Source organism: Malania oleifera, chromosome 10 (assembly GCF_029873635.1).
Source record: "Malania oleifera isolate guangnan ecotype guangnan chromosome 10, ASM2987363v1, whole genome shotgun sequence".
In the NCBI taxonomy this organism is placed as follows: domain Eukaryota; kingdom Viridiplantae; phylum Streptophyta; class Magnoliopsida; order Santalales; family Ximeniaceae; genus Malania; species Malania oleifera.
Genome location: NC_080426.1, coordinates 14,576,315 through 14,718,048, shown reverse-complemented (window position 1 = coordinate 14,718,048; position 141,734 = coordinate 14,576,315). Strand labels below are relative to the sequence as shown.

Sequence of the window (141,734 nt, the reverse complement as noted above, 5' to 3'; positions counted from 1 at the left end):
AATCCTTGAAAATGCATTAAAGATTTTAGATAAATTCAGCTGCATTAATTTTTGCATAACAGTAGTCATAAATTATTTTCCTGTTTTAATTATATTATGTACTCGCTTGCTTTATCTCCAAAACATGAGAAATTATTAATATATTTATAATTTTAAAATAATTATAATTATCTAATTAAGTTAAAATACAGACACATGTTAAATTATATTGGTCCCCAACGTACTAATTAATATGAACATATCCCCACTATATCTAATTTTTTTTTTTCAAAATATGAGAAAATATTTTGTATACACATGTATGAGTGAGCATATTATTCATTAATAGTATTTGATACCTATCATTTTACCAGTATGGGGAGAGGCAAACTTACAATCTTGGTTAAAAGCTCTGATACCATGTTAAATGATCACTTTATCGAAAAGGTTAGGTAGTGTGCGAACACAACATATCTATATATATATATATATATATATATATATATATATATATCAAGTTTTAGTAATTGACAATTGATCATTTGTACAATTTTATTTTTTTTTATAAAAAATTATAAAGAGAAAAAAATTCAAAACTAAAAAAATTGATTGCAAAGAAATTTTTGAAAATTTTGTTATTAGACGAGGTTTTTTGCGTGAAGGCATTGGTTTTATGCTCAAAAAAACTTTTTTTTTTAAAAAAAACCCTTAATTTTTAATGTATGTTTATTTATATTTAAATTATTCGTAATACTTCATTTATTGCTTTGAGAATTTTTGTTGGATGGATTGTGTCGTGTGAAAATTGACGACATCGAACACGACAACATTGTCAATCAATATTAAAAAATTCATATTATTGTCTTATTATTATCTTACATAGTTGTAACAATGGATAACAAACATTGTCGTTTTTTAAGTAGGTTGAATAACAAATTATATCGTCTCAATGTGGTGTACCAGCAAATTGTTAGTTAGCAATTGGCTTTATTAGTGATATTCAATCATTCAAACTCATTTTTATTTAGAACATACATTCCCTTGCACTTTCATGAATGGTTGTAATTTCTTCACTACCGAACAAATCATGTGTTTTATTTTCAAAACACATAATATTCACAAATATTATGTCGTGTTTGTGTCGGATACCGACATTCTCTATACATTCCAAAACATGTATTTAATCTCTGGTATTTCTTTTAACACTTTATACTTACTTTGGATATTTTATATTTTTTTAAGAAATATTTTAAACGCGCATGATACATTTTAATGAGAATTTTTTACTTTATTTGCTAAAAGTCGCCAAAGTGTTGAAATTTGAATAACAATAACAACAACAATAACAAGGGTTAAAATCAATCAAATCCACTAACATTTTTGTTATAAATCGATCTACTAATTTTGACTCAGTGTGAAAAGACATTCTAACCATCACAATTAACAAAATCTATCTTTCTATCACATTTTTGTTAAAGAAGGTTAAAATCATAAAAATCCACTAATTTCTTCAACTTTACAATTTAACCTAAAACTCTAATTAAATGCCAAAAAGATCACCTAACATAAGTTTGGAAGAGGCCTTAGATTAGGATTTGTGTGAATATGAAGAAAATGTAATATAAAATTGTATTTAATTTTGTCGAAAGCCACCTAAATTTAAATTCATGCTCCCAAACATAATTTAACATTCAAATAGTCAATTTTATTGTCCTGTCAATTTTGTATCATCAATTATTATTAATTCATAATATGGTGTAGAGAATGAGAATTAATGAATCAATTATATATTCAATTGTGTATTCTTACATACTCGGGTCCCTATTTAACATGTACACAGAATAAAATGTAACGTCGCGAACCCCCCAAGTGGGCCCAAAGATTATGTGTTTCATTCACCTTTTTCTGAATAAATAAACAATTTCAATTTAAATACCAGAGTCTATCTATAAACCCCAAAAATAACTACATCCTTCTGTTTATATTACATCCCAACATTTAAAAACATAAATTACACATAACTATTCTTACAATCTCCCCAAAATTTACCAAAAATACTACCCTGCCCGGAGCTCTAAGCTCGATCACCCGATGGACCTAAAAAATAATCATTTGCTAAAGTGAGTCACATCTTAGTAATGAAGAATAAATCATAATAGTGTGTGGCAGAGAGTTTAAATAAATACAAAATATAATCATTTGTTATTCAACATCAGTAGATCGAGAAAGCACATACAAATTACACTTACACACATACATAATTATTTTTTAGTGATAGTTCCCGAGAATAAGGAAGATTATCTGCCCATATAAGTAGCTTCTCTTTGCTGTGATACAAATATCAAGGCACTCACCTTACTCAATAAGCCTTTAGGGTTATGTAAATAGGCAAAATCTCCAAGAATAGGGAAGATTACCCGCCCATACAAGTAGCTTCTGTGACGCCCAGATTTTCGTACAATTTTTTTTTCTTAAAATCAATAAATAATTACATAATTTACACGCCATCAATAACATCCACAAATTGGCCACGTCAACAACCCTACTAACATTCGTACGACCTGACCCGCATTGGGTACCGGGTAAAAAGTCTTTTATTTCATTATTACAACCTAACAACGGAAGACAGTGTATTTATATCATTTAAAATACAATACCCAGAGTATCTACATATACACATATACATCATTATCAAAAATTCAAAAACTACTCAATTCTAGAGGAAATTACACACCCCTTAATCCAAAAACTCACCCTGTGTGTCTGGGTCCCAGCTCCCTATAATCACGGAACTCTATCACCTGGTCTATCCCCATTCCCTGAAAAATTTAGATAATTTGGGTGAGACACATCTCAGTAAGAAGGAATAAATTATTTACAGTGCGTGGCCATATGAGTTCAGTTATAATACACTTTACTTTTCAAACCATCGTTTCATCTGAGAAAATACACTAATATATACATTCTCATAATCATATAGATATACAACACAAGCTTTTATAAGCTTTAAAATCATTTCTTAAAATTCAATAATTTCCAACACATATTTACCGCGAAGTTCCTGAGAATAGGGAAGGTTACCCGCCCACACAGGTAGCTTCCTTCTGCCCTAACACGTTATGCAGTTAGGAATAGCTACATCTGATACCTATCAGGGCACTCACCTTACTCAGTAAGCCCTCAGGCGGAGAGTTTCACTTCGCCTCAATTATTTATTTTATAAAACACACACTCTTTCATTTCTCATAATCATTTCCCATTTTAACTCATTACATATCCATGTGTACATAAATTCACATTTATGTACTTTACATAATACATTAGATCACATAATTCTCATTCTCAACATATTCACGATTTCCATACTGAGCATACCTCTCCAACGGCATTAGTAGGAATCTCACACACACACACAGTCTCCATGCTGAGCATACCTCCCCAACGGCATCAGGAAGAACTTCACACACACACACACACACACATAGTCTCCATACTGAACATACCTCCCCAACGGCATCAGTAGGGATTTCACATACACACATAGTCTCCATATTGAGCATACCTCCCCAACGGCATCAGTAGGGACTTCACACACTCACACACTCACACACACAGTCTACATACTGAGCATACCTGTAACGGCCTCAAAATTCTTATCTTTATATATATATATATATATATATACACACACAATAAACATTCCTACGCAGCAGAAACACAAATCATAAAACCATTTATACATAAACTATACAATACCATATTCTAGAATATACAAACCATACAAAATGCCACTCCAGTATCATCTATCCCAAAAACATACACAACCCTGCCAAAAACTCACCCTATAACCAAGGTGATCTAAGCTACACTCTATTCGCGAGTCTGGTCTACTCGCCTCACTGGCTCACCTGAAAAATATTAAAGTAATGCGATGAGTCGACGCTTAGTAAGTGGAAATATGCTATCACTAGTGTGTGGCAACTAAGTTAAAGGTACTTTAAAATATAGCAACTGAACTGTAATACAACAATCTGTAAAACATATTTTTCAAACATATCTATCTTTCTCAATTTAAAATACACTGTATCGTCTATATTTTCTACTTTTCATACTGATAATATATCATACTATTCTCATCATATACTATAAAACTATAAGTATATATATATAACTGTGCTTTTATCCCTGGGACTCTGTACGTCATGATTTGACCCCTCATGACAGGGTTGTGCGGCTCGTAGGTGAGACTCTATCTTGTCAAACCTCTAGATAAGTCATCATACTCTACACTACCTCAGCCCGGCCAAACTGCATCCTCTCCTAAGCTCGGGACTGACTACTACCTCGTCAAACCGGCCCCCTCAACCCAGTGTACTGGGGAGCTGCATACTCTCCAAGCACAGCTGACGGTACCCACATATTATCTGAGATATGTGGTTATACTCTATCTATATCTAGCAACGGTATCGTGCTCTGTAATCTGTATCTGTCTGTGTATCTTTCCTCAGGGATCTGATACTATATACATATATACATATATACTCTTTTACTAGTTTTCATCATGATTTCAAAATTACCATAACTCTATCTTTCTGTACTGTAAATACTGTATCTGTAGCATCTTGATGCTACCTCTGTATATTTATCTGTGTATTCCTTATATATACTCTGTCTGTGTATTCTGTATGTTATGGTAATAGGAAAACATTGCATGTTATAACACTGTATATATATATATATACTATTCTTGTAATAAGCTGTAATATAAAATACTAGTTTGAGAATCTGTATACATGTATATGGATATATGTAAATATCTCTTTCACGAAACCATTCATATAAAAGCTATATAAGCATGAACATTTTTTTGTGAATATAAATCTATATCTATGTATTCTATGTATTCAATATAGTATGATCCATCACAAAACTATATAAATTCTTTATCTCATGAAAATCTACTCAGGCCACACAAGCATTTAACTCATATTTTGTATAAATTATATAATAAACTGGTATGAATATATGTTTATAAATTCTCTAATAACTTTATAAAAATTCCTAGCGTAGCATATTTCTCTTACCTCAACTTTGAAAAACCCCTATAAAAATCTGACTCTATACCCGCAGGATTCCTAACCCAACCTCCTGAAAACACAATGTCTCAGAACAAAACATTAGTATTTCTTAGTCTATATCATTTCTTATAACTGCCAGACAGTCAAAAACTCAATAAAAGACCTTACCCAGAAATTTGGGATGAAATCCAACTTCTTTTTCTCGACGATCCGCTCTCGCAAACTTGTAGAGAATTCCACCAAAAGCGTCGTGGTAGCTTCATATCATCGATCTGGCGACTCGTTGGGTCGAAAATGAAGAGAGAAGGGAGAGAGTCGTAGAGAGAGAGAAAGAGAGACTTCTTAAAATGAAATAATTCCCGGATTTCGTATATATATAACAAGGGATTTCGTCGACAAGACCCTGTATTCGTCGACGAGTCCTTCACAAATTTCGTCGACGAGGCCCTGTATTCGTCGACAAAATTCAGGCTGCCTCAGAACCCCTCTCGGTATTTTCTCGTCGATGAAACCTTGTGTTCGTCGATGAAATTCTGAAGACCTTCGTCGACGAGACCCTGTGTTCATCGACGAAGTTTGCGGCCTCCTTTTGTTTCTGTATCTATTTTCTTCCCTCTTATTATTAAAATGTTATTATTCTTCGGGTCACTACAATACCTCCCCAACGGCATCAGTAGGGACTTCGCACACAATTTCCATACTGAGCATACCTCCCCAATGGCATCAGTAGAAACTTCACACACAATTTCCATACTGAACATACCTCCCCAACGGCATCAGTAGGAACTTCATAACACAATTTTCATACTGAGCATACCTCCCCAACGACATCAGTAGAAACTTCACAACACAATTTCCATACCGAGCATATCTCCCCAACAGCATCAGTAGGAATTTCATACACACAATCTCCCTACTGAGCATACCTCCCCAATGGCATCAGTAGGAAAGGAATACCACCCACCCACAATTATTTTGTGGTATTGGCATATCATCAATCATATTTCAGTATATCTCAATTCAGTTCATTATAAATATTCTCATCATTTTCTGTGCACTTTCATTATCTCATAATAATATATATCATATTTCATATATTTCTACATTTCTCAAAATACTCATATTAGTAATTTGTACAAACTCATTTTTCATGCAAATAATTTCTACTCACGTATAAATATCACATCAATCATTCTCATTCACTATTTTCTCAGAAAATACTCATTGTTATATTCCACATTTTACAATATAAGTCACATACCACACAATTTTCATTTGATATTCACAATTTAATATTACTCACATGCTACACAATTTATCTAATATTTATATCATAATCATTTTCAGGGAAAATATCATATGCTCATTTTCACATATTAATTTAAACAGTAATTCTAAAAAATTGTTATAATTTATTCCCCTTACTTGGCTTACTGAGAGTCTCGTTAACACCCCAACTCATACGCCCTTGGCGCCCGAAATTCAACTCCTGTAATTTATATTTTTCCCACATTAATTAATCTATTTCTCCAAAATAATACCCATCTAACCTTCCCTAGGCTCTATATACCTCAAATTAATATTTAAACTAACATTTAATAGCCCACTTAATTTTTTTGAATTTTGTCTACGGGTCCTAAAATTACACCCGTGGCGCTCACCTGGGCCTTAAATTCCAGAAATCCTACTTCAACTCCAGATGCTCAACATTTTAGAATTTTTAAATTAATCCTAATTAATTAAAATTAAGCCCCTTAATAACCCCCCGTACCCTAAATTTAGGATTTTGCCCACGACGATCCCACGAGAATTCTGTTCCTCTAGACTACTAAAGAATCATCTCTAGATTCTCGTGGTGGTGTCCGTTCATCGATTAGACTTATATTTTGCAAGAAATTAAAGAAAAATGAGAAATTGGCTTACCCTAGGAGATACGTCTACGCCGATCTGCTCCGGTAAAGTTGACGGCAGCAGAGAATGGAGTCTAGCGGTATCTTCCGATTTTCGATCGAGCGAAAATCCGTCATGAAATTGAGGAGAGAGGGAGAGAGAATGAGAGGGGAGAGAGAGAGAGAGAGAGAGAGAGAGAGTACTTCAGTAGGGGGCGGCCTGCCTAAGCAGGATTTCTTTTAAAGACACCTGAAGCTTCGATTCAACATATATATTAATATAATAATAATAATATATTTAATTAATATTAATAATATATTTTATTAATAAAAATAAAAATAAAAATAAATTTTAATTATTATTATTTTTTCTTTTATTTTAATCCGATTAATTAATTAATTAATTTTTTATTTATTTTTTTTTGGAATCACCCCATTAAACTTACATAGTCTCTTTTTTGGGTTATTATAGCTTTCCTTTACTCTGATACCAAACTAACAATTACCAGGGCACTCGTCTTTCTCAGCAAATTCTCAGGTGGAGAGTTTTAATTTACCGTAAATATTTATGTAATTAAGTTTACCCACATTCAATATAAATCATTTCACTGAGATCCATATGTTCACATAACCACACACATCCACACAGGAAATACTATCCACACAGGACTCACATCCACATAGGATTGTACACAAGTTCTTACTCGCCAACCATCACCATCACACTTTCACAATGACCTATCCATAATATATCAATAGAACAATATCCTCAGGTTTGCCAATGTTTTACCCCAATATATAATGACAATATAACGAACTCCTCATACCTACCAACGTTATATCGTGATTATATCTAGGCAATATAACGAACTCCTCAAGCCTGTCAACGTTATATTGTGATACACACGGATAACCACACAAAATAACTCATTCACACAGATCAAATTATTCACCACACAGTAATCACAAGTAGCCAGTATTTGCAACCAATCCATATTCACAAATAAACTGTATCCACAACCAACCAATATTCACAAACAATTAGTTTTTATCACCAATCAGTATTCACAACTGTAACAACCTCCTTAATTTCTATATTTTTTTCCATAATATAATACAATATCATAAAGCTCAGCTGATTATAATCCACCTGGACCCGTGGGTACCACGGATATATCAGAACACATAACAGAAGCCTAAGTAGTAGGAAACATACAATTATAATATCATAAATACAAAACCATCCATCATAATACCAGGGTTACTACATCCACTGTATTTAAGTTTATACATCCCCAAAAAAAAACCTAGGGACATTTTCACAAAAATCAAACCGTTCCCGCCAAAACTTACCCTTCAGAGAGGGCAGAACAACAGAACTATAACAGCGGAGCTTTACCCGCTCTCCTATCAGGGGCTATTTAAATGTTTATGAAATTCGGGGTGAGACACCTCTCAGTAAAGAAAATAAACGAACACTAGTGTATGACAACATGAGCATTTCTGTGGCATATATATAATTATAAACATAACCAGTAAAACTGAATATATATCATTTTTAGCAAAAACATGTATAACCAAAACATGGCAGAACATAATGGTTTCCATGGCATAATTCATCTCATATAAATAATAATACAAAACAAACATCCCTGGAAGGTTATCTAGCTATTGTCATGTATTGCCCCCACATGACTGGGTTGTGTGGCACGAAAGCGGGACCTGACAATGGTTGGCCGACCACTGCCAAGTTAAGAGTACAGTCTGTAAGTCCGATGGGTCTACCAGACCTGGTCCGTACGCCAGGGGCGCTCACACACTTCTTAAAACCACATCGACCATCCAATCTCACACCACTTCGTACAGCGGCATTAACACAAATATCATGATAAATCATGAACACATAGCATCGGTACTGTGCAAGTGCTAGCCTAGACTAAACCAACCAGATTCTGATAACATGTAGCATATACTGAAACAGTGATACATGGATATTTCATATCATTAATTATCAAATCAATCATATCATTTTGCATGTATACATATATCATGAAAATCATCGGCCCGTATTCACATTTTACCATAGCTCGGCCTGTACACCGGCAAATCATACCCATAGCACAGCCCGTACGCTGGCAAATCATTTCCATAGCTTGGCCCGTACGCCAAAAAATATATCCATAGCACAACCCGTACGTTGGCAAATCATTTCCATAGCTCGGCCTATGACAACCCAATGAATAATAGTATTATAATAATAAAGAGGGAGGAAAATGGAAACAGGAACAGAAGGAGGCAGTAGACTTCATCAATGAATGTGGAGCGTTCATCGAAGATGTTGCATTTTAGAGGTAATAATAATTTCAATAAATTTACTAGGGCCTCGTCAACGAGGGCGAGCTTCGTCGACGAGAAAATATCGAGAGAAGAATTTATGCTACTCTAAATTTTGTCGACGAAGGGTAAGGTTCGTTGACAAAATTACTTAAGGACTCATCGACGAGATGACGTGGCTCGTTGACGAATCCCGTAGTATAAATAGCCCTAAACTGATTTTTATCGCAGAAAATTTGCCGCAAACTCTCGTCTCTCTCTCTTCTATGGCCCTTCCCTCTTCTCTCTTCGTTTTCAGCCTCATCAGTCGCCAGATCGATGATCTGAAGCCACCACGACTTTCTTGGCAGAGTTCTCTGCAAGTTTGCTAGAGCGGATCGTCGGTGGAACGAAGTTGGAATTCATCCCAAATCCAAGGTAAGGTCTTTTATTTAGTTTTTGGCCTTCTGGAAGTTGTAAGAAATGATGTAGGCCAAGAAATATTGATATTCAGTTCTAGCAAATGTGGTTTTCAGGGTGTTGAGTGGAGAACCCTGCGGGTCTTAGACCCGTTATAGTAGGAGATTTTTAGCAGGAAATAGGTATGGGAAATATGCTATGTTAGGTAGTTCTAAAATGATTTCCAATATGAAATGTATATTTTTACCAGTTATTATTTACAGTAGAACATTATACAGATTATTAATTATGAAAATTATGTACTAAATTCTGTGTGGCTTGAGAATATAAATATCGTACAAAAACATGTTTTACAGTATTTATAGGATATGATTTACAGAATATATAGCCAATGGTTATGTTTTATGGTAATTACTATGACGCCCCGATTTTCATACAAATTTTTTTAAAAAAAAAATAATAATTACACATCCACCACATTCATAAATCCACAAATCGATCACGTCAACAATCCTACTACCATTCATACGACCCGACCTGCATTAGGTATCGGGTAAAAAGTTATTTTATTATACAACTTAACAATGGAAGACAATATACACATATCAGTCAGAATACTATACCCAGAGTATCCATATACACATATACACAGTACTATCTCATATCCAAAACAATATAACCCTAGGAAATCACACCTCCCTAGTCCAAACTCACCCTATATATCAGGGTCCCAGCTCCCTATGATCACGGAGCTCTACCACCTGGCCTATCTCTGTCCCCTGAAAAATTTAGATAATTTGGGTGAGACACATCTCAATAAGAAGGAATAAATTATTTACAGTGTGTGGCCATAGGAGTACAATTATAATACACTTTACTTTTCAAATCACCATTTCAGCTAAGAAAATACACTGATATACACATTCTCATAATCGTATAGATATACAACACAAGTTTTTATAAGCTTTAAAGTCATTTCTCAAATTCAATAATTTCCAACACATATTTACCGCGAAGTTCTTGAGAATAGGAAAGATTACCTGCCCATACAGGTAGCTTCCCTCTGCCCTAACACATTATGCAACCACGCATGGCCACATCTAATACCTATCAGGGCACTCACCTTACTCAGCAAGCCCTCAGGCGGAGAGTTTCACTTTGCCTCAAATATATATATTATTAACTCACACGGTTCCATTTCTCAATTTTATCATTCTTTATTTCTCAATTTTCATTCTTTCTTTCATTTCTCATTTTAGCCAATTTTATCATTCTTTCATTTTTCATTTCCACTTTACTTTCAAACTCATGAGTATCCTCGGTATCAAATACCAACATCGCATCTATAACTCATGGCCAACCTGAAGATCTTTCTATACACGCTATGCTTCCCCACATGGTCAAGGTTGTGCGGTCCGAAGGCTAGATCTAACCGCGGTTGGCCGACCCTGTTAGATCAAATACCATATCACATATCGCGTCTGTAGTACGACTGGCCAGCTAATAACCCCAATCCGGACTCAGGGGGCCCAACAACCTTACACAATGGCACAGTCGACTGTCACGCCACACGCTCCAAGAGTCCGTGTGGTTGCACTAACACCACTCGCAACGGTACCGTGCTTAATATCATAACCATCCAACAGAGTTTACCACCACATACCCGCAAATCATTATGCGGTATTGGCATTTTATCATTCATATTTCACGTATTTCTACATTTCTCATTTTCATATTGCAGAATTAACATTACAATATTTTCATAAAACATACTCACATTTCAATATCAGTATTCTCAACACATTTCATCATTTAAATGATATTTTCTCAATTCATAATTCATCTCATCTCATATTATCATATACATATATTATTTCACAATTACTCCATATTTCTCAAAACACATTTCCATATTTCACATTTCTTTATTTTCTCAGAAAATACATTTCTTGTACATTTTACTTGCATCATTTTCCCACATTTCAATTCTCATATTAAAACACATTTCAGTATCACATATTTCACAAGATAAATCATCTAATTCAGTTTAAACATTTCTCAATATAAATCATATGCCACACAAATTTCATTTAATATTTGTATCACAATAAATTTTAGGTAAAATAACATACGCCATTTTCACATATTTCTTAACCCATAATTTTCATAAAAAAATTGTTATAATTTATTCCCCTTACCTGGCTTACTGAGAGTCTCGCTCGAAATTTAACTCCTGCAATTTACATTTTTCCCATATTAATTAATCTATTTCTCCAAAATAATACTCATCTAGCCTTCCCTAGGCTCCATATACCTCAAATTAATATTTAAACTATTATTTAACACCCCCACTTAATTTCCTGAATTTTGCCTGCGGGTTCCAAAATTACACTCGCGGCGCTCACTCGATCCCTAAATTCCAGAAATCCTATTTCAGCCCCAAATGTTCAATATTTTAGCATTTCTAAATTAATGCTAATTAATTAAAAATAAGTCCCTTAATAACCTCCACACCCCAAATTTGGGGTTTTGGCCGGACACCCCCACGAGAATTCCATCCCTCTAGACTTGTAGAGAATCATTCCTAGATTCTCGTGGTAGTGTCCGTTCGTCAATTGGGCTTATATTTTGCAAGAACTTAAGAAAAAAAGGAAAAGTGACTTACCCCAGGGAATACGCTTACGCTGCTCCTACCATCAATCCGCTCCGATAGAAATAACAGCAGCGGCAAATGGAGTCCAATGGTATCTTCGGATTTTTGATCGGGCGAAAATCCGTCACGAAATCAAGGAGAGAGGGAGAGAGAATGAGAGGAGAGAGAAAGAGAGTACAGAAGCTGCGCAGAAGAAAAAAGAAAAGAAAAGAAAAGAAAAAAAGAAAAAGAAGAAGAAGAAGATGATGTGGGGGGGGGGGCTGCGCCAGTTTCCAAAGAAGTGAAGCTTCAGGTAGTTTAATAATAATAATATATTTAATTAATAATAATAATCATAATAATATATTTCATTAATAAAAATAAAAATTAATTTTAATTATTTTTTTAATTTTTAATTTTTAATTTTTTTAAAAATTTGTTTAATTAATTATTTTTTTTATTTTTATTTTTGGGAATTACTCTATTAATCTTCTATTATCCTTTTTGGGGTTATTACAATTACAGAATACCATGTTTATACAGTTTATAGTACCATGATTATATAGTTTATTGTACCATGATTATACAGTTTCCAGTACCATGAATTATAGATTACAGTTTAGTTCATAAATACAGTTGACATAGTTACAGTTTATTTCAGTATCATGGTTATTACAGTTATTTCAGAATCATGGTAAATTAGATAGTTGTATATAGAGATGTATTATATAGTATCAGACCCTGTTGGACCATATAGTTACAAAGCACGATACCGTAGTTACATACAGTTTACAGAGTGCAACCACCTATTCAGATAATACGTGGTAGTAGGTTGATCGTATAGTGCCCTAGACGTGGACAGGCTCCCCATCAGATATGGGTTGAGGAGGGCAGACCAGATCGAGGGAGTATAGTTGTTTGCCCTGGTCGGCCAGCCAGGGTAGATCCCGCCTACGAGCCGCACAACCCTGTCTTGAGGGGTTAAATCATGGCACACAGTTATCTACAGGGAAAGTTTTCAGTTATTATTATGTATATACAGATTTACAAAGATAGATAATATACTTACGTACATTAGAAGTATTTTAAATAGTAATCTAAAACACAGATATGTTAAGCAACATGGAAATGGTGGTGGTTTTTATTACTTGTACTGCATTTACAGATGCAGTTATACATGATTTTATAGAAACAAATTTTTATAACATTGTAACTCATCTACCACACACTAGCAATAGCATATTTCGTCTTACTGAGCGTTGGCTCATCCCAATTACTTTAACATTTTTCAGGTGATCCAGGTAGGCAAGCAGATCAGACTCGCTGATAGAGGGGCCTTAGTATTACCCTGATATTAGAGTGAGTATTTTTGGGAGTATTTTTGTATAATCCTAACCAGTTGAGGATATTTATGGGGAACAGTTATGTATGCATATTTGAGAAACCTTTTAGCACTCTGGTATTGTATGTAATTATATATGGTTATGTTTATTAGGTTTCTGCTTCTCGCTGCTTAGGTTGATGATTGGGTTCAATCCAGTATGGTATCAAAACATGTTAAATGACATAGTATATATATATATAAAATAAAATAAAAACCAGTTAAATAGCAGGTCATTACACGGTCTGTACGCCGACAAATCATATACATAGCTCAGCCCGTACGCTGAAAAACATATAAAAATCTAGGCCCGTATGCCGATTTTCCATTATAAAAATTCATACCTTTATCATATTCCCAGAAAACAGTATTTCATAATAATTTCCACTCATGCCACATGAAGCAAGTTTTTCGTATATTTAACATACCATCATTTTCAGCAGTATTTCCCAAATATAAAACATATATAAATATATTTATTTTCATGAAATCAAATGCTGTAACAATATACATATTTTTCATAAAATTACTAGCTTAGTTTATCCCCTTACCTAAGTCTTGAAAAGCCCCTAAAACAAACAGCCCCGCACCCGCAGGGTTTCCTATTCAACAACTTGAAAACGACATTTTTCAGAACTAAAGTTCAGTATTTTTACGTGTACTACGCTTTCTACAACTATCAAATAGCCAAATACTGAGTAGAAAGTCTTAACCTAGATTTGGGATGATTTCCAACTCAGCCCCACCGACGATCCGCTTCGATAGACTTGTAGAGAACTTTCCCAGGAGTGTCGTGGTGGCCTCAGATCGTCGATCTAATGGAAATTCAGCCCAAAAATTGAGAGAGAAAAGAGGGAAACCGAAGGATGATAGAGAGAGAGAGAGAGAGAGAGAGAGAGAGAGAGAGAGAGAGAGAGGTTTTTGAGCACAAATGGGCTGGAAAATCACATTTAGCACTATTTATACTGCGAAATTCATCGACGAGCCACATCACCTCGTCAACGAGTCCTGAAGAAAGTTCATCGACGAACCTAAACCCTCGTCGATGAATGTCAGACTTCCAAAAACCCTCTCTCAGTAACTTCGTCGACGAGATCCTAAAGAACCCTCGTCTACAAAACCCCTGTGTTCGTATTTCCTCAACATGGACACATGGAATATGTCGTGGATCCTGGACAACATAGGTGGAAAAGCTAGCCTGTAGGCAACCGGCCCCACTTTATCTTGAATCTCAAATGGACCGATAAACCTAAGATTAAGTTTTTCCTTCTTTCCAAATCACATAACCCCTTTCAACAAAACTATTTTCAAAAATACATGATTACCCACATCAAATTCCAGATTCTTGTGGTGATTATCAGTATAACTTTTATGTCGGCTCCGAGCTGTACTGATTCTATCTCTGATAAGTCCAACTTTATCACATGCTTGTTGTGCTAGCTCTGGACCCATAACTTGCCGGTCACCCATCTCATCCCAAAATGGTGTCATGTCGATGCTGGTCTGGTAACTGTTATTATACGCAAATTCTACCAATGGCATGAACTAAGTCCAACTAACCCCAACATTCAATACACACGCTCAGAGCATATCCTCTAATATCTGTATCGTCCTCTCAGTTTGCCCAATTGACTGAGAATGGAATGTTGTGCTAAAAGACAACTGAGACCCTAGTGCTTTTTGCAAACTCTTCAAAAAACGTGACGTGAAACGCGGGTCTGGATCTAACAGAATAGATACTAGCACTCCATGAGGACGAACTATCTCCTGAATGTAGATCTCTGCCAAACGATTGAGGGAGTAGCTGATCTTGATAGGCAAAAAGTGTGCGGTCTTAATCAAATGATCAATAATCACCCAGACAGCATTCTGGCCATGCAACACCATCGGCAGTCCTGACATGAAGTCCATAAATATATGATCCCACTTCCACTCTGGGATAAATAGCGGCTGCAATTGCCCTGCCGGCCTCTGGTGCTCAGCTTTCACCTGCTGGCACGTCAGACACTGGGCTACATACTCGACGATCTCTCTCTTCATACCACTCCACCAGTACGACTCTCGCAAATCCCTGTACATCTTTGTACTGTCGGGATGAACTGCATACAAAGATCTGTGAGCTTCCTATAAAATAGTCTTTCTAATATCAGCATCGGCAGGAACACATAACCTGGAACGGAACCGCAAAACTCCGTCATCTGCAACACTAGATTCCTCCCCCTAACCACTCTGCACTTTGTCTATCAGCTTTGCTAATTCTGGGTCTTCTCTCTGAGCAGCTTTAATCCTCTCCTGTCAAGTAGGTTGTACTACTAAACTGGAAATGGAAGCCTTAGAACCACTCTCAACTAATTCGATGTCAAGTTTCTCTAGATTCATCATGATCTGATACTAGATCTCCATAGCCGCCAACGCTGGTTCCTTGGATTTTTTGCTCAATGCATCAGCTACCACGTTTGCTTTCCCTGGGTGATAACTGATGGTACAGTCAAAGTCTTTAATAAGTTCCAATCATCTTATCTGTCTCATATTCAATTCCTTCTGCGTGAAAAAGTACTTCAAACTCTTATGATCGAAAAAGATTTCACACCGCTCGCCATACAGATAATGCCTACAAATCTTCAATGCGTGTACTACTGCAGCTAATTCAAGATCATGGGTAGGGTAGTTCTTTTCATATTCTTTCAATAGTCTGGATGCATATGCTACCACCCTGTCATGCAGCATCAATACACAACCAAGTCCCTTCAAGGACGCATCACTGTAAATAGTATAACCTTCACCCCCTGATGGGATGATCAACACCAGCGCTGTGACTAGCCTTTGCTTCAACTCTTGAAAACTCTGCTCACAGTTATTGTCCCATTCAAATCTGATATTCTTTCTTAGTCAGTCGTGTCAAAGGCCCCAATAACGCTGAGAATCCCTCTACAAAATGACAGTAATACCCAGCTAGCCCCAAGAAACTCCTGATCTCTTGGACATTCCTCGGTCTAGCCCAATTCACTATGGCCTCAACCTTACCAGAATCCACAGAAATACCATCTCCAGACACAACATGCTCCAAGAACATGACCTTCTCGAGCCAGAATTCACATTGACTGAATTTGGCGTACAACTTCTTTTCCCGTAGCATCTGCAGAACCTGCCTTGTTACGACTTGCTCATTTTTCCACATATATATTTTTTTTCAATAATAATATCATCATAAAATCAATACTACATATCCCACAATCCAGCTCAGCAGGTCACTATCCACCTAGACCCGTGGGTACTAGGGATATAACAAAACATATAGCAAAAGCCTACGCAGCAGAAAGTATAAAATCATATACATCTCATCATAATGTGCATAACATATACCAAAGTACTACAACCACTAACTCTCAGTATATACAACCCAAAAATAAATCTAGGGACAATTCCCTCAAAATCTAACTGTCCCTATCAAAACTTACCCTTTGCAGAGGGCAAATAAACAACACTAATTCTGCGGGGCTTTTCCCGCTCTCCTATCCGGGGCTCCTAAAAAGTTAATGAAATTTAGGGGTGAGAAACCTCTCAGTAAGGGAAATAAACTAATACTAGTGTGTGGCAACATGAGTAATTCGTGTTCAACATATATCATATATAACACATTTAGGATTGTTTCATCAAATCTGGGAAAACATATGTATATATATAAATCAACATGGCAGAACATACTGCATTTTCATAACATATCTCAACTCATGTCATAATAATAATTACATAAAACAATCCTGAGAGGTTAGCTGGCTGTTGTCATGTATTACCCCACATGACTGGGTTGTGTGGCCCGAAGGCGGAACCTGACAATGGTTGGCCGACCACTGCCAAGTCAATAGTCTAGTCTGTAGGTCCGATGGGTCTACTGAGACTAGTCCATACACCAGGGGCGATAACAGCACACTTCTTCAAAATAACCACATCAACCATCCAATCTCACACCACTCCGTACAGCGGTGTTACCATAGATATCATGATCACGAAGACCATGGACACATAGCAATGGTACCGTGCAAGTGCTAGCCTAAATCAAGCCAACCAGGTTCTGATATCATATACATATACTGAAACCATGATACATAAATATCTCATATCATTTATTTTCACATTAATCACATCATTTCACATATATACATGTATCATAAAAATCATCGGCCCGTACGCCGGTATTTCCCATTTTATCATAGCTCAGCCCGTACGCCAGCTACACATAGCACAGCCCGTATGCTGGCAAACAATAATCACATAGCACGAACCGTACGCCTACAAATCACATCTCATAGCACGGCCCATACGCAGGCAATCACAGTTACATAGCACTGCCCGTACGCCGGCAAATCACATAGCACGACCCATACGCCTGTAAATCACATATATATATATATATGAAAACATCTCGGCCCGTACGCCGGTTTTCCATCATAAAAATCCATCTCATCCACATTCCCAGAAAACAGCATTTCACAACATTTTTACTTATGCCACACAGTAGATTTTCCACATATTCAACATATGATCATTTTCACAGTATTTTACAAATATAAGACATATATATATATATATATATATATATATAATCATATACATTTTCCATAAATCAAATGATAACTATATATATATATATATATAAACATTTTCCAAAACAATACTAGCTTAGTTTATCCCCTTACTTGATTCCTGGAAAGCCCCTAATAAAACTATCCCACACCCACAAGGTTCCTAACTCAACACCCTGAAAATGAAAAATTTCATAATTAAAGTTCAGTATTTCGAAGCATACAATATTTTCCTCAACAGCCAAAAACCCAAATATTGGGTAGAAAGTTTTCACCCAAAAGCATTCAAGTTTAACACCTGAGGGGTTCCCTGACCAATACTCCGAAACTGAAAACCCCCAATATTAAACTTCAGTATTTTCATGCGCACAACATTTTTTATAACTAGCGCAAGACCAAATATGGTTTAAAAAGCCTTACCTCAACTGTGGGATGATTTCCAACTAGTTTTTTCCCACGATCCACTCCAGCAGATTTGGAGAGAACTCCGCCAGGAGCGTCATGGTGGCTTTGGATCGTCAATCTGAAGACTGATGGGGCCGGAAACGTAGAGAGAAGGGAGAGAGAACCATAGAGAGAGAGAGGGAGGAGAGGGAGAGGTTTCGTACAAAATGATATTTCTCCCGAATTTTTCATTCTTATAAAATAGGATTTCATCGATGAGCCCGACCTTCGTCGATGAGTCCTTCACCAATTTCGTTGACGAGACCCTGTATTCGTCGACGAAATTCAGGTTGCCTCAAAACCTCTCTCAGTATTTTCTCGTCGGCGAAGCCCTGTGTTCGTCAACGAATTCTCTTAAGCCTTCGTCGACAAATACAAGGGATATGTCAACGAAGCCCTGAAACTCCCCCTTTTTGTTTTTTTTCCCTTCCGAAATGCAAAGTCATCGACAAACACTTCTACGGCCTCCTTCTGTTTCCGATTTCCATTTCCCTTTCCTTATTATTTAAATTTCATTTTAAATTCGGTTAGTTACATGCCTCAAGTGCATCTCATGCTCCTCATGGCTCCTCGAATAAACCAATACATCATCAATAAAAACAACAACGAACTGGTCTAGGTATTGATGGAAGACTCTATTCATTAAGTCCATAAATACCGCAGGAGCATTCGTCAAACCAAACGGCATAACAAGAAATTTGTAATGCCATTACCTGGTCCTGAAAGCCATCCTCGAGATGTCTTCTACTTTCACTTTCACTTGATGATACCGTTGAGCTCCATTTTCCGCTGCCGTTGTTTCTACCGGAGCGAATTGGTGGTAGGAGCGGTGTAAACGTATCTCTTGGATTAGGCCAATTTCCCCTTTTTTCTTTAATTTCTTCCAAATTATAAATCCAATCGATAAACAGACACCACCACGAGAATCTAGGGATGATTCTCTACAGGTCTAGTGGGACGGAATTCTCGTGAGGTCGTCATGGGCAAAACCCCAAATTTGGGGTACGAGGGTTATTAAGGGGTTTATTTTTAATTAATTAGTATTAATTTAGAAATGCTAAAATATTGAGCATCTGGGGTTGAAGTAGGATTTTTGAAATTTAGGACCCGGGTGAAAGCCGCGGGTGTAATTTTGGGACCCACAGGTAAAATTCATAAAATTAAGTGAGGGTGTTAAATAATAGTTTAAACATTAATTTGAGGTATATGGAGTCTAGGGAAGGTTAGATGGGTATTATTGTGGATAAATAGATTAATTAATCTGGAAAAAACGCAAATTGCAAGAGTTGAATTTCGAGCACCAAGGGCGTAGAATTTGGATGTTATTGAGTCTCTCAGTAAGCCAGGTAAGGGAAATAAATTATAGTAGTATTTTTAGAATAACTATTTAAATTAATATGTGAAAATGTGTTTATGGTATTTTTTCTGGAAATTATTATGATATAAATATCAGATAAATTGTGTGGCATTTGAGTGATTTTAAATCGTGATACTTTGGAGTGTGAAAATAATATGTTATGAATATTAAATGAAAACTGTGTGACACATGACATGTATTGAAAAATATGAAATATAATAAAGGGTATTTTCTGAGAAAATATTGAAATGAGAATAATTGATATGATTAGTGAAAAATAATGAAATGTGATATTTATATGTGAGTCGAAATTATTTGCATGAGAAATAAGTTTGTACAAATTACTGGTATGAGTATTTTGGGAAAATGTGAAAATATATGAAATATGATATATATTATTACAAGATGATGAAATATGCATAGAAAATGATGAGAATATTTATATTGAACTGAATTGTGATATACTGGAATATGATTGATGGAATGCCAATACCGCATAATGATTGCGGGTATGTGGTAGTAAACCCTGTTGGATGGTTATGATATTGAACACGGTACCGTTGCTAATGGTGTTAGTGCAACCCCACTGACTCTTGCAGCGTGTGGCGTAACAGTTGACTGTGCCATTTTGTAGGGTTGTTGGGGCCCCTGAGTCCAGATCAGGGTTATAGGCCGGTCAGTCATACTACAGACGTGATATGTGATATGATATTTGATCTAACAGGGTTGACCAACTGCGGTTAGATCCAGCCTTCGGGCTGCACAACCTTGACCATGGGGGGAAGCATAGCATGGATAGAAAGATCCTCAGGGTGACCATGAGTTACAAACGCGATGTTGGTATTTGATACCAAGGATACTCATGAGCCGGAAAGTAAAATGGAAGCGAAAAGTGAAAGAATGATAAAATTAGCTAAAATGAGAAATGAAAGAAATAATGGAAATTGAGAAATAAAAAATGATAAAATTGAGAAATGGAACCGTGTGAGTTAATAATATAAATAATTGAGGCGAAATGAAACTCTCCGCCCAAGGGCTTACTGAGTAAGGTGAGTGCTCTAATAGGTATCAGATGTGGCCATATCTGGCTGCATAACGTGTTAGGGCAGAAGGAAGCTACATGTATGGGCGAGTAATGTAACGACTTGCTTAACTTGTCACATAATAAACATAAATAATAATAACATCAACCCAAACCCGTGAGTAGTGGGGATAGCCTAACAAACCTAAGCAGCAGTAAAAATAATTTACATCCATCAAACCATTAATTACATAATACCAGAGTCTACTACATTCCCGAAATACAGTATTTGAATACAATCTCCAAAACATCAAAATAGACCTAGGATCTTACAACAAAAATCTCCTGATCCTAAATCAAAGCTTACCCTTCTAGCAAGGAAGCTCAACTCACTCAACGGCAGCTACGACCCGCCGGTCTCTCAGGGTCTCCTAAAAAATTAATTAAGTTTGGGGGTGAGACACATCTCAGTAAGGGAAAATAAACTAAATGCAGCTGTGTGGCAACATGAATATATAATGCAGTTATATATATACAATACATTTCATATATCTGTAAACATTCGTCATAACATATTGAATCATCATATACTTTCATATTTTCTAGTAACTCATATCATTCATAAATTGTCCGTTATATATGATAATACTGAAAACATACCTATGATGAATAGCTAGCTGATGTCATGTATTACCTCCTATGACGGGTTGTGCAGCCCAAAGGCGGGACCCGACAATGGCTAGCCAACTACTGCTGAATCAAAATATTTGTAAGTACGATGGGCCCGCCGCACCCTGGTCCAGACTGCCAGGCGGACATCTATAACTCTACTCTAAAATCCACATCGACTATCCATCTCCCATCCCCTTGTGGGATGGTTAGTACAAGTCTGAACATAGATATCTGATCTATATAGCTACAGTTGAAACTATACTAAACTAACATCTGGGTTCTGATAACATATAATACATGATATTCTAGCATTTTTTTCATAATTTCATAAATACGACCTCGCTCCGAATATTTCATAATTACGGCCTCGTGCCAAACATTTCACAAATACGATCTTGTGCTGAACATTTCATAAACACGGTCTCGTGCCGAACATTTCATAAATATGGTCTCGTGCCAAACATTTCATAAATACGGCCTCGTGCCGAACATTTCATAAATACCATTCTGAAAATAAATCAATTATCATGTATTTCAAAATCATCATATACTGCATTATTTCGTAATTCCTGAAAACATGTTTATTCGTAAAATTGTCGTAACATAATACGTTTCATGAAAAATAATACTCATGCCACACAATGCTGAATTAAATCATACGTTCCATCCAAAATCGTAATTCATGTATACAGCAGTATTTTCCCAAATATACATTTACTCAATAATATTCATATATAATACATGTTTTTCTGAAAATCAATTTGCTAAGAAATAATAGTATTTTGCGTGGAAAAATAATTGTTTTAGTTTATTCCCTTACCTGACTACTAAAAAAGCCTCTAAAAATCTTGGTCTAACACCCGTAGGGTTTCTTGATCAATGCCCTAAAAACGACAACCCCCAGAATTAAATATCAGTATTTCTTCGTAAATATAATTTCCTACAACTATGGTAAGACCAAATTTGGTATAAAAAGCATTATCTCAACTTAGGGACGAATTTCAACTTAACTCTACTGATGATCCACTCCGGTAGATACAGAGAGAACTTCTCTAAGAGTGTCGTAGTGACTTCAGATCATCGAATCGGCATAAATCCGGCCCAAAATCGAAGAAAGAAGGAGAGGGAGCCAAAGGGAGGAGAGAGAGGGAGTTCCTGCGCTGAATTTCATCAAAAATCCAAGTTTCTCACTATTTATAGGGCTGGATTCGTCGACGAGCCACGTCATCTCGTCGATGAGTCCTTTAATAATTTCGTCGACGAAACCCACTCCTCATCGATGAAATTCAGACTGCCCAAAACCTCTCTTGGTATTTCCTCATTGACGAGACATGCCACCTCATTGACGAGCCCAATTACAATTTTGTTTTCCACCCTCTTAATCATTATTTAAATAATATTACTCTTCGGGTCATTACAGGTAATCTTCCCTATTCTCAGGAATTTCGTGGATAATTATGTGTTGGAAATCATTGAATTTGAAAATTGATTTTAAAGCTTATAAAAACTTGTGTTGTATATCAATATGATTATGAGAATGTGTATATCAGTGTATTTTCTCAGATGAAACAATTGGTTCGAAAAGTAAAGTGTATTATGACTAAACTCATATGGCCACACACTGTAAATAATTTATTCCTTCTTACCGAGATGTGTCTACCCAAATTATCTAAATTTTTCAGGGAACAGGGATAAACCAGGTGATAGAATTTTGTGATCATAGGGAGCTGGGACCCTGACACACAAGGTGAGTTTTTGGATTAGGGGGTGTGTAATTTCCCCTAGAGTTGAGTAGTTTTTTAGTTTGTGATAATGATGTATATGTGTGTATGTAGATACTCTGGATATTTTATTCTGAATGATATAAATACAATGTCTTCCACTGTTAGATTTTATAAATAAAATGACTTTTTACCCGATACCCAATGCGGGTCGGGTCGTACAAATGATAGTATGATTGTTGACGTGACCGATTTGTGAATGTTATGGATGACGTGTGATTATTTCATTAATTTATTTATTATAAAAAAAATTGTACGAAAATCGGGACGTCACAGAGAGGGTTGGTTTGTGTTATATATATATATATATATATATATATATATAGAGAGAGAGAGAGAGAGAGAGAGAGAGAGAGAGAGAAAATGGGATAACTTAGCAAGGAAGAAATGAATATTCTATTTATAACTAGGTTGACTCGGCCAGCCTCATCGACGAGTTGAAGTTCTCATGGACGAGCCAAAGAAGGCCACTCCTAGCCGAGAAAGCGATCTCGTCGACGAGCCTGAGATTTCAGAATTTCTGAAAATCTCTTGGTATCTTTTCGTCGAAGAGTCTTTGCGTCTCATCGCCGAGCAATAGAAGAGCCTTCGTCGACAAGAAATGGAGCCTCGTCGACGAGCTCCGCTGTTTTATCCTTTTCAATTTCCCTTCTCTTTTCTTTATTTATTTTCCGGATTCGGGTCCCTACACACACTGCTAGTCGTCATTCCACATATTGTCTCATCACAATTATACACAATTATAACGGTAAATAACATAAGTTGCCTTTTTTTTCTTCCAATTTGTATTGTTGTCCTAGTGTTTTAGCCAAAATCCTTATAATAGGTACCCACCCTCCCCTCCCCACTTTTCACGAATCATTATAGTTTCTTGGTTTTAAGAAGCTACGTCCTTTCCATCTAAACTATCAGTAGTTTCAATTAAGGAAAACTCATTACCATATTACCATTATACAGTGAACTATTTTTTTTTTTTTTTAAAGAAAGGTAATTTTATTAAAGAAAAAATAAAACAAGCAAGGAGCTTAGATTCTTAAAGAGGACTGTACAAAGAAAGAGTGGAGATGTGAATAGAGTCACTCTCCCATATCAGAAAAAAATACATGCAAACTCTTCCCAATCTAAAAATGACAAAGATGCATTGGACCTAATCCACTGATATAAATTTGTATACTATCGATCAAATATTTAAAAAGAACTTTGATCCCATGATTTTTTTTCTTTCATGTCAAAGGTTTTTTCATGTATAAGGAGTTTGTTCATAAACATTTTATGCATTGAAAAATCAAATAAATATAATTCGGCATTGCATTTCATACAAATTAATCCAATCAAAATTTGATGTTCAAACTGAATATTCTAGGTGTAGATATTTTTTATTTCAAAATACTTAATAGCATGCACTGAGTAATTAAAATTTAAAATACATTTTATGAAATAATAAGTTATGACAAATTAATATTCTTGTATGGAATTTGTAGCTTTGCTAAATTTCCCGTGTAACGACCTCAAAATTAAGACACATTTTTTTTCCACATAAATTGCTTTGATACCAAACTGTAACGTCCCCCTTTCCTAATCATTTAATAAATCATAATAAATAAAATAGTCAACCTGAACTCGTGGTTAATGAAGACACCTGTCGTACATAGCATAACCTAGGCAGTAGTGAATGTAAATCACAACCATCAACCAATAATTCATAATACCAGAGTCTACTATATCTCCAAAATACTGTATTTATATGTACAACCACAAAGTATCAAAATACATCTACTATGGCGACCTGCTTATTAAATTGATTTTTTTTTCCTCATAATAGTAAATAACATACTCTGATACCATAGTATTAACCTAAGCAGCAGGAAGCATAAATCATACAAACACAACCATAAACCATTATATACAATACCACATAATACCAGAGTACTACATGTTTCCAGAATATGTACATGTATTTGTTTCCCAAAAATACCCTCAGCTAGCTAGGGTTTATAAAAACGTTCCCAAAATGATACTCACTCTCTCTGACAGGGCACTACAGACGCCCCTCCATTTGCGAGCCTCGTCTACTCGCCTACTTGGATCACCTGAAATATATTTCAACACTGGGATGAGTTAACGCTCAGTAAGAAGAAATATGCTATTACTAGTGTGTGGCAAATGAGCTACTATATATATATATATATCATGAAATCTGATTCATATAAACATGAATGACTCTGTACAATTGTACAACACAAATAATAAAGTACACCACCCCTTTTCCCTATTGCTTGACATATCAGTATTATGGTTATAATTCAAAATACTTCTAATGTATATAAATAGGATCCCCGTTTCTGTAAATCAATACGTAAGTAATAGTAACTAAAACTGTTCCCTGTGGCTATCTATGTCATGACATGCCCCTCATGACGAGGTTATGCGGGGATTTACCCTAACTAGCCAACCAAAAATAAATCAGTGAACTTCGTCAGTCGACCTACCCACCTCAACCCATATCTGGATGGGGAGCCTAACCTCTTCAAGGGCCTAGATGGTCGACTTTACCACGTATTATCTGAATAGGTGGTTGCACTGATAAAGTAACATAGTATCTGTAGCAAAGGTACCGTGCTCTGTAGCTACAAGTCCAACAGCGTCTGATATCATATAATATTTTTCTATACATATTTATTTGATTTACCATGATTCTGAAGTAATCATAATAACCATGATACTGCAAAACGTACTAAAATCTGAATAATCATAACATGGAACTGCATATTCGTAATACTGGAATTCATATAATCAAGGTACTGAGATTCGTATAATCATGGTACTAAAATCCGTAAAATCATGGTACTAAAGTTCACATAATCATAGTACTTAAGTTCGTAAAATCATGGTACTGAAATTCATAGAAATCATGAAACTACAATTCGTAAAACATATCCCCGTACTACATACATATTAACAAGCCACATCATACTTTAATACATAATTTTTGTAAATAAATACACTGTATACTATTTAAAATTTTCCTAACATAGCATATTTCCCTTACCTTAACTTTGAAAAGCCCCTAGGGAATACAAGCCTAACACCCCACAGGGCCTTCTACAAAACACCCTGAAGCCAACATATGCCAGAACATAACATCAATATTTTTTCGCTTATATCATTTCCTATAATTGGCAGGAAGTCAAAAACTGGATAAAAGACCTTACCCTGAATTTGGGATGAAATCCAACTTTGTTTTCCTGTCGATCCGCTCTAGCATATTCGTAGAGAACTCCGCCAGGAGCGTCGTGGTAGCCTCAGATAGTCGATCCGGCGACTGGTGGGGCCGGAATCGAAGAGAGAAGGGAGAGGGAGTCGTAGGAGAGAGAGAGAGCGGCGAGAGAAATGAGAATTATCCCGAGTTTCCACTATTTATAGGGCCAAGTTCGTCGACGAGACACGTCACCTCGTCGACGAGCCCTTCACAAATTTCATCGATGAGGCCCTGTGTTCATCGACGAAATTCTGAAGACCTTCATCGATGAGACCCTATGTTCGTGACGAAGCTAGGCAATTTTCTAAATTTATGATTATTTAATATTATCTCCGCGTTCGTTAACAAAGTCTACGACCTCCTTCTGTTTCTGTTTCTGTTTCTATTTTCTCTCCCTCTTTAATACTTAAAATGCTATTATTCTTCAGGTCACTACATCTAGGATCCCACAACAAAATAATCCTGACCTAGTACATGACTTACCCTCCTAACGGGGTAGCTCAATAAACTCAACGGCGATCACGCTTCGTCGGTCTTTCTAAGTTTCCTGAAAATCATTTAATGTTTGGGGGTGAGACACTTCTCAGTAAAAGAAAATAAACTAAATACAGTTGTGTGGCAACATGAACATTTAATACAATTATACATATACAGTACATTTTATATATCTGTAAACATTCATCATAACATACTGAATCATCATATACTTTCGTATTTTCTAGGAAATCATATCATACATAAAATGTCTGTTGTATCTAATAATACTGAAAACATACTCAGGATGAATAGCTAGCTGATGCCATGTATTACCCCTCATGATGGGTTGTGCAGCCCGAAGGCGGGACTCGACAATGGCTGGCCGACCACTGCCGAGTCAAAAATATCTGTAAGTACGATGGGTCCGTCACACCTTGGTCCGGACTACTAGGTGGACATCTATAACTCTACACTGAAAGCCATATCGACTATCCATCTCCCACCCCCTCGTGGGGTGGTTAGCACAAGTCTGAACATAGATATCTGATCTATATAGTTACGGTACCGAGCTCCTAAAACTGAACTAAACTAACATCCGGGTTTTGATAATATATAATACATGTTATTATAGTATTTTTCATAATTTCATAAATATGGCTTCGCGTCGAAATCATTTCATAAATATGGCCTCGCGCCGAACATTTCAAAAATACAGCCTCGCGCCGAATATTTAAAAAATACGGCCTCGCGCCGAACATTTCATAAATACACGGCCTCGCGCTGAAATCATACATAAAACATGGCCTTACGCCAGCTATCAATCACAGACTTGCACTGAATATCTCATATATATCATTCTGAATAAATAAATCAATTATCATGTATTTCAAAACCATAATGTACTGTATTTTCATAATCCCTAAAAACTTGTTTATTTCATAAAATTTGTCACATCATAATATTTTTCATGAAAAATAACATTCATGCCACACAAAATTGAGTAATTTCGCACATGTCATTCTAAAATCACATTTTCTGTAAAATAGCAGAATTTCCCCAATAACATACATTTTCTCAATAATATTCAAATATAATACATATTCCCTGAAAATTACTTTCCTGATAATAATAATAATAATACATGTGGAAAAATAACTACTTTAGTTTATTCCTTTACTTGACAACTAAAAAGCCTCTGTGTATTCCTGGACTCATACCCGTAGGATTTTCTAATCAATACCCTGAAAATAAAAACTCTCAGTACTAAATTTCAGTATTTTCACGTGTATATCATTTCTTATAACTTCAGTAAGACCAAATTCGGCATAAAAAGTATTACCTCAACTTATGGATGAATTCCAACTTACTTTCACCAATGATCCGCTCCGGCAGATTTGAAGAGAACTTCTCCAAGAGCGTGGTGGCGGCTTCAGATCGGCGAACAGGCAAAAATTCGGCCCGAACTCGAAGAGAGAAGAGAGAGAAACCGTAAGGAGAGAGAGGGATTGATTTTTTCTAAGTTTATGCATTAAAAATCCAAGTTTTACTATTTATAGGGCCGGATTCATCGACGAGACACGTCACCTCGTCGACGAATCCTATAGAAAGTTCATCGACGAACCTGTACCTTCGTCGACGAATTTAAGACTTCCAAAAATTCTCTTTCGGTATCTTCTCGTCGACGAATCCCATGTGTTCGTTGACGAGGACCTGACTAATTTTCTTGGTTATTTCTCAAAAAATGCAATGTCGTCGACGAACACTTCTGCTACCTCCTTCTATTTCTGTTTTCATTTCCTTTTCTCTCTATTATTTAAATATCATTATTATTCGGGTTGTCACATCCTGATTTATCAAATAGTCCAAATTTCACATTGAAAATAAATTATATATGCTATGACCAATGCACACTGAAATGTCGAAGCACAAAAAATCCTCTCTTGCAATTTGCAGGCCATTTATAATAATAATTTTATCATATGTATTTCTCACGTTGAATTTGGATGGTGATAATATGGAACTATATTATATAAAGCAAAATTTATAAGAACGAAATTCTTAATCTTGCATTTGATAGTATAGATTTTGATATTTGAATTTGAATTTGCGTGAATTTAAACAAAAAATAATACAAAATTATATTAAAGTTCTTTTCAAACCCATGCAAATTCAAATTTGAAAACTAAAATGTTTACTTTCAAACATAACATAAAAGTGCGAAGTTTACAATTAAATTCACGATAAATTTTTATTTATTTTTTAAAAGTAAAAATGGTTAAACTTCTAGAGGAAGAGTAGTGTGCCTGTGCCATTAAAAGATGATATTGGTTTAGCTACAAATAAGTGGAAATATTAAATATCTTATAACAAATGAGGAGAGCGAGAGAGATCTCAATTTAAATTAAAGAAATCTTAAAAAAAAAAAAAAGTGATTAGAGAAGGAAGAAAGATGAGGAATGTTAAAAGAGCATTAAGTTAATGATTGATAAAAGTAAATATATGGCTGATTGCGTAGCAATTAAGAGTGAAATGAAATCAATCATGCTTTTTATTTTATTTTTTCATTATATTTATTTTTTTATCATATTTCATTATAAATCGATCATAACAATCTAGAGTGATTCACATGTATTGACTCTGAATTATTTTATTTCAAATGGAATAATTTTGATTCAACTTCAATAAAATATTATCTGTTTTGATTTACTAATCTCGTAATTTTATTTTATAAAAGACGTCTCAAATAATTAAAGTTCAACTCATCCTTATAAAATATTGATTGTGGCACAATACACTCTACGATTTTTAGTACTTGTCAATATAAGTTTTTAATAATAATGGGCAGGAATTTGTGCAAAATTTTTAGCAAAATGTGTATTGGCACAATTATTTTTTAAAGGTTTCAATTAATAAAGTCCGCCCATCATTTAATAATTTTATTTTAAATTTGAATGCATAAAGTAAGGATTTTTTTTCCCTAGGCGAATATAAGGGGGGAAATGAAAAATTAGAAAATGTCTTTATTTTGAATTTGATGTGTCGAAATAACAATAATGAAACAAACTCAATAAATAAAGTTCGTCCATTTTTTGTGCTTTTTAAGTGTTAAATGCATGAAAAATTTATATAAGTTATTAGTAAAGAAAGACATAATTTGCAGTTCAAAAAATATTATTGTCACAATACATTTACTAAGATTTTATTGTCAAGTATTACACTTATCTCGTTATCACTTGTCGTCTATATATGAGATTGGTAACCATCATGTAAATAATATAATATATTTTATTATTGAAATAAGATAATGTCTTAGTAAAAATAATAACTAGGGGTGCGTCAATGGGTAGGCGGCTTTGACCTTCCCAGATTTAGTATCGCATCATAGTATCCAAAGTGGTGCGATAGTGGCTGGAGTCCTCAAATTATCAAAAAAAATAAATATAAAAATTTTTCAAGAGAGGGTGAGTGTTCATTATTTACTATAAAACTCACTATATTTTGTAAACATATTTAGCCTACTTGATGCTCTCCCTAAAGATACTTTGACTAAATATGTGTGAATAATGAATTATTATACTTTTAATTTTACCATATGGTTCTTGTTTGCTTTTATATTTGTCATTACTTTTGCCTCATTTGTACTAGAATGACTAGTTAAACTATTGTGCTATAATTAGTACAAGAATATCACTAATAACGAATTTATGGCTGTGATAATTGTCATTTTATTATATGAAAAAAGGGAATGTAATTTATATTTTTTTAAAGTACAATAACACCTCCCGTTAATAAATGTCAATATTAATTGCCATTAAAGCTATATAAGCTAATAATAAATGACATTATTGATTGTATGTAAAAATAAGCTATTAATAAATGCCTCTGTAATATTGCATTTTTCTAAAATATAATTTCAAAATAATCTTCTTTCACGCGTTAACTAATTAAAAAATTCCGTTTCTAGTTGAAAATGTTAAAATAAAATAAAAATTTAAGAAAGATATAGCATATATTTGTGCCTTTCAAAATATGGATAATAAATTTAGAGAAAATAATATAGCTTCTTTTTTTTTTGCGTTAAAACTATTAAAGCATTCTTTAGAAGTTGAAAAATATTTTTTTTTAAAAAGAATAGTATAAAGGAATTTACTTTTTCATTAGATTATCAAGAAAAATACAAAATATATATATATAAAATAAATTAATAAGTGAAAAAAAATAATTTTACATATTTAAACATTTGATTTTTTAAAAAAAATATTAAAATTAAAAAAAAAATTATTTTAATATTTAATCTAAAATTATAACAAAAAAAATAATTTTTCTCATTTTTGTTTTCTTTCATTTCTCCTATTAATATCATTAATCCCAACAAAGCCTAAGAGCATTTTACCCATAGGAAACTATGTTAAGTTTTCATTTTCAATCATCCAAATAAATATAAAAATGTTATTTTAGTTTTAATAAGTTAAATGAGAAAGATATTTGTTAGTGTAAGAACCCGGAAAATATATAAAGGGATTTCTGCAGATTTCGTCGACGAAATTCAAAGGTTCGTCCATGAAGAAAAGCCGAGAGGTCTAGAGAAATTGAAATATCAGACTTCGTCGACGAGGCTGCCGACATCCGCGATAAAATCCTTGACTTTTCGTCGACGAAAACCGGGCAGGTCAAAGGGGGTATAAAAGGAAATTTTCTTTTCTTATTCATTAAGTTTCCTTACTCTCTCTCTCTACTCTCTCTCTCTCTCTCTCTCTAAACTCTCTCTACTCTCTCTCTCTCTCTAGATTTCCTCGCCGGTCGTTTATAGAATCGGAAATCTGAGGTTACCACAAGGATCGTGGAAGGATTCTCTACAACTTCTGTGGATTAAAATCTCGGTTCGAGCATTTTCAGGTTTCGGGCCAAAATCGAGGTAAGTCTCGGTTTTCATTTCTGATTCGGTATATGTGTAGTAGTATGGATTATAAGCATGTTTAGTATTGTGGTTTGTAAATTTTGGAGTCTCGGTTCATAGTTTTGAGGGCCATAGAGTTCGTGGTGCGGTTTCGGGTTGAGGTAAGGGGATTCTGTTTATATCAGTTCGTTTTCAAAATCAAAATCGGTAAGCTTGTAGGCTACGATCGTATGTATGTTTTGACCACTTATTTGGGGAAATCTATCAGGTAAAAACACGGGATTTTCGGGTTATAATTTTTGAAAAAATTGGGGATTTCGGGTATCATCTCTTATTTGATTGGAAAACTGTTTATGTTGTTTAAACTGTATTATTGAGGTGACCGTAATCCATATTTGCACAAACTGTATACTTGAAATTGTAAACAATATTGTAAAAATCCCAAAAAGGAGATATAAAAGATTAGTGGATTGATTTAAAAAAAAAATTAATGAAAAAAAATTAATTAATTAATTAATTAACTAATTAATTAATTGGATTTAAAAAAAAGAAAAGAAAAAAAAATAATAATAATAAATATTTATTATAATTAATTAATTAATTAATCGGATTTTAAAAGAAAAAAATAATTAATTAAAATTTATTTTTATTTTATTAATAAAATATATATTATTATTAATATTAATTAAATATATTATTATTATTATTATTAACCATCCTGAAGCTGAGAAGCTTCAGGATGTTTCAATTACTTTCCTTCTTCTTCTTCTTCTTCTTCTTCTTTATTTATTTATTTATTTCTTATTCTTCCTGCAGCCTGCAATCTCTCTCTCTCTCGTCACGTTCTCTCTCCCTCTCTCCTCGATTTCGTGACAGATTTTCGTTCGATCGAAAATCCGAAGATACCACTGGACTCCATTCGCTGCTGCCGTCATTTCTCCGAAGCGGATCGGTGGTAGGAGCGGCGTAAGCGTATTTCTTGGGGTAAGCTATTTTTCCCTTTTTCTTTAATTTCTTGCAAAATATAAGTCCAATTGACGAACGGACACCACCACGAGAATCTAGGGATGATTCTCTACAAGTCTAGTGAGACGGAATTCTCGTGGGGGTGTCGGGCCAAAACCCCAAATTTGGGGTGCGGCAATTATTAAGGGGCTTATTTTTAATTAATTAGCATTAATTTAGAAATGCTAAAATATTAAGCATCTAAGACTGAAGTAGGATTTCTGAAATTTAGGGCTCGGGTGAGCGCCGCGGGTGTAATTTTGGGACCCGCAGGTAAAATTTGGAAAATTAAGTGGGGATGTTAAATAACAGTTTAAATATTAATTTGAGGTATATGGAGCCTAAGGAAGGCTAGATGAGTATTATTTTGGAGAAATAAATTAATTAATTTAGGAAAAATGTAAATTACAGGAATTAAATTTTGGGCGCCAAGGGCGTGAAATTTTGGGTCATAAGGAATTTCTCAGTAGGCAGGTAAGGGAATAAACTAAAGCAGTAATTTTCCATACAAATTATTATTGATTATGAGTAAATTTATTTTCAGAAAAGCATATGTTATATTGTGTATTACAAATGAAATGTACGATTGGGAAAATACTGCTATGATGATTAAAATGTATATGTATGTATGAGATGTAAGGAATTCACGATTTTAGAATATGAAGTATGACTTTTAACAGCATATGTGTAGCATGAATATTATTTTACGTGAAATGTATTATGATGTGAAAGATTTTACGAACCAAGCATGATTTCAGGTATTATGAAAATATGAGTTATGTTGTGATGGTTTTGACGATTATGTAATAAATGATGTATTTTCAGTATATATATACCTGAAACAATTTTGGCGCGAGGCCATATATTTATGTTATCGGCACGAGGCCGTATTTATGTTATTAGCGCGAAGCCATGTATTTATGTTATCGGCACGAGGCCGTATTTATGCTATTGGCACGAGGCCGTATTTATATTATTGGCGCGAGGCCATATTTACTATGATTTTGGCGCGAGGCCATATGTATGATTTCGGCGCGAGGCCGTATCTATGTTTTCGGCACGAGGCCGTAATGATGTTACGTGTGATCATGTATTATATATTTTCACAACCAGGATGTTAGTTTAGTTCAGACCAGGAGCTCGGTACTGTAGCTATGGGTTCATTTTAGCACGAGGCCTTTTAGTGCTACCGTCCCACGAGGGGATGGGAGATGGATAGTCGATGTGGCTTTCAGTAGAGTGTGGACGTCCACCTGGTAGTCCGGACCAGGGTGTGGCGGGCTCATCGTACTTACAGACATATTTGATTCGGCAGTGGTCGGCCAGCCATTGTCGGGTCCCGCCTTCGGGCTGCACAACCCGTCATGAGGGGTAATACATGACACTAGCTAGCTAGTCATCCTGGGTTTGTTTTCAGTACTACAGTTATAACAGATGATTTTATGTATGATATGATTTATTAACAGATGTGAAAATATATGTTTACCTAGTACGATATGATTATGTTTATAGAATTATGAAATGTACTGTATACGTACAAATGCATTAAATATTCATGTTGCCACACAGCTGTATTTAGTTTATTTTCCCTTACTGAAAAGTGTCTCACCCCCAAACTTAATTAATTTTTCAGGAGCTCCTGAGAGACTGGCGGGTCAGGGCCGCCGTTGAGCTAGTGAGATTACCCTGTGAGAAGGGTAAGATTTTGTAATAGCGTCAGAATTATTTTGTGTTTGACCCTAAAGATATTTGGATGTATGTGAGAATGTATAGAATGCTCTGGTATTATGTTTTATGATTGGATGTTTGAGATTTTATGTTTACTGCTGCTAGGTTTTCCGCTGTGTTTGACAGGTGTCCCCGCTACCCACGGGTTCGGGTTGACCATTTTATTTATTATGTGATATTTTATGTTAAGAAATTGAGGGACGTCATAGATATGATTTGCCGTAAACCAAATAAGTGTGGTACGTGTGTATGTATGTATGTTGTTCCAGATATTTGTGAAAAACAGCTATGTGGCGGCTTATTACCGTACGCTGAAATGTATAGGGACGTGAGTTCCAAAGTGATTCCAGGTTTTGTGAAAATCGGCTAGGGGCAGCTAACTACCGTACGCCGTAACGGCTAGGGGCGGCTAACTACTGTACGCCATAACGGCTAGGGGCAGCTAACTACCGTACACCGTAACAGTTAGGGACGGCTAACTACCGTACGCTGTAATAGTTAGGGGTGGCTAACTACCGTACGCTGTGCCCTGTAACGGCTAACTACCATGGGCAAGAGTGGCCGGCTCTATATCTGGGGTGCGAAATATCACCAGTATGATTCGGTTGGTCACCGAATGTAGCAACGGACCACAGTGGGCCTAAGTTGACGCAGCGTAGTTTGCACATGGTAACGTAATCGGGGTTAGACCAGGTGACCTTATGTAGTTGCATATGTAGCAATGGATTCACTATTGGGCCTGAGTCAGAAACCTTCGTAGTTTAATGTGTTGGAGCGTAACCGCTGTGAGACTAGGTGACTTGTGCAGTTGTGAGTAATGTGACGACACTGACCATATGTATGTATGTATGTATTTAAGTATCATATGAACTGGAATGGATTTTGTGGAAATACTGGAACTATATGGAATTGTATAGAAATGTATGGAACTTGTTTTGAAACTGTACGTATGTGTTTCAAACTGTATCGTATGTAAGTGTTATAAAGTATGAAAATGACACTGGTATGCCACACACTGATATAACCTGTTTTCTCCCTTACTGAGAGGTGTCTCACCCCGAATATATACAAATTTTTTTCAGGTCTTTCGGGTAGCCGAAACTAGCATCCTAGCATCCAGAAACAGGGTGTGTTTAGCTACTGTTAGTACCTAATAGGTACGAATTTTGTAACCGGGTTGTCCCGATGGATTTTGTAGACACCCGTGGTATGTATAGTATCTTGTGGTTATGCTTAACCCTATATGGTATAGACTCTGGTATGGTACAGTTTGATGTAAAGAAAGACTGTATTTCGCTGCGTATATTGATAAGTATGGACATGTATTTTATGTATGTATATAGGGCATCCGTTACCCCACGGGGTCGGACCCTCTTGTTATGGTATCATGTATGTTTTATATTGATACAGAGACAGATTAGGTTACTTAATTCACCCCTGAGTCCCATTTCAAGGTTCGGGGCGTGACAGTTAGGATGTGTTTAGTTGTGCAAGAGGAATACTATTTTTTATTTCTAAATTTTAAAGTAATTACAAAAATGACACTTTGTTTTTTAATTTTCTAATGTGTATGTAAACAATTTAAAAAAGTAAAAAAGATATTTTGTCACTGTCCTATATAAATTTTTAAAATGTAGCACTTTTATAATTATTTAAAAAATAAAATAAACAATATAATTATTTTCTATAAGTGAATAGGTCGTTTGAGAATATTTGTATTAAAAGCGACTTGGAATTGGTGGTGAGATGATTCACATCTAGAATTTGTTCCACCTGGTACCTTTGGGAATTATTAGAAAATGAGTTACAAAATTTTTAGTTCTCTATAAGACACTAATTTAGAGAAGGTGATCAAGTGACGGATTTCTAGGTTTATCAAGGCGAGGGAGGCAACACGAAAATATATTTTGCAAGTGATATATTTCCGAGTAAAATGAGATGTCTCATTTGTATGGTTAAGATGAGTATTATAAGTCTTTGTCTTTAATTGACATTATTTGGTTTTTTTCTGATTTTTCTTTAATTTTGTTTGCAGTTTATTGGCATCATTTTGCAGGTACTTTGTTTAGATTTGTTTTTGTTTGATTTTGATTTCATATAGGCATGTTTAGATTGTTTTAGTTAGATGATGGTACTGGTTTCTTTTTATTATCAGTTTTGATGTCTCTCATGAATTTTTATAATTTATTTGTAAAGCTCAATAAAGTTAAGATTTCGTAAAAAAAAAAAAATTGTAACTTTCTTTTACAATTTTTTTTAAGAAAAAACATGTGATATTTTTACAATTATTTAAAAATAAAAAATTTAAAAATAAACCCATTTTTGACAAATGAAGGAACAGTGCTTAAGAGTTTTATTCTGCGAAATTTATATTTCAAATTTCAAAAAAAAAAAAAAAAAAGGGGATTATGATCTTCCATTTTCTGGGAGCTTGAATTATTGTATTTGGGGGGAAAAAAAGATAGAAAACAAGGTTGAAGTTTTTTTTTTTATGTAGATTCCTTAGATAAAACCCACGTCAGTCGCCAGATCATAATTGTGGAAGCAGTGCAATAAAGTAAAAGTGGGGCCCACTTATTAATTACATTCACAACAAATTTACAGATGACTTATGAAGCATGTAAGACAATTCCAATTTATTGGAATGGGCGGGTTGTGCATTCCAAACATGTTTGGTGTGTAAATAAAATGAAAATGGATCAAATAAATTTGAATCTCACTTAATTTTAACATATATTTCATGGCATTTCACAAATCAAATATGATATAAAATTATGATGCAATTCAAGTGTAGAATTTATTAAAGAAAGTTTAAGTTGGGTGTTAATGAAAGTAATAATTTTTTTTATACTAAGAGAAAGAGTTTTATTATTGATTTTAATCAATTGGGACATTTAATGGCTAATATTGATCAATTGACTAGGTACATCGAAAAGAAATCTAGTTAGTTCAATTCAGCCCTACAACATTAATTCTAAGTTGCGGTGGTCCGCATAAATTTAATTCATGAGTTATGAAGTCTAACTTTGGGATGTTTTACAACTTAATCGCTCATGACAAGGTCGTCAGAAATGACATGGTATATCTCCTAGGACACATTTTAATCATTTACCTCAAAAATTAATTTTGAATTTTTTTTGTGCCACATACCATTAGTGGTCAAGTTTAGGAGAATCTTGATGGTCTCTTAAGACCATCTCTTATTACTAAATTTGTGGGCATCCTCAATTCTAGGAATAGCAAATCCCATATTGAATGGGATCCTCAAATTATTGCAACAGCAATTCTCAAATTGAATGAGATCTTTAAATCATTGCAACAAGCAAATTTCAAATTTGATGGGATCCTCAAATCATTGCAATAAGAAAATCCCAAATTGGATGGGATCCTTAAATTATTGCAACAAGAAAATCACCTATGATTTTCACAATCTATTGTAAATAGAATTTGAAAGTTTTCTTAGGATTTTGATCACAAGATGTAGAAATTGTATATATACCTTCATTTTCTTAATGAAAGTAGTGTAGTTTTCTTTCCCATAAGAAAAAAATAATAATAAACTTATCGTTATATTTTTTTCATGGTATTGGAGTCTACCAAAATCATAAGTAAAAAGCCACCTCATTATCAATCATTTGAGCAATTCAAATAGACTAGATGACTTGTTGATGTCTCGTCCACTAAAGGGGACCAACTATTTAACATGGAGGAGAGTTGTCGTCAATGTTTTACGATCAAAACAAAAACTAGTATATGTGAATAGAAAATTACCAAAACCATAATAAGAAGATTCGGAAGAGGACAATTGGCTAACTTGCGATTCTATGGTGGTCGCATGGTTGTTAAACTTACTCAACGAGGAGCTACAAAACATCATTGCATACCATGATACTGCTTATGACATCTAGAGAGATCTAGAAGAAAGATTTTCACAAGGAAGTGAGTCTCGTATTCAATAATTGAAAAGAGAAATCGTCAACACTAAACAAGGCGAGTTGACGATTTTATCTTACTATACAAAAATGAAGGGACTTTGGGATCAACACTATAGTTTTTCCAAGTCTCATGGACAAGGATGTGCAACCTGTACGTGTGGAATCTTGGTTAGGGAAAAAGAAGAAGAGAAACTGCACCAGTTTCTAATGAGGTTGAATGATTCATAGTGTTGTGACCCAGAGAAATTATACTATTTAAATAATAAAAGAAAGGGAAAGGGGAAAAGAAAACAGGACCTCGTCGATGAATTCAGGGGTTTCGTCGACGAGAGAGCATGAAGGGCTCGTCGACAAGGGAGCATTTCGTTGACGAGAAAGTACCGAGAGAATTTTTTGGGCATTTCTGAATTTCGTCGACGAGAGAAGAGTGTAGACACCCAATTTTTACCCAGGCCCAATATATGTATTACTATTATTATTATTATTGTTATTTTATTATTATTATTATTATTAATTTTCACTAATCTTATTATTATTATTATTATTATTATTATTATTATTCTCTTTATTATTATTATTATTTTTCATTAGTATTATTAATATTACTTTTATTTTTATTTTTTATGTCTATTTTATTATTATTATTTATTATTTTCATTATTATTTTTATTATTTTTATTATCATTATTATTAGTATTTTTATTACTATTATTACTATTATCTTATTTATTATTATTATTATTATTATTTTTCATTAGTATTATTATTATTACTTTTATTTTTATTTCTATTTATATTGTTTATTATTATTATTATTATTTATTATTTTCATTATTATTGACATTATTTTTAATATTAGTATTTTTACCTTTATTATTACTATTATTATCATTATTATATTTTATTTATTTATCTTTGTTATTACTATTATTATTATTATTTTATTATTATTATTATTTTTACCTTATTATTATTATTATTATTATTATTATTATTATTTCCTTATAACCATAATAGTAGTATATATTATTTCCAAAAAAAGAAAAATACCAAAAACCGAAAAAGGAAATGTTTTTAGGGTTTTTTTTCAAAAATTATTTTTATAAGAGGGGGGGCACAGCGCACAGCAGGACGGAGCCAAAAAAAAAAAAAATTCTGCTTTTCTTCTTCTTACCCAGGGATTCCCCGGGGGCCTTCCGGGGCTCTCCCTAATCACAAACCTCACCATCCCTCCATCTTCTTCCTCCTTCATTCTCGTTTCTCCCCATCTCTTTCACGCACAAGTAGCCGCAGGGAACCCACACGGCCAGAACCCCACCAGCACAGCAGTCCCCAGCTGGCCTCTCGGCCACTCTCTGCAACACTCCACGGCCGTGAGCAACCACCACACCAACAGACCTCAGCCACGCTCCGGCAGAGCCTCAAGACCTCTCGGACAACACCAGCCAAGCACCCGAGCACATCTCCTGCCCTGTTCTCCATCAACACTGCCGTGGACCTCCCACGCACAGCAACACCCGTAGACTACCAGCCAGTCCTCCTCGCCACCGCCTATCACACCAGCCTCCGGCCACGCACGGCAACCCAGCAGCCGCCGTCGTCACTGTCGGTCCCACCACTCGCCGTTTCCGCCATCACCGCCTCATCGCCCATCCTCCGGCCACTAGCCTCCTCTCCGTCAGCCCACGGTAAGCCTGCTGTGAGTTTCCCTGATCTCTGCACACACTCACGCACACTGTACACACACAGACCACCCTCACTCACATATATACACAATTGTTTTATGGATTAGTGTTAATATATATATATATATATATATATATATGTATATAGGCAAGTAGGTACACATATATTTTATATTGATTATACTGTTACTATTACCTGTATTTTATTAGTAATATTGTTATATATATGATTTATGTGGATTTATGTGTATTTATTTTGCCTATTATTATTATTATGTTGCATATTTGTTTTATATATATTTTTACATACATATGTGATTGTTATTATTATAACCATATATATTTATATTTATGTTATTATTGGTTGCATCTTGTAATTGTATATCTAAGTTGCATGTATATATATTTACGTAATATTATTGTTGTATTATGTATTCATGTGATATTAGTGTTTATTATTGTTATAGTCATCATGTTAATATTTAGGTGACCTTATAATATAACCGTTATATGGTTTTCATAATTGTCTTGTTAGAATAGTATGTTTTAGGTTATCATTATGGTTATCTCAATGTTACGTTCAAGTATATATATTTATGTAATATCATTGTTGTATTGTGTATTCATGTGATATTATTGTTTATTATTGATATAATTATCATGTTAATATTTAGTTGAACTTATTATATAGTTATTTTATGGTTTTCATCATTGTCATATTGATATTGTATATTTTGGATTATCATTATTGTCATATTGATATTGTATATATGGGCAGTTATATTGTTATAGGGTTTTTGATTATTATTATATATTATTTAGGTTTGATTTGTTGCCTTAATTTCATTAATTGTTTTAAATATATATTATTGTTTATTAACATGTTAATTTTTAGGTCGATTTGTTTCCATAATTTCAGTTATTTCCATATTTATTATTGCATTTTGTACATTTATTTTAGGGTCCAAATTGTTTCCATAGGTATTAATTGTTTCCATATGTGTATATATTGAATATTAACTTTAAGGTTTTGATTATTTCTGGGTTGTTATTATTGTATTTATAGGATGTTAATGTCGTATTATATGGTAGTATATTATTGTCATTATTAGTATTATTGTTATTATTATTACATATAATATAGTATCATTATTATTATTATTCTAAGTTTAGTACTATTATGATATGAGTTACATTATTATTATGCGTGTATTATTACTATCTATTAGGATTGGTTCATTATTAGGATAAGTTATTAGGTGCTATAAGCAATTTATTACTATATAGTATATATAGCATATATGTATCCCTATTATTATTACCTGTATTATAGTAATTTAATTTATTAGTTTATTATCTTTTTAATATATATTAAAACCTCTCATACTAGTATATTCCTATAAACATTTTATATATAATTTCAAAATTTGGGAGTGTATTTTCTTAATTATTATCCCTATAATTTTATTGCGAGGGTATGAGCATTCAGGCATCACGTACCCTAAGCTCTGAGGGAATATCTATATATATATATATATGTATTATCTTTATTTATTTATTATTTTATTTATTTATTTATTTATTTATTTATTTTTTACATGTACTTATAAATTCATAAAAAAAGGAGTAATTTAAAGAATTAGTAGATTAACTTAGGGATAATTTTAAATTAATTAGGTACCGTTCGTAAGAACGGGCGCGTAGGGGGTGCTCGTACCTTCCCCTCGCGTAACCGAACTCCCGAGCCTAACTCTGGTAATGTAGACCGATTCTACCCCTAACGGGGTAGTAATCATGTGTTCTAACCGCACTAAAGGTTAGTGGCGACTCCTACACCATATTTTTCTATGAAAATATTAAAATTGATTTCTAATTTCGCCGTCCGGGGCACACGCGCTCCCGGGACGTCGCGACAGCTTGGCGACTCCGCTGGGGATGAAGAGAGTCGAGCCATTAATTAATTGAAAATTATCCCAAGTTTAAATTTAATAAATCTATTAATTACTCCTTATTTTGTAAATATTGTAATTTGTAAATAACTTTACTTAATTGTAAATATTTTACTTCCATAATTTGTAAAAAACCTCAATTAATTAAAAATATTTTGTTTCCTAATTTGTTGAGCATTAATTGTAGATATTTTGTTTCTAAATATTCTGAATAAGCATATTAATTGTAGATATTGTGAATAAGCATATTAATTATAGATATTTTGTATACTAATCATAAATATTTTGTTTCCTTATTTTTTGTTTCCAAATTTTTTAGAATCAACATGTTAATGGCAGATAATATGTTTCCATATCTTGTGAATAAATACATTAATGGTAGATATCTTGCTTCCATATTCTTTATAGCATGTGAATAAATGTGGGGATAGCGGGATTAGGTTAAAGTTTGAATTCACACACTCTCACGCTCTATACCCGAGCTTTACCTGCTAAGATTAGATAGGGGTGTAATAGCGTTTGTCCCTTCGTAGCTTAAGCTTGATGGGACCCGCGAACCACCCCGCTCAATGCGAGTTTTGTTCGGACCCCTATGGGGGAGGATGAAATTTCAAATTGGGGACCTTTTTGTCAATAGGGATTAAAGCCTACCCACACGTAATTGTCCATAGTTTTCCCTTAATTAGGATAGAGCCATGAAGAAACCCTATAAAATAGGTGTACCTACCTTGGGTTGGGACAGGAGCCACCTCCTTCTCCATGTATAGTGTGTTGTATATAAGCTATGAGATACTTTGTATTATATCATACATTTGACATCCATACATACTACTTAGCTAGTATTCTAGAAAAGCCCAATAATGAGACCATGACCCATTCTTTCAAAAAAAAATGAAGCACTTGGCCCAAGCATTTTAAAATATGGGTCGGCCCAACCATTTTCAAATAACTTGGGCCCAATTCTTTAAAAACAAACTAAGGCCCGACCTTTTCCTAAGCAAAAACTCGGCCCAAGCCTGATTTTCAAAATGGGTCAAATCCAGATTTCCATAAATGGGCTTCGGCCTTATTACCCTAAAAATTCGGACCCATATTTTCTAAACAATCCAAGCCCAAATCCTTTTAAAATTAGGGCCTGATCCCATCATGAAGTATATTGAAACCCATATTTTAAAATACTTGAGGCCTAAGTGCACACTAAAGTCCACAAGTCCGCACTGAACAAATCCAACGAGTTGACCAACCTAGGTCAACCCCAACCTCAGATCATAATTTGACCCTTCATAGAATCTGAGATACATGAACCGATTGAGGGAAGAATTGAATTTAAATTGTGGCCCATCAATGATTGTCTTGAAATCTCTCATTAGTGGGACTTTTCCTAGAATGCTGACAAAGTAGTTAGTTAGGTTACATTGCATCCATGTATTCATGCGTAATCATGCACGCTAGGTCACATGTATGTTCATATCTCTATTTGTATGTGTAATTGCACTAGTTACATCCATGCACAAACATACATTGCATCCATGCATTCATACCTATGCATTCACGATTCTAAAAAGGGAAGGTTTTGGTTTGCAGTGCCTAGCCACAGAATTCGTCTGAGCAAGCAACATTGAGACTGTCACGCATCAATACAATACCAGGAGAAGGGCAAAAGAAATGAGTGAACAATTGGAAGGTAGAGTCCTGGGCATAGAACAAGGACAGGAAGAATTGATTGAAAAAATGAGTAAAATTATGGAATTGTTGATGAACAAAGGAAAAGCGGTACAAAATGATTCTGAAACAGATATAGACCCTACTCATCCTCCAGGGTTCACCCTAAATCATGGACAAACATCAGCTCCACCGCCGGGTGTCATGGGGGATCCAATGCCAAATATGCCTCCATTTATCCCAACTGTGCCTGCACAGGGGTTTCCAGTGGCAGGGACTTCCCCCTTAGCAACTCCTGATATGGGGATAAATAGACCTGAGTCTTAGCGTCGTTGTGACGTATTGGAGGAGCGCTTGAAAACAATTGAAGGGTATAATACATTTGATTCCGTTGACCCTAATGACCTTTGCCTAGTACCAAAGGTCACTCTGCAGCCAAAATTCAAGTTGCCGGATTTTGAAAAATTCGATGGGACCCACTGTCCTCGGACCCACCTGCGCTTGTATTGCCAAAAAATGGCTGCACATACTGATGATGAAAGGTTGATGATGCATTGCTTTCAAGATAGTTTGACTGGAGCAGCTATCAGATGGTACATTCAGCAGGATCGAGCTCGAATTCGTACTTGGAAAGATCTGGCAAATTCCTTCATAGCTCAGTACCGCCACGTGATAGAAATGGCACCTGATCGCATGACCTTACAAAGCATGCAAATGAAACCTAATGAAACATTCAGAGAATATGCATATAGATGGAGGGACATGTCCATCCAAGTGAGCCCTCCAGTGGAAGATAGGGAGGCTATCTCCCTATTCGTGAATACATTGAAAGATCCTTACTTCGGACATCTCCTAGGGGCAACCCCACATGACTTTATGGATATTGTTGCTACAGGAGAGAGAATTGAAACGGCCATCAAAGTCGGAAGAACCAAAAGTGGTGATGCAGAAACTGACCCAAGTAAGAGGAAGAAAGACGAGGAAGCACAGATGATTCAGGGGCATCATTACCAAGAGGGTAAAATCCGGGGGATAAATAAAAATTTTGCCTACAAGCCCATAGTCCATCAGATAGTGCATTCAGGTGCGCAACCCCAAGCAGTTCCCTTCGGACCTAAGCCTATTTCAAGGCAGCTGAGTGTTCAGGACACGGGAGGGAGCCCCCTAATGGAAAGAAAGAGAAAAGAAGTTCAACCTATTTCGATGACTTACACAGAATTGTTCCCGCAATTGGTGGAAATTCAAATGGTTGCACCAATACCAGGATTATTGCTACAATCCCCTTTCCCAAGGTGGTACGACCCAAATGCTCGATGCGAGTATCATTCTGGGGCAATAGGTCATTCAATCGAAAAATGTTGGCATTTCAAGCATAAAGTACAAACCTTAAGAGATTTGGGTCTATTGGCAATTGACGTGGAGGAGCCTATTGTGCAACATTGAAGGAATATTTTGAAGATCAGATCTGTCAAAGAAGTACAACAAGTTTTGAACCAGAGATATTCCGCATATAGTCTGAATAAATGGGTTTACTTTTGACCATGGAAACAGAGAAATACAAGTGGCAAGCTTTTGATTATTCGCCCCCTACATGGATGCTTTTATCTTCTTTTGTTTTCTTCTTTCTTTTGTTGCAATTTATTAAAGGTTTTATCTCCGAAGTTTCCTTTGCTATCAAAGAAACGAAATTATGCATTTTCGTATATCACTTGCATCGGGAGTTCAATGTCCAAAATTTTGTTTACTCGTGTTTCTTTGCTAAGATAAGGAAAATAAAAAACCAATATTCATGAACCAAAAGCAGGTGTTAGTTATGAAAAATTCAAGCTACGAGACGAAAATAAAGCAAGATGAAACAATGTTCGTCACTCCATGAGTTCGAATACTGCGAAGAAGTTCTGAAAGCCTCAGTAAAATATGGGTTGGTTCCATGAATCTCATGTCAGTCCGCTAATCAAGTTTTGATCGAATGATAGATGGCCATCTTTGGCCGATCAGTTATCCCTAAAAAGAACCCAATATTGATTTATCATTTGTTAACCCACTTGAGCTTGATTGTTAAACTAATTTTTCTTAAAAGTCAGTTCACCAGAAATTTAACTCGGGTTTGGGTGCCTTAGCATTTGACAAGTCATTTGAGACAATAATCATTATCAAAAGGATGGCAGGCTATTTTTTCTACTACCCAAAAGAAAGGCAAAAGAGAAACCAATTGCAAAGCCCTTTTTGAGCCTGAAAAATTTCATTCTTAACCCGTCAAAGGATCACACCCCATACTGGGGCAGTTTTAAGAAAATGATCAGTCCCAAATGGAATTCAAATGAAAATGAAGTTAAGATTCCTTCATAAAAGGAAAAGCAAAAGTTGCGATAAAAGGAAGAAGAAAGAAAAATAAGGGACGTATTACATATGTGATCTTTGACGAAATTACCCTTGATAAAATTGACAATTTTGAGCCTTATTTAACCTTTTTCTTCTTTAACCTATAACCCCCCCAGCCTACATTACGGTCCAAATGAAGACCTGACCAGATTGGTATACATTGTTGTGTCAAATGATTTGTCAGACGCAATATTGTGTCTGAACTACGTAATGACCTGATCCTGAAAGGGTACGTAGGCAACTTGTCCAAATGACAAGTTCGGTCAATATCTTGCAAGTGCCTCAATTCAAACTGGGAGCATAAAACATCATTATGGGATAGGATTTTTGAGCCTTAGTTTTCCTTTTATTCTGAAAACCTGTATCCCTCATCCAACGTTTCGTCCCGAGTCTTAAAGACCATCTTGAGATCAAAACATTAGTCGGACTTGACTGAACTAGGGGCAACCATTAAACAAAAGGTTCTCAATGGTTTCACGACAGAACAAGGTGGAAGAATAGTCCCCCAATAAAACTGGGGCAATCGGTTAAAAAAGAAAATCAGTTATTCAGTTCAAAAAGTTAGCACCATCATCATTAGGGCTCTCGAATACTGGTATGAATTTTTTCCATTGAAATAGCAAGCGAACTCAGTAAAACATCTATTTTGTGCATATGACCTTTTGATTTAGCAAGTTGATGTCCTAAATGCATGATCATTCATCATTCATTCCCCCATCCAAAAAAAAATAAAATCCATTCTTCAAAAGCTCTAAAAGGAGGACAGATGGTCAAAAGGGCTTAATCACTGACACATTCGCCAAAAGAGGATCCTTGTGAAAGACAGGTAAAATTGTCAAGAATAGTTACAGATGCACTCAAATGATCCAAACTCCGTGTTGAGTTCTAGTGACGCTGATTTGGGGTGCCTTCGTGTCAAAGTCAAATTTGAAGCCAATATCAGTAACAAACGATGGTAAATGGGGCAGATTTTGGGTTGAGTTTTGTTTAGACTAATTCCGATGCCGTCATATCAGAGTGCATGATGAAAACATAGCCAATATCAGTGGATGAGGATCGAAACTAGGCAATTTTTGAGTTCATTGGAGCAAATTCAAGAGCTTTCAGGACAGAATCAAAGTCAAAAACAGGGTCATGACCAGTGGCATGTAAACACTAGGACAGATTTTGAGTACCTTTTGGAATTTGAAACATGACCAGAATCAGCAGGCACACCCAAGATTAGAGATTGGGTTGTTGATTACAAGCATGTTGGAAGGAGAAAAGATTCATGCATTACCATGCATTTCATTCATTACCATGCATTTCATTCATTACCATACATTTTATGCATTGCATAAGAAAGAAAATATAAAGGGCATCTCATTCAATATGCATACATCTTTGCATTCACGCATCACTATGCACACAGAACAACATTTCACTGCATTCTAGCATCTTAGGTAGCAACATGCATACATATAGCAATAGAGCACTATTCAATCACACTTGCCTGGTTGAATAAACTTTTGAATAATTCTTTTGCCTCATTGACTGAGCCATTCTGGTCTAGACGTATTTTGAAATTGGGGCAGCTGGCCCCAATGCACAGATTAACATACTTTGAAACTGTGGTAGTTGACCCCTTGGTTGTTGAGTCTCAAAGAGGGTAATCTAAAGACAGCCAAAGAAACTCATGTTTTCATTCCCGATTGATAATCCCCAATGGAATAATTCTGAGCCCTATGCTTGAGGACACTTTCCAAAAAATCTCAAGACTTCGTATCCGATTCATCATCCCCCATACAAAGTAGCCATTTTCCTGGTCCAAATTGAGTCATCTACCTTAAAATTAGGGCATCGACCCTCACATCCAAGATTGGTGTTGTTCACGACGAAATCAAGGTGTTGGATCACCTCAAAGCTTTCTTAATTACCTCATTCATGAGAGCAGTTTCATCCAAATTATTCTGATTATCTTATTCACTTTTATTTGACCCATCGCGGTCAACTCTTATTGACCCATCGCGGTCCACTTTTATTGACCCATCGCGGTCCATTCTTATTAACCCTTCGTGGTCCTATCTTATTGACCCTTGGCGGTCCCACCTTATTGGCCTATCACGGTCCTATTCTTATTGAACCATTGCGGTCCCATCTTATTGACCCTTCGCGGTCCCACCTTATTGACCTATCACGGTCCTATTCTTATTGACCCATTGCGGTCCCACCTTATTGACCATTCGCGGTCCTATTCTTATTGACCCATTGCGGTCCCACCTTATTGACCTATCACGGTCCCATCTTATTGACCCATTGCGGTCCCACCTTATTGACCTATCACGGTCCCATTCTTATTGACCCATTGCGGTCCCACCTTATTGACCTATCACGGTCCCATCTTATTGACCCATTGCGGTCCCACCTTATTGACCTATCACGGTCCCATTCTTATTGACCCATCGCAGTCCCATCTTATTGACCCATTGCGGTCCTGCCTTATTGACCCATCACTGTCCCATCTTATTGACCATTCGCGGTCCAACTCTTATTGACCCTTCACAGTCCCACTTTATTGACCCTTGGCGGTCCCATTCTTATTGACCCATCGCGGTCCCACCTTATTGACCCTTCGTGGTCCCACCTTATTGACCTATCACGGTCCCACTTTATTGACCCTTTGCGGTCCCACCTTATTGACCCATCGAGGTCCCATCTTATTGACCATTCACGGTCCCACCTTATTGACCCTTCATGAACTATAGCTCGGGTTCCTACACCCGGTGCGAGTCACCCTTCGTGAACTATAGCTCGGGTTCCTACACCCGGTGCGAGTCACCTTTCCGTGAACTATAGCTCGGGTTCCTACACCCGGTGCAAGTCACCTTTCCATGCACTATAGCTCGGGTTCCTACACCCGGTGCAAGTCACCCTTTCGTGAACTATAGCTCGGGTTCCTACACCCGGTGCAAGTCACCCTTCGTGAACTATAGCTCGGGTTCCTACACCCGGTGCAAGTCATCCTCCGTGAACTATAGCTCGGGTTCCTACACCCGGTGCAAGTCACCTCTCATGAACTATAGCTCGGGTTCCTACACCCGGTGCAAGTCACCCCTCCGTGAACTATAGCTCGGGTTCCTACACCCGGTGCAAGTCATCCTCCGTGAACTATAGCTCGGGTTCCTACACCCGGTGCAAGTCACCTTCCGTGCACTATAGCTCGGGTTCCTACACCCGGTGCAAGTCACCTTTCCGTGAACTATAGCTCGGGTTCCTACACCCGGTGCAAGTCACCTTCCGTGCACTATAGCTCGGGTTCCTACACCCGGTGCAAGTCACCCCTCCGTGAACTATAGCTCGGGTTCCTACACCCGGTGCAAGTAAACTCTCACGAACTATAGCTCGGGTTCCTACACTCGACGCAAGTCATTCTCATGTGCTCTCAAGTATACATGCAAATCGGTTTTCACAAATCATTTTGGTCTCTTCTGTTACAATGGGCTTGGTCCAAAATTAGCATCTTTTATCTTTGCAGGCTTGTTGCCACAAATAACGTATGAGAGATCTTACTTTTACTTTGAAGCAACGAATCCTACAAAGAGGGGCAGCTGTAGACACCCCATTTTAACCCAGGCCCAATATATGTATTACTATTATTATTATTATTGTTATTTTATTATTATTATTATTATTATTATATTTATTATTATTATTATTAATTTTCACTAATCTTATTATTATTATTATTATTATTATTCTCTTTATTATTATTATTATTTTTCATTAGTATTATTAATATTACTTTTATTTTTATTTTTTATGTCTATTTTATTATTATTATTTATTATTTTCATTATTATTTTTATTATCATTATTATTAGTATTTTTATTACTATTATTACTATTATCTTATTTATTATTATTATTATTATTATTATTATTATTTTTCATTAGTATTATTATTATTACTTTTATTTTTATTTCTATTTATATTGTTTATTATTATTTATTATTTTCATTATTATTGACATTATTTTTAATATTAGTATTTTTACCTTTATTATTACTATTATTATCATTATTTTATTTTATTTATTTATCTTTGTTATTACTATTATTATTATTATTTTATTATTATTATTATTATTATTATTATTATTTCCTTATAACCATAATAGTAGTATATATTATTTCCAAAAAAAGAAAAATACCAAAAACCGAAAAAGGAAATGTTTTTAGGGTTTTTTTTCAAAAATTATTTTTATAAGAGGGGGGGCGCAGCGCACAGCAAGACGGAGCCAAAAAAAAAAAAAATTCTGCTTTTCTTCTTCTTACCCAGGGATTCCCCGGGGGCCTTCCGGGGCTCTCCCTAATCACAAACCTCACCATCCCTCCATCTTCTTCCTCCTTCATTCTCGTTTCTCCCCATCTCTTTCACGCACAAGTAGCCGCAGGGAACCCACACGGCCAGAACCCCACCAGCACAGCAGTCCCCAGCTGGCCTCTCGGCCACTCTCTGCAACACTCCACGGCCGTGAGCAACCACCACACCAACAGACCTCAGCCACGCTCCGGCAGAGCCTCAAGACCTCTCGGACAACACCAGCCAAGCACCCGAGCACATCTCCTGCCCTGTTCTCCATCAACACTGTCGTGGACCTCCCACGCACAGCAACACCCGCAGACCACCGTCCAGTCCTCCTCGCCACCGCCCGTCACACCAGCCTCCGGCCACGCACGGCAACCCAGCAGCCGCCGTCGTCACTGTCGGTCCCACCACTCGCCGTTTCCGCCATCACCGCCTCATCGCCCATCCTCCGGCCACTAGCCTCCTCTCCGTCAGCCCACGGTAAGCCTGCTGTGAGTTTCCCTTATCTCTGCACACACTCACGCACACTGTACACACACAGACCACCCTCACTCACAGATATACACAATTGTTTTATGGATTAGTGTTAATATATATATATATATATATATATATATATATGTATATGTATATAGGCAAGTAGGTACACATATATTTTATATTGATTATACTGTTACTATTACCTGTATTTTATTAGTAATATTGTTATATATATGATTTATGTGGATTTATGTGTATTTATTTTGCCTATTATTATTATTATGTTGAATATTTGTTTTATATATATTTTTACATACATATGTGATTGTTATTATTATAACCTTATATATTTATATTTATGTTATTATTGGTTGCATCTTGTAATTGTATATCTAAGTTGCATGTATATATATTTACGTAATATTATTGTTGTATTATGTATTCATGTGATATTAGTGTTTATTATTGTTATAGTCATCATGTTAATATTTAGGTGACCTTATAATATAACCGTTATATGGTTTTCATAATTGTCTTGTTAGAATAGTATGTTTTAGGTTATCATTATGGTTATCTCAATGTTACGTTCAAGTATATATATTTATGTAATATCATTGTTGTATTGTGTATTCATGTGATATTATTGTTTATTATTGATATAATTATCATGTTAATATTTAGTTGAACTTATTATATAGTTATTTTATGGTTTTCATCATTGTCATATTGATATTGTATATTTTGGATTATCATTATTGTCATATTGATATTGTATATATGGGCAGTTATATTGTTATAGCGTTTTTGATTATTATTATATATTATTTAGGTTTGATTTGTTGCCTTAATTTCATTAATTGTTTTAAATATATATTATTGTTTATTAACATGTTAATTTTTAGGTCGATTTGTTTCCATAATTTCAGTTATTTCCATATTTATTATTGCATTTTGTACATTTATTTTAGGGTCCAAATTGTTTCCATAGGTATTAATTGTTTCCATATGTGTATATATTGAATATTAACTTTAAGGTTTTGATTATTTCCGGGTTGTTATTATTGTATTTATAGGATGTTAATGTCGTATTATATGGTAGTATATTATTATCATTATTAGTATTATTGTTATTATTATTACATATGATATAGTATCATTATTATTATTATTCTAAGTTTAGTATTATTATGATATGAGTTACATTATTATTATGCGTGTATTATTACTATCTATTAGGATTGGTTCATTATTAGGATAAGTTATTAGGTGCTATAAGCAATTTATTACTATATAGTATATATAGCATATATGTATCCCTATTATTATTACATGTATTATAGTAATTTAATTTATTAGTTTATTATCTTTTTAATATATATTAAAACCTCTCATACTAGTATATTCCTATAAACATTTTATATATAATTTCAAAATTTGGGAGTGTATTTTCTTAATTATTATCCCTATGATTTTATTGCGAGGGTATGAGCCTTCAGGCATCACGTACCCTAAGCTCTGAGGGAATATCTATATATATGTATTATCTTTATTTATTTATTATTTTATTTATTTATTTATTTATTTATTTTTTACATGTACTTATAAATTCATAAAAAAAGGAGTAATTTAAAGAATTATTAGATTAACTTAGGGATAATTTTAAATTAATTAGGTACCGTTCGTAAGAACGGGCGCGTAGGGGGTGCTCGTACCTTCCCCTCGCGTAACCGAACTCCCGAGCCTAACTCTGGTAATGTAGACCGATTCTACCCCTAATGGGGTAGTAATCATGTGTTCTAACCGCACTAACGGTTAGTGGCGACTCCTACACCATATTTTTCTATGAAAATATTAAAATTGATTTCTAATTTCGCCGCCCGGGGCACACGCGCTCCCAGGACGTCGCGACAAAGAGTTCGTTGACGAATTGTCTTCTTGACCTCGTCGACGAGGTGACGTGGCTCGTCGACGAAGGCCAGTGTATAAGTAGCCCTAAACGTGATTTTTTCAGCTGATTTTTTACCGTAGGAATTCTCTCTCTCTCCCCTTTCGGTTTTCCCTCCTTCTCTCTAAGATTTCAAGCCGATCTTTTACCGGTTCGACGATCTGAAGCCACCACGACACTCCTGGAGAAGTTCTCTGCAAATCTACTGGAGTGGGTCGTTGGTGGGGCTAGTTCGGAATCCATCCCAGATCCATGGTAAGGCTTTCTACTCAGTATTTGACTTTTCGACAGTTGTAGAAAACGTAGTACGCGTAGAAATACTGAAATTTAGTTGTGGGGAATATTATTTTCAGGGTATTGAACGGGGAACCCTACGGGTGCATGACTGTTTATCTTAGGGGCTTTTCAGGAATCAGGTAAGGGGATAAACTAAACTAGTTGTTTATGAAAATTATAAGTAAGATTTTATAGCATTTGATTTCAAAAAGATATATGTATATGTATGTATATATATATATATATATATATATATATATGCATTATGTTGGGAAATACTGCTACAAATGACGATATGTTCTGATTATACGTAATACCCATTTTGTGTGGCATGAGTAGAATTTATGATGAATAACTGTTTTCTAGGAACATGATAATGATATGAATTTTTATAATGAAAAACCGATGTACGGGCCAAGAGTTTTATATGATTTACCGGCGTACGAGCCGAGTTATGGATATGTTTTGCCGGCGTACGGGCCAAGCTATGGATATGTTTAGCTGGCGTACAGGCCGAGTTATGGATATGCTTTATCGGCGTACGGGCTGAACTATGGATATGTTTTGCCAGCGTATTGGCCAAGCTATGGATATGATTTGCCGGTATACGGGCCAAACTATGTTAAAATATGAAATGCCGGTGTACGAGCTGATGATTTTCATGATGTATATACATATACAAAATGATGTGATGTTATTAATTTGGCAAATATTAGTATGAAATATTCATGTATCACAATTTGATTATATGCTATATGTTATTAGAACCTGGTTTGCTTGGTTTAGGCTAGCAGTTGCACGGTACCGATGATATGTGTTCATGATCATCATGGTATTGTGTTAATGCTGTCGTACGGGGCGGCGTGAGGACGGATAGTTGATGTGGTTTATAAGAAGTGTTGATGCCCCTGGTGTATAGACCAGGTCTGGTAGACCCATCGGACTTATAGACCGTACTTTTGACTTGGCAGTGGTTGGCCAACCATTGTCAGGTCCCACCTTCGGGCCACACAACCCAGTCATGTGGGGGTAATACATGACAACAACCAGCTAACCTACCAGGGTTGTTTTCGTATTATTATTATATGAGATGGATTGTGCTATGAAAATTCAGTATGTTCTGCCATGTTATGATTATACATGTTTTTCTCATAAATGATACAGACATATTTACTAGATATGCTTATATATTCTTTTATGCATAACATGGATAAACTCATGTTGCCACACACTAGTATTAGTTTATTTCCCTTACTGAGAGGTGTCTCACCCCAAATTATATGATCATTTCAGGAGCCCCTGATAGGAGAGCGGATAAAGCTCCGCTAAAATAGATACAACTGATCTGCCCTTTAAAAGGGTAAGTACTTTGATAGGGTCAGATGGATTTTTTTTAAGAAGTGACCCTGTAACCATCTGCTATTTCTTTTCCAAAATTGATTTTTTTTTATACTGTCAGATTTATAATGCTCTAATACCTACTAAATTTAACCAAACCATCAACCTAAGCAGCGAGAAGCAAAATTCATATAAACACCATCAAGAAAATATACAATACCAGAGTGCTAAAATGTGTCTCCAAAATATACATATAAGATTATTATCCGAAATACCCTCAACTGGCCATACATAAATACCCTTAAAAATACTTACTCTACTAACAGGACAGTACTGAAGCCCCTCTATCTGCGAGCCTAATCTGCTCGCCTACCTGGATCACTTGAAAAATGTCAAAGTAATGGGATGAGACGACGCTCAGTAAGACGAAATATGCTATTTCTAGTGTGTGGCAAATGAGTTACAATACTATGAAGATCTGTTTCTAAATAATCATGTATAACTGAATATGAGAATACACGTACAAATAACATATACAACCACCACCTGTACCCATGTTGCTTAACATATCTGTTTTTATAGTTCCATTCATAATACTTCTACTGTACATAAGTACCCCCACTGTTACTGTAAAATTGTATATACATTTAATAACTGAAAACTTCCCTATGGATAACTGTATGTCATGATTTAAACCTTAATGACAGGGTTGTGCGTCCCGTAGGCGGGATCTACCCTGGCTGACCTACCAGGATAAACCACTATACTCCATCAGTATGATCAGCCCTCCTCAACCCATATCTGATGGGGAGTCTGTCCACTCGTGGGCTCTATACAATCAACTTTCATACCACGTATTATCTGAATAGGTGGTTGCACTTTATATTGTATATAGCAACGGTACCGTGCTCTGTAAACTGTATGGTCCAACAGGATTTGATACTATATAGTACAGTTCTATATACAACTATCTGTTTTACCATGATTTTGTAACAACTATATTAACCATGACATTGTGATAAACTGTATCTTTTTCAACTGTATTTCTGAAATGAACAGTAAAACTGTATGTCATGGTACTGCAAACTGTATTTGTATCAAATGTATAATCATGGTATTCTGTAATTACTATAAAATATATTCACTGTCTGTATATTTTGTAAAACATAACTTTGAAAAATACTGTAAAGCATCTCTCTGTACTATATATATGTTCTCAAGCCACGCAGTAATTTAAAACATATTATACATAATGGATAAACTGTATAAATTGCTACTATGAATAGTAATCTTGTAAAAACATATAATTCATACTGAAATTATACTAGTATTGCCTAGCATAGCATAATCCTCCTACTGTGACGGGTCCTACACCTGCAGGGTTCTCCACCCAACACCCTGAAAACCATATATCACAGAACAAAATATTATTATTTCTACGTCCACTGCATTTCCTACAATTGCTGGAAAGCCAAATTTTGTTTAAAAGACCTTACCATGAATTTGGGATGAAATTCAACTTCGTCCCATTGACGATCCACTTTGGCAGACTCAGGGAGAACTTCCCCAAGAGCGTCGTGGTGGCCTCAGATCGTCGATCCGACGAATGACGGGGCCGAAATCTAAGAGAGATGAAGGTGGAGTCGTAAGAGAGAGAGAGGGAGTGAATTTCTGTAAATTTTCTGCGTAAAAATCCAACTTTCAGCTATTTATAGAGCTGGATTCGTCAACGAGACATGTCATCTCGTCGACGAGTCCTACAGAAAGTTCGTCAATGAATTTGCACCATCGTCCACAAATTTCAGACTTCTCAAAAATCCTCTCTTGGTATCTTCTCGTTGATGAGACGGGACCTCGTCGACGAGATCCTGAAGAACCCTCGTTGACGAAATCGCCGTGTTCATCGACGAGGCCTCGAAAATTTTGTTAGGATTATCACATCCAAAGTGCAACGTCGTCGACAAAGTTGGCTGCCTCCTTCTGTTACTGTTTCCATTTCTATCCTTTTTATTATTTAAATACCCTTATTCTTCGAGTTGTTACAGACCTTAGGTCTCTTTTGGATTGTGTATATATAAATAAAATGGATGTAGTAACTCTGGTATTGTGATGAGTGATGTTGGGTATATGGTATTAAATGATGTGTATGATTTTATGTTTCCTGCTACTTAGGCTTCCGTGCAGTACTTCTGATGTATCCCTAGTACCCACAGGTTCAGGTTGATTATTATATGCTAGGGTTGTTATAATGGTTATATTATATGTAAAAAAAAAGTGGAATATCAGAGCCTAGGTTGCTAGGTTCGGTAGACTTTAGAATGCAGCGAAAACAATACCAGAGTATAGGAAAATAATTTAAGATTTTGTTCTACAATCTAGAAGCAGAACTTTCATGGTGGTTTCTTTGTTTTTCTTGGGGTGACGGTTTCAGGAAAACCATAGTAAACTAATGTCGGGTTATGTTCCTAGAATGTAGGACTGGGGTTAGGATTAAGCTGAGAATATTAATATAAGAAGTTAGATTAGGCGGGTTAATTATAAGGATAGGATTCCTAAGTTATGTTTGTGTCTTTCAGGATGGATCCAGGAGGAGGTAGTGCCTATGCGAGTGGCAATGATGGAGCAGGGCCCTCGAGCGCAGCTGGGACCGATTCTGACGCAGTAGTACGCAGCATGGCTTAGCATGTTATAGCTGAGATCGCTAGGAGTTCTAGGGAGCAGGGTGGTCCGTCTGCTGACCATGGATGCACCATAGAGAAGTTTACTAAGATGAATCCTCTAGCATTTTCAAGGGGAGTAGATCCTGCAGCCGCCGAGAATTGGATGCAGGAGATCAAGAAAATCTTAGTCGTGTTGCAGTGTACAGAAGAACATAGGGTTCTCTTCGCCACCTATAAACTAACAGGGGAGGCTGAGAGGTGGTGGACTGCTGTGAGACTTCTAGTGCAGTAGAGGATGAAGTCGATAACCATGACTTGGGATCAGTTTAAAGAATTGTTCTTCAATAGATATTTTCCAACTACTATTAGGGAGGCTAAAGTGGAAGAGTTCCTGAGTCTGAAGTAGGGACAGTTATCAGTCCAGCAGTATGCGGCGCATTTTATTGAGCTCTCTCGCTTCGTTCCGCATATTGTTCCTGATGAGATGAATACAACTCTAGGTATAATCCGTCATTAACCTAATAAATTTGGAGTTAATCTTGTAAACAACTTTATTAGAACTGATAACTAACATAAATCGATGGATTATACATCCTGTTCTAATATACCTTACTTCAGATTCAACATACAACAACGTCAATTTTCATCTCCAATCGTCCAAAGATCTAACACTAACATAACCTTAGAAAAATCAATAGATAACTGATTATGACATGATCCACAAAATTCGTATTAGTTGTCCAGAACCCACATTCCCCGTTTAGTATATAACTAATGTTCTCATAATGTTTGTAAAATTAACCACAAATGTTGTTCATGCTCTTCTTGAGTCTTTGAATACCCCAAAAATCATCCATGAATTGATCAAAGTATGATTGAATAACTTGATTCATCCTATCCATGAAAATGTAAGGTGCATAGGTAACCCCAATTGGTAACACCAAAAACCTATAGCGATCTTACTATTTACTCAATTCTATCTTTGGGGTGTGTAATTTCCAATTCTTAATTAGTGATAATTTAATTGTAAATAAATCTTCAAAATTTGGGATTTTACCAATTAATCAAATAATTTACCAATCTCTGAAAATCAATACCAATTCTTAATGTAATGTGATTCAACTTCCAATAATTAATGCATAGCCTCAAGGCCCCATTATGTTTCTTAATGAATAACACAAGTGCAACCTATGATGATATACTAGGTCGAACAAATTCCTTGTTGAGGAAAACTTCTAGTTGCACCCTATGTTGCCTTAATTTAGTTAATGTCATTTTATATGAAGCAGTTGACATAAGCTCCGCTCCTCTCACCAACTCAATATTAAATTCAATCTCCTTTTGGAGGTAGCCCCGATAAATTATCTGAGAATAATATTTAAAAATTTATCACCTATGGGTAAAGAAGTTGAGATTCATTAACTCGTATATTTCTTTCATTGTTGATACAATCCCAAACATATGCCCAAATTTTATCCTTTCACAAGCACTCAAGATGTCAAATATGAGAGCTTGTTAGTTGTAAGGAAACCACCACTCCATTTGAATCTCTGAGTACTACTTCCTTTCGAAAACAATCAAATAGGTGTATAATCAATAGATAATCACCAATGGTTAGCCTCATTTTAAACACAGAACTTGCAATGATGACTCATACTCATCAAGGATCATACCTGCTGGGACATCTTAAACCATAATGTGTAATCATTAGCCTGTTAGATCATATGTATAAAAGGCACTTCAAAACTCTCATCATAGCTTGTGATTTGTTTGAGTAAAAATTATATGAGCTTCTAACCATTCCCTGTAATTCTAATCATCGAATTCCTTTTCAATGCCAACCTAATGTACAAGCTTACACTTTTAAATCAGGGTAAAATATCATTTTCTTACCAAATTGGTTTCTAAATTTATTTATTTATTCATTTATTTTTATTTTTTCTCACTTCAAATAGTTTTTAAGACTAAACTTCTAACCTATGTTGGCAAACGTTGAATATAAAAATATAGTTGGAAAAAATATCCTCAATGAAAAACATGGATTGCAATTATGACAAGTCTAAGTCCTGGTATACTAACTCAAGCCAACCCTGATCTGGCTCCAGTGACTGGACAGATATGCAATAAACACGTGTCTTGGTTTTTGGTATCGAATACAATGCTAATGAAGTTATTTAGTCAGTTATGATCAATGATCGGACATTATCTGGTAGCATGAATCTTATGTGAAATGGACCAGGAAGGAAAGGGTGATATTTATTTGTACTAGGGAGTTGCTAATGGTATAAGGGTTAGATTTTGAAGATGGCTTCAAAAGCCACAATCAATTGCAGAGAACAACTAAAGATTTCACATTAGTCTGTATACAAATTAAATCCCAACTGAGTCGATGCCTAAACGGTTAAATTAGTGTCCCATTGCCAGGTAGGATTCGCACAAGATAACAAAAAGATAAAACTCCAAGTCCTAGCATGTATGGTTTTCCCTCTGGATAGTAGTTTGCTAAAGGTCTGAGTATCATTATGATTTTTCTTCTAGGTAAGTTACTAAAATGATTCTATTAGGTGTTATTTGGTTCACAGGATCCTTCGGAATACTTGGCAATATGATGCCCATGACATCTTGTTATCATGTTTGTTTTCAGGTTATGATGATAGCATCACTTCCTAGAGAATAAAGAATTTCCCCAAAACATATGAGTTCAATTGTTATCCACTTAGTATCTTACATTCTTATGAGCATCTTAATTTTAGGATTAAACTGTCCCCACTATTCTAGCCGACTTATGGAAATAGGAAAATATGTAGTCGATGCACATTCTCATCGACCCATCTTTCTTTTCCACAAAAAATACCGGCGCTTCTCAGGGTTACATGTTGGGCCTAATAAACCCTTATCTAATAATTATTGTAACTGTTCTTTTAACTATTTTAATTATGTTGGTGCCATTCTGTATGACACTTTAGAAATCTCCTGTCCTCGGAACTAGATCAATAGTAACCTCTACCTCACGATCGAGAGGTGGTCCCGACAAATCCTCAGGGAATATAGCAGGAAAATCTCTCACTACCGAGATATCCTCTAATCTCAACTCCCCTTATGGTGACCCCCTCAGGGTGCCTGATTACCTCCTCAGTACTGATGCTGTGGAGGTGAATAGTTCAATGTCGCGCGGTAGTCTCGTGCCATATGTCCAATCCCACTGCACCGATAGTAGACAACTGATCCTCTCCTGCACTCGCCCTAATGTCTTTAATGGAATCTGGAACAGATAGGACGTTGTGAACTCCCCTAACGGGCTTAAGATCCCGTATCCTGTTACTTGCCCAAGAAATCACCAAGTCGCCTTTATAAGCCCTGTCCACCAGCTCAAAGAAACTCTGAGTCAACAACGCCACCACCTGTACACGTATTCCTTGCCTCAAACCTCTCTTGAACATTCAAGCTTTCCTTGGCTCTTTTGGGACCATATGAGGAGCGAAACAGAATAGCTCCACGAACCTGGCCGCATACTGCTATACAGTCATGGGTCCCTGGGTCAGATGTAGGAACTCTTGAGCCTTCGCCTCTCTGGTGGCAATAGGAAAGTATCTGTCGAAAAAGACCTCCTTGAAACGGCTCCAAGTGATAGGTGTATGCCCTGGACGTTGTTCCTTAACCATCTTCACCGATCTCCACCACCTCTTCGCTTCCCCCACTAATTTATAGGTGGCATACCGCACCTTCTACTCCTCCACGCACTCCAGCACACCTAGTATTTTCTCTATCTCTTGAACCCAATCTTCAGCTGTGATTGAGTTGGCCCCTCCTAAAAAAATTCGGCGGATTCGTCCAGGTAAACTGCTGAAAAGTGCACCCTTGACCAACCGGTGGCTAATCCTGCTCCATATAGTCTCTCCGGTTCTCCTTTCCTAGCCTGTCGGGCTATACTTCGCAACACTGTCGAAGCATCGACATCATCCTCACTGGAAGTATCCACGTGATTATTTCCTCTAGCTACGATGTCATTTCCCCTAGAATCCATCCCGAAGATAGGATAGAAACTGACTTAGAAACTCCTTATTTATCATAATTGAAGCAAGTATGAGATGAAGAAACTACTATACGTATGAATTCCCAGTTTAAAGATTCATTCCCCTAGTTTTGTCACAAACCAACAAGATATCAATCTCCAACATCACATTGACTCCACACACATACTCGACCGCCCTAACGTCCCAACCTAAATTTTCGAGCTCTAATCTCTCAACCCAGAAACGAAACCATTGATGGATTTACCATGGTTTTCTTGAAATTGTCATTCCAGGAAAAACACAGAAAATCGTCAAGGATCTCCGCCTCTGAGCTTCCAGACCAAAACCCAACCTAATCTACCCACTCTCATCCTTATCCTACCTCAACCTATACTCTGGTAATTATCAACCATCAAAGTTTGTAGAACCTAGCAAACATAGGCTCTGATACCACCTGTAACGCCCTGACCCGCCACGTGTGCCCGCCGTGCTACTTTAGTGACGTCTGTGTACCTAATACCTTATTTCTCATATATGAAACACATATACGTAGCGAAAATAAAATACAAAATCTTCAAATTATATTACTAGAGTTATAACTATCTTTATATACAAATATCTCCATTTTCACATAATTACAGCCCATAAAACTATACAAAAATAAAATCTCTGTCCATACATACCACCCACATAAATTTAAACCACTAGCCCGACTCTTCTAGCCTGGTAGACCCGATCCCTAGGATTTCCTGAAAAGATAATTTGTAAAGTAGGGGTGAGCCACAACTTAGTAAGGGAAAGACTGAGTTAATGTCAGTGTGTGGCCAACATGCATTTAGTGTACAGAAAATAATTAGTTCACTAAGTAGATAAACACATTTATGAAATCATTCTTATTTTATCCTCACACACACAATTAACTGAGGATAGGGAAGATTACCCGCCCATACAAGTAGTTTCCCTTTACTCTAATACCATTACTGCTACTAGGGCACTCACCTTTCTCAGCAAGCCCTCGAAGTTATCTTATTAATTATTCATATTCACATAAATTAAAAGATATGCATATAAGACACTCCCCATGACAAACACGCCATTTACTTCTCCCATGGCACAGGTTGTGCGACCCAAAGGCTGGACTATTTTCCTGGGGGATCCACCCAAACAATAGTCATCTGTACTCTTCGCTAACATACTCTGCGGGTCTATGCGGCTCCAACTGCTGGTCTGATTGCCCTTACCCAAGGGGTACATTCACCTCACGTAGGCAAATCGGACAAGACCACCCTACACCTCTCAGCACAGGTGTGGGCACACACGACCACATAACAAATCTCTAACAACGGTACCGTGCTCACAATACACTGGTCCCCAGAGTTCCTAAAGCATATCATGTAATTTAGATAATAGAAATCACCATTTAAAACATCAATTCATATATATTTCCTCTTGTTCCAAAAACCTAGCCCCCGACCACAAAATACAACCCGACGTATAGCCGTCAATTAAAACTCGGCCCTTGACTATCAAATAACAATCCTGGCTCTTGGCCAATCAAACAATACCCGTCCACTGGCCATTATTTCAAGCTCCTGCATTTTATAAACAATTCAAGTATTTTCGCAAGCATTTCCAGTATTTCTCAAACAATTCAGTATTTTTTAATTTCCAACCCATTTAGATCATCTGCCACACAATTTCACATTTAAATGCACTCATATATATATACATTCAACTATCCACCGTTCATTTTATACTAAATTATATATCATATATCCTAATTTTGTAAAATGAATTAATTCGAACGGGGGTTTTCGAAAATAACTTCCGAATTCTCAAATCAAATTTATATATAAACATAACAATTGAATTCATTCAAATTCCATAAAATAACTAACTTAACTTAATCCCCTTACCTGATTCTTGAAAAGTTCGATACAATCCCGACCTATGTCTCATGACTTTCAAAACCCCCGAACCCTGAAATTCAAACTTTACCACATTATTCAACACAATTCCCAGAGTAACTTTTCCTAAAATTCATCTAGGTTATGAATACCCTAAATAACTTATAAAAGCCTAAATTGTTAAACTTACCCCCGATTTAGGATTGGTGCCCCGAATCTCCAACTCGAAAATCCGCTCTAGTTAGATTGTAGAGAATCTCCCAATGAATCTCCTGACAATTTTTGTTCATCAATTGGGCTTAATATTTAAGAAAAATTGAGGTAAGAGTAAAAATTTGCCTTACCCCAGGAGATATTCCTACGCCGCTCCCACGACAAATCCGCTCCAGTAGAAGTATCGGTGGCGGAGAATGAAGCCCAACTGTATTTTCTGATTTTCGATCGGACGAATATGGAAGAAAAAATTAAGGAGAGTGGGAGAGAGGAGACGAAGGAGTGAGAAGCAGAGAAGGAGAAAAGAAAAAAAAGAAAAAGAACCTCTATTGATTTCTTACTCCTGGAGGAATCATGATACCTTCAGGTTAACTTTTATAATATAATATATATTATTTAATTAATAATAATAATTATTTAAAATTAAAAAATTAATTAATTTAATTTTAAATTTTAATTTATTTTTTTATTTTTACATTTCCATGCATACAATTTTTGGAGTCATTACAATGACACTCTGTAATTACTATAAAATATATATTTGTAAAATATTTGTAAATAACTGCTTGGAAAATATATATATCTATCTATATGTATACACTGTAAATCACGTCACCTCGACCTCGTCGACGAGTCCATAAAGGGTGTTCGTCGCCGAACACGATTCCCACGTTGACAAACTTCAGGTTTTGCAAAACCCCCTCTCGATAAATTCTCGTCGACGAGACACGTGTCCACGTCGACGATCCCAAGAAGGATACTCATTGAAGAAATCCTTGTACTCTCAAACTAGGGGATTTCCTAAATTCGTTGGGGAAAAATCTCCCAAACAATATGGGAGAATTGGTGACTCAAGCTCGAAAATACATCAATTTATAAGAGGTTACCACCACAAGGAGAAGCATGACCAATTTGAAAAGAAATAACTTAAGATACATAGATGAAGTAGCTAAGGGGGAAAAGAAGTAGGAGAATAACAAACAATCTATTAGTTCAAAGGAGGTGGGGCTTACACCTAAGTTCTAGTCTTATACCCCTTTGAATGTCTCCCGAACTCATGTGCTTATACATATCAAGGAGAAAAACTAAATCTCGTGTGTAGAGCCCATAAGAACTCCACAATACAAAATGAGCACCTCAAAGTTCTGCAAATTCCATAAAACAACGGGAATAGTGCAAAGGAATGTATTCATTTGAAAGATGAAATTGAAGCTCTGATTAAGGAGGGCACTTGTCAAAGTTTATAAAAAGGAGTCATCATCTGGCCAAAGCGCGCAACTAGGAAAAACCCAGGGCTGTACAAAAAGAAGAATAAGTTGTGGGGGAAATTGTTTTGATTTTCGAAGGACTAGCCAATAGAGGGGATAGTGGAGGAGCAAGGAAAAGATATGCAAAGCAAGTTTTCCTAGCCGATGATCTCGAGCAGAATTGGAAAAAGCTTAGGCAAGATGAGATTATTACCTTCACAAAAGAAGATATGAAAGATGTTCAATAGCCACACGATGATGCTCTAGTAGTGTCACTACTCGTTGCCAACTACTGGGTAAGAAGGGTCTTGATAGATAAGGGAAGTTTGGCTGATATAATTTTCTAATCAGTTATGTAAGAAATGAAGATATGAAAAGAACGCCTAAAGCCTATCTTAACACCCTTAGTAGGATTTGGAGGAGACGTGGTTCATCCTTTGGGTACAATCACACTTTCACTTGCTATGGGGGCACCTCCATAGCAGGTTACCTTAATGACGAATTTATTTGTGGTTGACCATTATTCTGTCTACAATGCAATATTAGGACGCCCCACACTCAATGCAGCTTTGATTGTCACTTCTACCTATCACCTAAAGGTCAAATTCTACACCTTGAATGGAGTAAGGAAGACAAAAGAAGATAAAATGGTGGCTCGCAACTGCTCTATGCAATGGCCCTGAAGGGCAGAACAAAAGGATGAGGGGTCTGTACGATAGAAGACCTTGATGTGAGGGATACAAACCCACAGATCAACACACCAGAAGAGGAGTTAGTAAGCATCCCTATAGAGGAAGACAACCAAGAAAAATGTGTCAAAGTAGGGGCCTAGTTACCAGATTTGTTGAAAACAAAACTTATGAGGTTTTTACGTGAGTATGCAAACAAAATTGGTCAACGAGGAGGGGAAGTGCCCAAAACGAGCTAAGCCATTTTCTCGATTTTTGTGTTCAAAACCCAAAATTTGATCGGGTCGCTTTTAACCATTTCGAACTGCTCTAGATCACTCGGAACAAGCAAAATTGGGCACTAAGGAGCAAAACTGCCTAAAATAGGTCGGATTGTTAGGGTCAATCTCTGGTGAGGGATCTAATTGTTTGATTTTGACAGCTCGATCAAAAATGATTGTTGACAGTTTTCAATTGTATTTATGATCTGACTTTGGGGCAAACGTAATTGTGAGTTGTTTATAGACATAAATGGACAAATAAGAACAAGATGCCCAATTTTTATATCTAAGGGCCTAAGATTTTCAGGGTTATATTTTGGATAGCTAGCCTAAGGGTCGGAAAGGAGGATTGGGGAAATCATAGTGGGCAAATCCAAGATGCCCAATTTTCAAGCCATAGTGTGCGAGTAGAGAATATAATATGAAAAAGGTTTGTCACCTGTCTATGAAGGAAGGCCAAAATCTCTCACTAGTTCTCTAAGATTTAAGGGGAACATATCAAATTGTGGAGCAATTACAGGAAACTAATAGCTCAATTTCGATAAAATTTTCTTGATGGCAATAAGGAAATAACTGAAAATGTTAAGTGGTTGAAGATTCTAGTTTTGCAAAGGGACAAGGGGATGCTACAACAAAGGTTTATAAAGGTGATGCCTCTGACTTTAAGGCAAAGAGATCTTAGGGTCCTAGGTTTATACTTGTCAAAAGATTGTGCAAATGGGCACTAGAAGGAGAGTTAGGTATTGTGGAGAACATGCATGTTAAGAAAAAAGATAGAAAATATTGTTATAAGGCTAGCAAGGGAAAGGAAGTAATAAACTGGGGGGATTTATTAGATAATTAAAGTCACGGTCTTAGTGAGGTTGATTGTGGCGGGGGTTTATCATTTGGATGAAATTAGGGAATAATGTGAATGTATTTTTGACTCCAATGGCGCTTTAAGGGACTTTTCATATGTACATCTATCTCCTGTGGAAGGATTAGAGTGGGTTTCTATATTTGAAAATGATTGATTTGGTTAATGAGCTGCAATGCAAAGCTAGTGAAGGAGATTTCGAGGAAGGATTTAGAAGTTTAAAATCTCATGGATAAATTGTATTTAAAGGTTTGTGATCTTAGAGGAAATGAAGTGCACTTTGATAGGTGTAAAAAAGTTAAAAAGGGTCAAAGGGAGTTAGCTAACTTGAAGTTTTCAATGAATTATTAAAGAAAAGGATTGAAGAGGGGGTTTCTTGTTTAATTATTAATATAAATTTTTATTTTAATTTTTTTTATTCTTATGGGGTCGATTTCTTGTCCTCGCTGTAATTTCTCTTTCTCTATCTAATTTACCTTCTTTTATTATCTCAAAAAAAAAAAAAAAAAACCCAAAATTAGCTACTCGTACATTAATTTGCTTACATTTCAACTAAGATCGTTAAATTTTCTGATCAAATGAACCCAAAATTAGCTTCGAACAGGATGCAGGAATCGTAACCGGATCACCTAATAGAGAACAGGTGAATTGGTGATGGTGATCATTATATATATTAATTTTAAAAGGGAAATTAAATAGTAGTGAGGTTAAGGCGGTGCCTGGTTCGCAGATTCTTCAGATTTTCGCATCTGTTTTAGTATTGAAAAGTGGTGTGGTATTTTCTAAAATAGAATTCTTGGAATGTCAGTCGAGCATTTAAATTTTGCAAACCAAAATGGATTGAGATGGATTGATTTTTCTTATGCATTTGATACATTCATTGTACCGGGCTATGGGCACCCATTTTGGAACTAACATGTGGCTGTCATGCATGTATGTAATTACATAACTTATTGGTTAATTAGTTTGGATATTTCTATAATTATATTGACACGTAATTATAATATTTGCTGTAATTATCATTTCAAATTAAGCGATGTAATTTATTACGCAATCAATATTATAACTCATATATATAATTTGTAGTTATTGACGTGTCGATTCAAATATGTGCTTAATTACATAATTATGAGCATACTAAATTGATTTAATTTGATTATGCGAATCAATTAATATAAATGCATACATGTTCGTAATTTACATAATTACGAATTTATTTTTTCAATCAAGTAATCGATCGAATGACCTTCAAAGATAATGGTGAGTTCTAATAATGATAGTATTTGAAGATAATTATAAGTTTTGGTCTATATTCAATAATTGATTTTGTATGCTTTAAAATTAAATTAGTAAATAGATTCATGTCTAAATGGATATGGGTCATAAATACATCAAATATTTTATATAAATAGGTCATAAATGAGTCAATGGATCATAAATGACCCTACCCATTTTTATTTTTATTTTTTTTATAACCCGGGGACCCCAGCCACCATCACGCCACTTTGAACACTATGGTGCGACACCAAACCTGGGAAAAGAAAGTTGTCCGCCCATTGACGCACTCCTGATAATTCACTGGAGTAAACTCTCAAGGGGGAATCAAACTCGTGACATTGAAGTCACCAAAGTCACAAGTCGCCCTTACCACTTGAGCCAACCCGACTGGGCATGATCCTACCCATTTTAATCCTACCCATCTTAATCCATACCCACCCATTTAACATATCTACCATTAAAGAAAATTTTGAAAATATTTTATGGAGCTGAGGTACGTGTGTTCGATTATTAGTTAATTTTTTCCTATTTTTCTTTTTAGTTCCAACAGTGAAGTGTGGCTCACATTTATTTTTATTTATGTTGCTTATGGTGTGTATAGGTTTGTTTCCGAGTATAATTTACCAAGTACATCTACTTCTGCTACTTACATATGCATTAGTTGGTCTATAAATTATATTGAGGTATCTCTTTATTGAGTTTGGACAGTTATTATGAAAATACAACCTGCCAACTAAAATAGGTTAAAATGCAATCTTGTGATATATGAGAATAGTAACTTAATTGGACTTCCTTGAACCATGCAACTGAAGTTAGGTCCTTTTAATATTTGTCAAGTCCATATTTGTTTTTTTTTTTTATTACATAAGAATTCCAACCACCAACAAGCCCTTCAGACCCTTGGTGCGGTACCCCCTAGGTCTAATTGATCAGGTAAAGTCCAGAATGTGGACACGGCTTCCGTGCATTAGATCGATGTTCAGTTAACCCGACCGGGACACATTTCCATTACCATTCACGGTCCCCTCTGACTCACAGACAACTCTCACCATCCACGGTCCCTGCTGGCTCACAGAGCGAACTCTCACCATCCACGGTCCCCACTGGCTCGCAGAGTAAATTCTCATCATTTGACAGGTACTGCTAGTTCCGTGAGTGTATCTACCTAGAAACCCTCGATACTCCTTCTTACATGCTGATGCCTTTCTACCGCGCCATGCCCGTGAGGGCCCATTGATGTAGGACGGGAATGGTCGACCTATGTCCTACGATTCAACCCTCGCACAAGCACATACACTTAAACACTTTAATTTAAGAATTTAATTATTCGAACATAAACACAATAAATCATGTTTTATTTCACATGTTCAAGGATTTTGAAAAGGTGTATGACTTGTCCAGCAATTAAGTCTCAATTGGTTATTTCACAAATGAATCAAGTTATATGCTAAAAAGTTGTTATCTCAAAGATTCAAGAATAAAAGTTCTATGTTAGCAAATTAATATTCATACAGTAGATTTTAACTAGCAAGTACCAATATTGCAATCTATGGATCAAATGGGTTATTCAAAATGTGATTTTAATCTACTAGCAAGGGTCCACAAGATATAACAAAAGATTCAAGCACAAGTATTGAAGTTACGAAGATATTGGTTTGGATGACTTGACATTGTTCCACACGTAGTTAGGTCACACCGTTGGTCCTTCGTACAAGCTTTGAATCACAAGATGAACGCAGCAATGAAGTGTAGATGATAATCGTCGTGTGGGTGTATGAAGGTGCTGGCCGTATGGGGGGTGTGAGAGTGTTAGATGGAGGAGGGGTTGATGGAGTCGTTGGATAGTTTAGTGGTCTCTCACCACTTGATCTTCGGAGAGAACGCCGTAGCCTCACACTACTCACTCACAAAGAGAGGAACAAGCTTTACAAGCTCAAGCAAAGAGATGCTTCTTCAATATTCAACTTCAACTTCATGTCTTGTTCTTACAATAAGAAAGCTATTTATAGGCATAGCCTAGGAGACAAAGCTTTAAACACTCAACAACTCTCAACAATTTTCAACAACAACTCTCAATAACTTTCAACAACAACTCTCAACAACTTTCAACAACTATTAACCTAACACAATTAATACTTACTAAAAAACAAGGAACTCCAACTCATAAGCACACAAGTCAAGTTTAGTTGTCTTACATTATTACAATTCAAATTTGAAATTTAAACACATTCCAAAATGAAGGCCAAAATCGTGTGGGACCCATTGGAGCCATGTGGGGGCCACATGGGTTTTGAGTTGGACTTTGCTTCAATACTTCATTTGGGTTTTCAAGCATGGTCTTCAAGCACCTAGTAATCTTGAAATAATATATACACGAAAAATATAAATTAACACAATAGCAAAGTCTTCACATAAAAAAAATCTTCCATCAAAGAAATAGATGATCTTCAATTAATCCCATGTGTTCCTGCAAAATAGATATAAACAATAGTGGACATCTGGAGGTCGTCCACGTGTCACCATGTCAGCAAAGGAGTGGAGATCGGGAGGTCGTCCATGTGTCATCATATCAGTAAAAGGGATACATAAGGCATGTTGATCCCCATCACCCATGTTTGTCTATTTGGTAGAAAGACGTTTGAAACCTTTTTTAGCCAAGTGTTTTTCTCATGCATAGGTGTTATTAATAATTAAATTAAAAATTTTTGCTAATTTATTTAAATTTATAGATGATTTTTCTTATTCATTATAGGATTTAGTCATATTTTTATTAATAATTAATAGGTTATACTGCATAATAAAATAATTTATGATTAATTTTTAATTAACAATTAATTAATGATATGTTAATTGTTATTTTTAATCAATATTTAAATATCTTTATTAAGCAAAAATAATACAATATTGTTTTTTATTAACATTAATCTTGTTCTTAATTTATATTTATAACATATGATTATCATATTAATTATGTTAAAATAATACTATTAATTAAATTAGTAATTTTTTTTCATGTTTAGTTTTTTTTTTTTTCAATAAGGATTTTAGTGACAAAGATATGCAGCAAAAGTCCTAGCCCTATATACACTAGGTGTATATATATCGAATTTAATATAATTTTGTTATATGTGTTTATTTTATCAAATTAGACATTTTTTTTGTACCCATGACAAAATCGTATTAGAACAAATGAATATATTTGATGTACCTTAACAAATGTTAATAACCCGCTTGTTTAACTATGCATAAATGGGTCCGTAATTTTTTATTTGAAAATAAAAATAATGGATTGTATCATATATTTTTTTATACTAACAAAATACGTTATAGTCAACTATCTTTAAAATTGTGCTAACAAATAAAAACAATAAAAATATATTTGATTAAGTTTGATTAAATGTAAATTTGACAAAAAATAATAATATTAATTCTAATTATTGTTAATATTAGGGCTATTAATACTATAAATAATAAAAAACAATTTATAACAAAAAATGTGTGTCAAAGAAAAACACTTTTCCGAGAAATATGAATTTTGGGTTTTAAATTTTAAATTTATATAATTTTAAATCAAAAATTCAAAATTCATACCCCAACATTACTATTAAATTTATTTTATAAAAACATAAATTTTACACAAGTGCTTTTCGATATATTTTCAAAACAAATTTTTTGAAAATACTGAATCAAAGATAATTTAAATAATTATTTCCGGGTAAGGAAAACTGTGTCCAATCCTTAAAACCAAATGATTTTTGAGAATTGGGTGAGCTCAAAATTATTTAAAAAGTTTCGGTGCATGCTGTGTAGCAAATTGAGGTTGATGGACGGCTTTGAACCCAATTCGTAAGTTCAGTGGGCGCTGAGCTGACCGGTGACTAACCATGAAAAAATGTAATTCTGCCGAAAAGGAAATTGCTTTTTCCTAGAAATATTTAGCGATAGAAGACCCGAGCGAACGGAGAACTCTCGCTTTTCTATATAACAACGAATTGAAAAGGGCACTTCGCTGTGCTTGAAGAACAGGATTGGGCTCTGTGGTTCAAATTGCTGAGGAATGTCAGGGTTGCATCGATCCTCCAGTGCTCCGTTGAAGAATGGCAATCCTCCTCAAGAACTCCTAGATGATCTCTGCAGGTTCGCGTCGCTTTTCGCTCCTCCTTGTACCAAACTTTCCCGCTTTTTCTCTCTGTGATTGTTGTGTGGGTTTAAACTTCCAGTTAGTTTCCGCTTCTGTACTATCATTTGACGGCGATTGTGAATCCTGGCGTTGTAACGGAACTAAACATGTTTTTGTCTGTGTTGATTGAAATAATTTTGAGAGGGTTAGGAATTGTTAGCTTAGCGTCTATTTGTCAGCGGAGAAAAATGTGTGAACCACGGGATCTGGAATTTGAAGCTCTATTTTCTTTTATTTTACTTTCACCCAGTCTTTAAGGAGACGGACATCTAGATTAACTCAGTTTGATACCTGCAATAGATTTGGTTGGATTTGTTTGTTTATTTATTTATGATAGAAAAAGAACTTCATTAAGAAGCGAAGAAGAATGCACAAAGAGGAGGATAAGAGATCCTCAAACTGAGAAAATAGAAAGAACAATAAAAACAATGGACCCTTCGTGTCTTGCTGGACATCCTGAAAACATATACAGTTTAAAAACAACCTGCACTAAAACCCGACATATCTGCCAAATTCCAAACCCTATTTCAAAGCAAACTTGAGGGCAACTTCTTTCCATTAAAAATCCATGCATTTCCCTCTATCAAGACCCCCACATAATTGCAAAGAATGCACACTGCCACAAAGTTACGGCAGCCTTCCTCTTCCTAAACCCAATAAAAGAATACTCAAGAACTCATGCAACATCCTCGGGCACATACCAAAGATTCTATTCCACCTGCCCCAAGAAAATGGACAGTGCAGAAAATAATGAGATCTCAGATGTCTTAAAGCTTAAAGCATAAGAAACACACTGTCATACTTGTGGGTCCAAAAATTTGACGCTTGCAAAGGATGGTGAGATATGATTGTGGAAATATGGTCATCTACTCATCTAGTCCTTTAGATTCAATGGAGTCATTTTTAATATTTATTTATCTTAGATGTGCTTAGGTCACTTAATGAACTAGTGATTTTTGAAACCCTGAGTAAAACCTATGTCATAAAACAGGAAAAGTTTGGTTTGTGTAACCAAGCTCGGTTGAGACTATAGTTTGACCAAAAATGACCTTTAGTTGCTCATTGCTTTTCATTTCAATCAACCTATATTTTTAACATTGAATACTTTTAACATTGAAGCACTTTGCAGCCTTGCCATAGTCTGATTTAGGTATGCAAAAATCCTCTCACCTTGAGAAGCATTAAAAGAGCTATAGTGCGCCCTCTTTAGTGGCATCATTGGGTTGATTGAAAGAGTAAATTTTCCATAAGTATATATATATATATATATATATATATATATACATATCTCACGGACTTCTACAGCTTTCTTTACTGAGAAGGGGAGCCTTCACTGTTAGATCCTTCTATGGGAAGCTTTTCCCTTTGGAGTCAAACAACTTTAATTTCCCTTGGACTCAGATTTGGAAGACAAATGCCCCCACAAAAGTTACCTTTCTTGCGTGGGAGGCTACCCATGGTAAGATTTTGACTCTGGATAATTGGCAAATAAGGGGTCTGTCAGTGGCCAATAGATGTCCCCTTTGCATGGCTGGCGTAGAATCTGTTGAGCACATCCTCTTGCTCTTGGTGAAGGAATATTTGAATAGGACAAAGGTGGGTTACTCTGGATAACTTTGTGGGAGGGAAACTCTCGGCCTAGAAAGGGGTTTGGGAAACAAAGAGAAGAGAAAGGCTATGTCCTTCATTCCCCTTGCAATTTTTGGTGCGTTTGGAAAGAGAGGAATAGGTGAGTATTCAAAAGTTCAACCTCAACAATCCAAAACAGCAAAAGACATCAGTTTACTGCAGTCAATAGCTGGCATACTAGGACTGTTATTAATGAGATAGCAAATATAGCACCACTCCATAGAGCATTGCCATCTCTACTTGAGCCAAAGCCCCTGAACCTCACAAGCAATAATTCACCCACGTTCGGCGACACTACCCAGTCTTCACCAAAATATAAGAGGAGGCCATTCCATAACTGTGTTGTTGCCTTTCAATGCACAAATAGGTGATCATTTGTTTTATTCAGAATGAGCACACAGCACAAGTGTTGGCTGAGAGATTTGCTGGTCCTTTTCCAAAGCAAATCATGTGTGCTAATCCTATTTGAATCACAGTTCAAAAAAAAGTTCTAATATTCTAAGGAACCTTAGCCTTCCAAATGACGTGGATCTAAGGAAAGAGGTTAGGAGAAGGGGATTTTTAAGAGTTGGAGAAAGAAGATTTTGAAGTGATCAGCCCTAAAGAACTGCCCTCCCAATCTCACTTGTCCTCTTTGTTGGAAGGAACAAAGTGGTCCAATATAGAAAGCAAGGTGGTAAGCTCATTGAAAGAAAGCTGACATTGGGAATGAAATATGTAAGAACATGTGAGGATATTTTGTTTGATTTTTAAAATGTAAATGGAGCTCTTTTCTTCGCCGAGATTTGTCACACCAATGATGTGAGTTCTATTCTTGTACATGCTGTTCCTATTTATCTGGCAGCTTATGCATTTTATACATTTATAATTTTTTTTTTTTTTGTATATTCATCAAAATATAAATGGGGCCTTCTTGGCAGTTCATTGTTTTTGGTTATTCCCCTAGGTTGGAAATCTATATACTCACCTATTTAAATGGGAATGGGGATGTCAGCGCATGAAGAGTTTTGTGGGTATATGTATCATTCCTAGGAATGGAATTCCTAATTATAAAACGTGAACCAAATGTTCATACCTAGGTCAAGAAGTTAATGAGGATTTTGATTCCTGGAATCATTGGTTGATTCCCTGAACCAAACACCACATAAACTAAATAGGGCAAGTGATAGGAATTACTAGAGTAGGCCATCAACTATCTTATTGAATTTGAGTGGCAGCTAACATCTATTTTGGAGGATAATCAATTCTGCAACGACAATTGAGGGTTAGGAATCTAGGTCAGGGAATGACCTCTAATGATCACACTAAAGTGATATTGAATCCTCATGAAGCATTATTCGTAAATAACATGGATCAATGATGGTAGTCTCTCCTCATGACCTTCATACTAGACTCACAATTTTGAGCAATATGAATTCATACTAAAAATATGACCATCTTATTATTTTTATTAAAAAAACAAGCAAAACCTATTTGGATTCCAATGCTTAGGAAGCTATCCTATTATGAAGTTCAGGATCCACAAAATTAGTAACAAATCGAGAAGGTCAATAAACCATAGAAAAAGTCCATTGTCCATCTCAATTTGCCATTTTGGCCCTCTTTACTGCAAATTAATCTTTTAAATTCTTTTAAAGGAAAATCAAGCAAACAGTCATTTAAACTAAGTATTCAACCAAAACATAAATCAAACACCATTGGTAAATTATCATGCAATCCATCAAATATTCAAATATATTCTCTAGAAAAACACCTAGTCGTCATTGGACCATTAGACCACGGCTTGACTCCTAAGTTTTATGTGGAAGATTTAAGTTGAGCACCTTATAAAAATCTATTCAGCATGTAAATTTTTTTTTTAGTATTACGAAAAATAGAAATTTTAATTTCTTTAAAAGAAAATAAATGAATTCAGTATAAACTAAATATTCAAAACCAAAATAAAATAAAATCAATCAATAAATAAACATGCAATCCATAAAATGTTCAAATATATTCAAATAGAGAAAAAGAAGCATCTTTGCATAACTATTAAGTTAAGCAAGTATCAAGTCATGGTTAGAACAATGATAAACAATAAATAATGCTTGGACTATAATTAGATATCTAAGCTAATGTGAAAGGCTTAAATTGAGCAAACAATAATCAATTCTTGACCATGGTTTGACACCAAAGTCTGGATACTCAATCCATAGTAATCAAACCAATAGTGAAAATAAAATATTAATCTAAAACACACTGGACTAATTTGTCACGCCCCGAACTCGGAAATGGGACCTCAGGGGTGAGATTGTAACCTAACATGTCCCTGTATCATACAAATCATCACAGATACAGTACAAAGGATGAGGGTCCGACCCCGTGGGGTTCCCAGGCACCCTAAACACATCCAATCATAATCATATACGTAGCGGGAAAAAGTCATTCTATATCAACATATGCAGTACCATACCAGAGTCTATATAAGAGCAGAACATGGCTCTAACAAAACGTACAAACTGGGTGCCCAGATACAACTCAAAATGGCAATCCAACAAAACTACAGTCCTAGCACTTACCCAAGTGCTAACGCAGTACACCGGCCACTACGCTTCCTACACCAGGACGCTAGTTTCGGTTACCCGAAGGACCTGTAAAAATGTACGTACAGTAGGGGTGAGACACCTCCCAGTAAGGAAGAAAATAGGTTATATCGGTGTGTGGCATTTGAGTGTTATCATGAACATACACACAGTTAAATGCATTCCAGTACTAATTTACACAGTGCATACACGCACACATATGGCGGCCATTTATACGCAGCCCCGTCACAATATATACACATGATCAGTAATCTTCAGTGTCGTCACACTCTTTGGCCCGAAGCCGGCCTGCGACATACGGCGTTGGCCCGTAGCCAACCTGTGAACACGGTGCCATCGGCACATGACTAGTCCCCGACTTCCATGGCATCGTACCGGCGCTAAACTGGTGGATCGACACCCTTCGCCTTGATCTGCCGGAATAGGTTCACGCCCTCGGATATAGAGCCAGACACTCTTGCCTACATGGCAGGCGATAACATGCCCTCAGATATAGAGCCGGACACTCTCAGTACCTGGAACAATTTCGGAACCGCGTTCCTACTAGCATTTTAACATATCACACACACATGCATGCTCATATAACCAAACAAACCACACTCATTTGGTAATCTAAATCATGGTTTTCCAAACAAACACAGTTTAAACAAAGTCAAGGAACAGCCATCCCAATATCACAATATAAATCACACATATACTCGATTTTCAATAAAACCCGGGATTCAGCCCGTCGCTTCCTTTTTCCCAAAACTGTAATAATGAAAAACCCATAGTTTTTCCCGTTAGATCCCCCCAAATGAGTAGCCAAAACACACACAGGACCGTGGACCACAGTTCCACCGAGTCCGATTTCAAAAATAACCAATATAAACATAGTTCCCCTTACCTTAACCCCGTAAGCAAATCCCAAACTCCAAGGTCCCTAAATAGCGAACTGAGTTCCAAAACCTGCAAATCACAGTACAGAATATGTTCACAAGACAATTACCTACAAATCTACCGGATTAGAATTGAAAATTGAGTTTTATCTCGATTTTACGCCGAAACCCGAAAATCTTCGAAACGAGATTCCGATCTGTGGAAGTTGTAGAGAATCTTTCCACGATCCTCGTGCTAGCTTCTGTTTTCCAATTTCGTCAACGATCGGCGAAGAATTCTAGAGAGAAGGAATAAGGAGAGGTTTAGAGAGAGAGAGAGAGAGAGAGAGAGAGAGAGAGATATTTGAGATTTCTTAAGGAGTAAGCAAAGGAAATTTCCTTCTATAGCCCTTTGACCTGGAATTTCCAATTTTGCCCTCTCTTAATATTTAAACCCATTTTTCATATTTTGGGTTTTTACAGATTTGGCCATGGGTTTGCTCTTTGGTTTAAATGCAAAGTTGCCTACTTATCTTCTTTTAAATAGACAATCATGACCTCTTTAGTTCAAAAGCTTGTAAGAAGAGGGGGTCAAAATCACTGAACAAAAATCACAAGCATCAGTCAAAAGCATGCTGTCATAATTCAGTTCATTCAGTTATTGTTAACATTTAATGAATCAGTTGTATCATCCTAAACAAAAGGAAAAAGCTCATACTTGGATCACAATAGACAAACAAGTTTAAGGCATGCTCCTAGCCATTGCACCATTTGGCTTAAAAGTCCAACTACCCTTTTATATATACATCTTTAAGTAAGATATTAATCTTAAAAGAACTTGAGCTCTTAAAGAAATCCAAGCCACCTTCTTCTCAACACAATTTTGTAAAGTTTTAGTTCTTTGTTTTTGTCGACCAATCCTCATGGCCCAAAAAGGCATCCTACTTCTATTATAGGCTAATAGGAACCCTATGGTTAGGGTTGCAGTCTCCAAGGTCAAGGGGTCCAAAATAGCACTAAAATTGATCAAGGGTAAAAAATAAGGTGTTTAAGAATAGAACTCCATTTTGGGGTGCAAGAGCTACTCAAAGCAATGCTAAGAAGGAAACAAGGGTGTGAGCAGTGCTTGACACTTCACCACGTTTGTGTTTTGCAATTTCAACCTTTAAATGAGCCGAGCTGCTTTCCTGCAAGTTTTTAGTGAAACTTCATATTCAGTCAACAGACAACCATTCTTAATTTTCAGGTCTATAATACCCTTGTATGGTCAAAATAAATACCCTATTGGATTTTTTAATGATTTGAGCTTGAATTCATGCAAAAATTGAATGAGCTTCCAAAGCATCCAATTTTAAGCAGTCATGAACTTGATGTACACAAATTCTATATAAATTCATCGGGTGTGGGCCAAAATGGGTGTCTAGTGTCTATAAAATCATGAATAAACCATAATTACTGAAGAAAAGAACACTGTTTAATGAGTACTTAAGAAATTAAACCATTTAAATCATTTTTAATAAAATGTTTGTACTTTCCAACATCCTTTCTGTGCTATGTATGGAGCACGAAAAATAAAATTTTCTTAGATGAAAAAATTGATGTGAGCAGTGCTCGACGCTTCTCCACATTTGTGTTTTGCAATTTCAACCTTGAATGAGTCGATCTGTTTTCCTGCAATTTCTTAGTGAAACTTCATATTTAGCCAACAGACTACCATTCTTAGTTTTTAGGTCTATAATACCCTTGTATGGTCAAAATAAATACTGTATTGGATTTTTTAATAATTTGAGCTTGAAGTCATGCAAAAATTAAATCAGCTTCCAAAGCATCCAATTTTACGCAGTCATGATCTTGATGCACACAAATTCTATATAAATTCACCGAATGTGGGCCAAAATGGGTGTCTAGTGTCTACAATATTTTGAGTAAACCATAATTGCTGAAGAAAATAACACTGTTTAATGAGTACTTAAGAAATTAAAGCTTTTAAAGAATTTTTTTAATAAAATGTTTGTACTTTCCAACATCCTTTCTGTGCTATGTCTGGAGTATAAAAAATAAAATTTTCTTGAAATAAAAAAATTGACTTGTTTTTTGTTAATTTTTTTAGCAAGCGTCAATTTTGATTCTTGTATTCTATTTTTTGTAATTTTATACGTAGTTGTCAAAGTTTCATAACTTTCATATTTTTTTTAATAATTTGACTCCATTTTTCTTGATTTACCTCTTCCCCCCTCCTTCTACCTTTCTGTGCAGCCGCTTTGTCCTAAATGTGCCAAAAGAAGACCAACAATCATTTGAGAGGATTTTATTTCTTGTGGAGTATGCTCATTGGTTCTATGAAGACAACTCAGTGGAAAAAAATCCGTCATTGAAATCATTCAATCTGAAGGAATTTACTTCTTTACGTATCCTGACAGGTCCTATTGTGTCTTTATTTACAGAAGATGGATCATTATTTGCTAATCTATAATTATTCTTTCAAGCTAAAGCTGAATTCCACCAATTTGGCATCGGATTTCACTTCTTAAAAATCTATAGTTACTTCTTTTAGTGTTGTTTTTCAAGGTGAGGCTTATGATGTGCGTGCCAATCAAAAGTGGCTTCATCATATAGAAATAGTACTCATACTTTTTCTCAGTTGAGGAATTGAGTTTCTTTTGACTTACATGTGTTTGCACACACCTATGCAAACACATGCAGTGTCTTTTATCAAGATGTTATCTGATCATATTTTATCCATGACGTGAAGATGGCGAAGTTGTAGCACAAATCCGCTGCTATGCTGTCCCAGGTGTTTCTGTTGTGCTATAAGGTTGCAAAATTTTGACATGATGCAATTTTTATCATAATAAAAATAATCTTGAGAAATGGATTTTCTGATATTGGAAGTGTTTCTCATTTCATGAGTTACCATGAGATGTGTGGTGTGTGTGTGTGTGTGTGTGATAGGTTAATGCTATCAAGTATCGATATTGATTTGGTCTCTAAACACAAAGATTGCATGAATCAGTGGTTGTTTTTCAACACCCTATTCCCCCCTTCCAAAAGAAATAAAACCATAGCAACCTTTGATGGGCAGTATTCAAAAATGTTGAGGTTGGTTTGCTCATTTAAGTCTTAAAATATTTTGGGGGTAAATACCAATTGTAAGGTTTGAGATGATCAATTGGTATTTTGGTGGTTAAGTTATTATCAATATTATCTCTTGCATGTATTTTTTCACATTAAGGAAATTATATTTTTTAGATCCTTTGTAGTGTGGATATCTGAATGTTGGCACATGCAATGTTGAACACTGAAGCCTGAACTGTAACTAGAAAAGGTCAAGTTGATTATTGGATAATGCTATCAAGGTGTTGTTTTTTCTATAAGCAATAAAAAGATTGTGCATGTCTCTTTTCTTTTAACATGAAGGATATATTAGATCCTTTGTTTTGCACGGATATGTGAATATTGGCATGATAAACTCGAAGGCCTAAACTATGATGTAGCAAAGATCATGTCGGTTATTGTTGGCACACATAAAACTTAGCAGGTTCTTGTCACAATTCATGCAATTATCTAAGGCTTACATGTTTCTGGCTTCGACTTCCTATATGGTGCATATGTATATCTATATCATTTGATTCCTGTTTTCCTTAAAACCTTGTAGTTTTTAACAGCTGTGATGTCTTAAGACCTTATGTTCCTCACATAGATGACATATTTAAGGACTTCACTTCCTACAAGGTTCGAGTTCCTGTAACTGGAGCTATCATTTTGGACGAATCCTACGAACGGGTAGGTGTCTGTTGTCTGGAAGCTAGTCAAAATACTGGTACTTATTTGTTTATTTATTTTTTTTCATTTTGGCCATTCAAAGCCCATATGTGGACATTTTTTGTTTTGTTTGGGAGGCTAGCAGGTGGGGTTGGGTGTGCGGTAATCAATTACATATATAAATTTCTGTTTTCTTTGTTTCATAAAATCATAATTTTTATTTTAGTAGCTAAAACTTGGCAATTGTTTGATGTTGTAGAATTCACTTGCATGAAACTAATCTGTGCATTTGTTGTAAACCTGCATGGACTTTACAGTTCATGGTATTGATCTGTTATCTGAATTTTTTCCTTTGCATTTTGCGAGCACTGCACCCAGGGGTGTAATCGGTTTTATTCAGTTTGGTTATTGGCAAAACTAAACACTGAACCGAAATCTTGGGTTTGAGATTTTATGAACTGAAACCGAACCATAAACCACAGTTAATTAAGAAACCTAACTTCCAATTTTATGATTCGGTTCGGTTAAAATCTGGTTTTTGAAATTTAAGACTGTATCTTGAACCAAGCAGAAGGGCTGGTTGAAAAAACACTTGTAACAAGGGCCATTGGCCTTACATGGGCCTACAGCATAAAACCATAATGTGAGCTGAGGAAAGTTGAGCAGGGTATTAGGTTTTTTTTTTTTCGGGATCAGTAAAGAGAAAAATATGCTAGCAAGGCATCAAGGGGATGCCAACCCATGGTACAAAACATCAACCATTCTGAAGAGTGTTGCAAACATCAAGGATTATATTATGATCATTAACAGTTTGCCCACTAAGCCAGCTGGAAACAGCAGCAAGCCACTGGTCTGAAGCGAAGTAGTTGTATATTTGAAGGCTTTCTTATTTCTTTCTTTCCAAGTACATCAAAAGATGGCAAAAAGGATGATGTTCAAAACCTTTTGCCTCTACTTGGTGGCCCTGATGCCTTTCAAAGCCCAAATCTCCCCTCCAACTTAATTTGCCGTAACCTGCTACTGTCCAGTCAAGGATAGAACCAAGTTCCACAAATTCCTTGTCCAGGGGCAGTGGAGAAGAATGTGGTTGATTGATTCTGCATCAGCCATATAAAGAAAACACCTATTTGTGACTGTAAGCCCTCGTTTATGCAGATTGCCAAGGGTTAAGATGTTTCCATGAGCAGATTCCCCCAAAAAAAAAGACAAACCTTTGGTTGGGCTGCTGTCCTCCAAATGCAAATCCAAGGGAAGTTATTGCAATTAATTCCCATCGAAGAGAGCTTCTAGAGATTTAACAATGAAAACACCATTTTTGTCCAAAGCTCATTTTGGTTCATTGGGGATGTTTTGGTAACAGAATTTATAGAGAATTCTATATATTCGGAGAGTGCATGAAGTTCCCAATCTGCCACATTATATTCCAGAAAATTCCCTGATCAGTGATTTGGAGATGATGACTGATGAGAGCATTTTTCGTCACACGCCAAGTTGTAGATGGAAGGGAAGACAGCTCTAAGATTACAATTTCACGCCCCACATATGCCAGAAGAGAACAGTCCCCATTTTTCACTTGAAATGTCACAAATTGGAAAAAATCATCCCATCCTTTCCTGGTGAATTTCCGAACTCCCACTCCATAGTGTCCCCTTCTGTTGTGTGTTGTCCAACCATCTTGCCCAAGCCCATATATAGAATAAATAATATTCCACTAAAAGTAGTCTTTCTCCTTCATCAACCTCCATAACCACTTCCTGATGAGAGCTTTATTGGAAGTGACAAGGGATTTCAACCCAAACCTCTCGAACAAATGGGTTATTTAACCACTCCCCATCAAACAAGGTGATGTTTAAACTCCTCCCCTAAGCTATCCAAAGAAATCTTCTCTGAATTCCTTCCAATCTCCTAGCCTCTAAGGCCAGTAAGGGAATGATGGACATGAAATAAATTGGAAGATTCATCAAAGTGCTTTTGATAAGAGTGAGGCTGTCTCCTTTTAGCTCTGGGGGGAAGGTAGTTAATGGGAAAGGATCCCATATTACACCCCAGAAGACCAACAAGGAAGGTCCCCATTGTGATCTCTCCAATTGAAGGTTGAGGATAAGAAAGGGGTCATCTGTGTAAAAAATAATAGTATCATCTGCGAAAAGGAGATGACAAACTTCTTTAAGCCTTTTGCCCACCTTGAGACCTTGAAAGATCCCTCCTTCAGTAGTTTTCATTAGCATAAGGCTAAGCACCTTCATAACCAAAATAAATAGAAATGGGGACAAGGGACCTCCTTGTCTGAAGCCTCTCGAGGAGTGAAAGAAATTTGAAGGGCAGGCATTAATGAGCATTGAGAAGCTCGGGGTTTTGATGCATTGAGCAACCCAATTACACCATAGTTCCCCAAAGCCCATTTTCCTTGGGAGATAAAGAAGGAAGTTCCGGTTGACATGATCAAATGCTTTCTCCATATCCAATTTGCACACTATTCCCCTTTTCCCCTCCTTCAAATAGGCATCCACCACCTCAATAGCAATAAGGGCAGCATCCATAATCTATCTTCTAGCCACAAAAGCATGCTGATACTAACGAATGACTTCCGGTATTGCTTTTCTAAACCTCTTAGCTAGGAATTCTGCAATGATTTTATAAATGCTTCCCATCAAGCTAATAGGGTGAAAATACTTGATGTTAATGGCCCCTACGTTTCTTCGGGATGAGTGACAAAGGCGGTATTGATGCAATTGACGAATTTTCCTGGTCTATGAACTCCTTAAACATGTTTAACAAGTCGTGCTTGAGGAGGCTCCTGTTATTTTGAAGGAAAGCAAGGAGAAGCCATCTGGTCCAGGCGCTTTATCTCTATTGTAATTTTCAATAGCCTAGAGGACTTTTGTTTCATTAAAGGGTCTCTCAAGCCAACCCGCAATGATTGAACTGAGAGATCTAAAATTGATGTCTTCCACTGTAGGTCGTCAAGACTCAGGTTTAGTGTAAAGGTATTTATAAAAGTCACAAATACCTTTTCCTAAAATTATCTTCCTTGATTTCTCCAATTTCAATGCTAGACAAGGTTTTACATCTATGCTGCACGTTTTTTGTCCGATGAAAAAATTTTGTATTACAGTCCCCCTTGTTGAGCCATAAAGCTCTAGATTTTTGTCTCCAAGATATTTCTTCAAGAATAATAACATCACTCAATTCCTTCTTAAGCATAACTCTTTTGGCTCTTTGTACATCGTCAAACCTGGATTATCTCTTGCTCATCAAGTTCTTTGATGCCATTAAGGTTCACAAACTTCTTCACTTGGACATTCCCAAAGGTGTTTCTATTCCATATCTTTATATTTTCTTTTATTCCTTTCAACTTTGAGACAAGCACAAAACTAGCCTTCCTCATCACCTGAATAGAGGACCACCAAGTTTTCACTAATTCCCTGTAACCATCATGCTTTAACCACTTATTGCCGGAGGGAAAGGGGTTGGCCCCTATTTAGCACCCTTGGTGTCAAGGGTGATGGGGAAGTGATCTGAGATGGGCCTAGGAAGTAGATTCAGAATCACTTGAGGAAAGTGAAGCTCCAACTCAACCAAAATTAGGAACCTTCGAACCTTGACAAGGAAGGTGGCTCCTTGGAGTTGGACCAAGTGAAGTCACCACCAACGAGAAGGAGATCAATAAGGGCATTCACACCAATAAAGTCAAGGAATTCTCTTATGCTACTGGACTGAAGGTTGTGCCCACTTCTTTCATGCGGATAAACAATCATATTGAAATGACCTCCAATGATCCAAGGAGCATCCCATCTACTCCTAATCTTGAAGAGCTCCTTTCTAGAAAGAGACCTAGAGGGTCCTTCACCTCGGCTATGAACCCCTGTGAAAATCCAATGAAAGTTATCATTCATGCTTTTGAACAAATAGGGGACTAAGAAGGAGTTGATGGAATGGTCCGACAATTCCACAACACTAGGCTTTCACAAGACAAGAATATCCCTTGAGTTGCATACTGCTCCAAGGGATATCCAATCACAAGCATCTAGGCCCCAAAGGTCATTAATCAAGAGCTGCTCTACTATCTCCAATATTTAAGTAAGGATTTAATTACATTCCTCTTGGATTTGTCGTTAAGTCCCCTCACATTCTAGGAAATGATTTTCCTTAACATTAGTTAATACAAAGGCCCCGGCTACTACATGCGTTATCGTTTTTGAGCACCCTCCTGTTTTTCCATAGTTCACTATGCATTCCAAGCGCTTTAATTCCTATTGGTATCCAACTTTCTGATTCCCCGATCGTTTTTTTCATGAGTACTTCCCATCCCTTCGCTTCTTTTCCTTTCAATATCCTCAAACAATTGTAACTTGTAAGACTCTATCCTCAAACCCTTCGAAGGACTTGCCTATGGTTTTGCTTATCGATTTAACTTCCAAAGAATCCAATTAGATACCTGATTCTTGAAGTGAGCGTTGTTTGAGTCCAAGTCATTCATCGTATCAAAATTGGGTCTATCAATCAACTTCTCAAAGTTGGAATTGACACACAGTGTCAAAGCCAGTGATAGTGGCTGGAACAAGGGTTGGTCTTTCAACAAGAATTTGAGATATAGGGGGTTCCTATTCCAAAACAGCCTCCTCTTTAGTTTTAGCTACTTGTGAGGGGAGATCCTAAAGGGAGGCAGCTTCCCCAAAGTGGACTAACCTTTTGGCAGCTTCAGAGGACTATCATGAAGCTTAAAGGGAGAAAAGGAGTTGGATGTGGACTTTGAGTAGTCAAGAGAGATTGCAAGGCGCAAAAAAAAAAAAAAACACCCCGTTTTTTGTAGCTCCAAGGCCCAAGTTAAGGTCCACTCTGACATCCTCAAACAAGACAAGCTTTGGGCCTGCCTTTATCCTGTTTAGGGAAATCAAAAGAGCCACCTGCAGCATTGTTCTTCTTCCCCCAAAGCACTTGTGAAGGATTGCTTGAAATTACGCATCTTCCTCACCATCTGTGAGTTAGTGTGAAGCCACCACTTAGCTAAAGACTCAGATGAGGGCAAGGGCACAAGGAAGCTGATCTATTAAGGAGATGGTTCAAATCCACTGGGGAGGTCATAAGTTTCTTCTCCACCCTCTGAACGACTGTTGAAGTTGAACCTTTCTTTGTGGGAGGAAAAATGTGGCGGCTTGGCTTGGCTGTCAAGGAGGAGATCCTCATCCAACCCTTGGATTCGTACCCCTCCAGAAATGCTAGGGTACTCTTACCACCACTATTGGTGTCCGTAAGGGTAAGGTAGTTTCCAAATTTGTTCGGGTTCAGTTGTAGAGTGAGTGTTCTATCCTTGTTCCTTGTTCGACGAAACCAAGTTGCGTGGGGTATGGATTTTTTCAAAGTCCAGAATTCCTCCTAGAATTCAAGGAACCATCTGAATTCTTTGATCTCTAGGAAGATGGAGATCCTTCTTGTCCTATGATATTTTGTGATTCTAAGGAAATTGGCACCTCCCCCTTCAATAACCAAGTCGAAGGACTTCTTTTCAACCACCACATTATGTTTCCCATCCCTCAGCATCTCATCAAAGCATTCAACCAACAAAGAAAGCCAAGTCTTTGAGAGAGTGAAAGGTCCATCAAAGAAAATGGCATTCCAGCAAACAACCAGAGGCCAGCTTCGCGAAGGAGAAGCTTGCAATCACCAGAAAACAATGCTTGTGAATCAGAGCCTAATGCAGAGGGCAGCTACGAAGAGGAGGAAGCAAGTAAGCACTAGATGGGCAAAGGGAAGCTTGCAAACAAGTGACATAGAGAAAACTAGCGAGCACCAAAAATCAGAGAGAAATAGCTGGAGAGGATTGCTCAATTTGTGACAAATGACAATGAAGGTAATGCTGTGGAGAAGAGAGGAAGAAGAAGGTTCAGTGAGGAGAAAGAGAGGGGTGGGATTTGAAACTAGGGCCAACAACAAGAGGACAAGAAAAGGGCTGTCGAGTGAGAGGGAAGGCAAGGTCGAAAGGGGTCTCGCTGAATGGAGATGACAAAGGGTAGCAGTGAGGGCTATTGGCACATGGGGCTGTTGTCGAGCAGCATTGCATTAGGGAAAAAGATCACAGAAAGAAGAGCCGACCTTCTGGAGAAGTTGAAGGGGATGAGCTAACGCTAGATCAGATGTGTTTCTGGCTGCTGATCCGAAGGCCTTCTGCAAGTAGGATATTGTTATTTATAGGAAAGGAAACCAATTCGTTCCCATCTATAATCGATGTGGGATGGTGGAATGGAATTTTTGGGAGGCAGGCGGCAGCATTAACACAGCCTATCTGCTGTAGGTCAAACAGCCCTGAGCAGCGAGCATTCTATTTGTAATTGTCCCACATCGACAATCTGCAAGTTGGGCAGCCTCACCAACAACAACGACAACAAAACCAAGTCTTAAGTCCCACTAGGTGAGCTCGGCTATACAAATCATTTTCCGCCAATTTATGCGATCATGGACCATTTCTTTTGACAGATTCAGGGATATTAAATCCTTATTCACTATCTCCTACCAAGTTGATTTAGGTCTACCCCTACCCCTTCTACTGCCTCTCACAATAACTAACTCACTCTTCCTCATTGGCGCACTATGTGGCCTACGTTGCAAGTGTCCATACCATCTGAGTCGTCCCTCCCTTATCTTATATAGGAGCTACACCTAACTTATCGCAAATATGTTCATTCCTTAATGCCACCTAGGCTTCCTCTTTCTCCTAGAAATTACTAGAAAAAAACTGTTAAAGTCATATTTTAACTGTTGCAAAGTGATACTTTAGTAGTATAAAACAAGGGCATTAAGCATTATGATTTGAGATTAAAACATTAAATGAGTTTGAATATGACTGCCAACAGCTTTAACGTTTGTGTATCGTATATAATTACACAATTTGTAATTTATTAAATTGGTTTTCATTTTTTTTTTTAGTTCATTTTTGGGCCAGACAATCCAAAACCAAAATCGGAATTCTCTGTCTTCTCAAAACCAAAACCGAAAGGCCAAACAGAATTACCTTTTGGCCTGGTTTTGGTCTGGTTTTCAATTTTTTGATAATTTTTGTGCACTCCTAACTGCAGCACACCATGTGAAGTATGTGCAAGCTAAGTCACTTCTACTAGAGCTATATAATTCACATTGACGTAGCTAACATTCTTCCATACCATTTGGCAACACTTAAAAAAAGTGTTTGTAGCACTTATCACTTAAGTACTTGTGAAAAAAAAGTTCCATTTGGCATGTTCCCAAAAAATGCTAGAATAGAACCTCTTTTTAAGGCGGATTTTCTTTCATTTTGGCTCTTACTAGTGGCCACTGTTAATGCAGGATTGCATTTTTGTAATATTTGGCAACTCTCTCTCTCTCTCTCTCTCTCTCTCGGCCTGTGTGCAGGGTAGGGAGAATCTGACCCAGTGATGATCAACTTCCCTCCCCCCGAACTCACAGGTGGTGCATGCCAGTGGTTGTGGCTTCTCTGCCTCTCTCTCTCTCTCTCTCTCTCTCTCACACACACACACACACACACACACACACACACACTCTTCCCCTGTCCTGAATGGTATGTTGCAGGTGAAAGAGCCGTACAAGGCACTTCACCAGAAATTCGTGAGATGTATAAGTCCTGCAAGGCAATAAATGGCCAGGTCTTTCTATAATCTATATTGATGCAGATTTGAAATAGTTTGTTTGCCATTTGAAGCAATCTGATCTTATTGTGGGGCTTTATAGGAAGTGATGTTTCGGGGTTTTCGAAGGAGTAAACAAAGGAAGATCCTATTGCAATGTGCATAGTTTGCAAATTGCTGGGTGCTTCAAAATGAAAGAATAGAAATGAGAGGAGTTTTCAAGATCAATTTGTTTACTCTGTTGTGGAGTTATCTCCCTTCCTATCTTTGGGTTTTTGCTTCTGCTGTTTTGTGGTATTTTGGTGAATGAAATGCAAACAGATTGTAGGGCTATAGTTATTTCTTTCTTCTTTTAGAGGATAGATTGTCCTTGTTCTTTGCTCTCTCTTTCTCCCTCTTAATAAAATGCACTCTTTAATCAAGAAAGGAAGAAAACCAGGGTAACTTGTTATCTCATTGATTTCTATCTAATAAAATGTATTCTTTAATCAATAAAGGAAGAAAGCCTGGGTAGCTTGTTATCTCATTGATTTATACCTAGTTAAATTGTATTCTTTTAGATAGCGTTTGGCAGCGAGGATTTGAGGCTTGGATTTGAATTTATGTAGACTTGGAAAAAATTCAATGCAATTTTATTCTATGTTTCATCCAAATTCTCTCAAATCCAAATCCAAGGTCCGAATACCATGCTCCCAAATGCAAGGTCAGTGTTTTTTGAAACTGTTCTTTGAGGTGGCGTTGTCTTTAAATTTTTTCTTAAAATCATGGTCATTGTCTTGGATAGGTCATAGAAAACTAATTAGGAGGAAAAAAAAAAAAAAAAACTCAAAACGTACATTTGTATGCTTTTAGTGATATTCCTGGCGAAGTGGGTAATATGAGAACATAAAATTAAGCAGAGAGCTAAAAGTATGCTCTCTTGCATGTTTTTACTTTTTAGTGATATTCCTGGCAAAATGGGTAGTATGAGAAAATAAATTTGAGCACAAACAGCTCAAAATACGTATGCATGCGTGTCTTTGGTGATATTCCTGGCAATGCAGGTAATATGAGAAAAATAGAGTAGGGCAAAAACCAGTCCATTCCAGATTTAAATGGAAGTGTAATAATATATTGTTTTCCATGGATGTGTATTTTGTGTATGAGTGATTGATGCATGTCTATTTACCATGGAATTTCTGATGGATTTTGTGGTACTCAGTTTTTATCAAAACTTGAGAAAGTATGTTCTGCTGCTCAATAGACTAACGATGTTCTGCTGCTCAATAGACTAACAAGACATTTCTTGAAACCTAGGTGGGGGACAGCAAATCAACTGGTCTAAGTAGTTTGCAGTGCATTATATGGTTCCTTGCTGCATGTGGGTCCATTAAAAGGGCTAGGACAATTGCAGATGCGGCTTATGAATTATGATGTGATTGACAGGCTGGCATAAACCCCATCTATATTTATATTTTAGAACAGAAGTTTTGCTGAATCTCCTGTGACCTGTTTCTCTCATAGTATATTTAACTTTCTTCCAATCTTCTAGATTTTTAGCAGAACTTTTGACCAGTGGTCTCCCAACTAGCATGCCATTATGTTTATATTTTTTGTAAAGTCTATTACTTTCTATGTTATTTCATTGTGTTATCTTAAATTGAAGTGAAATAGAAAGCTAGTTTCTAAATTTCTAATGTTGAATTTAAGTTGTACTGCCCTGTGAAAATATTTATCTAACATATTAAGAAAAAAATGTTTTTTCTCAATATCTGCAAATTTTCTCACTGTATTGCCTTGCTTGATTTATGCAATTGGTAGTGCTTACTAGTAAAAGGTTGGAAGGGCACAAGCTGGAGCTTTCCTCGTGGGAAAAAGAACAAAGATGAGGAAGACCATATGTGTGCAATTAGAGAGGTAAGAAATTAGTTTTGCTATGAATGTTTCCTTGTCATTTTATTTATTTTTTTAGGAAAAAAATGTTTCTGGTCTTAGCAAGTTTAATTGCCTCTATACATCTATTTAGTGGACATTTGATGCCTAAATTTCTTATTAATTACAGTCTAGACACACCCATTTGCTACTTGATTGGTTACGAAAGTTCGAATTTCATTCTTCATTTATTTGGATAATAACAATTACAAGCCTGAATCGCACTAGGTAAAAGTAAGGTGACTCCTATTTTGGCCAGTATTGAAAGTTTTCTTGAATAAAACCACTAATCATACCTTATACCACCTTCCACTGGTCTCAACATTTCCCAGAAGGATTGCACAATAAGAAGCAGAAATGGATATAATGCACAGCCTCTCTGCAAACCCCCTAAAAACATTTTGGAAGTCTTCTGAGTTCCATTAACCAGCATAAAAATTAAAAGAATAAAAAATATATACATACAAAAACTGGTGAGGATTGTGAGATGCATATCCCAATATTTGGAATAAAGCCCCATCTAGCAGATAAAGAAGAAAATCCAGTGAGCATGTCAAAATACTACTTAAATTTTCCTGCTTGCAAACCAACCTTAGGTCAAGTTTATTGAAAAATCAGGATCCAAGGTAGGATCGCTAGGATTGTTTGCAGGATCAGATCATAGAATCAGATCAAGGATCGTAAGATTCTACTAAATACATAAATAAATATGAAAAAATGCATTTGTATGTTGTTTTTTCATAACCTTCTATGATATAAACCTACAAAATTGGCTAGTAAGTGTTGAAGACTCAAAAAATTGCAAGTAGCTTTGGTAGGGCATTCATTAAAAAAAGAAGAAAAGATGAAGTGTTAAATTTTTGCATTCCCAACTTAATTAAACCGGCTTACAAAGAAAAATAAATAATCACGTATAAAAAAACAAGAACAATATTTTGAATGCATAAACAACCATACGGCATGAATATCCATTTTTATTAACAGAATTTTTAACAAACAAAAGCTAAACTATCAAGCTGTCTTCTACCTTAAATGTCAGCATTCAAGCCACCATTTGTCTCATTGGTATCACTAAGACTATCATCAATGACCAAATCATGACCATCATTAAAATCATCACCGTCATTAATGTATTGGTAAATACATCAATGTGTTATTTACCTATCTTCATTCTTAATGTTTAAAGTTTGCACCACTTAATAATCATTGATGAACAAAAAGTAATTTTTTGAGTTATAATTTCATCAATTTAAAATAGCCAAATCACTTTCTTCAATGTCCATTTCATGTCTAAGTTATACAATACAAAAGCCTAGTTATGTGAAGAGTATTTGGTAATTATTTTGAAAATATGAAAGGACAAAGGATCTTTCGATCCTAACATGATCCTACTACGATACTATGAACCTACTATGACCTTACCAATTTGCGATTCTAGGGAGAATTAGGATCATTTTAGTAAAGCAGGATCATAGTATGATCCTACGATCCATATCACAATTTAACAACCATGCCTTGGATGAGAATCGCTAATCCTTGAATCGACAATTTCATATGCTACCATGATTGCATTTCTATTTTTTGATAAACATGATGTTAATGCTTGATATACATTGTTGGCCCACAACCTAATAGCTAGCTTAAGCTATTAGGTGAAGGGGTAATCTAGCATGGTCTTAGAGCTGTTTACCAGGGGGTCTTGGGTTCTGGTCTTGTTGCTGCGGTAATCTAGGATGGTATTAGAGCTGTTTACCAGGAGGTCTTGGGTTCTAGTCTTGTTGTCATGTGTTTGGTGTTTTAAAAATTATTATATTCCTTGTAGTTATCTCTCCATGTGCTTTTAGGCTGCACATGCGAATTAGGTTACCACTTTTACTAAAAGCTAAAGTTGTTAGGTTGTGGGCCAACAATGTATATAAAGCTTTAATACTCTCCCGCACGTGCAGTCCGATAGCACATGGAGAGATAAATACACAACAGATAACACCCATTACAGTGAGTACAATAATTTTTTTAAACCACTACACAATAAACACGGTAACAAAATTAGAACCCAAGACCCCCAGGCAACCAACTTTGATACCATGTTTGATTATGCACTTGCATCCAATATCTATCATTCGTCCACAAGAATGAAATTTGGATATTGGTTCTGTTAGCATTGGATTTTGTACGTGTTAATTTTGAGTGCTTTTGGCAAATTCTCCAAATTTTTCCCTATCTTCTTCTCTCTTTCTTCCCATCTCCTTTCCTGCTTGATTTTCTAGTCCTTTTCTCTTTATTTTCCTTTTTCTAGTGCTCTAGAATGGTTCAGCGTGATCTGAACCAATTCCGAGATTGTTGCACAAAAATTGAGAATTTTCCTTATTTTTAAGGGTTTTGTTCTTGAATTTTTTTAGCCTCCTTGGGATTTATTTTGAATTTTAACTATTTTCCCTTTGCTTGAGCTAAAGTATTTTTTCAAAAAAAAATCCAAAATAAAAATAAAATAAAATTGGCAAGTGGCTTCCATGCTCAGACTCTTGAACCCGTGCACAGGGAGCCAAAATGACGTCATTTTAGGGCAAGATATATTTTTTAATAAATATAGAAATTGGAGTATGGGCGCATGCACCTGGGTATGGCATCCATGTGCATGAGGATGGTCGTAACAGCACCACTGCGCAACTGTTTATATATTCAATGTTACCTAGAGTAGGGAATGCTCCCATTCCATGAACAGGATCACGTTGTGACGGATGCTCTAAAATGTGGAATGTTATGGGTATACTTAGATTTTTGTTGAATATTTAGATATTTGTTGAAGGATATGTAAATGGCACTTGTATATGTTGATAGGTTGTTGAGATGTTTGTAAATCTAAAATTTTTTTTTTTTTTTTGGGTGAAATAGATTATTAATGACTGAATATAGAATTATAATGATATAATTCTCCACTTTAAGTTCAAAAATATATGTTATGTGACAAATATTGTATTAAAACTTTGGACCGTTAGACTTAGCGTTCTGGAATGAGAAAGTAGCACATTTCAGAATGTTTGTACAATTGCACCAATTTGTGGTCCACTAGGGTGTTAGCATTTTCTGGTAACTATATATATATATATATATATATGATGGCGCATGGGTGCATGCATGGGCTCATGCAGCAGCATGCCTGTGAACCCCCCTTTCCTCCCATTCTTCTCACCTGAATGAATGCCTCTCTGGAATTTCACAATTTTTTTTCCAGCAAGGCCCCCATCTTCTGATGTTCTCTTAATTTTTGGGTGGCTGGGCCTATAAAATGCCTCCATGTTTGGAGAACTGGGGACAACACAAAAGAAGAACAAGAACAAAAAAACAAAAAGAACAAGAAGAGGGCACCCGCCACTGCACCTTTGCCGCCATGCCGCTGCTGTTGCCCCTGGTCCAGGGTTCTCTGTCAAACTTATAGACCCATTATCTCATTATATTCTCGCGGTAGACACTGGAGTTTGAGGCGATGGACCCTCTGGGAATCTGCACATTGTGACAGTTCAATTTTACTTAATTAAAAAATATTACTTGATCTGTTCTTTGGAGTTGCACGATGCTGGTTCTTCTAATTCTCTTCGAATTTGACTGGGTATGCTGGAGTGATTCATGGGTTTATCCATAATGATAATTTATCTGAGTTATGGGGATTTAAGATATATTAAATTCAGTTTAAAAAGTCAAAAGTTCTTATTTTGTGAATTAGTTTCTGTTTCTGAATTTTTTGAGGAAAATATTTGAGAAGTTCTTAATTTCGTGTTTTTTATTATTATTTTTTTTTTGGGGGGGGGGTGGTGGTGGTGGTTAATATACACTGTAAATTTTATTCAGATGTTACTTATGAAGAACTATTGAATCCTAAACTCAAGTGTGAGGCCTTGGGTACTCTTAAGAGTGATTCATGTAATGTTTCTTCTTACATGTAATGTTTCTTGTTACTTTTATCCCCAATCTTCCCTCAAATGTAAGTCTTTTAGCCATAAGGCTTGAAATAATTCCTCTCTAGAACATCCAGCAAATTATTTTTTGAACTTTTATTACCTTCAAACCTCTTTTCCATGTGTAAACTGTATGTAACTTGGCCACCCATACAAACTCCATAACAATATGGTAATTCTTAATTTTAGCCACAATTGACTGTAGAAAATGATTTTTTTTTTTTGTGCTTTATAGCATTGCCCTGAATACATTCAGGACTAGAATGCTAATTAAGCGTTGTATATTAAGCTTTGTAGCTGTGTTGAGTTTGGAAATGGTTGTGAACCACCCATACAAACCCCATGACCATATGATATACTTCAGTAAGTCTTAATCTTGACCACAATTGATTGTAGAAAATTGATTTGGTGTACGGATTAACCTTGGAAGCTTCACATGTCTGTATTGTTTGCAACCAACTCACTTGAAGAAATGCCAAATGAGTCTTATCAAGAAAATATATTATTGGCATTCAAAAGAGGATTTAGAACTTGTGTGAGTAATTAGGTGAAACACTTAGACAGCAGGTGCAGTAAGGTACGTACTGTAGCAATTGCTCCGTCTCTCTCTCTCGCACGCACACGCAGGCATGTATATATGCATGTTTTTTACCTTTTCCTTGCACTTAAGTAATTTTTTTGAATGGATGTAGGTCTTGGAGGAAACAGGCTTTGATGTTGCAAGACTTCTTAACAAAGATGAGTATATTGAAGTGATTTTTGGACAGCAGAGGGTGCGACTCTACATAATTGCTGGTGTGAAAGATGATACTGCATTTGCTCCACTTACTAAAAAGGAAATCAGTGTATGTGATCCTTCCCATCTGATATTGCCTTGATTGTCAGCAAAATCATTCTCTATTTTTCATTCTGCATCAATTTTTGTATTCAGAAAGGGAAAATTGTGTTGAGGTTTTATGTCAAGTTCCTGTAGCATTTAAGTCACCTAGAAGGGCCTAGAGCGTAGAAGTTTACTTTCCAAAAAGGAAGATTGCTGCTTCATGCTGAACCTCCTTTGGCTTTTAAGAGAACCTTAATGCTGTGTGTAGGAACATGAATTTTGGAATATTAGGTAAAACTGTATTGAACTTTGTCCAAATCCCACACAAATTCAGCTCCGAGTTCTCAAGTTTGTCCTCCCAAACACAATGTAAAAGTATTTGCTTGCAAGACTAATGCTTGATTGGCAACATGCCCATTCTTTTCTTTTCTTCCTCTACATGTCCTCTCGCTTACCAAATTCCTTGTGAAGGTGGTATGAGTAGACCTGGCAAAGCAGATCGGGTCGGATAATCCATGGCGGATTAGGCGGATTATCAGGTGAAGAAATCGTAATCCATATTCGACTCACTTAGGTAGCGGATTAGGCAGATTCGGGTCGGATAATTCATGGCGGATGGCGGATAATTCGCCATTCTCAAATATAATTTTATTATTATTTTATTAAAAATATATTTTGTGTCATAATAATTTAAGTTGTATACGACAACTTGCGATTAGTTTGTGTATTAATTTTTTCTAGAAACTATATCAATCATTCAATCATTTCTATTAATTAACAACTCTTGATTCATGTAAGTAAAACTGTAAGCATTAAAGCAAAATAAATTAGTCTCAATCCAACTCAAAATAGAAACTCAAACCGTGCAACTCATATGAGTCTCTCTAAAATCTAAACATCACAACTGTTATTAAAGCATGCGAGTTTCTTTAAACACAATTATTTTCAAATTGCGTGAATCTCTCAAAATAAAACTATCAACAGACTAAAAAAATCTCAAAAAATCCTTCAAACAACTTCAAAATCATTAGAATGTGAATCTCTCTAAACAATTGTAATGCTTTCATTTGTGACATCAAAGCTTCCATCTTCTTCTCCACGTGTGCTTATCATGAAAGAATTCAAAATATAATTTAAGTTATGGATCGAATAACATAAATAGAACTTATTAATTAGCATCTCAAAAGTTACTAGTTATCAAACTGGAAAAATTATTTTCAAGTAATTTATTTAACACTACAAGTAAAAACAACAAATAAACAATAATTATTGACTACATTATTTTCAAAGATTAATAGAAGTGCTAGTGTAGTAGCGCTCAAATAAAGTCAAATAGAGCAAGATGATACACTAAATGAGCTACGACCTGCTCTTTCAACTTGAGCAATATCTTCGGCAAGTTCTTCCTTATCTACAAAATCTTCAACTGCATTCAAAATTCAAAAGATAAATGAATAAATATTGCATAATGCATAGTAATTACAATAAAATAGAAATATAATTAAATAAGCATACCTCCTCGATCATACAGTTAATCACAAGTTCAAATGATAGTTTCAACATTATCAGGCATAAGAGAACTACGTGACATATTTATTACTTTTCCTCCAATACTAAATGTTAATTCTAATGCAATAGTTGATATTGGAATTGATAAGATATCTCTTGCCATTCGAGAAAGAATTGGATACCTGTATACATGACTCCTCCAAAAGTCCAAAATATCCAATTCTTTATCACAATCTACCATCTGCTCTCTAAAAAACATTTCTAGTTTCGACATTAGAGCTTCTTCTTCCTTAGCAAAAGATTTAAAACCCTAAAAACAAGTATATAACAATAGAAATATAAAAAATTTATAGATATATAATAAAAGCAAAATAAAATTTATACTTAAAAAACATCTTACTTTTAGTGTCACATCAACTGATGTTGCAATAGTTGTCATATGACCAGGATCATGATTAGTAGTTGCTTCAAAGGAAGGAATTTTCTTAGAAGTCGAAGGGGAGTGGTGCTTCATATACTCATAAAAAAGAGAATGCATCTCACGCTTGATGTTGTTTACTCGATCTTTCCAAGACATTGGTTGCACTTCTTTTCAACAATAAGATATAAATTGCATCTTGAAATGAGGATCCATAATAACAGCCATTGCCAACATTTACTATAATCTTACCAGTATTTGTCAAATTTCCCTTGCATTTGACTAGCCACGTCCCTTCAAAAGGCATCATTACCCAATGTCGCATTAAGTAAAGTTACTTGTACCTTCCATACTCCTTGAAAGTACAAATTTGTAGTTGAAGAAGATGTCCTAGAAAAAAGATTTGTCATTGTCATAAAAAACCTTCAAGAAACAAGCAATTTTCTCAATTTCATCTGCATTTCGGCAAAACTTGAAATTCTCGTCACTAAACTTGAATTGGCAATTAGCATCTCTATAGTACAAAGTACTTTCAAGCATCATATAAGCAGAATTTCACCTAGTAGGACAATCTTGGCGAAATCCTCTCACACGTGGCACTCTCACCTTTTCACAACATTCATGAAATCTAAACTTCTGATGTTGTGAATGCTTCATATATTTGACATAATCTCATATTTTGTACACAGCCAAATGAGATAATTTTAGGCCATCTTGGACAATGAGATTTAATATGTGAGTGCCACAAACATGAAAAAACTTTCCTTCCCCTACCAAAGCATTTTTCAACTTCATATTAGACTTCAAAAACTCTACAAAGTTGTCATTGGATGTAGCATTGACCAATGTTATGGAAAATAACTTTTTGTCTATACCCCAATTCACCAATAAGTCCATGACTTTGATACCAAGTACTTTCTTTCCCCTACCAAAGCATTTTTCAATTTCATATTAGACTTCAAAAACTCTACAAAGCAGTCATTGGATATAGTATTGTCCAATGTTATGGAAAATAGCTTTTTGTCTATACCCCAATTCACCAATAAGTCCATGACTTTGTTACTAAGTGCTAGACTAGTGTGTAGAGGAGGCATGCTTGAAAAACTCAACACTTTCTTCTGAAGCTTACAATTTTTATCCACAAAGTGTGCACTGTGCAGTTAAACATAAATAGTCATTAGTATTTAATGAAGTTTATAACTCTGAAGTAAGAGAAATTCTACTAGAATTATTTAATAGAAGTTCATGAATATGTTCTTTTTCCTTGAAAAAAGCCCTCATAACATCAGCTTTTGCAGTATTTCTCATCACAAATTTTGACTCTAGATTTAATTCTGAAGTCCATTCATGAATTCCTTCATACTCAACAAAAGAAAAGGGCAAATTGTGTCTCACAATTGCCATTGCCAACTTCCTACGTTGTACAACTTGATCAAGTTTTTGTGTATGCAAAGACAACTGCCCATCACCGTGACTCCTTAGCATTTGTTTTAGATCATTGTTTTTCTTTCCCATGCATTTTTTTATATGGCAATGTAAGTTCGATGTCCCAGAATTCTTACTATGGTAGAGATATTTCTTAGGACAATACTTACATTGAGCATATTGTTTATCTCCATCTTAAATCAACTCAAAATCTGTCCAAATAGTAGATGTTTTTTTCCTAGCTCTTTTAACCTGTGGAGTTGTTTTATTTGTGGATTCTATGTTTGAAGAATCTGGCAACCGAATTTCTTCTTCACTCATTTCATCATTTTGATCAATTGAAATCGCTAATGACTGAAACATTTTTTTTTTTTTTTTCTAATCCTTGTAATGAGCTGTAAAAAATAGAGAAATGGGAAATCAAATGCAACCATTGTTACTAACGTAACTAACCAAAGTTACCAAACAATGAAACAAATAAAGTAAGAATGAACAAATAAGATTAGAAGCATGGTTTTAAATAACGGCCGTTACGTAACGTAACGGCCGATACGTAACGTAAATCAAGGACTCCGAAACCGATCCGGGCCGATAATGCGGTTCGGAAAAAATTCACAGCCGTAACGGCCGTTACGGCTCCGTAACGGTCCGTAACAGCCGTTACCCCTACGTTACACTCCGTAACAGTCCGTTACGGACCGTTACATACCGACAACTTGCAGAATCTGCTTTCTGCTGCGCAGCGTTCCTTTCCCCCTTTCCCGAGTCCCAAGCACCCATCTACCATTCAATCTACCTAAATCTAACATTCAAAAACAAAAATACTTACTTGCAGTTTTGTTGGCCGAGCCGCTGAAGCTATAAGATGGCTTCACGCCTTCACTCCTTTGAAGCCTGAGTTACTCATCTTCGCAGCCTTCGTTTCCTGAATCCTGAACCTAACAAAGTTCTTCGAAGCTTGAGAGTGGCCGAACGAAGGCAGCTTCATCCGCCACCGCCAGTCGTCGCACTCGCCGCCACCAGCCAGCCCTCTACCAGTCGTCGGCGTCGTCGCACTCGCAGCCACCAGCCAGCCCTCCGCCAGTCGTCGCACGAAGCTTCGAGGCTTCGAGGCTCCTCCATCCTCCGAGTCGCCTCCCCTCTCTCGGTCTCACTCAGAGTCTCAGACTCTCTGCCCTCTGCTCATCTCGCGTATGAGATAAGCTTTATTTCAATAACACTCAACACCCACAACCACATTTTAAATATTTTATTATGTTTTTTTTTTAATTATAATTTATTGTAAGTAATGTTTGTTAAATTAAATTAAAAAAAAAAAAAGTAATTTAATAGAGTAAAAAGCTTTAAAATTTCAGATTCATTTAATATGCAAGCATGTCATATTCTGTTTTGATTAACATACTTTTATTCATTCTTTACGTATTCTTTCTTTCCTTTTGGTTTCATTGCATATAAAATATATATTATTTTAAAATAAATGACTATGACATGGCATTCCAAAAATATGGAGTGGACAATTTCTCATGTTCTATTTCTATGCAATTTTATATTTGTGAGTAAAACAACATTTTGCATAATTATTTCCCCTAACAGCATTTTTTTTGTTGTAAATTATTATATTCATATACAATATCAATTTCATTTATATGGTATCGCATTAACATTTTTTGAAAGCTGACACCATTAGAAATAGACTAATAGTATTATGGTTACAGACTTCCAAGATACAACATTAGTACAAAAAATACTCTTTTCTAGTCTTATGCCTTGCCTATAGATGCAGCTCTTGTTTTTTTTTTCTTTTCAAAGATCAGAAATCTCCCACATCTTAAACTTTTTATTATGTTTTTTTTTTAATTATAATTTGTTGTAAATTATGTTTGTTAAATTGAATTAAAAAAAGAGTAATTTAATAGAGTAAAAAATCAAAAAATAGTAATAATTATGTAAAATAAAATTTTCTTAATTTATAAATATTTTAATTGTCTTATATTTTTTGAAAGGTAATTAGGAAAATTTAGTTTTATCACATATTTCCTATTTATAAATATTTTTTAAGTTTTAAAATATCATTTTGACGTTAAATTTAAAATTAGGTAAAATAAATCGTTACATGATCTATTTTTTGTTTTTCAGTTATCAAATAAAGTAAAAATTGATAACTTAATAAAAAACATTTTAACCTAATAGTTAATATATTAATAATTCAGATTTTTGCTAATTACTAGTTTACTACTGGAATTTGTAGAAAAATTTTATTTTAATCCATAAATTGAGAAAATGCTTAAAAAATTAAATAGAAAATTTATACTGTATGGATCTCTATTAGTGATGCTGTGATGTATATAAAAGTAGAGCAAGTTTTTTCCACCTTTAAAATTACAATGTTAATTTCTTATAGTTATAAATAAAAATAAAATCAAGTTAAAAAAATAATGAAAATACCTTTTTAAAGATAAAGGAATATATTTTTTTGTAATAAAATATCTAATATTTTAATCCATATACTGAGAAAATGTTTAAAAAATTAAATAGTCAATTTGTAATGTATGGATCTCTATTTGTGATGCTATGATGTATATGAAAGTAGAGCAAAAATCTTTTTCACCTGTTAATTTCTTATAGTTATAAATGAAAATAAAATCAAGCTATAAAAAATAATGAAAATATCTTTTTAAAGATAAAGGAATATATTTTTTTTGTAATAAAATATCTAATATTTTATAATTTTGTTTATTTATATATAAAAATAATAAACATTACTTATTATTTTTAATCAAATATTATACTTATTTTTACGTAATAAGTATTTAAAATTAGGACTATTTAGTACTTATTATTTAATATTTACTAAATTACTAATTATATTATTCCTGTCATTGTAGGAAGGTTGTAACTTTGTATTTTCTTTATATTTTGTGTAGAGATCATCAAATTAAGTCTATCAATATGTCACGTGATAGAGGAAATGAAAACTTACCTAGTGAAGATATTGGATGGCATTTTGGTACTGCGGTAGACGGTAATAGACATGTTATTATGTGTAAGTTATGTGGGAAGATAATCAAAGGGGGCATTACACGCTTGAAACAACACTTGGCACATAAAAAGGGTCAAGTAGCTGGATGCTCAAATGTGACCACACAAGTAAGAGAACAAATGATGAAACATCTACAACAGTATGCTGAGAAGAAAAGAGATAAACAAAAAAGGCAAGAAGAAGCAGAAGCCCAAATTAGAGGAGATTTTGAGAATTTCAGCGATGAAGAAGACTTGGAAGAAGAAAGTATGAGATTCGCTCGACAAGAAAGCATGCGATCACAACAACAATGGGAAGAGAGACAAAGATTTCGAGCAAGAACAACTGGAAGGGGTAATATTTATGAAGAGGGAGGTGGCTCTGGCAGTGGTGCTACCAGTGGTTTCAATAGAGCAGGAGCTCGATCTTATAGTGGTCGAGAAGCTGGAGGTAGTGGACGACAATGGATCAATCCTGATGCCCCTGAAGCTAGACTAAAGGCAATGGATCCTATTTTAGAAAGAAGCAAGAGTGCGAAACAACCAAAACTCAACACAAAGTTACTGAAAGGTTTAAGAAGTAAATTAGGAAAAGCGGTTGGAAAATTCCTAATTTATAATCGGATTCCAGCGAATGTAGCTGACTCTCCATTTATGCAGCCTATGCTTGATATTGCTGCAGAGGTTGGAAAGGGGGTGAAGGGTCCATCACCCTATGAGATATCTGAAATTTATTTGGAGCAAGAGTATCAAGAAATGAAAAATTATATAGCTTCTTTTGCTGGAATTTGGAAGGAAAGAGGTGTAACACTTATGTGTGATGGTTGGTCAGGACCAACTAGAAAACACATTATAAACTTTTTAGTTTATTGCGATAGAGGCACCGTGTTTCATAAATCAGTTGATGCCTCTGATGTGCCAAGCAGAACAGCTGAATATTATTTCAGGTAATTTTCTAATTTTAATTGTATATGCAAATAGTATTATGGACTTGCATGTTTTTAATTAAATAGTAGTAATTATTGAATTTATAATTTCATTTCAGATTAATGGATGAGGTGGTTGAAGAAATTGGAGAGGAGAATGTTGTCCAAGTAGTGACTGATAATGAAGCTGCAATGAAGGCAGGAGGAAAATTATTAATGCAGAAGAGGCCCAATCTCTATTGGACAGCATGTGCAGCTCATTGCATAGACCTTATTCTTGAAGATATTGGTAAGAAAAGTAACGTGAAGAAGGTCTTAGAAGATGCAAGAACAATAACCTCATTTATTTACAACCACACATGGACAGTGAATTTCATGAAGAAATTCACAAATAATAGAGAGTTACTTCGCCCTGCCATCACTCGATTTGCCACAAATTTCATTGCTTTGGAGACTATTGTCAGGCATAAACAAGCACTAAGGGAAATGTTTACATCTGATGCTTGGAAAAACTCAAGGTTTGGAATGGCAAAATCAGGCCCAGCATATGATTCGAAGAAAATTATCTTAGGCAAAGAGTTTTGGCAAAAGGCCTCTGATATAATTAAAGTGCAAGAACCCTTGGTGAAAGTTCTTAAATTGGTTGATGGTGATGAAAAACCAACCATGGGCTTCATATACGAGGCAATTGATAGGGCGAAGTTGGCCATTCAAAAAGATTGCCGGTTTTACAAAGACTATTGGAAAATTATTGACAACCGGTGGAGTTTTCAGTTGCACCAAGATTTGCACGCTGCTGGTAAGTGTAAATCAAATACAATTTCTTATTATTTTAACTTTTAAATTATGCATGGTTGCATTAGAAAACTATTGATTAATATGTTTCTAAATTTAATTGTAGGGTATTTTTTGAACCCACAATTTCTTTATGGTGCCCCACCCTCTCCTGAAGTTGCTAGAGAAGTCATGGATGGAGTTAAAAAAGTGATAACCAAGTTGGTACCCGATATAGATACTCAAATTCGGGCTATTAATCAAGTAAGTATTGGTTCCATTAAATTGAATAATGAATTGTTCTAGTATTTAATAATACTTTTAAGAATAATTATTAATATATCTAATTAATTAATTATATTTCACAATCATCCTTTTTTAGTTGTTGCTATATCGAGATAGGCAAGAGACTTTTGGAACCCCGTTGGCTCAAAGGGCAGTAAAACAAACAAATCCTGGTAAATATGGCTATATAGCTAAATAATAGAGAATTACTCTATTTTCTCTCTTTGTGTTCAAATTTGACTTTTGAAATACGCTATACTAACATAAAACTCTTTTTAATTATTCATGCAGCTGAATGGTGGATTCATTATGGCTTGTGTGCTCCTGAGCTCCAAAGAATAGCAATTAGAGTTCTTAGCCAGACCACATCAGCTTCGAACTGTGAGCGTAATTGGAGCACCTTTAGCCTCATCCATACGAAAACAAGAAATAGATTAAAGTACATGAGACTACAAAAACTTGTTTTCGTACATTACAACATGAGGTTAAAGTTAAGACGTACAATGAGAAGAAGCCAACGAGAAATTGAAGAGGGTTTCAATCCTATCAATTTGGATTACATTTTCGAAGAAGATGATCCTTTAAGTCAATGGTTAGAGGAGAGAGAGACACCACTACTCGACGGTCAGGACAATTCAAATTGGTTAAATGAAGAGGTTGGTGGTACTACAGAAGGAGGTGATCAACCACCAATAAACGCGCATGATGATTCAAGTTCAAGTCCTGAACGCACACAAAGTGATGACAATCTTGGTTTGAGCCCACCAAGTGATGATGATGGTAATAGTGGTGCTGGAGCTGGGGTTGGGGGGGGTGGCAGTGGTGGTGGTGGAGGCGGCGGTGTAGAATATAATTATGGATATGATACAGGGACATCATTTGGAAGGGATATATATCCTTCTGATCCTTATGGACTACATGACATACCTGAAAATTATGACTTGGGTATTCCTCCAGGGAACCAATCTTCACAACCCAGGAGAAGGAGTGCTCGTGGTGACCCTAGCGATTCTACTGAAGATTCATATGGTGTGGTTCGTAGTTTTGGCGACTTTGGTTTAGATGGTTCATCATCACAATCATATGGATCTCATCCAGCATATCCACATTATGCATCTCGTGACTCACATTTTTATCCCAGTGGATCAGGAATCTCAGGATCTAGTGAGTCTTCTTCTACACACTACCCAGAGCCAGCCCCTGCCCCAACTTATAGACATTATTCAGGAGAATTTTCATCACCAGTACATTTTCAAGAGCAACAACAAAATGACGCAAACTTGGGTTCATTTAACTATGTATTTCCACAAGGATGGGGAGATAATTTCCCATCCCAATCTCAAGATACAGATGCAAATTATGAAGACCCTCCACGTCATTCTTTTTGGTGGTGACATGAGTTATGTTATAAATTTGTAATATTGTATTCATGTATTTTCAACTATTTATTGATATTTGATATTAATCACTTTTTAAATTCATGTATATGTAATCACTGTAATGTGTATATTGAGTATTAAGTCTATTGAGTATTGATTCATTTTTAGTAACTTTATGACTTTAATTAATTGATTCTTACATTTCTACATCTTTTTACTCATTAAACTAATGTAAACTAAAAAAAAATATGATTTTTTTTTTAAACAGCGCACTAAAATTAATATAAAAATCATAATGCCTATTAAAAAGCATTTGTAGAGTGAATGAAAGCCTGCAAAATTCATTAAAAATCATGTATTAATGGATTTCATGCTTATTTTTTAAATTTGGCATGGTTGTGCATGTGTGAAAAAAATTCACGACCGTTACGCCCGCTTCCCGTTACGTAACACCCGCGTCTCCCGCGACCCGCGACACCCGCGACCGTTTCGCGACGTTACCCGCGACCGCGATTTCGAACCATGATTAGAAGTAGTTTATTAACTAATTCTATGTTAGTACAACATGTTATGAATTGAAAATTTGAACTTTATTTGAAATAATTAAGCAATGGCAGCTGCAATTAAAACATAAATAATCTATATTAGTCAATTAATACTGTTTATTTTTTTATATAACATTAGTTTTGATTTAAATTGAGAGTTTGCAAATCTAATATTTAGGTAAGTCCAAGAACATAGAGATAAAAATGTAAATCAAAGAAGCGTGCACCTCTGAAAATTAATTTTCGAGCTTAAGGTTTTTAATGAAACGTACTTATAGGAGAATGAGGCATATATGCATTATTTTATGTATATTAATAAAAATGTGTGATATACGTGTTGTAGTAAATTTAATTCGTAAGAGTAACTTTTAAGTAAAGTTGTATGTGTCTAAATATAATGTGAGCTTTTGTTGTTTAGTTCCCATTTATTAAATGCCATAACAGTTCTTTAGTAATGATATTTATCTTGTCTTGTGTTTGAATTGTCATTTATTGAGGACAAACTAATTTTTAAAAAAATTAGGGTATTTTTTAGTAAAAAGATATTAAATATTTTCATTTTATATTTATATTGAACATAATGAAATTGGAAGTGTTTTTCTGATTGAGCCTCTTAATGTAAATGCACTAGGAAATTGATTAATGTTCATAATTAATTCAATATTGTGTTCTTGGAGATGTTGAAATTTTGTTAATTCTCTGCATCCTTTCATCATTTTAGAATGTCATCTCAGTAAATTTTTTGAGGTCCTAGTTTATGGGCAAGTATTCTTTCTATCTTATAATGTATTGTGTTTTCTTTTCCTCCCTTGACTTGTATCAATTTTAGATGAATTTTGAATTCATGTGGAAAATTGGAATTTTGAGGGCACATTTAAAAAAAAAAAATATTCTGCTTGTAGGAAATCGCGTGGCAGAGACTTGATGACCTTCTTCCTGCAAGTGATGATGTGATATCTCGCAGTGTCACAGGCCTCAAGCTTTACATGGTTGCTCCCTTCTTGACGTGAGTATTCAGTATTCGTCATTTCATATTAAGAATGTCTTATTATGGGTTTTATAATGTCAATTTTTTTTTTACCTGTACTGTGTTACATGCAGATCTTTGAAAGCATGGATATCAGCACAGCGGCTTCCTACAGCTCTAAGACCTGATATGCCTTTGAAAGGTTTTCTCCTCCCCTTTCCCTTCATTGAAACTTGCAGTAGACAATTGATATAAAAAGATCACAGGGCAGTTTGCATTACCTTTTATTATTCTATTTTGGAGTGTATCTATGAAATCTCCTATGTAAAACTAAGTTCAATTGTTTTGTTGATGTGAAGAATCTTAGATTATGTTTGATTCACGGAATGTCTATTCTAATAGATGATTATATTCTAAGGATTTGTAACTTAATGTGTTGTCATCATGAAGCAAATGATTGTGAAAAAAATTTATTGATCCGTAACATGGAATAGAAAAGGAATGACGATTCCCAAATTTCAGAATGGGAATGCCTATTATTTCATGTTGGATGGAATAATACATACTTCTGCATGAGTAGTCGCTGTTTTGTAAATGATTATACCACCATAAAATTTCCATCCCATGCCCATTCTAGTCCTTGAACCCCAAACATGACTTTACCACTGCAGGGCGGTTCATTTAAAATCATGGAAAGTTATGCACCTGTGAAATTGCATTGAACACATTTATACATTTATATTCATTTTAAAGAGAAAAAGGAAAATCTCACTTGGTGAAATTGAAAAGTGTTTATTTTTGTTGTCAGAGGATTTATCTGTAACTTTCTAGAATGATTATCACGTTTTTTATTAGCTTCAATTAGTAAATGATATATAAAAATTACCCATCTATGCCCATGAACCAATCGTTTTCTTCATCTACTATGGATGCCATGCAATGTCCCTTGATAGGCGTTCTACTTCAACATGTTATCTGATGCTTAATTTTTATTTCCTTTTTTTTTTTCTGCTTTCTTTTTCCCTGGCAATGATAGAATTAATAGAAGACAACTATGATTGAGTAAATAGTTGCATGCATTAGGTATGTCTAAAATTGGGTGCTTGGTTCATTTTTAGTTTGTAATGTTTGCGCTGCTGTCCTTCATTTAAACTTAAGTACTGCTCCAATTTTCTTGTATTGATTGCTGATAACCCCTTGTTTTTGTTTAGGAATGAGCGTTTGGAAGGCAAAAAGCAGTTCCACAGGAAGCAGCACACAGATAGCGGAGAGCCAATCAACAAAGTCTGCATCTGATGCTCAGACTTCTGATGTTGGTCCTGGCAAGAGCTTCAGAAACTTTAGGTTTGATATTGCTCCAGTCCTACAGGTAATGGAAACTACTTTTTCCGCGTAGATGCTGAACCAGACCCGGCTGTAAATTGGATGGTGTTGACATAACTTGATTAGTTTTGACCTTGCCTCAACACTGCTAGGCGGCATCAGTGATCATTCATGCCAACTTGGTAGCTCTGCCATCGCAGTTGTGTAAGAATTCTAGACTTGGAATACTTTGTAAATTCTGTACAGAGACTGATTTCTGGCAAAAGACATTATTGTTTGTCCTCAGTTGAAAATGCTATGAATGACCATGGATTTAACAAAGACAAAGTTGTGCATGTCTGATCTCAACCGGCCCTTTTGATTGTTTGAGAGTGTGAGTTCGCATGAGGGCTGCAAATGAGCCAAGCCACTTATGAGCTACTTGGTGCTGGTGTCGATATTGACTTGCTCAAACTTGTTTATATAGTATTGTTTATATAGTATATAGTTAAACAAGCAGAGCTTGAGTTCAGACTTTGAGCTCATAAACTAAACGAGCAGAGTTTGAGCTAATTCTTAGTCGACTTATTAGGCTTGTGAGACAACTCGTTAAACAGCTCGCAAATCGGTTCATTTATCAGCTAGTTTGCTAGTTCATTAGTAACTCATGAACTTACTCGATATTAGGCTCATGAACTAGTTAGATACTAAGCTTGTGAACAAACTCGATATTAATCTCATCAAACATTTGATTTTAAAATTTTTATTTTAAAATATATTTTTCTCAAATTATATTTATTAATTATTAATTAATTTAATTAGCTTAGTAGCTTAGTTCATTTATTAGTTTGAAATGAGTTTCAATTGAGTCTAGTTTGAGCTTGAACTCGAGCTTGGCTCATTTATTAATGTGAAACAAATTTTAGTCTAGTTGAGCTTGAGCGGAGCTCAAGTTATGCATATACTAAATGAGTTGAGCTCTAACCACAGCTTGGTTCAGCTTGACTCAATTCATTTGTAGTCCCGGCATGCTAATGACCATTGCTCTTCTCATCATGCATCTCAAAGAGTGTTATGGGTGATTACCCAACACTTTCAGGTTAGAACCTAGAAAATAAATAAATAAATAAATAAAAACCCCATATTTATAAAAATTTATTGTGCAGGGTGCAACATTGTTGCCCGACTGCAAGCCCAGCGTAGTCATGCGTGAGCCTAGAGGGGTAGATGGGTTGGAAAAGCCCAGAAACAAATCCATTTGGCGTGCTAGTTTTATAAATAGGATAACAAAGCATGGAACATAATTGCCTACCAAAGAAATCAGAACAAAACATAAAGCAGAGTGCAATCTCAAAAAAAGGAATTCCTTTGCTGTGTATAGGCAGCATTCTGAAAATACCTCTTTAGCAGTGCGAAGAACGCTTGTTTTAATTTACAAAGTCTAAAAACAATTTTCATTCATTGCTTTTTATTTCTGAAGTTCTGAAAAAGCCTCTCAACATTTACAGAGACATAGATACACTGATAATTAACAAGCTAAAATTTTGATTCAGGAATCACTTCTCTTATTTTTTTTTTAAAAAGGGGGGGGGGGGGGGTCATAAAGCATGTCCGTTGTGAGTGTCCAGCTGTAAAGCTGAAGTGAGTCGCGACACAAAATATTGCATTCAGGCAAACTTTCATGTCAAGTTTCTAAATGAAACCCCGCCCGTATCAGAGCGCCTGCAAATTGCTATTAGCTTCAAATGGCGGACTACAAATCATCTGCGCTGTTCAGTGACAGGCTGCCATCAATTAATTATACAACAATGAGGATCTGCGCCCCAAAGTAAACCTTCTTTCTGACATACTGATTTAACACGAGCAAGGCCCTACAGCTTTCCTAGAAGATCATCCGGGTGGAAAATTCCAAAGGCTCCCAGAAAGCTCATACAGGATAAAGAAAGCCAGCACAAAATTATAGAAAGCTTCTTCACGCCAGATCCTCTCCCTCCTACATTAAATTTTAAGTTCTTCCAGCTCTTGATGCAATGTGGATTCCGGCAGGTTCATTGCCTGGTCTGCACTGGTAGTTTCTCCCACTTCTGCTGATGAACCAGATGGTGGGATTCTGGGAGCCATAAATGCTCGTGGGTCCTCTGTTTGAACTCGGGGGGTGGAAAAACCAAGCACTGCCTGCCTTACAAAGACAGGTGGGGGAATACTTGACGATTGCGGTCGCCTCAACTTCGGGGGCTGCGACAGGAGTGGTGGAGCAGAGAAAACAGGTATCACATTTCTGATTGTAACTGGGGGCGCAACCCCATAAGATGCCCTAACATGTCCACAAGGTACGTAGGAGGCCACTGCAGCTGCAGCAAACTTCTGAGGCTGAACCCTGGGGCTTGCAAGTGATGGCCTTCGTGAGGTATCATTTGTTGTGGAGGTTGTGGGTTTGCTTCTAGGAGCCCCCTTGAGTTGAATTAAGGGGAGGATTTTTGATGCAGTAACAGGAGGTGGCTGCACATTTTGTGGTTTCTGAATTTCCATAGCAGGAAATTTAACTGGGAAAGATTGATTAGCCACATTTTCCCTGACACGGTAATTCTGTAGGGCTCGTGCTATGGTGATATACTCCTGTTCATCACCATTCCTCAATTCTGATGATGAACACTCAGTTTGCTGCGCCACTGGGTAGACAGAAAGCAGTCAGATACATACAAATAGGGGCTCCTACACAACTGTCCAATACTCCAATTGATACTTCAATTGCAAATCAAAACTTAGTTTTCTGAATCCAAAATCAATAATCAAATCGTGAGATTTGGAACAATTGTACAAAAAAACCAATATAAGCTGCACATGTACATGTATAAAACACACAAAATGCATTAAAAAATTAATTTAATTGATCATGAACCATAGTAGACACTTAAGCATATCTATGCAGGGTTGCAGACATGAACTTACGAAAAGTAGATTGTTAGAAAGTAAAAATAAGTTTTGCCTTTGAAATATGATAAAGGACTTCATTCCCAAACACTTCCAGCATTCAAATAGACTAATTTTGAGGAGAATGAAACAAAGACCTCATGGGTCTTCCAAACTCCTGAGAAAAAGTTAAGGAATCTTATGTTCTTAAAAAATGAGAGAGAGAGAGAGAGAGACTAGGGAATTTTGTTTCCTTTAATCCTTGATGCCACTCGAAAAAGATTTAAGAACTATAGGCCACGAGGTTCCCTGCTTTGCAAAGGTAGGGGAAAGGTCATCACAATATACACAGACTTAACCTTGTTTTTATGCAAAGAGGCTGTTTCCTTAGACTCGAACATGTGACCAATCAACCGGCCACAAAGGAGCAACCTTACTGTTGATCCAAGGGCAACTATTGGGTTTTAAGATATTTGTTTGATCGAGAGCTACTTGGATCTGTTGGATGTGGGCCTAGGCCAATTACCTGCTGAATCATGAATCATACTCTAATCAATTTCCCTACTAGATTTGAATCATTATGCTAGAGAATCACTGAATCAAATTACACAGTTCAAATCAAGAGTCGTATGATTTCGACAACTATGTTCCTACAGAAAACCTAAAGTGCAGAATTTATCATACTTGGCATTGATAGTGCATCAAAGACGCAGTTCACAATGGGCTAATAAAGTGCCACAACTTTTTGTCCAGCCATGGCTCCAGTACTCTGCCAAAAGGGAGATGCTCATGCCCATGGTATTTGGTGATTAGGCTGTAAACCAGCCAATTTAAATTTTTTTATTTTCACAAGTGGAGATTTCAAATTGACGGCTGAAAAGATCTGCATTTCATTATCACAGTTTTGGCAATGTTTGTGGCTGTACTTCAACAAAATGCATTTCCTGACAAGGGTACAAGTGTTAGCAACAATTGCCACTTGCTCCGCATGTGCGAGAGAGAGAGAGAGAGAGAGAGTAAAATAATAACTTTTAAGGGCCAAGAATAACTTGAGGGGTTCCATATCTGTACATCAATTGGCATTCCGACAGACATGCTTATTGGAATCTATACTTCATCCACTGACAGTCTGACAGACCTGCTTATCCAGAAAGCCAATGTATACCAGAAGCATGGAGGAATGCAAATGCTTCAGGGGACACCATATACCAAGTAGGGCATTTTCCGTCAATGGAAATATGTCTTGTACAAAAACTAGACAAAAAAAAGAAGTGCCAACATCGGGCTCTGCCAACTAAAATGAGGTTTCAGCTTATAAGGTTTTTACTCCACTTGTACATTTACTGTGCTAATGTAGAAGCTTGATACGGTTCCTTTCACCATGTCCATTAACACCCCCTCCCTAATAATACTAATAATAATAATACACAAAAAAAAAAACCTGTACAGAGGAAGAAAAAATAACTTTAAAACTTAAAACAATGAACAATGGGGTTGGCCCACTTTGAGGCCACCTCCACCTAGGAATTGGTAGTACCCCATGGTTTTGGGTTTGAGTCAGTCCCATCTCCCAGGGCTATGCCTTCCTTGAAAACTGAAAAAGGAAACTTTAAACCATGATAAAAGTATGGCTGAAGTTTTGCTTTTTCTCTGTTTTTCATTATTTTTCCTGCTGTGTTCTCAACAACCAAAAGAACTTGATCTATTTCAGTCATTAGCTATACTTGGCGGGATCATAACCACTGCATTACCATTGTTAGTGTGGGGGGCAATGGATGATGCAATACTTGATTCAACAAGAGACTAATGATTGAACACACATGATTATTCCAGTCTCTCCTGAAAGGCTGATGACTAAATTCTGAATTGGCAAAGTTCTTAGGTCCAGCGATTGAATTATTAAATTTTAGTTCATGTCAACTGAGGGATGATAATAGTTTGTCCACCAAAATTGTAAAATTTATAACATTGCATATTACATAAGCAGGCATACAAAATTTGTTCCCACCAAACATGGAAGCCAGATTCCAAATATTCTAAAATTGTGTGGCTAACACTCCTTTGTTCAAATGATTCAACCCCCTCCAGTATATAGACACAGACAGACTATGAAAAAAAGGTGAAATCAATCCCAATTTTTTTCCATCAAACATGTGCGAACAATTGTAAATCATGCATGATTCAATAACTACTGACTTGTCCACAAGCAAACTCATCAATTCAAAAATTTAAGGAAATATTTCTGAATTCCAAAAAACTTGAAACAGCAATCTCTGTCTCTTTTTCTGACACGCATCACTTTCTACAGACCAATTTCATTCATAAGATTTCCTCAACTTACTCACAATTTTTTTCTCTTTTTAATTTACAAAATTTGGATTATTAACATTGAAAATTGTTCTTGCATCTCAGTTTACTCCACATGGTTATGAATATTCATCTTTTCATAAGGAAATGCACCTGAAAAAAAACTAACATCTTATTGCCAATTTCTACATAAATAGAGTACTTACATTGTTTTAATGATGACCAAGCTGCCACGGCTGCATTCTTTTCAGCTTGTTTCTTGTTCTTAGCCGGTTCACCAGTAAATGTAACGCCAGCCAACTCTACCGTGCAGGTGAAGGTCGGTAGCCGTCCTGACCGAAAATTTGTGTATATTGGGAGTGATGCTCCCACTCTTTGTGAAATCTCCTGCAAGAGATTTTTGTAAACCCCTGTTTCATCCTGTCATTTACAATGTATTATTGGTATAAGCTATCAAAAATTATTTATGTTTATGCAGATTTTGCATGTTTACGTGCCAGGTATGATTTTTGAACATCAATAAGGGAATTTCATGTTCTGATACAGACGAGGTGATGGACACATCTACTTACAAATAATCACAAAAGATCCATGCTTTTACGGCATCCAAATTAATGTTGGATATGTAGGCATAACACTTCCAAAAATACAATATATGGTAATTGTTGATTTGTTGATGGGGGGAAATAATGTTATACTTATCCATTAGAATACAGGGATTTCAGTTCACATTCTCCTTAATATTAAACTGGCACCAACTTCTTGCTAAAACCATAATTAGCATTTTTGTATGTGTATAAATGAACTCAAAAATTCCCCATAAAAATATAACCCATTATTTTAAATTGTTACATATGCAAAGATATAACTTTGTTATCTGTGCATCCACCTCAAAAAAGTGATACCCAAATAACTCTCTCTCTCAATAATCTTCCACCTTTAGCAATCATGATCATTGGCTTCGCCAGTTTTGTGTATTTGAAGCATTTATGTCAGTCCTCTCATACCAGTGTCAGCTTGCAATTATTCACATTTTGGTCATATTACAGTAAATCACTTGCAAATACCATAAATATATAATGCGGAATCTACTCGGAATATCCAGCACTGCACTATGCTAATTTACCACATAGAAATATTTTACCCTACAGATGTCTCTAAACAGTGGAATACCTAACAAAATAAATAAGTCATTCCCTAAACAGAAACGTCACGATATCTTGAAGAATGATAGAAGATTGCCTGAACCCCAGGTCATGCCCAGATATTATCAAGGGCATTGTAGCCAATCTGTGCCAAAAGTTAATTTGCCCACACTCTTTTTTAGAATCCCAACAAAAAAATAAATAAATATAAAACAAGTTCGTCATGAGCAACATCAGTTTGACTTTTAGGGTGGACAGTCACAACAAGTAAAAAGACTGAAGATCACGCTTGAACCTCCAACTTGCTGCTCAACAAGCCAAGCTTGAAAACCATCACTAAATTCCATAGATTGTGAAGAGTCTCAGGCCAACTGTAGTACCATAATCATAATATATTCACCTAAATGAAATGCTAAACGAAATTTGAACAAAAAGTTGGACATGCATGCTTCCTTGAGTTATGGTGAAAATTTGAATGACTTATTGTCCTGCATTGCAGATGATTAATCCCTAATCCCATTGGCGAAGTTAGGACCAATAGGTTCTTGTAATTTCTATTCCTATAAACAGAATGAAATAAGATGCAAAAGAATTAAAAATTACATAAAGAACAATATTAGAAAGAAGTCACTAATGCAAAATTTTATGTTATTTCATCCAACGTGTAATAGGATAGGAGTAGAGATTTCATTGTCAAAATTGGGAATATTTGTCTATCCTGTGTAATGGATTAATAAAAAATTTTGCATTGTGATTTGCTTTTTGATGCCAACATATCTTCTTTTTCTAAGCTATTGAATCTTATATTACGGACGCTCTATTCCTAGGAATATACATTCTAATATTAGGATGCTAGATTCCAGCATAGAACTAAATGTTGGGTTAGACCACTTTACAAGCTCAATCTTGTCCAACCATGCCTATAACCAAGCCTAAGAAATTATTTAACTTGAGTTTGAACTAATTAGACAACGTTTCACTCGTCATACATGACTCCATCAAGCTTTGGGGGCGCTCAACGCCAAAGCTCACATTAGCATTGCCAGGTCTGCCAGCTCCTTTTTTTTTTTCATCAATTTCACTCACATTCTTCGTATCTTTGGATTCGGACACAGGATACAAGTGAATTGAAGCACGCATTTAGGAAGATAACCGAAGCTAATAGAACAACATAAACCCTAATCCCCACTCACCAGAATCCTGGCGGCGAGCGAATGAGAAGGAGCACGCTTGGAGAGAGCGGTGAGGGCGACCTCGGCGGCGGAGTGCTCTGCCTGACGGAGTGTGGTGCAGAAATGAGGGCAGTGGAAGGTCTCGCCGTTGAAGTTAACGATGGCCTTGAAACGTGGCGCGTGGTCGGGACCTTCTCTAATGCTCGTGTAGGAAGGAAGATTGAAGCAGCTTCTCTGCGCCAGCTCCTGCAGCTGGTTCTTGTACATCTCTTTGTCCCTCTCTTTCACAGAAACTCCCCAATTCCACCACTCCCCAACCCTTCCCTCTCGTGCAAGCTGATCAGACCTGTTCTGGATCAATTGTAGAGCTGAGAACTATGGTGAAGCGGCTCCGGCGATGATAGAAGGGGACGTCGTGGTCTTCTCTTCTTCTTCTTCTTCTCTTTGAAGCATGTAACATTGGAGGAGATTGGGGGGTTTTATTAGGGCTTTGATTCAGAGAGTGGGGGGACAGCTGGAGAAGAAATAGAAAAAAGAGAGTAAAAGTACGGTTGTATTTAATTTGGAGAAAAGAGGTCGCGCTTATGATAAAGATGTGAGTAAATTCATCTCAGCCGCAAGATTGCAACATCTCCTTCCAGCCTTTGCATGTGATATTGTGATGAGGCATTTATAGCTCAACACCTGTCCATTCTGCACACCCAAACACTCCCTAATCCAAAAGCTTACAACTTCTTAAAAGCCTTTTTGTAGGAGCAAATATTTGATTTTGATGGTAATAAATTTATCATTTATTATCTAATAGAATTAATACGGGCATTGAATTTACCTTTTTAAATTTAGTTGATAAATGTTGCTTTATTTATTAATTTTTAATATTTTTAAGAATTTTATTGTAATTTATAAACTTGTGTGTTGTCTTATTCATGTCAATTTGTATTTGTGCAAATAATTTTGCATGCTTAACTATTTTTTTCAATATTTGGATACATTTGGACCAACTAGGTTTGCTCAAACGAGTTGGGTCCTGGTGATCCCAATATTTCGAGTTTAATTCTCTATTTATGATTTACCTAGTTAATTATTAAAAATGCTTTAATGATATACAATAATATTTCCGTCCCCTATTTAGTATTGTGTGTGTAGATTCGAAATCTAAAGGTTGTTTGATAATGCAAAATAAGAAAACCCTTGAAAATCATTTAAAAATTTTGAAAGATTAATGCAACTAAATACAAAATAAAAATCATTTGGTCTTCTAATGCATGTTTTGTTTTGTCTTTATATTGGACAATATTCAAAAAAACACAGTAGAATAGTGGGAAGACAAAAAATACAAAATTAAATTGTTACTCTATAAATTTACCAGGAATTCTTAACCTCAATTTCCTAAAAAGGAAGCAGAAAATAATTGGAGGACTCAGGTATATTTTATAGATTTATAAGATGCCTAAGTTAAGTGGCTCAAAAATAATAATAATGGGTGGATAATAGTGTATAAAATGTCTTGTAGCCATCTTATCTTCGCTTTAAAATATCCTTTTTAGTGAGAGAATTTAAAAGGTAACACTGTATCTTTCATCTAAATGAATTATAAGAGTTATATTATTCATCTCCCTTCTTTACTCGAATATTACAAGTTTTTTACTAATAGTTTTAAATTTATTTTGAGTTGTTTTTGTTTTAAGTCAATATGTCTTTTGGTCTTATTGTCATATATAGTTTATCCCTCGTTAACAAATATATATATCTTCTTTAGATTCACATTTCAATATTTCGTGAACAATCTTGTTGTGTATTAAGGCTAAAAGTTGTATATATATACATTTGTACTTTAAATTCACATAATTTTTTTAATAACATACACAACTATTTAGTTCACAAATGTAAACTCTATATATTGAAGTATAATGTGAGTTAGTACAACTAAAATTATAATTTTTTATTTTGAATTATTGAGATAATAGTTGAAAACTCGAGAAAGTAAAAATTAGCATTCTATTGAAAGCATTGTTGCCATTTGTTTGTTTGTTTTTTTTTTCTTCGCTTGTCTTGCAATGAAAAATATAAATAAAAATATGTATGACATCAAGAAACCAAATTATCACTTTTACTTTAATTTTCTTAGAATAATTTATTATTGTCATTTTACGGGCTAAGTGCATTATAGTAAATGTAATAAAAAAAAATTATAAGACCACCTTGAAAAGAGACAAAATATTTATACAAATGTAAGTAAGCTATTTGATCCACACACACAACGGTACTGGAACAGAATGTATTAGAGTATGAATATTAGATTTTTAATTTTGATTTGGAAGAATTTTAATAAATTTCAATACAATTTTATATTATATCTTATCTAAATTCAATATAAATTTAAATAAAAGGTCTTTCTAAATATAGGGTTGATAAATTTCATATCAATGATTTATACAAATAAAAAAAAAACCAAGATGCTAGAAAAGTTAGCTTGTAATCAAAATTTAACAGAAGACTAAAATGTTAATATTCTATTAACTCTCACATTCTACAAATTCTACCACCATAAGCTAATGTATAATTTGGTATTACAAACACAACCTAGATTTCACCACGTTAAGGAAAGAGAAAAAAAGGAAAAATCCTTAAACAGTAAGGGGTGTACATGGTTCGGTTCGGTTTTGGCTAGAATCGAAAATCAAATAGAAATTTTCGATTTTGGGATTTTTGAACTGAAATTATGTTTTAACTGAAAACTAAAAATTTAGCGTTTCGGTTGCGGTTTTTTGGTTTTAAACTGATTTTTTTTTACAAAAAAAAAACCTTTATTTTTTATAAAGTTGTTGAAAATTTATTGAGCATTTTAATTTTTTAAAGGGACTCATAATTTTAACAAAATAAAATATGTTGGACACCTTTAACAAAAATAACCTTTATTTTTCATAAGATTCTTAAAAATTTATTGAAAATTTTTTTTTTCTATAGTGGTTATATGGCTACATTGCATGTTATATTTTTACTAACCATATATATATATATATATATATATATATCTTATATAAATCGGTTTTTTAGTTTTTTTTGGTTTGGTTTCAACATAAAACCAAAATCGAAACCGATCCTTTTTATTTTTAAAAACCGCAACAGAAACAGAAAACTAAAAAACCAAACCGTTTATGATTTCGGTCCGGTTTTCGGTAATTTTTGTACACCTTCAGCAGGGGCACTTTCCCACACTGGTGGAAAAACCCTAGTTTTATAAACCCCTAATCTTTTCCACTGCTTTCCGTTGCTGTAACCCGTGCGCCCCCTTAGCCGCCGCAATGCCGCCCAAGTTCGACCCATCCCAAGTCGTCGACGTCTACGTCCGCGTCACCGGTGGCGAGGTTGGTGCCGCCAGCTCTCTCGCCCCCAAAATCGGTCCTCTCGGTCTGTCACCCAAGAAGATCGGTGAAGACATCGCCAAGGAGACAGCCAAGGACTGGAAGGGTCTCCGAGTTACCGTCAAGCTCACAGTCCAGAACCGCCAAGCCAAGGTATCCGTCGTACCCTCGGCGGCGGCCCTCGTCATCAAGGCTCTCAAGGAACCCGAGCGCGATCGCAAGAAGACTAAGAACATCAAGCACTCGGGCAACATTTCGCTTGATGACGTCATCGAAATTGCGAGGATCATGAGGCCCAGATCGATGGCCAAGGACTTGTCTGGCACGGTGAAGGAGATTCTCGGGACGTGCGTGTCCGTTGGTTGTACCGTCGACGGGAAAGACCCTAAGGATTTGCAGCAGGAGATTGCGGACGGTGACGTCGAGGTTCCTCTAGATTGATCGTGCGTTTTCTTCGCCATTGAGGTTTTATTCAGTTTCTTTGCTCTGCTGCTTGTTTGGTTAAATTTCCCTTCTCCACTTCCGCGTTTTAGAGTATTGTAACGTTGGACTGCAGGCTAGACTGTGAGTTTTTAATTATGTAATTTTAATTTGCATTTCTTGGATTTTTGATTAGGTGACAATACAAGTTTATTTGAGATTTTGTCATGAAGTTATGCGATATAGAGAATGCAATTACTATTTCGTTTTTTTCTGGCATGTTGAACTAAAATGAAGAACACAAATATATGGGGTTTGGGTGATCGGATGTTTTCTAGTTCGTGTAACTGCTTTGACTGTTTCAGTTGTTTAGAATCCGAGTACCAGCTGAATTTGACATGGGAAAGAACTTGTACGTAGTTCAGATTTCCAATGATTACTTGGTTAGTGAGTTGCTGTTTCTAGATGGTTAGCATGTAATGGCAAATTCGGGGTTGCATGGCCATTTGGTGCCCATGTTATTAAAAGTGAGTTGTTATATTCGATGCTGTCAAAAATCGAGTGAATTTCATAAATCGTCCTTAAACCGCGAGCACCTAAAAAAAACCAAACGAGGAAGACTTAGAGGACCTGGGGTGTATTCCGGAGATCATTCCGATGTTTAAGTTAGAAAATGGGAGGTTCAAATTACAATAGTAAATGAAGAGTAAGTGAGAATGAGATGCTTACATTTTCCTAAGATCCCCTTTATATAGTGGTGAAGGAAGACTCCCTTTTAGCTTGACATTTATGAGTCTGCCACTATGCTTAGAGGGGTTATAGGTGACTCGCCATTATGGTTAAGGAGGTTATGGGCGACTCACCATTATACTTAAGGAAGTTATGGGTGACTCGCCATTATGCTTAGGGAAGTTCTGGGTGACTCGCAATTATGTTTAGGAGGGTTCTGGGTAACCTAAAGGCGATTATGTGAGACATCAAATGCTGTCGAATGTTGGCCTTACAACTATCTGTCCCTGTGGGTATACCTATCAATTTTAGGTGTATCAATATTTTTTTTCATAGATTTTGGTCATATATTTTTCTGACACATGCCAAAATTAAATTTGTTTATTTGTTTGTTTAATTTGTAGTGTTAGGATTGATTTCATTGTATTCCCAATTTGTACTTTACCCATGGAAGGGGCACATGGAGTTTGTGTTTCTTAAATGTTAAATTGTTGGTGGAGGTGGAAGCTCATAAAATGGTAAGCAATTTGGCTTTTATATGATATGGTGATTCATTAGGTATTAAAAATTATTTATCTGTAGAGATTTCCTGCTATGTGTAGTCTCAAATATTATGTTCCGGGCTTATACTTAATCATGGCATTTAAAAACTAACTAGAGTGAAAACATGATGATGATATGGTTCTAGACAGCCACACACTGGTTATGTTTATTAACCATAACTCAAATACCAAACTTATTAAACTTGTATAAAACATATAGGATTTGTGCTACAACATTCAAGGCTCATTCTATTTTTAAAAATATTATTAATATAATAAATACTTAAAATAGAATGCATTAATTTTTTTTATAGGCAAAAAATGCTGAGGACTCTATGTGAGTGCAATTGAAGTGCACAAACCAAATTTACAGTGGCATGGTGTATCAAAAAAATCAATGGCAACTTAAACATGAACAGAATGTTGCCCATTGAATCAAAGTAGTGCAAAGTTCTAAATTTTCTATCCATTACAGTTTTGATGATCTGTAATCCTTTATATGCTCTACAGCTTCTTTCAAATACCTCAGCATGTAAAGCACAAATTGGGTACGATTAGAACTTTGGATATTGAAATTAAATACATTTGGAAACTTCAATTGTTTTGGTGCTAAACCATTCTCTTGTGGTTCCCTCATGTGGTGAATGCTTGAGGGTTTTTGCATTTTTGGAACCGTCACTTTGGACACTGCATCATTTGATGTTCAAGCTATTGGACTGCTTAGGACAGCATTTGATGTGCTGTTATGCTACTGTACCTGAAGATTTGCATTTTTGGAAGCATTAATTAGATATACCTTTGGTTGTCCATGAAAATAGAACGACATTGTGGTACATCATTGTACTTGCTTTTTTAATCAAGACATGCTATAATTATTTTCGTGTGATTGAGAGCATTATGGTCTTTGCTTAAGTGGTAATGGTTAGCTTCCTTTTTAACTTGTTTGTGCTTGCTTATTCTTTGACTTGACTTTGGCTTTTCTAGTCATTGGATTGCTTTTATTTTTGGTTTTGTTATGTAGTTGAGGTAAGGCTATGATGGATTAAGATGTAGTTTTCATAATTAATAATTTGGTAAATAAGGTATTCCATTTTATTTTTTTATTTTTCCCCAGGGTTTTTTTTTTTTTTTTGTCCATGGGTTGATGGGGTTGTTTAGCATGGAAATTGGATTTTGGAAGGGTTGCTCAATAATAATAACTAACATAATTAATACATAACATGTATTACAAACATTGTGACGATCCTACCTCGACTTGTTCAAAGTGCTTGTGGTTAGTGAAGTCAAAAAACACTTTTTGAAATGATGACATTGATTAAGATGATGGGCCCCACTAGATACGCCCAAAAAGATGTTTGACAAAAAATCAAGACCCTTTTAAAATGATGGCGTGGATGGGTCCCACTTGGCGTGTCAAAAGATGTTTGACCAAGAATCAAACATCTTTTAAAATGAAGGAGATCAAGATAAGCAGATGGTGAATTGAGTGGATTCATTACGCTAGTCCTTGTCAGAGGTGTAACCGTGTAAGGATAGATACCTATTTTACAAGAGAATGCCCTGTGAAATATGGAGAAGAGAGTTGTAGAATTTGTAAGAGGGAGAAGGGGAGGGAGGTCAAAGATAAAGGAACGAGTTAGAGAAGGAATAGATTTAGGGGATAGTAAGGTATGGGAGAGGATAAAAGAGGGATAAATAAACATTCAGATCTATTTTAGCCCTGAATTGTTGTATTGATGTATGGAGTTGGTTGAGTTTCTTTACAAGATAAGTTGTATACCTATTAACCCTCATTCTAAGTCAAACTTGGAGTTACAATTGTTTCCCAAGTAGTGCGTAAAACATAATTGTCCTTAATTTGCCTAATAACTGTCAGACATCCTTAGTATAAATAAGCACGGAGCTATGAATGCCTCACTTTCTTCTCTTGTGCAGTATTCAAGTGCTGAGTTATGAACTAGGATGTAGAGTGCATCATGTTACAAGAGGCCTTGAGCCCAGTTTCAGTCTCGCCACTTCTTAAGCCTCTTTATATTGTTGATCGTGTAGCTGAAGTATTGGCTTTAAAGCGATTCTAGGCTAGAACTAAAAGATGCGTCTTCAGTATAATAGCTCACCTCATGAGCAAGGACCTCTAGACCAGTATTTTGCTCCCCATGAGCTAAACGAAGGAACATTAAGAGTTTGATGATCCACTTGTTGACCAACTAGAGGTGGTGGACATCACCTCAATCATGCCAACTTTGGTGAGGAGGGATTCCACTTTTGCCTCATTAGTCAAAAGTGAAAGCCTCATTAGTCAAAAGTGAAACCTCATTGAAAAGTGATGAGAATAAACTCATAGCATTGTTGCCTTTGGAGGACTAGCCAATGACGAAGGGACAACCTCTCCCCCTAAATCTTGGAGAGAGAATCAAAGAACACCTCCATGGAGTCCTTAGCTTGCATGTTCCTAAAGGATGCTTTACTAAGAAAGGGCAAATTGCTTGCTTATGGGGGAGACGAAGTTGGAGCTTATGAAATGAGCATGAAAGCCTAGAAGAGGATGGAGTTATGGAGAGAGAAGGAAAAAAAGGTTTGAATTGAGCATGATGAAGTGAAAACCATAGAAATTTAAATAGTTGAACCACGAAGGATGCGACACATGATCACATTGGAAAGTAGGCAATTGTAAAAGATGAAAATAGGATTAGGGAATTGAAAGTCTTCTTCTATCCTCGCCTTGCTTGAGTTTATTTGTCCAAAATTGCACTCGCCTGCAAAGATGCACCTCAGCTCATGAACCTGGAGACAAACAAGAGAACATTAAGGAATTGAGGTGAGCTGTGAAACTTCTCGCTGTAAAAGCTTCATTAACTCGCCTATTAAAATGACCACAATAACTTTTCAAATAGATATCACTTAGAAAGAAGGAAATAAGCCAACTGTAAAAGTACCAACATCAAAGAAGAATCATTTATGCTAAGAATGTCTGTCAATTATTGGGCAAATTAAGAGTTGTTATGTTTTAGACACAATTTAAGGAATAATTGTAACTCGAGGTTTGACTTGGAATGGGTGTATAGAGGTTTGCAACTTATCTTGTAATGAATTGTCAACCAATTAAGTACATCAATATAATAGTCCAGGGCTAAAATAGGCCCAAGTGCCTCTTTATCCCTCTTTTGTCCTCTCGCTTACCTCCCTATCCCCTTATTCCTCCCTCTCCTAATATCCTTTTATGTTCCTCGCCTTCTCCCTCTTATGATTTTTACAACTCTCTCCCACTCCTTATTTTATGGGACACCGCCTTGTGAAATATCAATCCTTGCACTTTTTATGGGGGGCTAATATAACAAGTCCACTTTCACCAAATTCACCATCTCCTCATCTCAATCTTCTTCATCTTAAAAGGTGCTTGATTTTTGGTCAAGAACCTTCTTGGCATGCCTAATGGGACCCATTATCTCAATCCATGTCATCATTTAAAAGGTGCTTGATTTTTTATCAAACATCTTTTAGGCATGCTTGGTAGGACTCATCATCTCAATCCACATCATCATTTTAAAAGGTGTTTGTTTATTTTTTTTTGGGAAGAGGATTTGTGCTCAACGTCGGGCTGATTTTCAAAATGGTTAATCTCAGCGATCTTAGTTTATAAATTCGCAAAATGTTATGTTACTAGATTGAGCTATGTATTATATGACAAATAATTTTTTTGACACTTTCAATAAATTATTACTTGCTTTTTTGTATAATTCTGTATCAAAATTGGATTTTCAAAACATAACTATATTTAATGAGCACTAATAGAAGGAATATGTATGCACACAATTGATTTTACTATATGAACTCTCACAAAAATTTAAGGATGGGATTGGTGAAGATTCCTTGCTGAATTCCTTATGAAATTTCAGGGAAAAGGTTGAATTCCTTGCTGGTTTGGGAGAAGATTCACTACTTGGGTTTGCTTTGGTGTGTTGATTTTGGGTGTTTTAAGATTGAGCTTCCCAAATATTTTACAGGATTGGCTCTATTTGCCAGCTTGATTTGTGTTTTCTGTTTTTTCCTTTTTTTTCTTATTTTTTTTGTTTGTTTTTGGTTTTGTTTTTTTCTTTCCTTTTTTTATCTAGAAGGATGTCTTATTCCCCCTTTCGTATATTCTCGTCTTTTATTACAATCTTCATCTTTTGCTATCAAAATTTTTAGGATGGCTGGCTTTGAGAATATGAGTAAGTTGTAAAAATCCTAAATCCTAGATTTAATGCATTGTAATAATTCAAAAATATTTTTGTGAAAGTTAAAAGGCTGTATCTTTGTCATTAATATTGCAAAGTACATAGGCCCCCTAAGGGTGGCTTAGGTGGTAAAGGCTCTCCTAGTTAAAATATCAAGGTTTGAATCTTAAGGGTTAAGATATTCCATTTGAGATAATACCTTGGTATCTAAGTGGAGAAGGGTAGAGGAGTGGGTTCATTATCCCAATGGATAAGTTGAGTGTACAAAGGGGCCTTGGACGCCATTGTTGCAAAAAAAATATATTGCAGAGGACATAGTTGAGCAACTTATCAAGTGAAATGTTCAGTTCAAGATTTTGAAAAAAATTCTTAGCTTATGCTAAGGCATTTGGTTTGGGCATCTTTCAACACTATTGAAAATGTGATTCCCAATAGCATTCCATTTCCACGTCTGTTTTGAGGTTGCAATCTGATATGGGTATCTCATATTCCTTGGGAATATAAGATTCCCACAATGGGAATCACATTACCATGCTCCCCCAAGGGCAAGTGTGATGGTCCCTACTATTTTGGCTGGTTGGACGTTAATGGTCCTACAATATAGTATCATGTTGTGTTATTTATTATATTTATAATAACAAATTACTGTAATAACAAAAATTGAAATCAAGAAAAATGAAAACAATATTATTATCATATAGTAATATAACATATATACTACTTAAATGAAGGAAACAGCCCTTATGGGTGGATGTTCAAGTAGATTATCAAAATGCCTTTATTATTATAAAACAACATTCAACATCTCAATCATTTTAAAATTTTAATAATCTAACTTATACACCAATAACTTTTCACTGAAACTGACTTGATTCCCTATTGATCAATTGCAATATGTCCTTTAAATAAGTTGCAAATTAAAAGAAATTATAAATTTTTAGTGGGAGCTATTCATATCAAATTACAATTTTCAATTAGAAATTTTTTGATAGAAGTTAAAAATTAAAGAGTAAAATCACATGCAGAGCGTGTGCGAAGGGCTAGAAAAATTGAAAAATTAAAACCACACTCCATTATTTTGGTTAATTGGATTATTATGTATTACTTTTTTTTTTTATTTATGAAGGTTGGAATTTTTAGGACATGGATTTAATTTTGTACATATCCTTGATAGGTTTTTGCTGCAAATATGGTTATTCTTTATATATTGCTCATATTCAAGTTTGAAGGGTATAATGATAATCTTTTTGAAATGCTTGCCAGCATTCTTATGTTGAACCAAACATTGACATGGGCGTTCTCGGAATCTTATAATGTTAACCAAACAAAAATATTCTCATGAGGCCAACGCCACATTCCTAGGAACATAGAATGCCTTTTCATTGGAATTTTTTTTATTTTGTGAACCAAGCCTTCTTGTGTGTTATGTTTGACCATTGAAATTTGATTTTTAAAAGGCAGTTCATTGTTCAATTTCTTAGTTCCACATAAAAATTTGTGAGAATATTAGTGTAACAAACTAACAATTGAAAGAGTTGGCTTTACGAGGATTATTTATATGACTAAGTAAATCAATGTCTAATGACCCACTTGAAAGTTACCACCAATTTAAATATTAAACTCCTTCCTCATTCGTAAATTATCTAGATTGTGTGATGACATTAGTAATTCTCGATGTGTTTTTTTTGGGGTGCACGTGTGGTGGACGACTTTCACCAAGTTGTTTTCTCATAGAGTCTTGGGTTATATATTGTTGTAGTAGCCAGCTTAGGTTAAAATTGCAGAATTGGATGAGGTGTGTATCCACATCTTCAGTTTTTTGGCTCAATTGAAAATCTGTCCGTCTACTTCCTAACACTCTTATGGCTAGGGGCCAAGGGCTGAAGGTCCTTAGCAGTTAGCAAGATGGGGTGTTGCACTTGATAGTTACTTTTAACCTTTGGTCAAACGTTTTGGGCTGCACTGGTGGTCTCCCTTTGATTGATTTACTTGGTACTTCCTTTTGGAATGAAATTCAAGGATAAGAACAGGTGTGAGATACTATTGCCTTGAGATGTGAAAAAAAAGCTTGTTGGTTGGCAGAGACACTTTTCTCTGAAAGGAGACGAACTCTCACTAAATCACCATGTCTAATCTCTTTGCTTACTTGATAGCCACTTTATTCATTTACAGATTAGTCACAACAAGATTGGAAGATGTCCGAAAATGAGTTTTGTAACATGAGTGAAGAGTTTTATCCTTGGTAAATTGGGTGTAGCCTAATGAGCAATTTGGTTGTGTGTTTGGGAATTGAGTTTCTGACTAAATTTTGACTCATTCTAAGTGAGCCTCCCCAGGCAAGTGGCTCAAGTAGTTCATGGTTGAGAAAGGGACCTCTTTTGGAGAAGGGTTGCGGCTGCAAAGTATAGGTTGGGCTCTAACAGTTAATTTTCAAAGGAAGGCTGGCTCTTTGGAATTGGATTAGGAAAGTGTGGGAGGAGTTTATATTACATGTGCTTTTATTGGTGGTTAATTGGGCAACTGTCTTATTTGGCACGACAAGTGGGAAATATCTTTGGAAGTCTAATATTTAGATCCTCTCCTTTTGGCCAGGGATAATGATGCTTTGGTTAGATTTTATTTTCTACCTTGAATGGGAGAGACGTGAGGTGTGCATTTGATTAGGCATTGGGAGTAGAGACTACCTCAATTTTCCATGATGTCTTGTTTGGAGTGGGGATTGAATGTTGTTTGTGTGTGTGTGGTGTTTGAGGAAGTCTTTCTGGCAGAGGGCCGTTCAATGTGAAATTTGTGTGCGTGCAATTATCAAGAAATTCTTATTTTATCCATATATTTAAAAAATCTGAGGTAGCCCACTCACCATTGCTTTTTATTCTAGCTTTGAGAGTTCATTGTAAAATGCTCTAAGTAAGGGTTGGTTGATTAAAAGGTTTCTCAGTTTTTAGGGGGCAGGGAGATATAGGTATCCCATTTTCTATTTGTAGATGTTTAAATTGTGTTTTGTGAGGTTGAAGTGGAGGAAATTTTAAATTTGAGGCGCATACTTAATGCTTTGAAGCATTCTTTGGTCTTAAGGCCAGCATTTGTAAGAGCTTATCCTCGTGGGAGAAGGGATAGATGGATCTGATTTAAGCAGAGGCTCTGAGGTGCTGTTGCTCCCTCTTTGACTTACTTGGTCTTGCCTCCGAGAGCTAAATTTAAGGAGACCTCATTTTGAGGAAGTTTGTGAGGAAACTTGTGGGGTCTTAACGCTTTCTAGGAGGGAGGTTTACCCGTATTGAAGGGACCCTTGACATCTTTTGGTCAACCTTGTGTCTCTTTTCCCCATTCCATGCTTGGTGGCTAAGAGGTTTAAATGACAAGTTATCAATCAATCCATGGATGGTGGAGGCTTGGATTTTAAAAACCTCAACTTGTTCAACAAATCTGTTCTTTGGAAATGGAGTTAGCGCTTCATGGTGAAGGATAACATATCAAGGAGAGTTGTGGTTATCAAATATGTGGGTAGGATGGAAATGGTTGGACTACTAGAAAACCAAAGAAGGAAGATAAGAGTATGGAGATCGATTTTAAAAGGGTGGGAAGGTTTAATGAACTATTTGGATTTTTGTTGTAGCATTGTAAGGAACGTGGGCCCCCTTACTTTTGGCATGATAAATTGAGGGGAGAAAAGGCGCCCTTTAAGAATGCCCTTTTGTTTATGGAATTCTTTGGACTTGATATGCATAAATATGAGAGCTGTTTGTTCTTGCATAACAAATAAAACTTCTGGTGGTTTCTTGTAATACACCTTTTTTTCGGCTAGGCTTTTGTAATACAACTTTGGTTTGGGTGGGATTAGTTGGAGGCTCACTTAGGGATGTAAGCTTAGGGTGAACTCTTACTATCAATAGATGAGGGAAAAAAACTATTGTATTTGGTAATTGTAGATTCACCTATAGAAATTGTTTGTAAAGTTGCAAGCCGCAATCAAGTCAGTTTCTTTGCTTGGTAATTCGCCTGGGGTGGATTTTAACCATTGACATCTTCAAAAAAGGAAGACCATGGTAAACAGGTGCTACCTTCTTAGAAAGATCCTAAGTCAGGTTAATGATTTTCTTCATTTTAGATTGACCAGGAAATTATTAGTAGCGACTACCAGGAAGTTATGAATAGTGATCATGTGCTAATAGGTACGTTTTGGGTAGTCTAGAGTAAGTTATGCATGAGTTGTGAGTTTGGTTGGGCTTGGTGCTTCTGCAGAGGAAGAAAATCATTAGAATTATCCATCATGCAATTTTCTGGACAGTGTGGAGGGAAAGAACTAGAAGAGCCTTAGCAGGAATGGACACTTTGGTCATCATTATCAAAATGGTTAAAATGTCTTTTATTTTGGTGTACGAGAGAGTGAAGTAATCTCTTTAACTATTTTGCATTTTGTTGATATTTGTTTTGGTCTGTAAGCATTTTTTGTGCTTGGTTTGGCATCCCCTTGATGAGCTTTTGTGGAATAGAAACTTCAGTCATCATGATTAGAGATAGATGGTTAAAGCGCGATTTACTTTGTTTTTCAAGAGAGGAATATAGATCATTAAACTGTGTCGAGCATTGTTGATATTTTGGTCTGTAAACGTCTTTTTGTATTTGGTCTGACACCCTCCCTGTCTGGAATCATCCTTTAGTGACTTTTCTCTCTTTATACGAGGAAGTCTGAATAATTTTGGTCAGAAGGCGATTTTTGGAAGAGTGGTGATCCAGTATGGAAAAGGGTTTGATTACTGATAACCTACAGAAAAGGAGAACGTTATAATGAATCGGTGTAGTGAATCAAAATAAAATGGTTCATTTATTTGCTATATGTAGATATTTAAATTGTGTTTTGTGCGGTTGAAGTGGAGGAAATTTTAAATTTGAGGCGCATACTTAATGCTTTGAAGCATTATTTGGTCTTAAGGCCAGCATTTGTAAGAGCTTATCCTCGTGGGAGAAGGGATTGATGGATCTGATTTAAGCAGAGGCTCTGAGGTGTTTTTTGCTCCCTCTTTGACTTACTTGGTCTTGCCTCCGAGAGCCCAATTTAAGGAGACCTCATTTTGAGGAAGGTTGTAAGGAAACTTGTGGGGTCTTAACGCTTTCTAGGAGGGAGGTTTACCCGTATTGAAGGGACCCTTGACATCTTTTGGTCGACCTTATGTCTCTTTTCCCCATTCCATGCCTGGTGGCTAAGGGGTTTAAATGGCAAGTTATCAATCAATCCATGGATGGTGGAGGCTTGGATTTTAAGAACCTCAACTTGTTCAACAAATCCGTTCTTTGGAAGTGGAGTTAGCGCTTCATGGTGAAGGATAACATATCAAGGAGAGTTGTGGTTATCAAATATGTGGGTAGGATGGAAATGGTTGGACTACTAGAGAACCAAAGAAGGAAGATAAGCGTACGGAGATGGATTTTAAAAGGGTGGGAAGGTTTAATGGACTATTTGGATTTTTGTTGTAGCATTGTAGGGAATGTCGGGCGCCTTACTTTTGGCATGATAAATTGGGGGGAGAAAAGGTGCCCTTGAAGAATGCCCTTTTGTTTCTGGAATTCTTTGGACTTGATGTGCATAAAGATGAGAGCTGTTTGTTCTTGCATAACAAATAAAACTTCTGGTGGTTTCTTGTAATACACCTTTTTTTAGGCTAAGATTTTGTAATACAACTTTGGTTAGGCTGGGGTTAGGTGGAGGCTCATCACTCAGGGATGTAAACTTAGGGTGAACTCTTACTCTCAATAGATTAGGGAAAAAAACTATTGTGCTTGGTAATTGTAGATTATCCTGTAGAAATTGTTCGTAAAGTTGCAATCCGCAATCAAGTCAGTTTCTTTGCTTGGTAAGTTGCCTGGGGTTGGATTTTAACCTTTAACATCTTCAGAAAAGGGAAGACCATGGTAAACAGGTGCTACCTTCTTAGAAAGATCCTGAGTCAGGTTAACGATTTTCTTCATTTTAGATTGACTAGGAAATTATTAGTAGTGACTACCAGGAAGTTATGAATAGTGATCATGTGCTAATAGTTAGGTATTGGGCAGTCTAGAGTAAGCTATGCATGAGTTGTGAGTTTGGATGGGCTTGGTGCTTTTGCAGAGGAAGAAAATCGTTAGAATTATCCATCATGCAATTTCTGGACAGTGTGGAGGGAAAGAACTAGAAGAGCCTTAGCAGGAATAGACACTTTGGTCATCATTATCAAAGATGGTTAAAATGTCATTTATTTTGGTGTACAAGAGAGCGAAGTAATCTCTCTAACTGTTTTGCATTTTGTTGATATTTGTTTTGGTCTGTTAGCATTTTTTTTGTGCTTGGTTTGGCATCCCCTTGATGAGCTTTCGTGGAATAGAGACCTCAGTCATCATGATTAGAGATAGATGGTTAAAGCGTGATTTACTTTGTTTTACAAGAGAGGAATATAGATCATTAAACTGTGTCGAGCATTGTTGATATTTTGGTCTGTAAACGTCTTTTTGTATTTGGTCTGACACTCTCCCTGTCTGGAACCATCCTTTAGTGACTTTTTTGTCTCTTTATACGAGGAAGTCTGAATAATTTTGCTCAGAAGGCAATTTTTGGAAGATTGGTGATCCAGTATGGAAAAGGGTTTGATTACTGATAACCTACAGAAAAGGAGAACGTTATAATGAATCGGTGTAGTGAATCAAAATAAAACAGTTCATTTATTTGCTTTTTGTAGATGTTTAAATTGTGTTTTGTGCGGTTGAAGTGGAGGAAATTTTAAATTTGAGGCGCATACTTAATGCTTTGAAGCATTATTTGGTCTTAAGGCCAGCATTTGTAAGAGCTTATCCTCGTGGGAGAAGGGATAGATGGATCTGATTTAAGCAGAGGCTCTAAGGTGCTGTTGCTCCCTCTTTGACTTACTTGGTCTTGCCTCCGAGAGCTCAATTTAAGGAGACCTCATTTTGAGGAAGCTTGTAAGGAAACTTGTGGGGTCTAACGCTTTCTAGGAGGGAGGTTTACCCGTATTGAAGGGACCCTTGACATCTTTTGGTCGACCTTATGTCTCTTTTCCCCATTCCATGCTTGGTGGCTAAGAGGTTTAAATGGCAAGTTATCAATCAATCCATGGATGGTGGAGGCTTGGATTTTAAAAACCTCAACTTGTTCAACAAATCCGTTCTTTGGAAGTGGAGTAAGCGCTTCATGGTGAAGGATAACATATCAAGGAGAGTTGTGGTTATCAAATATGTGGGTAGGATGGAAATGGTTGGACTACTGGAGAACCAAAGAAGGAAGATAAGCGCACGGAGATGGATTTTAAAAGGGCTGAAAGGTTTAATGGACTATTTGGATTTTTGTTGTAGCATTGTAGGGAATGTGGGGCCCCTTACTTTTGGCATGATAAATTGAGGGGAGAAAAGGCGCCCTTGAAGAATGCCCTTTTGTTTCTGGAATTCTTTGGACTTGATATGCATAAAGATGAGAGCTGTTTGTTCTTGCATAACAAATAAAACTTCTGGTGGTTTCTTGTAATACGCCTTTTTTTTGGCTAGGCTATTGTAATACAACTTTGGTTAGGCTGGGTTTAGGTGGAGGCTCATCACTCAGGATGTAAGCTTAGGGTGAACTCTTACTATAAATAGATGAGAGAAAAAAACTATTGTGCTTGGTAATTGTAGATTCACCTGTAGAAATTGTTCGTAAAGTTGCAATCCGCAATCAAGTCAGTTTCTTTGCTCGGTAAGTTGCCTGGGGTTGGATTTTAACCTTTGACATCTTCAGAAAAGGGAAGACCATGGTAAACAGGTGCTACCTTCTTAGAAAGATCCTGAGTCAGGTTAACAATTTTTTTCATTTTAGATTGACCAGGAAATTATTAGTAGTGACTACCTGGAAGTTGTGAATAGTGATCATTTGCTAATAGTTACGTATTGGGCAGTCTAGAAGCTATGCATGAGTTGTGAGTTTGGATGGGCTTTGTGCTTCTGCAGAGGAAGAAAATTGTTAGAATTATCCATCATGCAATTTCTGGACAGTGTGGAGGGAAAGAACTAGAAGAGCCTTTGCAGGAATAGACACTTTGGTCATCATTATCAAAGATGGTTAAAATGTCTTTTATTTTGGTGTACAAGAGAGCGAAGTAATCTCTCTAACTGTTTTGCATTTTGTTGATATATGTTTTGGTCTGTAAGCATTTTTTTGTGCTTGGTTTGGCATCCCCTTGATGAGCTTTCGTGGCATAGAGACCTCAGTCATCATGATTAGAGATAGATGGTTAAAGCATGATTTACTTTGTTTTACAAGAGAGGAATATAGATCATTAAACTGTGTCGAGCATTGTTGATATTTTGGTCTGTAAACGTTTTTTTGTATTTGGTCTGACACCCTCCCTGTCTGGAACCATCCTTTAGTGACTTTTTTCTCTCTTTATACGAGGAAGTCTGAATAATTTTGCTCAGAAGGCAATTTTTGGAAGATTGGTGATCCAGTATGGAAAAGGGTTTGATTACTGATAACCTACAGAAAAGGAGAGCATTATGATGAATCGGTGTAGTGAAGCATCTGTTTACATTGTTCTTGGGCCAGATGTCAATAGGGTTTTGGCCGTTTGGCATTGTTGATCTTGGGAATTTATTTGGTTTCTACCGACTCTACTGAGGAAAATGGGAGAGCTTTTAAGTGCGTTTGTCAACTGTTGGGAGGGTTAAGGATAGATGATTGAAAATGTTAGATTTTTTATTTATGCGCGAACTGCAAATGATTTTGACAAGGCTCTTGATTTTTCTTTATTTTTTTGCCCTTTAGGTTAGCTTTGTTTTTGGTTGGTATTCCGTTTGGTAGCCTTATCTATCAGCTTCATGAGTAGGAAGTATTTTAGAATGGCATGCAGGCAGATCATGTAGCACTGAAGTCATTCCTGCTGAGCACGATACTATATATATATGCATGTATGTAAAAGGCGACTGGATTTGTTTTTATTATTATTTAGCTTATGTGTATATTTTGAACTATTTCTTATTTTTTCATTTTTATATTGTTGTTTTGTGCATGAAATTTTGTGTATGGCAAGTATGTTTTCTACACGGCTCCAAATTATTGGAGCCAATTTGATACACAAAATCATGCTAAAGTTTATAAGTCAAGGTTACAAGGGAAAGACAAATAGTTGGTATGTTCTAAGGCCTTTTCTTCATTAGAATACATTGATAAATTAACTTTGCTTGCTCTGTGCTTCTAATATGCCCAAACCTCAACTTAAATGGGATGCTGAATTCAGGAAGGGATAATTCATGATAATATCGCATACCATTATGCTACATCATGCAATTATTATTATGTTTTTTAGAGGATGAAACATGCAGTATCTGTAATTATTCAAGGTATGACGTGTTAATTGCATTTAGCGAATGTGGTTTGTCTGTAAATCGAGTGCGAGAGATAGACCACTGGAGCAAGGGAAAGAATTATTTTTCGAGTATTATTGTTACAAAGCCTTGTACTGAGTGGTTAAGGGAAAGAATTGTTTGTTGTTTTTTCTTTTGGCATTCATGTGTTTGGGGGAAAAAGGGATTTGATGGTGGGGGCGGTGGTGGTTTGTTTCAATAGAAGATATGATGTGGAACGGAGGTATCGGTTGGCTTTTTTTTTTTTTTTTTAAAAAAAATTTGGGTATATCTGATGGAGAGGATGGTGTTTTACACATGAAGAAATGGTAAATAAATTATGGTGCTTTGTACGGATGCTTCTGTTGTTATTGGTGCCATCTATGGTGGTGTTAAATTTGAAGTCATCAATGGGTATAATCGGAAGTCCACTCTATGTATGAGTTATCATTGCAGGCAACATAATCCTTATTATATTGAAAGCTCTGTAATTTAAGTCTTAATTGCGAATTTATTTATTCACATAGTTGTCCGATCAATTGATTTGGTGTATAGTTTCTGCTCAAATGTCCCCTCCCTCTATCTCTCTCTCTCTCTCTCCTGCCACAAACTCTAGCTTAAATGGGTTCGGCTCACGGTCAACTTGTATTATTAATTTTGTCACAAACTCTACCTGAGTTGAATCATTCTGTCGTTAATATTTATGAATCGAAAATATTCAGCTCAGTTCGTCACAAATACAATTGGATGTGTCCTTTCAAAAATGAATTTTCGAGTTCAATTTCTATTAGTTACGACCTTTAGAAATTTCCAAATTAGTAATTAAACATTCCTTCTTGGTTCGGTTTGGTTCTTTTGGTTTCATAAAATGCAAACTAAAACTAAGTCAGAATATATTTTTGAAATTGAATTGAACCGACTGACATGATAAAAAGATGGAAGCAAATTGGGTACGGTTTGATGCGAAGTTTGGTTACAGCACTAAGATTGGTACGGGAGAACAATAATTGATTGATTTTATAATTTTTTCTTTTTAGGGTGTGTTTGGATATGGGCCAAGTCATAGGCAATCACATACTGTTAAAAATTAGGGCTTTGTTGTCGGGTGCCCATTTCTTTATTCTGTTTTTGACCATATCCTTCGCTACAAAAGAAACCCTCGTCCAACTCTTATAGTTGTAATATGCATATTAATTTTTAAAAATTATGTATGGTAGTGTTTGAGAGTGTAAATTTGGAGTTTGAATTTGTGGAAATTCAACATATTTTTATATTACATTTTGTTTAAATTTACACAAATCTAAGTCTAACATATGAGTTCATGCTCCCAAATTTTGTAATTATTTTAAAAAATTAGAAATAGAAAATAAACAACCTCCAAAGTAAATACTACTAAAATTCATATATTGTTAAAAAAGATGTAGAATAATAAATGGAAAATTAAATAAGACAAGATAGAAATTTTATATGGTTTGAATATACTTATTTCACGGCCGGATGAGATTAGAATTTCAATATTTTGAGAAAGAATTATAAAGTAATATGGAACTGGCATTGTATAAAATATCTCTCCCACTTTCTTTTATATCTTTTATCTTTCTTTCAACTTCTTTCTTTTTCTCTTCTTTTTTTTTTTCCTTACTCTTTTTTTCTTCCTACACTGGCTATGTGGGAGGAGGTATTTATAGCTTTCACAAGTTAGCTAATGTTAACTCTATTAGTGCAAACATTTGGGGCAAGTTCACATGGGGAGAATTAGTACAGGCATATGGGCTGGGTTCATGGGGGCATGAATTAGTGCAAACATATGGGGCATGTTCATGGAGACATGAATTAGTGCAAACATAGGGGGCATGTTCATGGGGACATGAAGAGGTGGACAAAATATAGATGAATGAGAGCCACCCTCATCCATTCATAACACTCCCCCTTGGCTGTCACTTATATATTAACTCATTCTGCTAAGATTTTTAAGATGCCTCATTCCGATACAATTGAACAAATCTATTAGAGAGCCGATAGCATTTAAATATGGTACTTCATGATCAAATAATTCCTCCCCCTCATCACTCTAGTAATATTATTACTTCTAATAATGTTATTACTTCTGATAATGTTAGTAGCTATTGTATATGCAAATATGTTGTTAACAATAACTTTATTTCTATCCCACATTTATCTTGTGTAATGAATTGAGATCTCATTATTATTTTCAAGTATTTGTCCTTTTTCAAAAGATGTCTCTTCAGGAGTTTTCTCTTCAGGAGTTTTCTCTTCAAGAGATTCCTCTTCAATAGATTCCTCTTCAGGAGATTCCTCTTCAGTGGGTTCTATAATAAGGATTTCATTTTCAAGAGAAATGAGTTTGTGAATGTCGAATAAATTATCCACCTTTGTAACCTCTTCTAGAGTATTTATAGATTTCAATTTTCTCCTTCTGGAAGTTTTATCTTTTGCACCAACAGACCTCCCATGCTTAACTTGTGATTTAGGTTCATTAATCAGCTGTTATTCTTTAGGGACATCAATACGTGCTGGAATATTTACAGCATATATATGAGGTTTTAATATGACCTCGGTATCTATAAAAGAATCTGGTAATTGATGTGTTAACCCCTTGCAAATGTACAATTTTCTTAATTTCAAGTTCACTTTGATTTGTGCGAGAATCTAAATAAGATAAATTCATGACATTCCATGTGATTTCATATTGTGCTTTAGACACTAATTTTCTCCCCCTAATTTAGGAAATACTATTTCATTAAAATGACAATTAATTTCCCTTGAAAATAAGTAGTACACATGAAATCAGTTAATAAAAGAATCTTCTGGTTCTTTAGTGAATGACCATGTGAATTTGCAATGATTCTTCGCATCGTTATATCTCTATGATGTCCAAGACAATTAGGCCAAAGTATAAATAACTTTGGATTGTTGCACTTATGATGCAAGACATTATATGATTCAATTGCTTTAATCTTTGTATAATATAAATTAGAAAATAAAGTTGACAGTTTTTTTAAAATTTGTTTCTTCCATAATCAATAGAAATAATATAAAGAATTTTTTTACTGCCTTCATTTGTTGTTTCAATGAAATATCCATTAAGTCTTAAATTTTTAAAGCTTAACAGATTTCTTCTAAATATGAGAATATTAAGTTTCATAAATTTGTAATAAAGTACCATTGGATAGTTTTATATTTGCTCTTTGGGAGCCTTCAACCAAATTTGTAAAACCAGATATTGTATTTAGATTTGTTGAAAATATATTCAAGTAAATAAAATATTTTCTATCTCAAAGAATTATGTATGTTGTACCATTGTTAGCTAAACAAACTTATTCCATAATCTTAGAATCGATTAAAGTTTTAGGACAATTCACGGTGTAATACATATTTTAAAAACTCATTATTATAATTGATCATAACAACAATAAATACGATAATTTATTTATTAAAATTAAAATATAATATTACTTACTATATATCTTAAAATATTACATCATTATTTTCATCTTGATTTACAAGGAAATCAGCAACATCAAGATAAACAGAGTTAGATGGTCCAGCATTAAGATCTATTAGAACAATATTATTAGCAAAATTTGTTTCTACTTTATTACTCTTTTCCTTTTCTTTTATAAAGGTTTGGTATAGATCTACCAAGTGCCTGGGAAGGTACACGATCAATGATATTTTTCTATGCATTTGTCGTATTCATTTTTATGATGCTCAAGTCATTGATTTTGATCATTTACCTGCTTCTAGGGGCAATCCCTCTTTTAGGGAATTGTAACCTCACGTCGATACCAGTGGTTATTTCGACCATGGTCACGACCATGCCCACGACCATACTTGCGGTCTCGTCCTCCACCACAAAATGTATTCATATTCACTTCAGGGAATGAGGTCGAATTAGTTGGATGAGTTTGGTGATTTTTCATCAAAAACTCGTTATTTTTCTCAGCAACAAGAAGACATGATATGAGTTCAAAATAAGTTTTTTTTTTTTTTTTTCAAGCATATCTTTTTCAGTAATATTTTCACCACATAATTTTATCTTCAAGTTAATTTTATGTAGAGTTGAGTTATATTTACTGATTGTTTTTAAATCTTGCAATTTTAGGTGCAACCATTCTTATTGAACTTTTGGTAAAATCACAGTCTTTTGATGGTCAAATCTACTATTTAAAATTTTTCATAGGATAAGTGGGTCTTTGACAGTGAGGTATTCAGTTTTTAATTCTTCCTCTATAAATATAATGATAATAATAATAAAAATATATGAGAGAGAAAATAATTAGAGAAAGATAACATGTAAGAACCCGAACCGTAATATAGGGAATTAATTAATTAAGAGAGGGGTAAATTGGTAATTAAGCAAGTTTTGTCGACAAAGCCAAAGTTCGTCGACGAAGTCTTTGTAGTTCTTGGCAACGTAGAGTCTCGTTGACAAGGAGTGGCCGGCTCAAAGGGTTATAAATAGATATTTTCATTACTTCACAGTTAAGAAAACTCAAATTCTCTCTCTATCTCTTTAGAAACTCAACCTACTCTCTATCTCTATTGATTTCTTTGCCGTATGTAGCGGGAATCATAGATCTGACACTACGAAGAGGATCAGGGAAGGATTCTCTATAAGTTTTACGGATTGGATTTTCTTTTGGGCATTCTTGGGTTTTGGCCCAAAATAGAGGTAAGACTCGATTTTTAGTTCTGATTCGGTAATCTTATAGGTAACAGAGTTGTGAGCGAGTTTTGTACTGTGGGTTGTAGGTTTTGGAACTCAGTTCACGGTTTAGGGGCCTTAGAGTTCGAGATTTGTCATTTGAGAAAAGGTAAGAGGATTCAGTTTATGTCGATTATTTTTGAAATTGGACTCAGTAGAACTGTGGTTCATGATCCTGTGAGTGTTTTAGTTACTCATTTGGGGAAATCTAATAGGTAAAACTGTGGGTTTTTCATGTAACAGCTTTTGGGAAAAAGGGGGTACTGAACTACAATCCCTGGTTTTGTTGGAAAACCTTTGGTATACTGTGTTATGTATTGTGTTAGGGATAACCGTGCCTTGACTTTATTAAACTGTATATGCTTGGAAAATCATGATTTATAGATTACCAAATGGATGTGGTTTGTTTGGTTATATAAGCATGCATGGTTGTGTTTTGATGAAATGCAATAGGAACTAGATTCCAAGTTATTTCAGGTACTGAAAAAGTATCCGGCTTTATATCTGAGGGCGTGTGTTTATCGCCTGCCATGTTTGGCAAGAGTGTCCGGCTCTATATTCGAGGACGTGAACCTTACCAGATGATCACCGAAGGGTATGGATCCACCAGTTTGTACCAGTACGATGCCATTGAAGTTGTGTATCGCGGGTTCGCTATGTGCCGGGGAAGCAGTGTATTACGGGCTAGCATGGGCCAACATCGGGTATCGCAGGCTGACTACGGCCAACGCCGGGTATCGCGGGCTGGCTACGGGCCGATGCTGGGTATCGCGGGCCGGCTACGGGCCCACGCTGGGTATCGCAGGCCGGCTTCGGGGCCGAAGGGTGTGACGACATCGGGTTACTTAATCATGTGTGTGTGCGTGTATACACTGTTGTGAAATTGTTTTGTGAAAGTACTCGAACTGCATTTAACTTTGTATGTTTTGATGTCATGATAACACTCAAATGTCACACACCAATATAACCTGTATCTGTCTTACTGAGAGGTGTCTCATTCCTACTGTATGTACATATTTTTTAGGCCCTTCGGGTAACCGGAGCTAGCTACCTGGTGTAGGAGTGTAGTGTTGGTGTACTGCAGGAAGTACCTAGGTATGTCCTAAGCTTATGTTGGGTGGTCTTTTGGGGTTTTGACTGCGACCTGGATTTGTGTTGTATTTTGTGAAGTTAGACTCCTTTGTATAGACTCTGGTATGGTACTGTACATGTATAAAAAGACTTATCTTCCGTTGTATTTTCGTGGTATATGTGAATGTGTATAGGGTGCCTAGGAACCCCACGGGGACGGACTCTCATTTATTGTACTGTGTCATTAGTGATTTTTATGATATAGGGACAAGATTATGTTACTTATTCACCCTTGGGTCCCATTACTGGGTTCGGGGCGTGACATAACAATTATGAGGGAGAGAGGCTAATTAGATGGGAAAATGAATAAAAAATAAAAGAGTCAACTACGTCTCAGCCCATGCATGATTTTATATATATATATATATATATATATATATATATATAGAAAATAATGTATAATATTTTCTTAATAAGTCATCCACTTCATGCACTTTTCACGTACCATCATATATATAGGCGTATGGAAGATTATGATTTTTGCGCAATCTTGCAGGGATGCGGTATTTTCAGTATTTTCCCAATTTCATTTCATTTAGATGAATTTCAATATCGATTAATCCATTCATAACATAAATGAATTTTTTTGTTATACAAATGTTGTAAGGTTGAAAAATTAGCTGGCTTGTGTGATTTAAAAAAAAAAAAAAAAGTAAAATGAAAATTGAACTGCCTTTGGCTTGTATGAATAATATAAACATGGAATAAATTATAGTGTGAAGGACAGTTTTCTAGAAACAACTACCAAATATTTAAATTTTTTTTAGTAAAGCAAAGAGAGAAGCGGAATGCGAGGAGAAGGAAAAGGAGAAATATGAGCCACAAGTACTTCAGCCCCTCGCGGGTGGTGAACGTTGGGCGATAATTTTAAGTCGATAATAAATAAATGAGAAGTGTGGGTGGCTCTCCCACGCTGCCTGTCACTGCCTGTGCCTCACCACTCAATCAACGCGCGTGCGCCCTCTCCACTCCCACCCCCCTATTCCATTATAATCGAAAAACATTTTTCTTTTACTATTTTTTTATGGGCCAAAATTTTTTATCACAATTTATAGCATTTTATATTAGAGTTTGGTTTTGTTTTCTTCACCCAAAATGTCATGTGGCGTGCTTAAGTCTTTATTCTCATTTTCATTCATTCCACGTAATTTTATGTTTCAAAAAATCTTGAATTTGAATTTTTATTATATTTAAATAATATATGATATAAAATTATATTAAGTTTATTTAAATTTATCCAAATTTAAATTCAGGACTCTAAATTAATACTTTCAAATGTAACGTTAATGAATTTTGATATGAGTAATGATTTTGAATTTATTAGGATTTTTTTATTTAATTAAATTACATGTATATTTTGTCTTAAATTGATTCAATTGAAATCATATTGTTTGTACCCCACAAAAACTAAGAGACATGTATCACAAAAGGAAAGGAAAAGATAATTTTTTCGATAGTTAAAAAGATTACGAATCATAAGTGAAATACTCATTAAGTTTTTAAGACTTCATTAAAATTCGTACTTCATAATTAATTTTTTTAAGGGCTGTTTGGATAGCGTCATTCATGTGTTTTGAAATTGACACTTTCATTTATTTATATGAAGAAAATCATGTGGTTAGGTTAGAAATAAATGGGGATGGGAGAATCGTACAAGCTTTATTTGAAATTTAAAATTTGGATAAGAAAGCATAGCATTAACCTAGGTTTGCGCAATAAAATGATATAGAAAATGAATAAAATAAAAATATAATGAAATTAAAAAAAATAAATTTAATTCATTTAATTTCGTTATTGAAACGACCTG

The 141,734-nt window shown here is 35.7% G+C and overlaps 4 protein-coding genes and 1 long non-coding RNA gene across 6 annotated transcripts; 4 read left to right on the top strand and 1 right to left on the bottom strand.

Annotated features, from left to right (window-relative positions):
* The first annotated feature begins 31,997 nt into the window (after positions 1-31,997).
* LOC131165653 (uncharacterized) lies at positions 31,998-36,250 on the top strand. Its single transcript, XR_009139625.1, has 4 exons — positions 31,998-32,201; positions 33,000-33,167; positions 34,822-34,885; positions 35,999-36,250. It is a non-coding gene; the product is annotated as an uncharacterized LOC131165653 (long non-coding RNA).
* Positions 36,251-71,766: 35,516 nt separating this feature from the next.
* On the top strand, positions 71,767-108,242 carry LOC131165652 (mRNA-decapping enzyme subunit 2). The gene is made up of 8 exons (XM_058123618.1): positions 71,767-72,176; positions 79,544-79,695; positions 80,943-81,070; positions 90,469-90,564; positions 95,225-95,377; positions 106,534-106,637; positions 106,733-106,800; positions 107,810-108,242. Exons 1-8 carry the CDS (start codon positions 72,097-72,099, stop codon positions 107,992-107,994), a joined length of 966 nt encoding a protein of 321 aa, XP_057979601.1. The 5' UTR covers positions 71,767-72,096; the 3' UTR covers positions 107,995-108,242.
* LOC131165651 (uncharacterized) lies at positions 99,219-105,257 on the top strand. The gene is made up of 5 exons (XM_058123616.1): positions 99,219-102,669; positions 102,768-103,447; positions 103,550-103,686; positions 103,805-103,880; positions 103,999-105,257. The coding sequence occupies exons 1-5, from the start codon at positions 101,654-101,656 to the stop codon at positions 105,099-105,101; spliced, it is 3,012 nt and encodes a 1,003-aa protein (XP_057979599.1). The 5' UTR covers positions 99,219-101,653; the 3' UTR covers positions 105,102-105,257.
* A 1,347-nt stretch (positions 108,243-109,589) lies between the features above and the next one.
* LOC131165650 (double-stranded RNA-binding protein 6-like) lies at positions 109,590-116,073 on the bottom strand. 2 transcript variants are annotated; one of them, XM_058123614.1, is made up of 3 exons: positions 115,456-116,073; positions 113,324-113,537; positions 109,590-110,569 (listed from the first exon to the last, which is right to left on the bottom strand). In XM_058123614.1, exons 1-3 carry the CDS (start codon positions 115,699-115,701, stop codon positions 109,899-109,901), a joined length of 1,131 nt encoding a protein of 376 aa, XP_057979597.1. In that variant the 5' UTR covers positions 115,702-116,073; the 3' UTR covers positions 109,590-109,898. The 2 variants fall into 2 exon arrangements, with proteins under 2 accessions (XP_057979597.1, XP_057979598.1); XM_058123615.1 differs by having other exon boundaries at positions 113,324-113,504; positions 115,456-115,990.
* Positions 116,074-118,574: 2,501 nt separating this feature from the next.
* Positions 118,575-119,489, top strand: LOC131165649 (large ribosomal subunit protein uL11). The gene has a single exon (XM_058123613.1). The coding sequence runs from the start codon at positions 118,740-118,742 to the stop codon at positions 119,238-119,240; it is 501 nt and encodes a 166-aa protein (XP_057979596.1). The 5' UTR covers positions 118,575-118,739; the 3' UTR covers positions 119,241-119,489.
* The last annotated feature ends 22,245 nt before the right edge of the window (positions 119,490-141,734 follow it).

Coding starts and splice junctions, on each gene's coding strand:
- LOC131165651 (XM_058123616.1), top strand. CDS start 101,654: ATGTCACGTGATAGAGGAAATGAAAACTTACCTAGTGAAGATATTGGA. Junction 102,670..102,767: donor ACAGCTGAATATTATTTCAG/GTAATTTTCTAA, acceptor ATTTCATTTCAG/ATTAATGGATGAGGTGGTTG. Junction 103,881..103,998: donor AGTAAAACAAACAAATCCTG/GTAAATATGGCT, acceptor TTATTCATGCAG/CTGAATGGTGGATTCATTAT.
- LOC131165650 (XM_058123614.1), bottom strand. CDS start 115,701: ATGTACAAGAACCAGCTGCAGGAGCTGGCGCAGAGAAGCTGCTTCAAT. Junction 113,538..115,455: donor CGCTCGCCGCCAGGATTCTG/GTGAGTGGGGAT, acceptor TGTAAATGACAG/GATGAAACAGGGGTTTACAA. Junction 110,570..113,323: donor TTGGTCATCATTAAAACAAT/GTAAGTACTCTA, acceptor CTGTCTACCCAG/TGGCGCAGCAAACTGAGTGT.
- LOC131165652 (XM_058123618.1), top strand. CDS start 72,097: ATGTCAGGGTTGCATCGATCCTCCAGTGCTCCGTTGAAGAATGGCAAT. Junction 79,696..80,942: donor GAAGGAATTTACTTCTTTAC/GTATCCTGACAG, acceptor AAAACCTTGTAG/TTTTTAACAGCTGTGATGTC. Junction 106,801..107,809: donor ACCTGATATGCCTTTGAAAG/GTTTTCTCCTCC, acceptor GTTTTTGTTTAG/GAATGAGCGTTTGGAAGGCA.
- LOC131165649 (XM_058123613.1), top strand. CDS start 118,740: ATGCCGCCCAAGTTCGACCCATCCCAAGTCGTCGACGTCTACGTCCGC.